The sequence below is a fragment of the Anas platyrhynchos genome, chromosome 1, assembly GCF_047663525.1.
Source record: "Anas platyrhynchos isolate ZD024472 breed Pekin duck chromosome 1, IASCAAS_PekinDuck_T2T, whole genome shotgun sequence".
Classification (NCBI taxonomy): Eukaryota; Metazoa; Chordata; class Aves; order Anseriformes; family Anatidae; genus Anas; species Anas platyrhynchos.
Window position 1 is genome coordinate 24,242,650 of NC_092587.1, and position 144,179 is coordinate 24,386,828.

The 144,179-nt window shown below is 39.0% G+C and overlaps 2 long non-coding RNA genes across 3 annotated transcripts; one reads left to right on the forward strand and one right to left on the reverse strand.

Moving 5' to 3' along the window:
• Positions 1-29,085: 29,085 nt before the first annotated feature.
• On the reverse strand, positions 29,086-43,410 carry LOC140001552 (uncharacterized). The gene is made up of 3 exons (XR_011806849.1): positions 43,378-43,410; positions 32,630-32,797; positions 29,086-31,096 (listed from the first exon to the last, which is right to left on the reverse strand). It is a non-coding gene; the product is annotated as an uncharacterized lncRNA (long non-coding RNA).
• Positions 43,411-44,737: 1,327 nt separating this feature from the next.
• LOC140001554 (uncharacterized) lies at positions 44,738-98,637 on the forward strand. Of its 2 annotated transcripts, none has more exons than XR_011806854.1 (3): positions 44,738-44,976; positions 80,903-81,063; positions 97,918-98,637. It is a non-coding gene; the product is annotated as an uncharacterized lncRNA (long non-coding RNA). The 2 variants fall into 2 exon arrangements; XR_011806852.1 differs by lacking the exon at positions 97,918-98,637 and adding an exon at positions 93,116-95,190 and having other exon boundaries at positions 44,745-44,976.
• Positions 98,638-144,179: the final 45,542 nt, after the last annotated feature.

Consider the following 144,179-nt stretch of genomic DNA (forward strand, 5'->3'; position numbering starts at 1 on the left):
ACTGTTCATGGATATGTCTCTGAGGAAAAGATGTAAATGCTTCTGATGCTAACATACAGTTCTGGCATTGTAGCCACAGGAGTACTATGCTAAGTATAATACATCACCTGGTTTTTGAGAAGAAGAAATGCATTTGGAAAAGTTTAGAACATGAACTTCTCAGCACCATAGCCTAAACCACATAGTAACTTACCAAGTGGGAGAGTCACAAAAGGCCAATTTCTGAACAAAACAAAACACTGTGAAGCCAGTTCAGACAAAAGAAAATCCTTTTTGATTTCTCACTTGGATCTTTGAATTATTATTTTTTTTTAAGTTTGTGCTTAGAAAACATTCTAGGCAAGTAAGCATCCTAAAAGTGAGAACAAAAGTGCTATATTGGAAGTCATTTTTAGCCTGGTAATAAAAAGTTGTGGTCAAAGGTGGCCCACATAGTCATTGTATGTGGCTCTGAGAGGGGCCACCTGTGAGACTGTGCTGCTTTGTCAGGAGACGGAGAGATCAACAATGATCTCTTCCAGCAGTCTGGAGACTGAATCTTTACTCTGGACATCCTGGAATCACGGAATTGAAGGGGTTGGAAAGGACATCAAAAGATCACCGGGTCCAACCCCATATATTGGGGACAGGGACTTCAGAGCTTGAAGCAGCCTCACCCCACCAAACCACCCACCAGTTGGCTTTCAGAGGGACCCCAGGGACATGCAGTAGTCTCCAACCTGAGTGGCTTAAGTGGCTTCCAAGGAACAAATATTTGCAGATCTCCATCCTTTGTCAGTGTTGCCTTTGAATCTTTTAGTGTTTCACTTTGTTTAAATTCAACATCAAGCACTTGAACCTTCTGTAGAAGATAACAGAAGGGCAGCAACAGAAGAAGAGAATTTGTCCAATGGTCGTGTATAACAGTTGATTACTTTTGTAATTCCTTCAAAAGGACAGCACTGGTGTTTTCACATATGTCAACCTATGAAATGAGGAGGGTCATTATTAAAGGCTTCTGACTCTAACCACTAATGTATTTATACATGTCTGATGTAACTCATTCTTAGTTTATGATCCTTCTTCATTCTCATCTCTGTCTTGAAAGATGAGTTGTCCCAAGCCTTACCTTAGTCATGCCCTCAAGTTATGACTGATACAGTAACCCTGATAATGAAAGCTAGTCCTGCTACTTCCTCTAAAACCAAAATCCAAGGAGATCATAGAATCATAGAATGGCTTGGGTTGGAAGGGACCATAAAGGTCATCTAGTTTCACTCCCCCTGCCATGGTATGGGATGCCACGTACTAGAGCAGGTTGCCTGGGGCGTTGTCCAACCTGGCCTTTAATACATCTAGGGATGGGGCATCCACAGTTTCTCTAGACAACCTGCTCCAGTGCCTCACCGCCCTCTGAGTGAAGAATTTCCTCCTAATATCTAATCTAAATCTCCCCTCTTTTAGTTTAAAACCATCCCCCCTTGTCCTATCATTATCTGCCTGAGCAAAAAGTTGCTCTCCATCTCTTTTATAAGCCCCCTCTACATATTGAAAAGCTGCAACGAGGTCTTCTTAGGGCCCTCTCTTCTTCAGGCTGAACATCCCAAGCTCTCTCAGCCTTTTTTCATACGAGAGGTGCTCCAGTCCACTGATCATCTTTGTGGCCCTCTTCTGAACCTGCTCTAACAGATCCTCATCTTTCTTGTGATGGCAGTGCCAGACCTGGATGCAGCACTCCAAGTGGGGCCTCACAAGGGCAGAGCAGATGAGCACAATCACCTCCTTTGCCTTTCTGGCCACTTCTGTTGATGCAGTCCAGGATGCAGTTGGCCTTCTGGGCTACAAGTGCATGTTGCTGGCTCATGTCAAGAACTCCCAACTATTTCTCAGCAGGGCTGCTCTCAGTTCTCACTGAGAGCAAGTTCTTCTCCCAGTCTGTACTCATGTCTGGGATTGCCCCAACCCAGGTGCTGCACCTTATACTTGGAATTGTTGAGCCTCATTAGGTTCACATGGGCCCACTTCTGAAGCTTGTCCAGGACCCTTTGGATGGCATCACTTTGTTCATCAACTACACCACTCAGCATGGTGTCATCTGCAAACTTAAAGAGTATGCACTCAATCCCATTTTCTATGTTGTCGTTAAAGATATTAAACAGTACCAGTCCCAAGACAGACCCCTTAGGGACACCACTCATCACCGACCTCCACCTGGACATAGAACCATTGACCGCCACTCTCTGGGTGCGGCCTCCAAGCCAATTACTTATCCACTGGATGGTCCACCTATCAAGTCCATCTTTCTCAAATTTGGAGACCAGGATGTCACGTGGGACAATGTCAAAGGCCTTGCAGAAATCCAGGTAGATGACACAGGTTGGTCTTCCCTTAGATACTTTTGCTTTCTCTCCCAAGAGGCTGTGTTCCAGAAGAAAAGGACTGGTGGTGCAAGGAAGTGAATGTTCATATTGGTTTTCAAAATGCCTAAAACATCAGACCTAAAGGAAAAAAATTGCCAATCACATTTTTGGAAGTTTTTTTTGCATATGTTGCACTACCCCAATAGGATATAAAGAACATGGTGCATAATCATTATTTTTGTATAAAGCAGGTGTTTAGAAGTTTAGATAGAAAATAACTTCTGTTAGCGAGAGCAGAAAAGAACACCAGCAGAGATATTCCCTGTAGAATATGCTGGAGAACACTGCTAGAAAAACAAAAACAATAAACAATGCTATGTACACAAAATAAAATAACGTAAGGTTTCCTCTGAAGTAGGATGTCTCTTGTTCATCTTTGAGAACATTAGTCATCATACTTTTGAAATTACATTGTCAAAATGTTTCTTTTTGATGACCTATCTTAAATTGCTCTTCTAGCTATAATGCGAAAATTTGCTTTCTCATATTGTGATTCGATTACATCAGAATTTGTGAGCTTTTCCGAGAGTTTTAACTCCTTTAAATAATTTTACAATATAAGAATTATATTTCTGGGTTAAACAGAGAAAATACTTCTGTCCAGAAAAAAAAAAGGGGGGTAGGGGGGGAAGGGGTTATTCCTGTTGTTAAACAGGAAAATATCAGCCAGGGCGGGACATTATATATGTGGATGTGGTCTACCTTGACTTCAGCAAGGCGTTTGACACCGTTTCCCACAGCATTCTCCTCAAGAAACTGGCTGCTCTTGGCTTGGACTGACGTACGCTTCATTGGGTTAGAAACCGGCTGGATAGCCGGGCCCAAAGAGTTGTGGTGAATGGAGTCAAATCCAGTTGGAGGCCGGTCACTAGTGGCATTCCCCAGGGCTCGGAGCTGGAGCCGTTCCTCTTTAATATCTTCACTGATGATCTGGATGAGGGCATTGAGTGCACCCTCAGTAAGTTCACAGATGACACCAAGTTAGGTGCATGTGTCAATCTACTCGAGTGTAGGAAGGCTCTGCAGGAGGATCTGGATAGGCTGGACCAATGGGCTGAAGTTAACTGCATGAAGTTTAACAAGGCCAACTGCCGGGTCCTGCACCTGGGGCACAATAACCCCAAACAGAGCTACAGGCTGGGAGATGAGTGGTTGGAGAGCTGCCTGGCAGAGAAGGACCTGGGAGTGATGGTTGATAGTTGTATGAATATGAGCCAGCAGTGTGCTCAGGTGGCCAAGAAGGCCAACAGCATCCTGGCTTGTATCAAAAACAGTGTGGCCAGCAAGGCTAGGGAGGTGATCATCCCCCTGTACTCGGCTCTGGTGAGGCCGCACCTCAAGTACTGTGTTCAGGTTTGGGCCCCTCGCAACAAGAAGGACATCGAGGTGCTTGAGCGGGTCCAGAGAAGGGCGACGAAGCTGGTGAGGGGCCTGGAGAACAAGTCCTACGAGGAGCGGCTGAGGGAGCTGGGCTTGTTCAGCCTGGAGAAAAGGAGGCTCAGGGGCGACCTTATTGCTCTCTACAGGTACCTCAAAGGAGGCTGTAGAGAGCTGGGGGTTGGTCTATTCTCCCACGAACGAGGGGTAACGGGCTAAAGTTGCACCAGGGGAGTTTTAGGTTGGATGTTAGGAAGAACTTCTTTACCCAAAGGGTTGTTAGACATTGGAACGGGCTGCCCAGGGAAGTGATGGAGTCACCATCCCTGGAGGTCTTTAAAAGACTAGATGTAGAGCTTAGTGATATGGTTTAGTGAAGGACTGTTAATGTTAGGTCAGAGGTTGGACTCGATGATCTTGAGGTCTCTTCCAACCTAGAAATTCTGTGATTCTGTGATTATCACTTAACCCATCAGTAAGAAACAAGATCTTTGGCACATTCTTATGAAAGCTGACATCCAGGTTAGCTTTTGTCTAAGGTAGGAATAAAAGTAGTCTGGTATTGTTATCCCTTGTAAAGAAAAGCAAATGTAAACCGAAGCCTGTGTACTTACTCCATTTCAGGAGTCATTCAGTAATAATAATAATAATAATAATAATAATAATAATAGCTGTGGCATGAAAATTTTACTTTTTTTTTTTTCTCTCTCCCAGTCCTTAAAGCGTAACGATTAAAGAAAGCACCCAAATGCTTCATTGCCCCTCTTTTGTGTGCACACGTTCACTTCAGAAGCTGTGTTGTGTACAGGTGCAACAGAATATATGAAATGGCATATAAACATTTATTTTTATTTTTCAGCCATTCAGTTTATTCTGGGATGAATTGGGCTGCTCTATATGGCCTTCAGTATATCCACTGTTCACCCAGTTACATTTCCAATGGAATCTGCATTGTTTTGTTTGTTTGTTTGTTTGTTTGTTTGTTTGTTTTTGTATTGGTTTGCTTCTTTGTACAGGAGAAACTCAGAAGGAACTTAAACATAACACTAGGAAAAAGTATTTTTTTTATATACACCTAATATCACAGCTAGTGTAAAGGATATTAAATAGATAAAAATGAGGAACATTTTTTTCTTAAAATTAGAGTTTTGAAAACTAAACATTTAAAGCAGAATACATAAGGAATTTGTTAATGAGGCCTAATTTGTATGTATCAAATTCATCAGTTAAATGCACACTTCATCATTCCACTGTTGTAAAAGGAGAACTGCAACAGGAACAAACACCTCAGAAATAGGTGAACTGCTGGACTAATATAACTAAATAAATTAGTTTCAAAACTCTTTATCTAACTTATTTGAGTTTTTAAATAGGATGAACATTAATCATGTCTGTTTCAGGATTCACTTTAATACATATCTGATGAGCTTTGAAAACTCAGAAATTCTCTTTTATTTAGGCTTTTCTAAATACTAAAGTAGAATCAAACTTGGATTTAAAGGAATATTAGCTCTCTCCTCACATATTCTGTCTAGTCTTGTGAGAGCTGCCCATTGTACCCAAATACAACAGTTTCTTTAGCAGTGCTGAATCTTAGACACTAAAGACAGCCTCTCCTCAATGGGGGTTACTACAAGGGGAAAAAGAAATTTTCAGTGCGTCAGAGAGGGGACAATCTAATCCTCTTTGCTGGTACATCTGCTCTGGCAGTTTTGCTCTACAAATCAAAAGGCATTCCATTAATTAAAGTTCCTTTTTCTTTCATTTTTATTCAGCTTAAGAAATGTGACCAGTATTCCAAAAGAAAAAGAAAAAGGAAAAAAAAAAAAAAAAAAAAAACACACAAAAAAGGGGTTTTCAGCCCACTTCAGTCACAAATATCCACCACCAGAAGAGTATGCACTGTCTGGCTTCTGGTTTTCCCTTTTCCTTTCCCTTTTCCTTTCCCTTTCCCTTTCCCTTTCCCTTTCCCTTTCCCTTTCCCTTTCCCTTTCCCTTTCCCTTTCCCTTTCCCTTTCCCTTTCCCTTTCCCTTTCCCTTTCCCTTTCCCTTTCCCTTTCCCTTTCCCTTTCCCTTTCCCTTTCCCTTTCCCTTTCCCTTTCCCTTTCCCTTTCCCTTTCCCTTTCCCTTTCCCTTTCCCTTTCCCTTTCCCTTTCCCTTTCCTTTCCTTTTCTTTTCTTTTCTTTTCTTTTCTTTTCTTTTCTTTTCTTTTCTTTTCTTTTCTTTTCTTTTCTTTTCTTTTCTTTTCTTTTCTTTTCTTTTCTTTTCTCTTTTCTTTTCTTTTCTTTCTTTTCTCTTTTCTTTTCTTTTCTCTTTTCTTTTCTTTTCTTTTCTTTTCTTTTCTTTTCTTTTCTTTTCTTTTCTTTTCTTTTCTTTTCTTTTCTTTTCTTTTCTTTTCTTTTCTTTTCTTTTCTTTTCTTTTCTTTTTTCTTTTCTTTTCTTTTCTTTTCTTTTCTTTTCTTTTCTTTTCTTTTCTTTTCTTTTCTTTTCTTTTCTTTTCTTTTCTTTTCTTTTCTTTTCTTTTCTTTTCTTTTCTTTTCTTTTCTTTTCTTTTCTTTTCTTTTCTTTTCTTTTCTTTTCTTTTCCCTTCCCTTCCCTTCCCTTCCCTTCCCTTCCCTTCCCTTCCCTTCCCTTCCCTTCCCTTCCCTTCCCTTTCTTTTTCTTTCTTTCTTTTTCTTTTTCTTTCTTTCTTTTTCTTTTTCTTTCCTTTTTTTAATTTTTATGTTTATTTTTATTTTTATTATTTTTATTTTTTATTTTTTTATTTTTATTTTCTTTCTTCTTTTTTTTTTTTTCTTTCTTCCTTTCTCTTTTTATGGAGAACCTTCTCCTTTGGCAAAGTGTGATGCATTCAGAGAGCCTTACAAAACAAAGCTTTCAGTTCTTGGTCAGCAACAAACTCATCTTTGTTCATGAAGCTCTATTAAGGAAAGAAGGCCAATTTTATGCAGGTTTCTATGGTCTGCAGCACAAAGGCATCTATCTGCATGCAAGTTATCTGGCAGGCACACAGCAGACTATGAGATCATCTATTTTAGCTATCGCCAGCTGCAATGAGGAACTGTAAAAAATTATAAACTGTTTTATATAGTGTTTTTATTTTTTTTTCAAAGGGGTGGCACTACAGATTTATGCATTGTTTTGTGGACAGATAACAAGTGCAGCTAATGGAGTGCCTTTGCATCTAGATCTCAGGATTTGGTCTGCATTTCCCCAGTGAGTCTTAGTCTGTTTTGATTGGATACTAATGTCATCTGTCTTAAGCAGGAAGTGATGCTCGAGTGCTTTATCCCTGGGGTTTTAACTGTTGTCTAAGGAATCTTGGTCCTTTATTTGATGGACTTTTACTGTTCTTTTGCAACCATCCACTATTATTCCACAGTGGGTGGCCAGCTATTTAACACTTGCCAGTTGCATCATACACTGCCCATGTACTGTAATTTCACAGCATGAGGAAAAAGAGAATATTTCAGATTTTCTCCTGATAGAAGAAGAGGAAGAAGTTTTGAGAAGGGAACTTGGATAGAATCAGAGGAGTTTTTGTATAAAAAAAAAAAAAAAGAAAAAAAAATCAGCACATTATTCAGTAGAGTTCTACAGGGTAACAAAGGACAAATCCATCTCTTACTTATTTGACTGTTGGACTATCCTAAGCAGCATGTATAACCATATCTATAGTACAATGGACAGACCCCATTCAATCTGGTCGGGTATGAACTGGATCTGTGGTGCAGATTGACTACACAAGCGAAGGGTTGGGCTGCATTTAGGGGCAGTGTCAGTTCAATGGGTTTCCATGTATATTAGCATACTTGGGGAGAAACGAGTGTGAATAGAGAAAGAATCAACCAGAAAATGCCAGGCAGTATTCCACTTACACCCAGTGCCCACCTTATGGACAGGTGAGCAAGATACTACATAGTAAAGGATAGTGGGAAATTGCATTATGTCAATTCTTGCACAGAAAACCACCTTAAGCTTGCTTTTACTACGCAGGGACTGCATGGAAGTTGATTCTCATTGAAGAAGTGAGTCTAAGGATTGCTGCACTATCTGGAAAAATTATCATTTCCCTAAATGTAAAGGTTAAGTATACCTTCCCCATGTTATAGGCATTCTCTTGAATCTATCAATGGTATTCTAAAATCTCAAACCACGGGGTTTATAATTTGTTTTCTGAAAGCAAATCTTCCCAGAATATACCATCTGGGATTTCTCTTACATGAAAATAACATAATTCCTTGTAATTTCTGTAAATCATATCTCTCTTAGAACTAAAATAACATAAAAGAAGGTGGAAGAAAAGAGTATGGTAGTCATGCTTCATGGGGTGTGTGAGATATATTTACCTGATGAGTAAAAGCAACACAAGATTCTCCCTTTCAAGCCTATTTGACTGAGAACTTTGTTACAAAGGAATATAAAAGATTCATAAGATTTTGTTATCCAACACCAGCAGTTTGGAAACAATTAAATTATGTAAATAGAGAATACTGTGTACTTTTCATTAAAGCAGCATATCCAATTGCAGTTAGTGCCACAGGAAACTCACCATGTTCATGAAAACCAACCCTTACATACATCATATTCTGGCCTAACCAGTGTGATCCTGCAATCCAAATGACGATTATTCTGTGCATGCCTTGTGAATCATGGCATCTGTTCTTAGGTACAGAGCAACACACTTACAACAAGTGAATACGTACTATTGCAGCAGTAGCTGGAATACTATGAAGGCCCACATTTACTGCTGTAAATAGGTGACTGCATTTTTGCTGCCTCCCTAAATGAAATCCTGGTTTTTCCTTAGGATATATATATGTAGATGCCCTAGGCATTAGAATGTATTATTACTTTGTATTCTTAGTATTATTATTATTTTGTATTAACATACATGTATTAACATTACTGTTTACTAGCCTCTGCCCACGGTAGCAGATGTTGCATAAATGCTTGTGAGAACTCTGTGTGTGTTTGAGAAGATGATTTCTCACTTTGCTTTTAGCATTTCTTATAGGAGCCAAAAAATAAGTCTTGTTTTGTTCCCAAATATGAAAGAAAATTCATGCCTTCAGTAACACCTTTGTGAGTGGGTGAGAAGTGAGCTATATTTCAGATTAATTATTTAACCACCCACACAATGTTTTATATGGATGATTAACCTGTTAGTGTGTCTTCTCTTAGTGTTTGTGATATGTATTTTTAATGCATACACATGCATGTGCATGCACACACATGCACACATACAAAGAAGGCATGTATCTACCCCAAAACTTGATATCTCAGTATAGAAGAAATGAAGGAATAGAAAATATAAACAGGCTTTCAGTAAAACATTCAACTTGGAAGAATACTAACTAACATACATCCCTGTACATAAAGATATTCAAAATAATATTTCCTAATAATGATGATCTGAAGCTATTTCTATTTCTAACAATAAAGAAGCAAGCTTCTGTGTGTATTTGGCTAGCAAACGCATTCAGGTATATATACATCCAGTCACTAGGGGACTGCTGGAGGAATTTCTCTATGAAATACTGTCTAGGATAAGAGTCAAAAATCTCTCATGAGCTGAATTTATATATTATGAGGTCCCACTGACTTCATCTGCTAATGGTAGAGCTACTACAACTTAATTACCTGCCACGTGTCATGTAGGCCTTCGTAACAGGCCACATGAACACTCCATGGGAAGTAAGAAGAATTTGACTGTACTTAACCTGCACAGGAAGAGCCACATAAGCCTTATTTGCACAGCTTAGCAGTGTAAGCCTAACAGTTACTGCTGCCCAGCTGACATGAAGTAACTTATTATGCTGTAGTAATCATGAGGCTGTGGCTTCAATGGGATTTATGTTTCTAAGTGCTTATGTCATTTTTGAAAAAGGGACTTCAACAGCTTAAATCATTTAGGAACTTTTGAAGATTTTACCTTAAGCAATGTTAATAATGCCTTCCAGTTTTATAGGAATTAATCTGTTCTGGGTTTTTACTCTTTGATGTTCTCTGCAGTGCTGAAGGATGTATTTTTCTGTTGGAACTATACATTGCGTTTTGATAGTAACCCCTACTCTTTTTTTTTTTTTTTGTAATGTAACGTATGGGACTGGAGCCAGATTTCTTCAGACAGGAAGAAGGCTTCATTTCGAGGGGACTTCTTGCATGATATGTTCAATTCCATAGGAATATCTAAGCAGGAGAAAAAGGCACAAAAATAGGGATATTGGATATTTCTAATCCAGTGTTTTGTCTGGAGCCCAAAAGTCAGTCCAAATTGTTCTTTTCACCTGATCACAGATTATTTTCTATATGCAACAAAAGGGTGATACATGCAAGGTATCGAAGAGTATCAAGAGATACTTTGTTCTCTTACTGTGCTAGAGAAAAAGATGTATATGATACTGGTGTATGCATCACAAGTTATGTTTAAATAGATACAAGCTTTGAAATTACTGGGCATAAGCAAATATCCATAAAGTTACTGTAAGAATGCAGAAAACCAAGGCCAGACTTACCAATACAGGGAGAGGCACATCCAAACTGATTGTGTGGTTAAGCTTCTGCTCAGGTCTGAAACAATCTGCTATTTCAGTTTTTAACATTATGTTACCCTTTGGTAATATGGATTGATATACATGTATAATGGCGATGCTTGGAGAGCAAAAGGTAATGTTTCCAAATGAAGTCTTAATTTAAAAAAACAATTCTTTGTCAGTAGTTTCAATATGTGAAATGATGAAACGATGCATTCATTTCTGTTGTGTAACACAGTTCACCATAATTTGCTTATTTATTTATCTATTTAATTTATCACTAGGTATTCTGTGCTTTTTGTAAAAGTATGTGAAGTACAGAATTACCTGTTGCCCTACAAAGCACCACAAACTAGCTGACCGGGGTAATTTCATGTTCATTTGGGAAATAACAGTATCTATCTTTTTCCTCACTGGGGATTTGAATAAATCTTACGAATTTAAGGAAGCCAGTATTTCTGAAATCACAAAGAGACCACATCTAAAGATCAAATAGCATCTAGCTAACACTTCCTTCCCAAGTGAAAGAACCAGCAAAAATTCTTACTTTTAGATCTGCACTTGCCTAAAATTCCAGCCTTTCAGGGAATGCAGGAAGATTCAGAAAGAGGCTTTCACAGGATTTCAGTAGACTAAAGTTCCTTGTCACTTGACAGCACTGATTGTCTTTAACTGTTATGAACAGAAATATGGTTCAAATCTGCCTTTAAGTGGCATTGCGGAAGGCTTCTCAGAGCTTCCTTGCTTGTGGGGTGTTTCATGTTCATACTTCGTAAATCAAAAGGTGTCCTCAGACACCTGAATTTTTAAAAACAGCATGGTTATTCTTCAGCTGCCTTTGGCTCGCTTGAGTTCCATCATGCCTTCACAGGAAAATTTTTCCTTCACAGGAATATTTTTCTCCTACTCACAGTACCATGCTTTGCAATGGTCATATTACTGTTTGTTATTTTGCCGAAAACTTTGTTTTCTTTACTGTCAGACAACCAACCAGATATATATATATGTAGCAACTTGACAGCACCATGGAGGGAGCAGGAGCCTTTGATGTAAATTTGGAGAATTAAAACTAAAAAGACCTTTTTGAACTTACGAAGGGCTGTTTTCTAGAGTTTTAATTACTATCAGTAAACCTAGATACACATACAACTTTCATTGCAATGTATAGGGTATGATACACCCATTTTGATTTTCTCTCAGTGAAGACATTACTTTAAAGCTGATTGAGTTTTCTACCACTTATCAAAATGGTAACAGAGTGTATGAAGTGTTCATATGTTAGAGCAAGGGATTTATCTTTAATTTATATAGCTGATCAAAAAGAAAATCAAGGCCCAACATAGATCTTAGTTATTTATATAAATACATGTGTACACACACACATATATATATACACATGTACACAGCAAGGAGAGATCAGATGTGGTAACTGTCTTTAATCAGAGGGAAAAGCAGTGTCTGGAAGTTAAAACAGATAATTAGGTATATGCTACATATTTTAACAGTCAGGTTAGCTCTGTTGGAAAAAAACTATTACAGAAATCATGTCTGACTCAATCTCTAAGCCTTGCTGGTATTTTTGAGAAAAAAATCACATTATTGTGATCACTGTAATGGTGTCAATGATCTGCTGTCTTCCTTGGTTTTAAAAGAACAGATTATATATTATCCATGATATTATATATATATATATATGCACAATATATAACATGGAAAAAATCATAAAATCATAGAATGGTTTGGGTTGAAAGGGATCTTAAAAATCATTTAGCTCCAACCCATCTGCCATGGGCAAGGACACCTCCCACAAGACCAGGTTGCTCAAAGCCCCATCCAGCCTGGCCAGGTTTATATAGTGCTTTTACATTCACCAGTTACCATCGTGGGCAAAACAGATTAAGCATAGGGACATTAGTAAAATTTATTGCTTATCACTAGTGGACTAGACCAGAGAGAAACTAAAAGCAAACTAAAAACACCTTCTCCCCATCCACCCTCTTCCACCTCCTCCCCCCAAGCAGCACAGGGGAAGAGGAAATGGGGGCTGTGGTCAGCCCCTGAAGCCTCATCTCCACTGCTCCTTCACAGTCCCTCTCTGCCCATGCTCCACGTGGGGTCCCTCCCACGGGATGCTGTCCTTCCCGAACTGAGCCTGCAAGGGCTGCCCACAGGCAGAAGCTCTTCAAGCACTGCTCCCACACGGCTCCGTACCACAGGGTCCATCCCCCAGGAGCAAACTGCTCCAACACGGGTCCCCCATGGGTGGGCGGCAGCTCCTCCAAGTCCCCCTGCTCCTGCGTGGGCTCCTCTCCACGGGCTGCAGCTCCAGCCCGGGGCCTGCTCCTGCGGGGGCTCTCCATGGGCCGCAGCCTCCTCCAGGCCACAGCCACCTGCTCCACTGGGGGCTCCTCCACCCATGGGGGGGCTGCAGCGTGGAGATCTGCTCCATGTGGGACCCATGGGCTGCAGGGGGACAGCCTGCTCCACCAGGAGCCTCTCCACAGGCCACAGGGGAACTGCTGCTGCCTGCCTGGAGCACCTCCTGCCCTCCTGATGCACTGGCCTGGGGGTCTGCAGGGCTGCTTCTCACTCCTCACTCTTCCAGCTGCTGTTGTGCAGCAGTTTTTTTCCCCCTTAAATCTGCTCTCACAGAGGGACAAACAGCATTGCTTATTAGCTCAGCTCATGGGCAGTGGCAGGCCCCTTTTGGAGCTGTCTGGAGCTGGCTCTGATCTAATACGGGGCAGCTTCTGCATTCTTCTCACCCGTGCAGTGCCCCTGCTACTAAACCCTTGCCATGTAAACCCAATACAGCCTCCGTAGCACGACATGCTGATGGCAACCTGGTGGAATCCAGCTGACGTGCTGGATGGGAAGACTTGGACATTAACGTTGTCTAAAGTCCTGTACCAACAAGGAGTGTTGATACAATCAATGTGAACCCCAAATTTTAGCAAACTAAAACACATCGTTAATGAAGAAATGAAGGACGTGTTTTCTCACTGTCCTTTGTTTTCAGGCAGTATCACAGAGATAGCTCAACTTTTTACGGTATTTGTTTCTTCCTCTTGTTTTACTTATCTCTAGCTTTCTCAACGGGTGGAATAAATTATTCTAGTTATTAGGACAAGTTCTGAATTTGGGGGAAGTATCACTGGATGATGTTCTGCATTCTGTGCTGGGCAGCAGGTCAGTCTGTCTCATCATGTTTTCTTATTTTTCCTGATTTGTGACTTACAAAATTTGGTATTCACACTGTCTAACTTTATACTCCTATGTTGTTGTGTTTTTGCATGAACTTCCTGTTAGTGGCTGCACTTACGTAAATAAAGTGAAGTAGGTATTATTACAATGTAAGTCATTTATCTATTGTACACCCTATTTTAAAATGAGAAAGTAAATAAATGAGTTAAAAAAAAAAATCAAAACAAAAGGCTTTGAACTTTTCAGAAGCAAATATATTTACTGAGAAATTCTGAAATTTGATTTTTTTTTCTATAGCAATTCACAGGAAAAGGTGTTAATGAAATACCAGAATTTCTTTAATTTTAGACATTTTTTCATCCAGAAATGTTCAGCTTAAAAAGTTGTTGACATAGGACTTGAAGTTGTTCCACTGAAAATGGAAACTTCTCATTGACTTCAGTGGATTTAGGAATATGTCACACCATTTGTTTTTTTGAAACAGTTTACACATGCAGTTGCCATCGACTTAAGTAAAAATTGTCAGTAACATGCACCTCTGAAATATGGTTGCTATGTTAGGATGCAGTTATCTCACTGACACAGAATCTGATATACGAACAAGCAGAATACAATGTTCCTTCTCTCACACCTCACATCACTTAATAAGAAATCCCTGTTACCCATTAAGGTCTTCAATAAAAGAACAAGCAGTTTCTGACTCAAGCTTCCTACCATGGTGAGACTTCAAAAAGGAGTCACGGTCAGTAGCATTTGACATTTGAGGTCTGATGAGGCTTCTGTGTTTGACATTAAATATTAAATTGGATTTGAAAATGTTAAGCAACAGCAAGCCTGTTGTTCCTTGTGTATGTGTGCACATCAACTATCTTTAAAAAGGAGGTGACTCATGAATCCAACACACTTTATAACATCAGCAGAAGTATCAATACAGTTCTAGCAGCACGGTAAGACTCAAAGTAGTCTTGAATAAAATAATACTGAAGTAGTGCTAGTTTTCTTTAATAATTCATGGAGTTCAGTATCCAGCTGGTCACAAACCTTGTGGAAATATATTCTGAGTTTGGACAGATAAAAAGAAGCTGCTTAAGATGAACAATTATTAAATCCCTTAGAGTGTAGGACTTGCCATTCCAGTGGGAGGAAAAAGCCAGATAGAAAGCAGAGCACCTGCGGGATGGCTTGGAAAGGTATGGTGGGAATACTGGAACTTTGAGAGAGGATGTAGCAGTGGAGTATGGGGAGGAAGAAATTCTCTGAGGGCAATTGAAAACTCCTAAGAATTGATTAGAAAGGGATGGAAGACATGTTCCAGGTCAAAGAGAAGCATGGAAATCTGAAGGCAGGTGTGGTGGTTTTACTCAAGTGGGCAGCCGAGCTCCACCACAACCGCTCTCTCACTCCCCCTCTCCTCAAAGAGGAAGGGGGAGAAAATACAACACAGAGAACTAGAGGTTTGAGATGAGAAAGGTTCAATTAAATGGAAAGGAATGGGGAGGAAAAAAAGAAACAAAAGAAACACAAGTCCGTGTGGAAGCACAGAGAGAGGAAAAAAAAATTATTCTCTACTTCCCATCAACGAGCGATGTTCGGCCACGTCCTGGGAAGCAGGGCCTCAAACACGTAGTGGTTGTTCAGGAGGAACAGCCCCTTTTCCCCCACGAGAGCCCCCCCTTTTATTGCTGAGTGTGACATCAGGTGTTATGGAATATCCCTTTGGTTGGTTTAGGTCAGCTGCCCCGGCAATGTCCCCTCCCCATCACTTGCCCACCCCCAGCCTGCTGGCTCTTGGGGGCTTGGAAGGAGTCCTGATGCTGTGCCAGCACTACGCAGCAATAGACACAACACTGGAGTGATATCAGTGCTGTTCCAGCTACGAGTGCAGAGCACAGCACTGTGTGGGCTGCTGCAGGGAAAAGGTGACTCCAGCTCAGACAGATCCAACACAACTTCCACCCCTTATTCCATAACATTTGTGTCACAGTCAGGTACAGTTTAATATATAGATGTTCTCATCACCATTGTTTTCTGTCCATTGAAGCATTTATATGTCTGTACTTCTCTTTATTCCATAGGTCTTTTCCCAAAATGTTCATAAAAACTGTTGATGGTTTCAGCTTCATCTGTCAAAGTGGTCACTCAGGGCAGGTGAAGTTGGTTTTCTTGACACCAGCACCAGCTTAGCTCACATCACTGTTGCACTTGCCCGGTTCCTTGTGAAGTTGACCTGTCGTTGGTTCTGCAGTGTCCTCCTACAACACATAACTTTGATGACAGATTGATTTTCTCCCAGTGTTAAATCTCCTTAAGGCACACACTTGACATCCCCATGTTTCTGCCTTACCCACCAGGTATACCCTGGTCCTTGGGCAAAGACAATCCCATGGGTGGGTTTGCTTTTTCCCATGGCAGGGGCAACCCACACTGCTTTCCCCATCCACTTCCCCATATGCACTACAGGGACTTTAGCTTCTCCCACAGTGTGTAGGGGTTTTGTTTCAGCAGGACCAGGACGGCTTTCAGACCCCCTGTTGTTAACTAGCCAAGTGGCCTCTGGTAGATTTATATCCCAATGTTTCCACGTCCCAGCACCCAGTGCTCGCAGCATAGTTTTTAATAGTCCATTGTACCTCTCAACCTTCCCAGAGGCTTGTGGGTGATAAGGGATGTGATACACCCATTCAATGCCACGTCTCTTGGCCCAGGAAGTGATCAAATTGTTTCAGAAGTGACTCCCATTGTTGGACTCAATTCCTTCTGGTGTACCATGTCGCCACAGCACTTGTCTTTCCAGGCCCAAGATAGTGTTTCGGGCCATGGCATGGTTTACTGGATATGTTTCCAGCCACCCAGTAGTTGCTTCTACCATGGTAAGTACGTAACGTTTACCTTGGCGGGTTTGTGGAAGTGGTCCGATGTAGTCAATCTGCCAAGCCTCACCATATCGAAATCCAAGCCATCTCCCCCTATTCCAGGGAGTCTTTACCCTCATGGCTCGTTTGATTGCAGCACAGGTCTCACACTGATGGGTAACCTGTGTAATGGCTTCAGTGGTTGGGTCCACCCCTCGATCATGAGCCCATATGTATGTGGCATCCCTCTCCAGATGTCCTGATGTTTCATGGGCCCATCAAGCTACAAACAGCTCACCCTTACGTCCCCAGTCCAGGTCCACCTGAGCTACTTCAATTTTCGAAGCTCAATCTACTTCTTCGTTGTTCTGATGTTCTTCAGTAGCACGATTCTTAGGCATATGGGCATCTACATGACGTACCTTTACAGCCAGGTTTTCTACCCAGGCAGCAATATCTTGCCACAGACTAGCAGCCCAGATAGGTTTACCTCTGCACTGCCAGTTGTTCTGTTTCCATTGTTGCAGCCACCCGCACATCTTATTTGCCACCATCCATGAGTCAGTGTAGAGATACAGTACCAGCCATTTTTCTCTTTCAGCAATTTCTAGGGCCAGTTGTATAGCTTTCACTTCTGCATACTGACTCGACTCACCTTCCCCTTCCATGGCCTCCACAACTTGTCGTGTGGGACTCCACACAGCAGCTTTCCACTTCCAATGGCTCCCTACCACACGGCAGGATCCGTCAGTGAACAACACATACTGCTTTCTGTCTTCTGGCAACTCATTGTATGGTGGTGCCTCTTCAGCATGAGTTACTTCTTGTCGGTGCTCCGAAATCCCTGCCCTCTGGCCAGTCCATAATCTCTTCCAGGATTCCCGGGCGGTTGAGGGTCGAGCCCTCTGTGTAATTAACGCTACCCATTTACTCCACGTAGCGTCGGTTGCATGATGTGTAGTGGAGATTTTCCCTTTGAACATCCAATGTAACACAGGTAGCCGTGGGGCCAAGAGAAGTTGTGCTTCTGTACCAACAACTTCTGAAGTGTCTCGAATCCCCTCATATGCTGTTAATATTTCCTTTTCAGTTGGGGTGTAATTGGCTTCTGATCCTCGATAGCCCCAGCTCCAGAACCCCAGAGGTCGGCCTCGAGTTTCTCCTGGGGTCTTCTGTCAGAGGCTCCAGGTGAGCCCATGCTCCCCAGCTGCAGTGTAAAGTGTGTTTTGCACAGCTAGTCCGGTACGGACAGGCCCAAGGGCTACTGCACAAGCTATTTCTTGTTTGAGTTGTTCAAAGGCCTGTCGTTGCTTGGGGTTGTTGTTGCTGTCTGAGTTCTGTGTTCATATAAAGCATGCTTTAAACTATTGGAGAGAGAATTCTGCAGGGGACTTGTAGTATCTGCAGTGCTTAAGCTCTGGACTTGTGGTTTCTGATGTGACCAGAACCTCTTGGTAGGATACAAACCTATACCTTTCAGTGGCTGGTTGTTTATTGTAAATGTAATTAGCCTCAGTGTATATAAATATGTAGTAGTTTTTATTATAATACACCACAGTCAATTCATTGTTCTAATAGTTATGTTACTGCCAGGTGAAGAGTATGGAACTTAAGCTATGAAGATTGGAATAAATAAGTGATAGAAGTATTTATTCAGAAGTAGTTCTATAAAACACATCAGAGCTCAGCATGTGCAGAACAGCTGTAATCTTGATGCCATCTATGAGACTGCATTCAGAGTTTAACAGATTGCTGATGACTAATCTATTGTTTTTCCAAATCAAAGTAAGTGATCAGTATACACGATATCACAGAATTGTCTTCTGAGTCAGAGTTGTCCTCCCAAGAAAGCAAAAAGTTCAAAGCAAACACATACTCATTTGACTGCCAGGTTCAAAGCAAGTAAGATACTGTCCTGCAGAGCACTGCAGTTATTGATCTTGATGCTATGTGTCATTTTGCTCATTGATTGTGTACCCTGAGTTCCAGATTTACCTGGGTTTTTGTTCTGCCATGGAAGTGAGATTATTTTGTTTGTTTGAGGGAAAGAGAGGGGAACTGACTGTTGCATGCATACTCTGAGAACAAGGGCGACAATGCCTGTCAGAAGAAGGAAGAGGCACTAGTGAAAACTGAGAGGCTGAGAGCCATACTGCCGACAGGAAATGAGGAAGGTTTATTTTAGTGTTTCATAATGACTCTTGCATCATGCAATTATAAACTCTATAAATGTCCATCACATTACCTCCACCTCCCATTTGCTGTAATTGGAAGCCATTGTCCAGGATATCTTATATATCTTATATATCATATATCTTATATATCTTATATATCACAATAGTTTTGTTCTCCCATTTGTCGTAGTTCCGCTACACCATCCACAGTGGGTGAAAGTGCCTGAGTTGTGCTCCATCAACAGCTGGCAGAGGAGCAGAATATAGTTCTCAGTATAGAAGTGCACTCTGCATCTATTCATTCAGTTACAGCTTGGAAATGGAAGATCTTAGGTCTAAAGCACAGAACTCTGAAAGTTTTAAATAAACTACCTAGAGAGAATGTGAAATGTGATTCAATCCACTCTTGGAACAAAAAAAAAAATACTAAAAAAATGCTGAGGTCAATTTTCCATCTAATAATAAATGCTTCTTCTTTTGGTTTTGTTAAAAGTCTAGTAAGGTGCCATACATTCAGGAAGTAAGGTAATTAACCTTATTTTGCTGCTTTCAGGCATGAAGCAGGTTTCTAAATGTGCAACAACACAGGCTGAGTTTAAGTTGAAAGTCATGTAAGAAAGTGGTGTGCAATTGTTTCAAAGTTGCATAATAAAGCAGGAAAAATCCTGTAAGGATAATCAGGAACTGATCTTTGCTTCTTCATGGTTTGACAGGTTTTTGTAGATTACTGCGCAGATGATTCTTTCTGTTATTTTCCTTGGTTCTTAAATCCTGTTAAACCCTTTGCAGATATTTTATAGTCTATTCTGAGCATGGTCAGACTTTATGCTGTATTTCTGTGCCTATTTTTCTGTATCTCTCGTGTTGGTTCACAGCTGGAAAACTTTATTTTCCTCAACTCTCCCTAGGCACTGTTGGTTTAATTGTCTAAGAGAAGAGTGACTATGCAGCTGTTAATACAGAAGCAGCTGAAAGCAATTAGATAAGGCTGTTGAGCACAAATCAAACATTTGACAACCAACAGTGTCAGTGTCACTTTAAAGTGAAAAGGAGAGAACCACAGGTGCTGAGCATTGGAACTCAGGTAGTTTCCAAATTTATGGCCATCAGAGATGAGTGGCTTCACCCTACATGAGGTGAAGGCTTTGCCTTGTCTCAACATCCAGACAAAAGCAGGAGAAGAGGGGAGATTTAGATTAGATGCTAGGAGGAAATTCTTCACTGTAAGGTTAGTGAGGCACTGGCACAGGCTGCCCAGAGAAGCTGTGGATGCCCAGTATCTGGAGGTGTTCAAGGCCAGGCTGGACAAGGACCTGAGCAACCTGGTCTGGTGGGAGGTGTCTTGGCTTATGGCAGGGGGATTGGAATGGGTGATCTTTAAGGTCCCTTCTGACCCAAACTGTTCTATGATTAAGCAAATATGGTTGCTTTTCTTCATAAAGATATGTTTTCAGCAAAATTGCCTGTCTTCATAAACTGTTTGTGGCTACTTAGTCTCAAAAATGAATGTTTATTGTGTTATACTCAATAAATATGGCAATGTCTAAATTCCTTTGGGAAAAAAAAAAAAGTTTTTAATAAATGTGTTTTCATTTGCACACACCTGACTTTTATTGAGAACTACACAGTTTAATTGTAGTTTATAATCTTTGTGATATTTTTCTCTTCACAGTGAGTACATCTTTACCTGCAGTGTCTTCTCTGTGGCTGTGGAAATGCAGGAGTGAAAACAAAATACATGACTTGTTCACAAGATTTCTGGTTTGATTTGGAAGATGCTCTGTATCTATCTGCCCTTCTTTTTAGCAAGAATGCATGTGTTACTCTGCAGGGAGAGATTTTGAGTGATATTGATACTAGAATAAGACTGAAAATCCATTGGGGAAGTCAAATGGGACTCAGAGGAACTTCAGAGCAGTTATAAGAACAGTTATGAAGGAAATATATTCTCTAAACTTCTTTTAATCTTCCTTTTAATTGCTCCATTTGCACACCAGTACCTTAACATTTATACTTCTGGGAAATTTTAGACAGAAGGAAGCTGTTTTTCATGAAAAGGGATTTAGGTGCACAACTAGGTTTTAAATGAGCTTAGTAAAAAGATCTCCTGTGATGCTAATGATTGCTGGAAGGTTTTGCTCTTTGGTCTTTTTAATTGAAGTCTGAGATAACATCTAAGTACTTTGTTTTAAGTGCTTCCATTTAATTGATTTTTCATTACCATATTCTAAAATTACTAAAAATACCAATAATGGGTTGTTCTTTCTGGGGCTTAAATTTATTATCTTTTCAAATCTTAGAGACTCAGAGATAAGGCCTGAATAAAGTACAATCTCTGTTTTACTTCTGTGTGGAAAATACAGGAGATTCTATGTCTTTTCAGTAATAATCATCCAAATATTCTGTTTGGTTTTATATCACATGGGTACTTATTTATATTTTTAATGGAATGTTACAATCAAACAAAATAAAAAATAATCATCCTGTTTTTAGAAAAAAATAATTCTCCTCAGTTCATACACATGGTTGCAGCTGAATTTGAGTGAACTGCAGAGTGCATGAAGATTACTTTCACCCTTGAAATTTCTCCAGGCTTCATCTGAATTTCAATTTCACAAGGCACTCTGAGTTGAGGAATGGGATAAGAAGACAAATATTTCAAAATTCTAGTAAAATGAAGACTTTAGATCAGTCTTCTTGGTAAGTTTGATCTTCATATTTACAGAATGGTTTGTTCAGATAAGATTAAGTTGCTTACTTCCAAAGCTTTAGTTTCAATAAAACACAACAATAATTGTTTTTACCTTTATGATAGAATACACATTAACATTTCATATACAAGAATAATTAAATGAATACAACATTTCATATACAAGAATAATTAAAAAATTAACCTGTTGAAAAAAATATTATATTATATTGGAATTGTGATAAAACAAGAGTGAAAAAATATCAGTTTTTGCAATGCCATGTTTAGTTTCAGTCAGTGCTACTCTATTTTTTATTTTTTATTATTATTATAATTTTTTATTTATTGAGATTGATTGAATGTTTCTTCTCCTTGCAAGACGAGAGTGATGGTTCCAGAATGACATTCACATCTGTGTGAACTATTTTACATAAGTCGAAATCAGCATTTTTGGGGGAAGGAATATTGTTCCCTTTACAGTCAACTTTGTGCCCTCAAAAGCCACATCAAAAAATTTGCTAACTGAAGTGGGGTGATAATTATAATCATTATGTCAGTAAAAAAGTACCAGACAAAATTTTAGAATTGCTCTCCAAGCAGGTGTGGTTCAGGGAGACCAAACAGATCTCCAAACTTTAAAACAACAAAGTTAGAACTGGAGAAAATTGTAACCGCAATTAGCCTGTATAATTACATACTGCTTACATTTGATGAGTCAGGCTGATCACTGAATCTGTCTATGGAAAGGTGTTTCACTTGCAGGTAAAATTACCTCGGAATAACAACCTCAAGCAGAGGCATTTGCATTATAGACATCTGAAGTGAGGTATGAGGAATCCCGTCTGTGGGACATTTTGCATTTCTGACTTTTCTTTCTGTCTCTTGAAGAAGACCTGCCAAAGTCCTGTTGCAATTCTGAGCCATGAAGGTGCTTGCCCTTCCATAATTCATACCCTTATTATGAGAAGGGGAAACTCAAGAAACACTGTAGAAGGTGAGTGAATGGGCAGAAACAGGCAATGGCTGAGTCTGAGAAAGCAGCTGAAGCCTGGTGTATCTGACCTTTCCTCTGACATTGGGGGTGCTGGTCAGAGGGTTCGCACTTCCACTTCCATACTCCATCGCTCTTCAGCAAAACACTTAGATGGATTTAAACTCAGTAACAAGCTTTTGTCCTCCTAACATCAATGGGACTTTATCACACACTTGAATTTAGGTATGCGTTTAAGCAGCCAGTTGCTTAGCAATGAACCTGGGCCTCTGCTTATGTTTTTGGGTGATCAAAGGACTCTGTGTGACAGTAGAAAGCACAGCAGCAGCTGTTTCATACACTTAACAACTCTTTCCTACTGTTATGTCACGAAGAGGAGTTTGGAGGAGGCAATAACAAGATTTCAGAGCAAGAATCTCTCTTCTTTCCTGCCACATCCAGCACTGACCCATGACTAACAGGAGTGCTCCTGTCCTCAAAGTATCTGCTTGCTCATTCGAAAGCTCCTGTTTGTCTTTGAGTCTTATGCAGTTAAGTTGTCTGTCTCTTATAATTCATTACCCAGTTCCTCTCCCAACTACTTTTTTCTCTCCAGTTTGCCTGATATTTTTTCAAAAAAGCGTTTAACTTCAGTTTTTTGCTCTTACCTTGCTCCTTTGGAGCACATAACCTCTGTCTGTTGCAGTGAAGAGGCCCTCTGCCTTGCCAAGGGATTTCTTTGCAGGAGACGGAGACCCTGGTTGGGAGATCAGTTAGCCTGAACCATCACATGTCTGTCAGGCTGTAAACTTGGGGTTCAAGCTCACTGACAGATGCTACCCCTACTTCCAGCATGACTTGAAGATCTGCAGTTACCTCAACCACTGTGGGGGACAGCATGAGGCTAAAGCTGCCCTACAGTAAGTTCCCCAAAACCCATATAGCTGTATGCATAATCTGTGCTAAAGTCACCGTATTTCATGTGATGACTTGCATGTTTTCATTTGCTCATTTCATCTTTGTCACTCCTTTCCTGATCACAGTTTTTGTGTGATAATTTCAGTTCTACATTTGTCAGATGTAAGGCCTTTTAAGGATGGAGTGGGAGTTGAATTTACAGATAGCTGAATTTACAGACAGCAAGATAAAACACTTAGTTTATGAAGATTTCACTTCTATAGCGAAAGTCTGTTTTGGAAAAGAATTCTGCAAAATAATTATGCTCTTCTCCTGTAACAATATTGGTCTTAGCAGCAAGCCACAGATTTTAATGGTAAAATCCCTTACATCTTTATCTGTAAAAAATGTTTGCTGTCATATTAAAAAATAAAAGTAAAATCAAGGTACAATGCCTTAGATACACATAGCTGATTTCCAGCCAGTGTTATTATGCATCAGGGATAATTTTCTCACTACAGTTGTAGTCAGAACTGATGGAAAAGATCCAATTTTCTCTACCCCTCTGGTGTCTTTTCAACTGTCTTCTGAGAACTCATAGATATTTTTGTCAGAAATAATTTACAATTTTTCTCAGAGTCTCTTGACACTGCTTTTTTAATGCTGTTGCCGTTCATTTACGTATTCATTTTATATGCATCACTTTTCCTGCAAAGGCTACCAAACTGACAATCTAGAATTTGAAGGAATATATTAAAAACCTTAGGAAGATACAATTTGTTGCCTTTCCACAACGTCCAGTGAATGTGGCTCACGGTTCACCTGCAAGGATAAAAAGCATTAGTGACAGTATTTGGCCTCATTTAAAAACTGTATGTGAAGGAGCTGAACAGCCCTTTTGCAGTGATGGAACCTCCTTGTGTGGCAAGTAGACTGAGATCAGTACATACTGGCACTACCAAACAGCCATGAGACAGTAACAGCAGCTGGTTAATGGTGGGACAGTTTTGAATGGGTGGGTTTGATTTAAATACAAGAGGTGAAACTCTGCAAGAAACTTAAGACAAATGCTGGCACCCAGCCTTTTCCTCAGCTTATTGTCAGAAGTGTTGCAGATGGCTCTTTTCATTTATGCTAAAATACTTGGTTCAGATTTACTATAAATTCAATAAACAATTATGTATTTTGCAGCATCCGGAAATAATGGCTAGAATCTGACAGTCTAGGTTGCCTAAATTAGCTAGATACTTTGATACAGGTCCCCCCTTATAAACCTGAACTAGGTGTTGAAGCTCCGGGAGGAATCAGTGGAGATTTATCCAGTCAATGCAACTGACTGAGACAAATATGATTTTAAGCTGACCTATGTTTGGTCAGTTGAGATGTGATCTATTTTCTACTCTTCATATCATCCAGTTCTCCAGCATGGAATTCAGTTGTCTAAAGGCACTTGGGTGTTTGTTTATAGAGTGCTCAGCTGCCACCCTACCGTAAGTCCTGGTTCATATCTGCTAGCCCTGTATGGGCACATCAGAGACCCTAAGGTGAGTCAGGTAGACTATCTTTAGCTAATTAATGGAGTTCCAAATGCTATAGTAGGAGCTCAGGCATTAGCTCAATGTAGATGTGTACTTGTAGACATTTAGCACTTAGAGAAGTCTATATGAAAGAAAATAATCAAGAGGGAACCTGACTGTTTAATCCTATGATTTGGGGACTATTAGGAGTGGGAGAACATGTTCTGTGCTCTTACTGTGCCACATACTTCTACTGCCTGTACTGCCAGTGCTTAACTTATTGGACAAAATGTATGAGCAATGTTTGGAATAGACACTAATTTCCGGGTCTGTCTCCATCCTATATACTGTCCTAACTTTTCCAGAGCCAGGCTCCCTCTACTTTCTATTTACTTCTTGTTTCTATGATTTTCCCACTATTATGTGGGAAAATCACTATATATATAATCACTTACACCAGTAACAGCTGGTATAAGCAGTGGTCAGTCCAGGTTAGTCTGTGACCAGGCAGCTTAAATGGACCAGGAATGTATAACTTGAAAATTATTTAGGCAGGAGAGGTGGAGACCAATACCAAATATGTAATAGATGTCAGATGAAAATACATGCAGGACTATGTAGTGTGAGAAGCCAAGTCCATGGCTCTGATTTTGATGTTGTGAAGTTTTTTGTCATGGAGCACAGACCTAGACATTTCACAGTCCTAGTCAAGTCATGGGACAGGACTGGTGAAAACCTGTAATTTCACAATATGACTCAGCTCGATTAATCTCTTTTCTGTGACCAAGCCAGTTCCCACAGTATTGCACCACCTTTGGTCTTTGGGAACATCTCAGTATGTATGCATGGGCACTGCAGCATTGTTTGTTCCACTCCCTCACAGTTGCATGTAAATGGGTGTGTGTGCACAGTGAAACCTACACTTGATGAATTGATTCTTTTGCTGGGATTTTAATATCTGTGCATCAGTGGGATCCCCAAACTTTGAATGCCTAGGGGGGAAATTGATCGGAAGGAAGGGGCAAAATCAGTGCTTCAGCAAGGATCAGGAATGGGAAGATGTCACCCATTGAATTGCAACTGGTTCTTGGACCAGGAACATGAGGTCAACCTAAGCACAGTTCAGCAGTGGGAAGGTGTGAGCCTCTTTGCTTCAGAGCAGGGACTCCGAGGCCCAAAAACTCAGCCTGAGGAGAAAGAAAGGAGAAATTGGAGCCACCAAGGAGCTGACAGAGTAGATGACAAACACCGTCTCATTCCTAACTCAGTAGCAAGGATTTCTTAGTCTAAATCCAGTGAGGAACAGGGAGGGAGAGGAGTCCAATTTGCCAAGAGCAGTGGCACAGCTCTCAGAAAAGAGGCAGCAGCAGGGGTCACGATTCTCCAACAGCAGGTTTTAACAAAAGGCTCTGGATCTGGCTGTGATTGTAACAGCCTGAATTGAGCTTCCTGTAGCACACCCTAAAGAGGAGGAAATGTTTTTGCTCTTGTCATTAGCTACAATTCATGCATAACTGAAATAAGGGAAAGAAAAGTGTAAAGAAACTGAAAGAATATAAAGTTGTTTGGGCAACTTGTTGAAGCAGTATACAATCACTATCCCTCTTAAAAAGCCCTGGGAACTGCTGATGCAAGTGGCAGCCAAGATTGCTAAAGAAATCTCTCTTGCTCTCTTGCTCGCTTTTTTTTTTTTTTTTCCTGTTCAGTTTATTGATTTTGCTCAAGTGACAAAGTCATTTTTTCTTATTCCCTGATACAATCAATTACTGTCTGATACTGTGTGAATCCCTTTTTTTTTTTTTTTTCCTAAGGGATTAGCTACTGGGGAAACAGCAGGGTGGAAACGGTCCATAATTCCTCAAGAGCTACAGTTTTTTTTCTGTGAGGAAACTCAGGGAGCCTGATTCACCCAAGTTATAAGGCCTGAGAGCTTGACCAAAGTCTACTCTCATCTAGCCCATATGCCTGGATTTTCTCCACACAATAATCAGTGTAAGGAGAGCTGTACACCACCACAAAAAATAAAGCTAGCATGTGGAGAAAGCATATATCTAGACCTTAAAGGTCAGAAACACTCTTATGTTTCCTTAGTTCATAAATCAGCAGTGTAGGTTAGGAGCTTGTAGACTGCCCTCCTTCATTTCTCCTTCAGTGTGTGTTTTAGAGACCCTCAACAAAACTGAAAAGATTTTGGAAAATCTGAAAGAACAGTTACTATACTTATTGCAGACACTGATGGTGATGACTGATGGACAGAGATGGGAAGGGACACACAAATGCAGGAGAAAGCTGCTGAAATGGTGTTCAGTTAATGTATTTTTTTTAATTGACCCAATTTTCAGTAAAGTAATACACATCCTGCCCTTCTTATGCTCCTTATCATTAAGCGCATTCACAAGTGGTTTGCTGATTCAGGACCCTGCAGCTGTGAAAGCTCTATTACTCCATTTATATGAGGGCAGAATTAAGACTAATAATGTGAAATAGGAAGGAAAAGGAGGGTCTTTTCACAGTGGAGTGTGTGCTTCCCTTCAGTTTTGACTGCGGAAAAAGCTCATGTGAGAGTAGAGATTTTAGGTGCACCAAAATAATTTGCAAGCTCTGGGATCTAATTCCAAATTTTTTTACTTTTGAATAAATAAATTCCTTGCAGAAGTAAAATAATACCTCATTTAGAAAAACAAACAAACAAATGAAAAATAGCTGCAAATCATCTTCATAAGCGTAAAAAGCACTTGAAAACTGAGTTGTTTTTTTTTTGTCTTGGGGAAAAAAAAAAAAAAAAATTAGTTCAGGTCTGACCTGAAACAAATTAGAAAGTATTTTTTAGGTTCAGCCACCAAACTGAAAAATCAATTATTTGCACATCTCTAATTAGGAGTGTAAGTAAAAGCCTTAAAGAAGAAGAGTATGAACTATTTTTTACAGCTCAGTGTTCTCATTTTTTTTGCTGCAGTTGCTCACAGGCAGTGCACAAACATCACTATAACCCTTTCTGTTACAGTTAGTTATGCAGGCTCCACTGCACCTTTTTCAATTATTAGCAATACACAGTATCCAAGCTGTCTCTCCTTTGAGCCCCATTATTGAGCACAGAAGGGATCTAAGTAGCTCCTTTGCACTGCACAGACAGGAGGTAATTTTGCATGCACGGCTGCTTGCTTTCAGTAGGTATGTGCTTGCTCTGTGTACGATAACCTCTCTGTGAATGTGTATTTTGGGCATAAAATTTAGGTTCTGATGCTTCTGTAGCAGATGCTTAACTCATAAGTTCATGGCTTAACCTGGACTGCTGTTGAATTAAAAATACCAGTTTATTATTTTATGAATTATTTTGTCAGGGTACTCATATTACTGGAGCCATTTCCTGATGCTAATATTTCTGGTCAGTCTCTTTTGCTTAATTAAGACCTTTTTACAGACCTGTATGTTGGGCACTATTATTTTAAGCTGTCTTTTCACTCACTATTTATATAATCCATTTCCATCTGTAATTACTATTGCTTTGCTTCTATATTCTTCACTTTAATCTATTCCACAGAAAATCATAGGTTCCTCTCTGCAGTTACTTTCAGCCTCTTCAAAATAAAGTTTTGTTGTTGTTGTTTCTTTTTTTGACAGGTCCTAGTATCTCTTAAAGGCTTTACTTAAATGTACTGCAATATGCTCTGCAAGTTTTCTGCAGCTTGGTTTCCACCTTTGTCCAATCATTTAGAACGGTGCTACTGCTGCATGATACACAATTTTTCATATGCCACTTTCTGCTTTATGTGCTTTGCCTAAACTGAGTGTAGAATTGAAAAGAGAACGCATGAGTATGAAAGCAAAATATCAGATAAGCTCTTCAGTGAAAACATCTCACACCACTATATTTTAAAAAAATACAGTATTCATGTTTCTGTTTTAACATGGCCTTAACAATGGGCTGAATGCTCAGCACAGCCCCCTTGAGTTCCTTGTAAAGAAATGTGCTCTTTTCCTATACATTTTGTTTCCCATTTCAGTGGAGTACAAACATTTTAAAGGACCTGGGAACATCAGGACCTATGCACTCCTATGTTGGTCTCTTACAATATATTTTTATCTTTTACATCTATTGTTTTGTTTTCAATGTCAAAAAAAAAAAAAAAGATATTCAACAATAGCTATAAAGCAATGTCAATATAATTGTCACTTATTTTCATAGAATCATAGAATATCCTATGTTGGAAGGGACCCAGAAGGATCATTGAGTCCAACTCCTGTCTACACACAGGAACACATGAAAATCAAACCATATTTCTGAGAACTTTGTCCAAATGCTTCTTAAATTCTAGTAGGCTTGGTGCCTGCAGGAAAAAATAGGAAAGAAAAAAAAAAAAAAAACAAAAAACAAACACACAACTCTCCCCACGCCTTGTTTACCATTTGAATCCAAGAAAAATATCAGGTTTTGGTTTACAATAAACACTTCTTCACAGGCTTTCAGGTTCATAATTTATTCCAAGAGCTGCTTGCACTTCATAGTGAAATATGAGTACAAATTAGCTCTTCCAGAGGTTTAAAACAAATAGTTCTGTACATTTAGCATTACTTGGTTTCTTGCCTTTATTTTTTAGTTGACATTATTCTTACCTGCTGCATCTTATTACACAGACTTGTAGGCTAGGCTTGAGCGTGGTTTTTTTTGTTTTGTTTTGTTTTCCCATTTGGAACAGAGAAGACACGGCACTTCACAAACCCACTGTCCTATGCATGTCAGACAAATAAATGTTATGAGGCATTTTATACCTTAGAAAAATAGTCTAAATCCCACTGAATGGCTCCTAACTGGGAGAGGATTGTGCAGGAAAGAAGAAAGAAACATGACATGAAATGACAAAGCCAATCATAAGTTGATGAAGTAAGTACAGATGAATCTGTCATCCATGTGTCTAGAGAAAGTAAACTCTGTGTCTAGGCATGTGTGTCAGATAACAGACACCTTGTCTTAGTTTTTATATATACCTATTTTTATTGTCTGCATTCTGTTCATTTATGGAGAATCTTCATTAATATAACCTGGCTAGTCTGTACTTTAGCATTAATGGCCTACTCCAAGCCTGGGTCTGCTTATAACCAGACTTTAAAACATTTTCCATGGTGATTTTCTTGAAGCATGACAGAATAGTGAGATGATTTATGGAGTGAAATGACTAAAAAACAAACAAACAAACAAACAAACACAGCGTTAACACCTACTGGTGTGAGTAAACTACAGGATACCTTCCAGAATAAGTAGAACAGATTAGTATTTTACAGCAGAGAGTCTCAGATGGAAGGGTTTACTAAAGACCTAATTCTGCAAAAATGTTTAGAATAAAGGAATTACCTTTTGTTATTCTAATGAAAACACCTTCCACAGAATATTTCACAGTAGTAGCAACTTTGTAGAAAAGGGTTGTAAATAGTTTTTTCAAACATAATCTCACAAATCAGTATGGTCCATTTTCTGTTGATTATTTTAATTTCAGCCTTCACTTCTGTCCTGAGAACTGCTGCATTTTCACTTGAAACCATGGAGTGGTATGAATGGTTCCCTGGGGGTCTGCTATGAGGGGTCTCTCTTTGTTACCTGTTCCTGGAAGAAGGGGTGTTCTCTGTGCCTGCCAGGAACAACTTTCTCAATACAGCACTTCGCAATCCCAGGCCCCCAATGACCCTTCCAGCATGGCTGAGAGCATTCAGTCTCATGTCAGGGTGCAACTTATGGAGGGAACATTAGACTGGTGTTTGCATACTTTACCTCCAGTGACAGAACGTGAGCTGAATTTGTCAGCCTCCCTTGGCCTCAACTCTAGCACTTGAAAGATGATGGGGAAAATTAGTGCAAGCTTAGTCAAGAAGAAGAAAATCTTAAATCCTAATTTCAGGGTTGGAAGCAAGTAGAAGAGAGAAAAACAAAACAATAAACTGTAATTTGAACTGAGTTCTAACCAACTACCTTCTTAAAGAACTCTGGTCTCTAAAAGTTCTTGGCAGTCTAATGTGCCTTAAAGTTGCCCAGCATATTGGTGACAGGGAACATCATCCTAGAAACACCCCCTTGACTTGATGTATATCATAGAATTGGATCCTAAAGCTAGCAGAAGATTACAGTCACTTTCATGTACCAACTGCACCCTACTCCAGTATTCTGACTACCTTTGAGTGCAAGATGAAACTTCTCTCTCTCTCTGGCATTCATCACAGTCTTGAGTTTTAGATTCCTATCCAGTATCATGTTATCTGTGATGATTCACATTTCTGGTGTGCTCCTCATTCAGCAGTACAGGTTTCATGTCACAGGTCTCTTCCCATTGAGTTCTGGAGAGCAATATCAGGAATTAAATGTGCATAAGCAGGCTCTTCCTCTCTCCTTACCTCTGTCCCTTTCTATGCAAATCAGAAATTCATTGCTTCCTTGGGGACATTCCTAAAATTCTTCCAAGGCTGCTGCAACATTTCAAGGCCATGATAAGATCTGCAAAGGATATATAATAAAGACCATTAAATGTATTTGCATTCTTTTACACCAAGCTCATCCATAGTTTTTAATGCTACTTTTTGTATTGCAGCCATGTCATTATTAGTTCAATCCCACATATTGTCAATGTTGGGAACACTGGTTCACAAGATCTAATTAAGTAAGATTCTAAAGCATGTACTTTATTTTAAGAACGGGAGAAATAGTGCTCCCTTGCAGCAGTGAAATTTATTATAACAGAGTTGATGTTGAGAAAGTTTCAGACAAATCTCTCATAGTTGCACACCTAAAACTTACCCAGAAATAGCTGCCCTAACTTGAAAACTCTGCTCTAAAACATAGATCATGCTGAGACAGGGCAGGGATGTAAACCTAGACCTCATGTACTGAAAGCCAGTTGTACACAACTTCTTGTGCATGCCTGTACCTTGCCACCTATGACTTTATGAACTACGAAAAAACACAATTATAAAAATAGCTGGAACAATGGAACAGCTAAAAATAGCTAGAACAGAGTTTTTGGTCCAATCCTCTGGGGTCTGTTGTTGCTAAATAGTAATCATACTGCAGTCAGAATAATAGTTCAAAGGTTTAAAGTTAGACACATTTCTATATCACATAGATTTAGGCCAAATGCTTAACAGTAGATGGGAGGAATAATGCTTAGCACAGATGAATGCCAGACTACCAAAAGGTGCAATGTCAAAAGGGGACAACCCACAAGCCTATTGGGGACAGTTTGTCATGCTATTTCTTCCACTACCTAAACTATGCTGTAGGCACTTGGAAGGAAGAAAATGACACCATTAAGAGCACTCAGTTATTCAGCCTAAACAAGATGTGTGGGCTCAGCAGTTTACTTAGCATAAACAAGCCTAAGATTCTTTGTCTCCCTAGATGTTATAATATCTTGCTTTTTTTCCTCCTTTTGGAGAGGAGAAGGAAACTTTTGCTATACTCTTACTCACCTTCTGTACAAGCAGCCTCAGAAGTTTATTAAAATATATAGATTAAAAATGTTGAGTCTTAGAACAATATGTTCTAAGGCCTTGTTTTGCAGCTGGTCAAATCTCAGAGTATTGTCTGGCTACCTGCTCCAATGTACCGCAGGAAAGGCTCGTCTGGAAGATGGCATTACGAGCAGCACTTGGGGGAGGCTTCACTGTTTTGGGGAGAAGTGGCTATTTTCTGGTTTCATACAGAATATGTATATGGTAACATGTCATGGGTGTGGTAATTACTGATTTTTTATTTTTTTTTTAATTTTTGGTTATAAGCATCAATGCACGTGCTTGTGTATATATGCACTGTATTGTCAAAACGATAATCCAGAAGCACATGGCTCCTACTGAAATTTCTACCATATACTTCAAGAAGTTAATATTGTACACTACTGCCTTGCAGAGAAGATTTTATTTTCAGAAAGGTGAAGCCACTCTATATTTTGAGGACTTGTGCTTGGATTGCACTGCTAAAATATTCCGACCCTTTCCATAATACCATCTCTTGGAAAATAGTGTAAAAAAATACCTTATTTGCTGAGGAAATGCCACCAGCATATGCACTGGTCTTGGTAATAGGATCACCCCATATTTTATCATGGCTCTTCATTTTGCAAGGAATTTTCTTTTCTCTCCTTTAGTAGACTTGAGATAGCCCTCTTCAAGCAGTGGTTTGGAGTGGATTCCTGTGAAAACCCTGCTCAGGAAGAGGGGAAACTGAATCACTCCACACATCTATACAACTTTTCTCCTCAAAGATCTCAGTGTAACCAGTGAACAAAAACACAAAACCAAAGCAAAATGCTTGATTTTTTTTTTCTCTCCACACATTTGTATTCAGCAGAACTTAAAGAAAACACCTCCTAAATCCCTTCTGAATAATTTAGTTTGAAATGTTTACCCTTTGACAAAACAAAACAAAACAAAAAAAAAAACGGCACAAAATAACTAGGAAATACAAAGTCCTGAAACCATTCCCAGAAGCCACTGCTGCACACACAGTCCACTTATTTTGGTTCCTTTATGCCAGGAAAGACCTCCTTAAGCTTTCTGTTCAGCACAGGGCACAGGGAACTACAAAAGACACTCAGATCCCCTTCCTCATGGGAATCTCAATAGAAGAGAAAGAGGATCGCTTCACTGTGCAGGAAGCTACTTTAGCATACTGTGAAAGTAATTTGCCAGAGCATGCCAAGAGATGGTCACCATAGCCAGAGTTCTCTTTTCCTGTAAAAAGTGAGTTGCAAAGCAATACACTTTTACTGTTTAAATTTTTTGTGCTTATAATTTTATGGTTACTGATCACCATAATCTGTGACATCACCTTCTTATGACACAAAAGTCTTTTTTTGTTAGACCCCCTTTATATAAGTACCTCTCCTCTTTTTTTCCCAAATCTTCAAGAATTTCAAACATAGATCATTTCATTGGCCCTAAATGGTGGACAAAAATGAGAGTATACAGCAGTACCATATAGCAGAGCAATCCTTGTGTTTTAACCAACCTCAAACAACTCATTATACATGCTGATCCTCCTAGTTCTTTGTCACATGATAGGTGTATCACCCCTGAGGCAAGTGTGAATGTTTCAGCTGGTATGTCCTTTAGACTAAGGGATCCGTAGGAATACAGAGAACACAGTAAGGATTCCAAGAGGAGTTTTATGAGAACACCCGTAAACTAATGAATTAACTTGGGATTCCAGCCTAAGCCCAGCTTCATGAAGGTCTATGTACAACTTTTGCTAGTTGGTAGGTAATTTCTGAAACAAACTGAGTTAAGCAGGTACAGATATACCTCAACACCATGCCACTCCTGAGCTACACCAGAGTGTCATTTTACCTTGTTAACTGTATCAGTGAGGGAACATATCACCACTTAAATGTAAACAGCAATGGAATTCAATGGGTAAAAGTCGCATTTATATTGCATTGCTTAGACCTAGTAATATAAATAAGAGAGCAAGAAGATTGAAATTGAAATTTCCACAAAACAGATAAAAAGAGTAACAATGTAGTATGTACCAAAAATGAATGTGCTTACTGTGATGCCAAGAAACCAGAGGCATGTCTGAAGAAGGATAAAAGTGGAAGCAAGTTGTAACAATGCAATCAAGCCTGGAGGCTGCCCGGAGCCAGTTGAGGCACATTTTTTCTGTTAATATTCAAAAATCAGCTGACTGAAATTATACAATAGAATTTTTCAGTTTAGGTGACAAATAAGAGAAAACAGACAAGCAAAAAACTTCTAATTTTGTGTTAGAAATAATGAAAAGAAAGGACAAGATGATAATGAGCCCAGTACTTATCAGGGAAGGGGAGAAAAAAAAGTGTCAGTAGCTCAAAGTCTTTTTTATTTCAATTATCTTGAAAAATTAATTTTCCTATATGGTTAATGCAATAAGAATGAAAAACATAAGGAAGAACCCATACTCAAAAACATTAAAATATTTTAGATATTCTAAAATCTGCGAACTCCTGATATAGAATTCTATAATAGTAAAGCAACACCCAATGCTGCAGAAATTTGTCTCAAGAAATCATGGTAGTCGAGACAGTCTGAAGGCATAGATATTTCCAGTTTTGAAAAGGGTAGAATGGAATTGTAAAAACAGACTCTTTTGATCCCCAGGAAGGATCCAAAGTAAATTATTAAAAGCAGTTTGCAAGTATCTGAAGGATAATTATGTAAAAAAGAAAAACCAATACTGGTTTGTCAAGAATTAAACATACTCAGTCAATGCAATTCCCTTTTTCTCCAGAAAATCATCTCATGTACAGAGCAGGAGGCAGCAGGAGGATGTTACTTGACTTTTAGCTTTTGAGGTCCTTCCACACAGCACTCCCTTGAGGAAAGCTTGTATATGAATGGCAGTTTCAAAGCTGACAGCAAACATATGCTCCAGGGCTATTTGTCAACTGTTTACACACTGGAGGGAATGGCTGCCATCCAGAGGGACCTTGATGGGCTTGAGAGGCGGGCCTGTGTGAACCTCATGAGGTTCAACAAGGCCAAGTGCAAGGTTCTGCGTCTGGGCTGGGGCAATCCCAAGCACAGACACAGGCTGGGAGAAGGGAGAATGAATTGAGAGCAGCCTCTCAGAGAGAAGGACCTGAGGGCGTTGGTTGATGAAAAACTCAACACGAGCTGGGAATGTGCACTTGCAGCCCAGAAAGTCAACCATATCCTGGGCTGCATCAAAAGAAATGTTGCCAGAAGGTCGAGGGAGGTGATTCTCCTCCACTATTCTGCTCTTGTGAAACCCGAGTATAAAAAGTCAGTATAAAAATGACATGGGCCTGTGGGAGTGATTCCAGAAAAGGGCCACAAGGATGATCACAGGGCTGGAGCACCTCTTCTATGAAGACAGGCTGAGAGAGTTGGGTTTGTTCACCCTGGAGAAGAGAAGGCTCTGGGGAAACCTTCTAGCAACCTTCCAGTACCTAAAGGGGGCCTACAGAAAAGCTGGGGAGAGACCCTTTTTTAGGGAGTGTAGTGATAGGAAAAGGGGGAATGATTTTAAACTAAATGAGGGTAGATTTAGATCAGGTATAAGGAATAAATTCTTTACTGAGAGGTTGATGAGGCACTGGATCAGGTTGTCCAGAGAAGCTGTGGATGCCATATCCCTGGAGGTGTTCAAGGCCAGGCTGGATGTGGCTTTGGGCAATGCCCATGGCAGGGGCATTGGAATTACATGATCTTTAAGGTCCCTTCCAACCTAAACCATTCTGTGATTCTATGAACTGTTTCTTATTATGTTAGGTTCTCTAGGGCCCTTCCCTGTGCTCTCTCTCTCTTTTAATAGTTTGGATGAAAGAACTTTCATTAAAAAATGAGTGAGTGAAAATGGCAGGCAGAAGATCATTGAAGATGATTTTGACAATTTGAGAAATATTTTGATATAAAAAGGTGTATTTCAATAAAGATGGAATTCAATATACTGCATATGGGGATTTAATACAGGAGACAGCATTAGCTGATTGGCAGCAATAACACAGAAAGGACCTAGAAGTTAAAATGCTTCACAGAGTAACTGAATCAACTCTGTCATGCTGTTGTAGAAAAGCATATGTCATTTTCTGTTGTCTGGAAGGTAGCTGTTCTGCTGTATTTGGCACTGGTGTCTGGTGTGGACTTAACTGGAATACTATACTCAGTTGGGATACCATACTTTAAGAAAGATGAAGTTGAAGAAAATCTAGAGAAAGCAACTGCGGGGGGGGGGGGGGGGGCGGGGGGGGGGGGGAGGGGAGGAGAGGAGGGAGAAAAAAACAGAGCTATGGAAAATGGGACCCATTAAAAAGTGAAGATATGATTATATTTAGCTAACATATAAACAAAATAAACAAGGGAGGAAAAACATAAAAGGCCTTCCAGTCCTGTCAGTTTTTTTTGTTTGTTTGTTTGTTTATTTTGTTAACAGAGTAATTGTCTTGTGTACTCCAAGACTTCAGAGGGTAGGGCAAACATGTAAATAGCTTAATTTGCAACAAAAGAGCTTTTTATTTATTTATTTTGGAAATCGTTTATAATTTTAAGATGAGAGATGAATTACAAATGTCTAAGGAAGATGTGCAGTTTTAGTAACTAGAGGATCACAGATGTGTTTAAACAAGCCTCCCTCAGGAATAGTTCATGTTCATTTGATACTATTGGAACAAATGTACCCTTTCTCCTCCTGTGTTTCTGAGGCATATTCTTTTCATGCTTTGTGTGTGCAAATAGTTACCAGCAAATGTAAAATCGCCATACCTCAGTCAGCCCTAAAGACAACTCAATGCCTGGTGGGGTTTGTCCAGCCATCTCCCTGTGGGTCATTGCCTTTCTACAAGCATACACAGGCTGGCAAATCCAACAGCCAAGAACCCTCTTCTGCCAGCCTCCTTTAGGCCCAGCTGTAACCCCCCTTTTTAATGGGCCACCCACAAGGCTTTTTCATGGCAATTATGGCCCCTTTGCCAGAAACATATTGTTTCTCATGCCAGCTCAGAGCCTTTCATCCCAATATCCAAGCCACTGAGCCCTCTTTCTGCAGCCAGCTCCCAGGCTATTTAACTTCTCCCTGCTACTCCAAAAGCCACATAGCCTCTGGCTCTCTTCAACTGCTGGTTATATTTCCCTTTCTGTGCTGGAAGAACTATTAAGCTCTCTAATATGTGGATACACACCAAAAATAAATAAATAATAATAAAAAAAAAAAAAAACACCAACGAATTAAACAAAACCAGTGTCTCTCTTCTTATCTTTGTAAATGGTATCAGGGAAAACTACTACCATCCTCAGATTAGAATATGGATGGATTGAGAAACTGTCCAGTGGGAGACATATGTCCTCCACCAAATTTGACATCCTAAACCTGCTTATGGGAAAGAAATGTGAGTTTTTCTATAACCTGATTCTTCAGCTTTTAACAGGTACCCTTTCCCATTCTTTCTTACGGAGGTGAAAACCTCTTCTTCTCAGTGCTCTCTTTACTCCCAACTTGCATCAAATCATTCCTTCAAGCACACTGGTTCTATTAAACTTACAAATAAATACCTTCTTACTTTCACACATTTTGACATGCCTGAACTGTGTTCTGTGGCCGAACTGTGCCTTAAGACAAGAATCACATTTCCTTGTTTCCAGAGTGCCAATAGCACCACCATCACTTGGCAAACAATAAGTATTTCTTGAACTTTTTCAGATGCAAAGTAAAACCATACAAAGAAGAATGTGAATTCACACAGAAGTCAGATTTTCATGACTAATATACTGAAAAAAATCATTACTTTGCTGTTAAGAATATATGCCTTTTAGGCACTTGTACAAAAAAAACGTGTTATTCAGAAACAGATCTTTGGAAAGCCATTTAGATGTCCTTTTCCAGGTGCTTTGTATAGATTAGATCTTGTTAAGGGGACTAGGAATTTTCAAAGCAACTTGAAAGCTTTTGTGATTTATGGCTGCACTAACATTCTGAAATTTTCCTTTTCCTTTTTTCTTTTTCCTTTTTTTTTTTTTTTTTTCTTTTAAATCGAGGTCTGTTTCCTTAAAGTGTCACGATGCAAAAAAAAAAAAATAAAAATAAATAGTATATACAGTAGAGGTACTTTTCCACATTATGAACGTTTTAATAATATCTTATATTTTTAAAAAGGGACAGACAAACAGAGGGAGAAAACATTTTGTAATTAGAAAAAGAACAGTCAGAAAACTCTTCTGTTAATATGGGTAAGAAAATTAGGTTAATCTCTTCAAACTTGGATAATTATTGGAAAGAACTGAAATAGAAACTTTTTTTATATATTTTTTTCTTTTTAAGTCTTTATGCCTGAGGACCCTCAGGAGAAGATAGCTGGGAGATGTCTGACATCAGAACACCTCTCCCCACCCCAGAGACTTCCACCCCTGTAACAAATATAACCGAATGAGATGATTATCAGCTTCATTGCAATCGGCAGTCAGGTATGCTAACATGAAGCACTGAGTTGTTAGCTGTGGCATCTCTGGGGATCTTAAATACCTGATTTGGCCATACAGAAAAAATCGAACAGGGAATAGTAGCAAGTATCATTTCACACTTCCCAGGCAAATTGATTTGTGAAAATGAGTTGAAATAAACCTTTACTTTCCCAGATTTAAAAGTTTAAAATAATATACCAATATAAATTTTTCTTTAACAGTTGCATAAGCCTTTGAGATCCTCAAGGAAAGGCATAAGTATCACAAAGCAATCGACTGTTGATACATTGTTCCCTCTTCTCAATTACACATTTTTGTTTAAATATTCTGTATACAAAGATTCAATTTCCATTCTTCAATGACCTAAAAGAAGAATGACTCCACCAAAATTGCTGGCATAAAACTGATTCAGCTGAAATGGGAAATAAGTCTAGAACCTGAGAATATCTGCATATATTGCAGGCTATATACACAGAGCGGAGTAAATAATGAAAGAACAAGAATTTACAAGCCAGTAACGGTTGTTGAAAAGCTTTGAAAATTAATTGGGAAAAAAAGTTGGTTGAGCTTCTATAATAAGAGAAATCCTTTAATGCAATTCTGCAGCAAACACGCTCTGTAGTGTTTAAATCTTGACTCCTACCCAGGATGAAAAGGAAAGAGAGAAAGTAATTCCACTAAATCACGTGGTGTAACCTACATGAAAGTTAAAAAAGTAATTTCCAAATAAAACAGTCCCAACATGTTACCGCTTCTTGCTCTTCTCTGCTCGTGAGAATAATTACACATGCACTAAAACACAACAAAATACTTTTATTCCTTATTTAAATCGGTAATAATATATGGTTATATTAATATGAGTATATACTTATATTTGTTCTTTTTCACAGTTAAAAAGTTAGGCTGTGAGGTGAGAAGGTGTGCATGAGAAGATAACAAGAACTAAGTGAAGTGCAGCAGTAATTTTGAGGACCTGAGAGCACAGGTTTTAGTCAGAGGCTGAACAAAGCATTTGGGTTTTGCTCCTGAAAAAGCAGGGGGATCAGTGTAATACTCAGTTGAACATTTTCTTTGTGACAGCCCAGCAACCTTTTTCTTGTGCATTAGAATTCAGAGCAGACATTTCCTTTTGTCCTACCCAATTTTTATTTAAAGCATTCACAAATATGCTCACAGACTTGTCTTCCTATTTTCTTTTTCTTGCATGTCACATATGTATACTGCATGACTGCAACAAAAGCTATCTGTGGCAGACCAAGGAAGTCCACATCAATTTTTATTTATTTCTCCTCACAATCCAAAATGAGGCTTCTGAAAATTAAAAAGGGAACTGAGCTTTCTTTAAAAATATATTTATATAAAAATATATATATAAAAATAAAATAAAATAAAATAAAATAAAATAAAATAAAATAAAATAAAATAAAATAATAAAATAAAATAAAATAAAATAATAAAATAAAATAAAATAAAATAAAATAAAATAAAATAAAATAAAATAAAATAAAATAATAAAATAAAATAATAAAATAAAATGAAGGCCAAATGTCTAAATCTTTAATTTTGAACTGGAGGTGATACAAATTAAACATATCTAATACACATTTCAGTGGTTCTATTCACTTATTCACTCTTACCAGAATTTGGAGACCAATAAAACAACATCTTCATGCCCTACCCCCTCCATTCCCCATTTTTTTTTCTTTATTATTTTTTTTTTTACCCCAGAAGGATGCCAATAGCTCAACATGATCATGTCCAGACTGCTACAGGTTTCAGCAAGGCCCTAGAGACTCCCTTAAACTCAACAGTCAATCAACTTGGACAGCTAGGCCAACAATTTTACACAGTGCAAGGGTTTGGTGGCATGAAATAATGAAGCATTAAAAAAGGGACTTAAATCAGCAATCACAGTTAGAATGAGTTTACCTCACCCATGTATAGATGTGTAAAAGTCGGGATCTTGATTCAACTGTCCCCACATCCAATGTTGTCTGAGCTGGCCAAATATACTCTGCTTAGCTACTAGCTGTCACTGCAGAAGATTTCCATAAATCCTGTTACACATCTTTCAAGCTAAATACACATCCCTTTCTATATCCCCGAAGAGTTTCAAGTGGCCCTAGGCATTACTGCCTGAGAGAATAATTTGAGCTCTAAGATCTTGATAATTAGATCTGAAAGAGGTTCATTCAGACCATCTTTCTAGTTAATGGAGACAAAACTTCATCCTCAGAAGTAATTTATCACATTTTAAAGAGGAATGGAAAAAATTATCCTCCATTAAAACAGATAATATATTTCTGTATTGACTACAAACTGGTCTAAGACTTCATTTGCCCAAATATTAGACAGCTAGAGTGCTGTTTAGACACATTCAGTGATCTCTAGAGATAAATTTGGATTATCAAGTGGAAAGATCTACTTTGGAATGAACTGAAGTGACCTCTTGCTTCCTTTACTGCAGTAACTTCATCTACAGTGGATGTGGTCGGAGCTTGGAAATACAGCATGCATGCAGACACTGTAGGCAAGGCAAAATCAGTCTCACTGGAAAAATACAAACATCTGAAGTTAGGAAAGATGTTTGTCATTTTCATTTTTTTCTTGGATGTTTTCAAACATCCAACATCACCTACAAGACCACTGAAAGACACTGAAAAATTAGGAAGTCCTCAGCTAGTGTGATCAGTATTACCCTACAGCCTACAAGATTTACACATGTTAAGAGATGTACTGACTACTTGGTTTGGGGATATTACACTGGCATTACTCCCTTCCTGATTGTGGAAAATTTTCTAAGCATGCAGGTGTAGAATAAAGTACATTACTGGATTTTTTTTTCTGAATATTGACAAATAATACACATTTCTGTGTTAGTGCTAACTTGAGTAAGTCACTTTTTTTTTTTTTTTTTTTTTTTCTCCTGCAGTGAAGAACTTGAAGGGCAGCTAGTACTACTTAAATAGTTTCTCAATTTTACCTATATTCAATATAATTCTGCTGGAAATGTACTGAAAGACTATTCTATTGAGTGACAAGAGAGCAATCCAAATGACAGTCACTACACACTATAGACAAATTCTGGAAAGATTGGTGGCCATATCTACAAAGAAGATAAAATGTCACTGCTTGGACTAGTTAATAATGACATTCAGGGAAGTAAGGGAGGTGAGGTTTCCAAAGAAGAAATTTTCTCTCATAGTGTCCAATAAAGTTTCAAATAATTGTTAAAAATACCACAGTTGTAACATGTCATGCTATAGAAGCCTTGATATGAAATACTGATTTTGATCAGATGGAAAATAATATGTTTATTATAGTATTAAAAGATTTACATGTTGGGGAGAATGAATCAATCAAACATATTACATAAGACACAAGCTAACTCTTTATACAAGACGTGGCAAAACACAAACAGCCCAGCCCAGGAAAACCTGCTGATCACCCTTTAAAAACAAAAAGAAAGTTGCTTGGGCAGATTATGGGTGTGCTGTTTATCAGCATAACTTGTCTGGGCTTACACATATAAAGCAATTAACTGGCAGAAAGGATCTGATAAGTTATTATTTTACTTTTCAATGCAAACATAAATTTCTTTAAAATTAATCATCCTTACAATTAAGTGATAAGCAGCTAAAAATATTCAGCAAGACAGGTAGCTAATTCTCAGTAAATAATTTGGTTATTTCAGCTTTTTCTTATAGTCAAATTGCCTGAAAAGTATTTATGTTTTTTTTTTTTTCAATTTAAGAAGAAACCATTTTTGCAATTCAAATTTATTCACCATTTTAAATTATTTTATACATGTAGACTCTGCTGGCAGGGATATGCAAAATCTCAACTGTGCTACAACATGCTGATCACATGATTTTCTTTCTTTCTTTTTTTTTTTTTTTTCCTCCAATTTGGATGAGTAAAATTTTGAATTAGCTTTCTTCACAAGGAGAAAAATGTACCTTTATTATGCTTCATTAGAAATATATCATTTCACTGATCATTCCTGTTTGAAATGGATGTTACTGTATCCATGGGGAATAAACACATGAAAAATTAAGCAAAGAAGATTCAATTCACAATTTGTAATGTAGTAGTGTACATGTATATGCATACATATGAATTTAGACAAAAATGGAGAAAGACAAGAAGTGTCATTACATTACATTTATGTGGACATTAGTCACTCCCATTAATTGCTGCTATGTTTCCTGGGTATGTTTACTATGAAACATTAAACTAAGCAAGTCTGTGTATCCAATTTGCCTCTGTAAAATCATTCTTATACTAGAATGCATAAGACAACATCTACTTACACCAGTAGATGTTGAGAGCTGCCAGCTGGAAAGCAGCTTTGTAGAAAACAACCTGGGGAGGACCGAACACTGGCACAGGTTGCCCAGAGAAGGTATGGGGTCTCCCTCCTTGGAGATATTCAAAAACCATCTGCGTGGTCCTTGGCAACCTGCACTAGGTGACCAGGACTGTTGGACTAAGTGATCAAGGTACCTTCCAACATCAGCCATTCTTTTATTATGTGAAAACAAGGAATCCTGACCTTCCTTCAGTCAAAAAGAGCTAGGCTATTGTCGTGGTTTAACCCGGCCGGCAGCTAAACACCACACAGCCGTTCGCTCACCCTCCCCCCTCCCTCTCTGGGACGGGGGAGAGAAATGGAAAGTGAAGCCCGTGAGTTGAGATAAAGACAGTTTAATAAGACAGGAAAATAATAATAACAAAATAATAATAACAATAATAATAATAATGATACAATGGTGATAATACGAAAGTAATAGTATGTACAAACAAGTGATGCACAATGCAATTGCTCACCACCCGCTGACCGATGCCCAGCCTAACCCCGAGCAGTCCGGCCCCCTCCCCCCAGCTAGCCACCCCTATATATTGTTTAGCATGACGTCAGATGGTATGGAATACCCCTTTGGCTAGTTTGGGTCACCTGTCCTGGGTCTGTCCCCTCCCAGCTCTTACTGCACCCCCAGCCTGCCCGTTGGCAGGACAGAGCAAAAGGCTGAGATGTCCTTGGCTTGGTATAAGCACTGCTCTGCAACAATTAAAGCATCGGGGTGTTATCAGCACTCTTCTCATCCTAAGCCAAAACACAGCATTCCACCAGCTACTAGGAAGAAAATTAATTCTGTGCTAACTGAAACCAGGACATCTATTTACTTAATCAGGGTGAAAAATTCACCAGACCTCCATTAATAGTATTTGGCGTATGAGAAGTGACAAAACTTAGTACTTCCAACTGTAACAGCTGGAAGAAATGAAACAGCTACAGCTACAAAAATAATGCTTTACTAATAGGTATTTTAACACTAATGCAATAATAATTTATTAATTTCTTAAAATAAAATCCCATTTGTGATACATTTAGCAGAATCAAACAGAAAATTATATCTATGAAGAACCATATAATGGTGGTTGATAACAAAGATGTTGATGTGGAATTCAGTGCCTGATTTATTATGAAACCTTTGGAAAAACAGTTACCCCTTCCTTAAAGCAATTAATGAAATAAATCCTGTGATAAATAAGCAAGCAATCACTGTCTATGTTTATTTTCATGAAAACACTTTTTTTTTTTTTTTTCCAGAGGAAATTATTATGTTAAGGGATTTTAAACTATAAACGTATGCCTTAATTGCTAATCTACACATAATTATCTGAGGAATAAATCTAAATGCAGATTATAACATTGACCTGAATCTGGGGGCTTTCCGTGTGTTCCATGTCCAGATTGCAACTTTGGTTTGCCTATGGGGTCCTTTCTTGCTAGCGTAGTAGAGCAGAATTCTAAGGTTTGGTAATACAGGTCCAAGAATATTTCTTGGCCCAGGGTATACAAATCCAAGTGAAAAAAGAGATTTCTCCAATTTTTTCACACCAGACCAGCCTGCTGTATTTCTTCAAGGGCAGAACAGCTGCCCTTGAAAACTATCAGAGCTGAAAAGCTGTGAACAAGAGGAAAACTAACACTGACAGAAATGCTGGGCAGCAGGGAAAGGACACAAATTCACACAACTCAAAATTAAGTCTACAGCTATATTCAAAAATCATCCTCAAGCCACTTGAACAACCTGAGCCTCCTTGCTTTCTCTGTTTAAGGCTTTGCAGTTCCCACTGAAGTGTTTCATAACAAACTTAATTAACCCCCCAATCATGCAGCCAGATATATTTCAGGTGGGTTTTCCATTAGCAAGTTTTCTGTGCCCAAAGATTACATCACATCACTAAACTCACTTGGCTATAGCAGGTGACACAAGCCAAAGAAGAAAGAAAGAAAATTGCTTGTTTAAGAGAGAGAGGTCATGAGTGAGAGGAGAGCTTTCACATTCAGTATGGAGGAGCCAGGATTTCTCAGATGACTCTGAAGCAGATCTAACAGATGTTGATGAGAAAGCAATTGAGGTAGGTAAATTCTAAGAAGTGTGGTTTTTGTTTTTTGTTTTTTTATTTTCAAAATCTGTGTACACTTATGATAAAAGGAATATAATAATGTTTTGGAAACCCCATTAAGTCTTGTATCCGCTTACGTTCAGTTATCATGATGTGTTCAAAAATAAACCCTGAGTGGGAGTCTTGGATAAGGAAACATAAAATGCTGCATTCTTTTCATGCCAAGAAACTTTAAGAGTGCATATGACTTGCATTGCTTCAACAAGTAGAAAGGTAGTAGGTTATCTAAGCAGAAGGATCATTCCTAGGTCTGTAACTCTATGTGATGACAGTGTATCATACTGAACTGTGGAAATATATTGATTGACTTTAAATACCTGAGGGTTCCCGAGTACTCTGTGCAGAAAGGCATAAATTCTGGTCTAATGAAACCAGTACTAAACCGATATCACTCAACCAAAATCGTAATCAGTGAAGAATAGAAAACAGGAAAAAAAAAATGTTGTGTAAGGTTGTTGATGTAAAAAATTCAAAATCAGGCCTACATCTAAAGACTTCAGGAGATTAAAAAAAAAAAGGCTTTTGTTCTTCCCCTCTCCCCAGAGGTATCTCTATGTTCTTTATGTTGATTTAGTTGTTAGTTTTAGTGGTAGCTACTGTTATGCTTTATTGGAAGTGTTTTCTATTACCTATTATAAAAATCATATTGCATCAGGAGATAACTATATCATGTTGGCAATCAAGAGTCATTTGTTTCATGGAACTTTAGCATCACATTTAAATGTCAATGCATTACTTACTGCATACTGATAATTAGTTAACTTTAATATATTTCATAATTGGATTAGACAGCTTACAGAAGATGGAAAAAAAAAACAAAAGGCAAATGATTCCAGTGTCCTTCAATGCCATATTTCCAGTGTAACACAGGACTTACTCAAGTCTGAGTTGGAGTATGAAGGTCAGTGAGAGCAGATTTGGGACCAGAGTCCTAGCTCCAGACAATATGCAGGCTAAGTCAAATATGATGGTGAAACCGCAGTGAACTATTATATAATGTTTTTATTTTGTGTCCAAGATCTTGGAAAAGTTATGCCTGATATAGTATTGGAAACAGAGTCAAACTACAACTGCAAGACTGAAGGCTGAAAGGCTGAATGACCAACGGAATATCAAATCCAATTGAATAAGTGTCAGAAACCACATGAGCTGTCTAGTATATCATCCTAGACAAGGCAAAGAAAACACTCTCAGTTTATGGTACAGGTCAAGCTAGCAGCTGTTTTCATTAAGCAGTATAGAGAAGGGGATTGTATTTCAGAGGTGGCTGACAGAAATATACAGGTATGATCTCTGCTGTACAATGTGCCCTCAGTGCCTAAGAATGGGAACGGCTCCATTTCATTTACCAGTAAGATGCAACCAGGGAGGTATAGTATCAACACTGAAATACAGAACATACTGCCTTTTGTATATATAAAAACATTATTTTCAACTTAAGTATTTTAACAGCATTTGGCGTTAGAGGTTTTGCCTTGCAGACGTACACCCACCACTGCACACAATTATTCATATAAGCATCTCTTCATTTATGGCTTACAGAACATCACAGGTGTGTTTAGAATTCATTGTGCATAATCTTTAAAGGTCAGTGCACATATTTACAGTATTGCTGCATGAAGATTTGCTGCTAAATGTAATTTTAGGTCACAGTACTTACACTCCAGCTGATGTCAGAAAGGAGAAAGGAATGAAGACAACATAAGTATCATAAGGGGAGCAGATTGTAAAGAAGACAAATTTTATATTATTTATTTGAGGGGAAAAACAAACAAACAAAAACAAAACAAACAAAACCCAGAAAAGTTCAGTCCAAAAACAGACTCTTTCAGAACTTTATAAACAATTAGGAACAAGATGAGTGTGGAAACTAGTTTGGAAACTTAATTGTAGCTAAAGTGGTAATGGTGTTTTAATGAATGTTTATAGACTGAATATTCACTGCAATATGTTAGTCTTCCTTTTCGCTTCTTATCTTTTTCTTTGACAAACACAGCAGTATTTTTATTTTACTCCATATTACATTAGAGTGCTATTCAATATAGTGTTACAATGTCTGTTTAGACATCATGTGGAAGAACAGGGCACTTAAGGAAGCCATGTGATGGCACTTAAGGAAGCCATGTGATAGTAATAGTATCTTAGCTGTAATTGGATAAGTATTTGTATTTCCCTTTATATCAATTGAAGAATCTAAGTGTCCTTCTGGAATATGTTTATTGCAATCGATAGATAAGTTTCTTGCCATTGTAACACTACCCAGTAGTCTCAGTTTCTACTAGCGCTGGTCCCTGTTGTGTTCCACATATGTACAAAGTATTGCTGTATTTTTAATTTTTGGTGTTTTGGTTAAGGGTGATTGGATATAATAAAAGGATGTGCCTTATAAATGTATCATGAAAATTACAGGAACACAATGACCTTGTGTACTAAAGAAAGAAGAGTTAATTTGTTAACCACAGACAAAAAGAAAAATAACTGAATGACAAAGAAGGGCAGTCATTCATTCGTGTACTAGCTAAATTAAATACACTACATTAAATTTCTTTTTCATGAATATCTATGCTTATATATAAACCAGAACTCCCATCTGTTTTCATGTTAAAACTAAAGGGACCAAAAAAAAAAAAAAAAAAAAGGGACAGATAAAAGGATATACCTAGGAAGAAAAACAAAAACAAAAAAATGTTGATCTGTTTAAGTTTCATAACAAAAGCATAAGTTGCATTCATGTCAGAGAAAATATTCTCCATTACTTTTTGGATCAGATTTTTCTGTGGAATTACTCACGGTGGTGTCAATGAGAAAATAAATTGATCTTTGATTTTCATCAAATTCATCAAAGATTTAAATTCATCAAACTTTCCTCATCATTCTTTAAAAAAAGGTATGTTATAACAAAGATCATTTCTCCAAGGATGGATGAAGCTATGAGGCTATCTCACTTCCAGGTCAATGCTTCCTGCGGTAGCCCAGCTCAGCAGGAAAAAACAAATCCTTACCACAACAGCTTTTTGGTTATCTGGGCAAAATTAATTGGCAGTTTCAGTCTCTGGAAAAAAAACTAGCCACATAAACAAGACTGGGCTTGATGTTGCCTTTGGTGTTGCAGTGTAGCCTCCATTAAAAACAGCATAGGCAAGCCCTATTGCATGAGTGCAGAGCTGAGTAAAATTCTTCCTACTATGGAGATATAAATGAGCTGAGGGAAGTGAGGTAGGTGAGTCGAGTTTTTCAGAGTCATCATAATTCTCTACACACTTCTCTACATATCCTCTGTAAATATTGAGGGCGCTTTTATTTATTTATTTATTTTTGGACTAAGTTCCTACTTTCGGCTGCCTGCCTGCTAAATCAGCTAAGTTCAGGTCCATATATTGGGTTTGGCTTGTCAATCGCATATGGGCATGTTCAACAGGTTGTTGATAATCTGCCTCTTAAGAGTGAAGCAGATGGGAACTGCCTCTGCAGAGCTGTTGCCCAAATGAGACCTGTGTCAACATTCAGCCACAGGATATAGAAACCTGAGGGTAATTTAAAGGCTCCTTTTATAGATCTAGTCCTTGGGTGACTTGTCTAGTTCTTTAAGAAGCTTCTGGTAAAACAGAAACTCAGACCATACTCTTCACACTAAGTATTGGCAATTTGCGCTGCCTCATGAGCCCTGTGTTTCGTGAAAAATACATATAAACCAAAAATTCCTCTTATTTAAAACTTTAGTGTCTTACCGTGTTTTGGATGTGCTTTGTGAGCTGCTCTCTTCACCTTCCTGTTAATTTTGTATCAAATTACCATTTCAGAGGGCACTGAAATAGACAGCATTTTTTTTCCTTACCCTTTCAAGTCTTCCTGAGGTTATTGTGAAACATATTCAAGCTGGGAGATGAGACAGGTTCTTCTGCTTAAATATGCTTATATAACGCATACACTACTCCTTGGGCATCATGATGACCTTACTACCTGTTCTGTGAAACCCCAGGGCTCTCTCAGTGACAAAAGTCTGTGGTCTGGCAGGCTTCGGATTGCAAAGGGTTAGGTTACTTCAAGAAAGAAAAGGTTGGGAAAGAAAAACGCATGACAAGAAAAATCTTGTTTCATATAACTGAGTGCAAATAACCAAGGCTTTGCATGCACCTGAAAATTATCCTGGATTAAGATGGGATGTGTATATATGTATGTATGTATACATGTATGTATATATATATAAAGTACTACTGAATTCAGTAAAATTCTAAGCACAGATCTTATTCAAAATGAGAGTGAAGTTTCCTGGCATTACCTGCTTCCACAATTCTTGTCCTGGAATAAGTGTCTTAGTTTTTAATTTTTTTAAGGTAAGCATTCCCAAATAAAGTCTGTGTAGACAGACTTGATAGATGCCTGTTTACGAAAATACTTTGCTCTAGATTAGAAACAATTGAATATTACACACTTTAGCTGTAGAAGCATCAGAGTGAGAATTAGAGACCTGTGGGAGACCTTCTTTCTGGAGCAGCAGCTGGCAGGCAGCACCTCTCAAACAGCAGCAGGTACCTCAATTTAAGCGGGTGAATTACAACTTTGTTTCATCACAGACATTTTTATTTCTGCTAATGTAAAAGAAGTATGCTGAAATAATCTGAATAGCAAACTGAGGCACATAGTGTGCAGATGTAACCTGGTTTTCTTTGGAAATAAAAGACAAGTAATATTTGGCCCAATTTGACAAGCTCTGAGATTTCAGCAAAAAAGGCTGTTTCCGTCAGTCTCTATTTCTACCCAAATTTCTCTGACCAGCTGTCCCATTCAGATTTTGTCTTCTTATAGTTTCTCACAGCACACATCTGTTGTCATTTAATCTGGTATAAAGTTACAGTGGATATACCACAGAGTACCATCTGGCCCAGAGTCTACAAATTACTTTGTATATATGCTTTTCTGCTTTTTAAGTCAGTCTTTACTCTTTCTATGAATTCAAGTTGCTAAACGGAATTACTTTCACGTTTTAGTTATTTCTTGTGTGCGAATACTTTTATTTTGGGATAAAAGCACAAAACATTGTTCCATTAAAAAAAAAATGGTTCAAGTGGTATAAAGAAAAAACTACGTTGAAGTATTTGGACAGATTGAAGTCCTGTCAGCATAAGTTAAAATTTTGCTACTTTGTTGTAAATAGTCATTATAATATAACCTAAAACTCATCTAGTTGTGACAGCTACTATCCTGGCTATCGTCATAGTTGACCAGAACTGGAAAAGTTATTCTCAGTAACTGGAAGTTTCATTATCAGTAAAATGAGCTCAGGTCTGTAAGCAGGTTTATGCACTCAGTGGAAGCTGTAGTAGGACATGGAAAGAATGATACTGAAAGGGTGAGAGCTGAATGGGCAGGGTCAGAGTCAGTCCCACATTGCAATTGAAACAGTGTGGGCACAGGGCAGATGGAACAAGCAGAAGTGATATATGCAGGCACAAAGTAGTGACAAGGCCTCTACACGTTACCAGGCCATGGGGCTCAGCATCTGGGTAGAAAACATGGAAATGGAAGAGCCTTAATGAGACTGTGATGACCGGTTGTTTACTCAACTACAGCATAAAACGCATTAGTATCAGCTGACTGCCCCTGTGGTGTGCTGTGAGGGACCTCACCTAATTGCCTGAGTTCCTGGAGATGAAAGATCTGTTCCCGTGAATAAGCAATGATCTAATTAGTGCATTTCTGTGCAGCATTTCTGGTTCTATATCTTTTTTTCTTATTTTGGGACCATGTTATGTGGTATCCAAAGGCAACAGCATTGAACTCTTTGGACATTTAACATATTGTGCTGGCCTCTAAAGAAATGTTTTTCAGAGCTGAACTGCCATGGGAAATTTTAATGAGTTAAGGTACAGATTTAATATTCTGCTTTGCCACAAAGGTGTTCAGGAAGCTGCAAATGAAATAGATTTATTACATAACATTTCTTTGAAAACAGTTGGACTGGTAGACTGTTCAGGGAGAATCCTACAAAGGGTGTGAAAGAAGCAGAAAACTAAATAAAAATGTATCTGCAGTTTCCTTGGCTCCTACAGAATAGAAAAATAGAGGAATTTATGAGCTTAAGAAGGTCAGTGGATGCCCTCTGGAAGACCACCTACAATGAGATTCTATTACGAATTCAGTTGAGATTCCTCAAGTTCAAAACATTACACATGACATAAAGGTAACAGGAGAAATGTTCTTCAGGAAAAAGTGTCTGTCTGTCAGGAGATGTGTTTTTTATACACATGTGTGTGTATACACATCAATAAATGTGTACACCAAGCCTTTTTGGTAAGCTTTCTTTGTAACTCCCATCTCAGCTACAGGAATGTTTTATACTTCTAGCTGCACCAGTGAGTCATCTGGCCAGTCTAACTTCAGCTTCCTCATCTGTAGAAGAGGAGAATAATACTCCTCTGGCTTTCTGAAGTGTTATGACTTATCAGTGTCTAAAACATTGTCAGTTCGAAAGTGGTGAAATACATGTGAATACAGAGGCTGGTCATAAATTTCATTCCCTGTGCTGTGTCTTTTTGCCGAGAGATGTATCTACCACAGGTATTTCTTTGATAAGCTTCTTTGAAGTGGTATGCCAAAAAGCCTTTCAGTTTTCAAGAGACTGTTTGTGTGTGCTTTGGAGCATGCCAGAACATATCTGTAAAGCAAAATGTATTTTCCAGGTCATTTCAGATCACAGAGCATCCACAAAACATATAGCTTCAGTACACATAAAGCCTTTACACTACCAGGCTTATGGAGGCCTTTGATTACCTAAGAGCAGGGAGGGCATAATGAATCCTGTCCAGTCTCCATGGAGAAACAGAGGAATTGGCTGGTGAGATCCAACGGATAGAGTACGGGGCTGGATGCAGCTAAAGACTCTTTCCAGCCCCTATGCTATTTGTCCAGCAGTGTGGTTATATCTCCATAGCTGATGAGAACTGGTATCTCCAGGACTTGAAGTTGTCTAATGACCAAATGAAATTTTATGTATTTTCATGAGATCTCTGCTTCTGTCCCTAGGACTACCTCACACAGATACAAACCCTCACTCCCCTCCCATGCCTGGGCCAAAATACCTGTTCTTTTACCTCAAGTCTTCTCACTCCCCCAGGCAGAATTACCTTACTAAGCCCTGCTCTTGCTGGATTTGTCACAGGTAGATCTTTGCCAACCAGGCCATCTTTAACAGATTGTCATACCCACCTGAGACCAGGGAGAAGTTTCTTTGTTCTGGTTGAATTCTGGCCTTCATATACCTTTAGTAACTTTCTTTTGACCCTGGTTTAGATGTGTAAGAGATAGTTTATGTTTGTGTATGTGAGTATGATGCTCAGTTACAGATGAGTACTCATCTGCAAAAGAGAACTTGTAGAAACACAGTGAAGGTCTGATCGGATGAGTGGTAGGCTTGAGAAAAGAGGAAGAAAAATATGGAGAGCTTTTATGCACAGCTAAATATACTTCTTGTAGTAAACAATAACTCTGCCAACTCATTAAGCTGTGCAACCCTAACCCACTTGTCACGGGAACCACCTCTGAGTAGTGAGGAGAAAGAACAAATGTGTAGAAGTGCCATAGACACTGAAACATTGCCCAGAGTGAGATTACCTTGACTGGAAAACCTTACAGAACAGATAAGATTCTCATGCTTAATGGAGAAACAGAATGTAAGCCATGTTCAGACAATGTGGAGGCATGTCATCTTTGTAATTTAGTATGGTATCAAAAGTAGAGAGAAATGGGAGAAGTTTGGTTCACCAATTTCCATGTATTCCCAAGCTATTGGTTCAGTTTGAATATACATAAAAACTGTACAGATAAAAACTGTCCTTCTAACCTTGACATTGCATGTACTTCTTTCCACTGAGCACATAAACTGATGTTGACTGATTAGTAGTGACTTGAGTTTACATCTCTCTTAATCATAGGCATAACAACTAAGAGGCATCCACAAATTCAGACTCTCTGGAGAGAGGAGCATTGGGAGAAAAGGGAGGCTACTACATCTTTTGTGGCATGTTTGGCCAGTCACACTGCACAGTTTTATCCCTTCACCTAGTGTTTAAAATACAAAGCTTATGTGATAAAGCTGTCAAATAGCTTACCCTTATTTCTTTATCAAGCAGGTGTTTGTAGGGGAATATTTGCAGCGCAGTTTCTGAAGCACTTGAAATACTTACAAAATATTTATACCTCTGCAATTAGAAGTATCCAGTTCACAAGCATTTTTCAGCTTCTTACAGAGGAAGAACTTGGATCCAAGTGGATTATTCATGGGGTATTCTCAATGCATAAAGCGGTGCCAGAATGAACGATGACTGAAGAAGTTCTGAATGCGCAGTTCTGAATGCACCACTCATTTCTCACAGTGAGTGGTGGATGTTGGTAACCCACACAGGACTGTAAGCAGCAACTGGAAAGCCTGGCTGAGCGATGAGATTTAAAGAACAAGCTGATGTTCAGTCACTGTGGTATTTATTGCAGCAAACTACATCTTAAAATTACTGGTTATCTTGGAAATGGCTGCGGACTAGTCAGGCTGTAAAACTGTCAGTTTTACTAAGATATGGGCACTGAATTCATGCTTGTTTTCAGTGATGTGAGAAAAATAGAAGACAGTCATCAAAAGTGTCTTCAAAAGGAAATGAGCCGGCTATCATGTTGAAAATGGCTGTTTTGTCTCTTTGAATTCTGGTCTGAGAAACAAGCTTTCATACTGATTTCAGGTTTGAAGGCACAGGTGATTTATGGCTGTCAAGATTACCCTAATTACCTGAGTTGTTCATGTGTCTCAGTGAATGGACTGCCAGTTTACAGGAATTGAAAACTGTGTCTTTGAACCTTTACAATAAAACCAGGGTAATGAGAAAGCAGGTATGACTTACAGGAGCAAAAATTGCTGCTCACTCCCAACTTTTGAATTTTTCCTCACTGAAAATTAATTGAAAATATATTCTGATCTCACTGATGACATTAAAGAACAATTGCCTAAATTCAGTTAGGAAGTTTAATGAATTCAATTTTGACAGTATAACTAATGGGATTTTGATTGTGTACCATTCAGAATAGACACCATCCAAGATGACTTTCCAGGAAAGGAAGAGAAGTGATTAAATTATGATGTGTCAGTATGCTCATACTCCATCTCAGAGTGTCCCCAGAGTCTTCTGGCTGAGAAAAAGAAAAAAAAGAAAAAAAAAAAAAGTTGTTGAACTCGATGTTAGATTTCAATCATCTTTATATCTTGCATATATTACTTTTTTTTTTTTTTCCCCACTATTTTTTTTTTCTCTCATGCACCATTTGGAGGGCTTTGGAGGGCTACACCTTTCACATCTGACTTTAGCTTGGTGGCAGCATCTTTCTCTTTTACAGTAAAGCCTGCTGCCTTGACTGCTTTCCTAAGAATCATAGAATCACAGAATGGTGTAGGTTGGAAAGGACCAAGAAGAAAGAAACCTCAATCTGAGTTGAAGAGGTATCTGAACTCATACTTCTCATATTACAGGAGGATGTGAATGTGGTTCAGGAGGCCAGCAGTCATAAAGCCAAAACAAGATTTGGCATGGGGAAATGTAGTTATAATCTAATGGCTAGAGTACTCCTGTGGGAGCAGAGCCCTTATGTACTAGTCCTTCCAGAGCAGCAGTTACTCTGAAAGCAGACTCCTTAGCTCTGTTCGGTGGCTCAGTAGCTGCAGTGGATGATGGATCTACCTTCCACCCACTCCAAAATTTGCAGTTTACTTCTAATGGAACTCTTATTTATGCTCTTATCCTTGTAATCATTGGAAGACACTACTGGTAACGAAGTGCATTTTTTTGCTCGTAATGCGCCATCGTATCATGTCACATCCACCAAACCTCTATGCCAAAGTCTAGCCTGTATCCTCTGAGAGAAGACTCTGGTTTGTCAACATGGGAAGGCAGCTCATTTGTCTCGACTTGAGAAAGGCAAAGCAGTGATGAGTGCAGCAACTCTGCTTGGTGTCTAGTTGAACAGCTGTGGTGGAGCTTGTAAATAAGCTGAGTTTTCTGTTTAACGTGAGCTATGAATCCTTCATGAATAAACAGGAAATAGTGAAGAAAGTGGGCTTTACTCCCCTCACTGGGTCATATAACTAATTATGTAACTTCATTGAAGTAGAATTCTCCTGGCTTGTCACTGATCAGTTCACATCCGAAAGGAAGAGCAAATCACAGTTCATCCAGCTTGGAAGTGCCAATTCTGACCAGCTGTGTCCTCAGCTAAGCTTACCTACCTAAGGACACTGGAAGTCCAGATCCATTCCACTCTCAGGATATGTTGCAAAGACTCCTACTTTTAACAGATTTCAGAAAGGCACAACTGCAATGCAGCTTAATATTTCAGGCAGCTCAGTGTTTTTCAGTTGTGTAGAAGATAAGACTATTTTGTCTGTTGCAAGATTTGACCCTTATATGTATTCTTAAATACTGCTTATTGTTCTGCTTGAGAACTATCAGTGCTTTGCAAATGAAGACAACAAATAAAAGCATAAAAAGCCCTCTCTTTAATGACTTAATGGAAAATGAAAGGAGTAAGGCTGAAGCAACTGTATGCAAGGAGCCTGGATTAACTGACTGCAGGCTCAGGGCTTGCTGTATTGATCTCTCAATGTGAAGAGTCTCCCAACTTTCCGCTTAAGTGGATATCCAATATACTTTTGGGATATATCTCAAAAAATAAGATGTTTCTTTTCCATCAGTCATAAGCAGTGTGAATCTTTGAATTCCAGTATTTGAGTGAATGGCATCACATTTCAGTTTGGACCTAATTATAAACTTCAAAGACCCTTCAAAGACCCTGAAATCTGTGTTAAGACAAAATCCCCATTTGAAGTCAGTTTCTATAGGGAATTGGAGGATATTTATATTCCAAAAATCACACTTAAATTATAAAAGGAGTGGCCTATTTTATGCTTGAACACAGCTCATTAGAGAAATCTCTTAATGAATATTTTTCAATCATCTAACAGAGAAAATCAAAGCACGTAGGGCATCCTATAAGATTTGCACGCATTGCTAGATACCCTTGTAGACATGTGCACTGCAAATTGTGTGCCATTAATAGTTTTGTGCTCATTCATCAGCATATGATTTAATAATAATTTCGGTAGTACGTTTCTGTAGTACATATATTAAAACAGAAAAAAAAAAAATGCAGGAAAGTAGCCAGTATCTCTGCTCCTCTAAAACAGCATCTCTGAGACAATTAAATAATTCATGGTAGAATGATTTTTACATATAGTAATGAATTTTCAACATCAAAATTCCCTAAATAATCTTATTTCTTTAATTTATTGAGATTCATTATGTAAAGTAAATTGCTACATCTGACTCCTCTCCCTCTATCATCCTGAAATTTACATTTTTTTTTCTTCATAGTGACTCCAGCTTTAACTTAAAAGGATGAAAAGTGATAATAGCCTGATGATTATTTTCTTGGGATATAGGCCCTGTAGGTTTGAAGGCTCACAAAACAAGGGAAATGTGGAACATCTGTGGAAGAGTGCCTGACCAATGGGATATTTTATATAGGGCAGAGCCAGGCATCTCCAATGATACTAGCTATGCATTTTTCTGATTATTTTAGATGTGGTCAGTATGGAGAAGACCCTGCAGGACACCTATGTGAGATGAGACTTAGGCAAAACATTCTGATATCAGAGTAAAGAAAAACTGAAAACATTTTTTTAAAGTACTTAGAGATTCAGGTAATCTTGGTTTCAGGGATGAGTACGTGAGCCCCAACTTTCAGAAAAAAGCTGAACTTCCGGACACCTCAAGATGGATGCTTAGAGTCATTGTCCAAATTTGGAGATCTAGGAAGTGAGACAAAAACTCTCTATGCCACAGGGACATGTTCGTGTTTAGTAAGCTGGCTTGTCCTCAGCGGTAGTGAAGCATGGGATCTCATTCTTTGCATAGATCATGACTTCCCTTTCAGGAAGCAAGATTTCATGAAGATATGGCAAGAGAACAAAATGCATATCGGTGCATATACACACACACAGTGAATCATTACTGTTTGTCCAGTTTTCCCTTAGCTCTTGAAAGAATAGAAAGCTGCATCAGGCACACATATTGGCAGCTGTCAATGTATGACAGAACATGAGCTGTATCAGCAAGGATGAGAGAGGTGGGGAAGAATTATATTTTCCAGACTTCACTCCTCTATATTAAATCAGAGAAATAGTCACAAAGGCAAGCAATGCCTCTGAATGCGAATGGAAATGCAGAGCAAGACTATTTCTTTCCTCTCTCTGAAATCATTACTAAAAATCTATTAAAGATGGCATAAAAATCTACTTCCTAGGGAAATGTAATATTCACAGAATTAGTTTGGCTTATTTTCTGCTGTTTGTCTCCCCAGCAAACAAACCCAGTCTTTCTCTGAATGACCTCTGGTGAAGCACAGTGGGCAACTTGTAGCAGCATCCCATCCAGTGGCAAAACTCTCCTTCTCTCTTGATGGACCTTTCCTCCTTGAAAGATCAGAATTCCTATATTAACTTACCCAAATCTTTCTACTCACATTCAAACTTGTTCTGAAGTCCCTGCAGACTCCTAGCTCTGTGTGTGTATCCTTTCTCACTCCCTCCTCTTCCACTGTTTGTGCCACTTCTAAGTGCCACGTTATCCCAATCTTGTCTTCCCACTTTCTCCAAAACCACCTAAAGTTGAACTCCTGCCTAATGGCCACCCACATGCATTATCTCTTTCCCTCCTTAGGATACATTTTTTTTTAAATGCCTACCTGGACTAGCCTGTTGCAAGAATTATGCTCACTACACGTTTTTTAATCATAAAATGACATCTAAACCACTTTGAGTTGGGTACACCATCTGCTTACTCAGTATATCCAGTGTCCGATCTGCTGTAGCAAATTTAGGACCCGCCTGGGGTGGGTCATTACTCAGCTACCGAAGCTGTAAGGGCAGGGAGATCACAAAGGATAAATCCACACCAGGCAATGTAGCAGCATGTAGCATATCCAAACCGGCTGCAAATGAACTGGCTTGAAAACTGCAAGGGTTATAGCCATGTCAGGATGATGTATCATCCAAACTTGCCCCAGTGGAAAGCTATTAATTTATTCTTCTGAGAGCCAGGCTAATATCTCTGCAAGACAGTGCACTGTGCTATTTAAATATATTCATATTTCAGCCCTAGAGTGAGGTTCTCTACACAGAGCTACATAAATTGTGTGTGTATACAGAGCAGTCTGCTTTCCAGACCCAGCTTCAGGAAATCTAAGTTTTGCTATTCAGAAGGTGGGAGACTGGGGCCAGGCCATCCCCTATACAGGAATGGGAGATTTGGAAAAAGAGGTGGCACTAGAATTTCTCCCACATTGCATGCTTCACCCACCCTTACACCTCCCTCAGCAACAGTGCCAGCAGCAGCAAGTCTAGACTACCCTACACACTGCAGACAAAATCTTGCTCGTTTTGCAAACCCAGTGGTTTGCTGCTCCAGACAACTGCCTGTGCAATCTGTGCTTTGAGGTGGCTTTGCTCCTCTCTCAAAGATCTGTTGTATCCTACATTTTTACTGGGTCCCCAGGGATAATCACTGACTCAAAGGGAGGGAAGAGCTGCCCTGGCATGCCAGATGTGTGTGCTTTACATTCGCAAGGAAGGCAGCAGCTGGTATATTCTCCCTGCAGGAGATGATGCCGTAGTCCTCTGCTCTAGGCTCTGGACGGTTTTAAGTATCATGGCATAAACCAGAGACTGTAAGCTCCATAGGGAAGGGACAATTTCTGACTTTTTTTTTTTTCTGTTTTGTACAGGGTTAATAATAGCAAAAGCTTCTGTAAATAAAAATGATAAACAGCAATCTCCCAGAGTTTCAATGTGGCTGCCATACTCTGTGCTTTAATGTGATTTGACATGTTAATTTGTTGTGAGTTGTCTTATTTTCTGCACAATGAAACAGATCTTGCAATAAAATAGAAGACAACATATGCCTAATGTTACTTTCACTCTGCCTGCAAGAAGAAAATTGAGTTTGCCATTAAAAAATCATCTTGAAGGGAGCTATCAAAATGTGCACAATTTAAAATAACTATGAGATTGTGTTCATTTTCTTTCGTCTCCTCACACTATTTACTAATCCCATTTCTTGTGGCACATCTGAAAAGCAGGTTGTACATCACATGGACAGAGATTTTTCATCTTTTTGCATAGTCGGCAATATTTCCATCTCACAAAACTAAAACCAAGCTCCCAGCCTGGCAGGCTCTTGCCACTTCTGCTTTTACACAGCAATAAAAGAGAACTGAAAAGAGTCGTCCACTTGGGAACCCACAGGCAGACTTAGTGGGAAGCAGGAAAGGCTCAGTGCCCTCCCTACCTCTCCCTTGTCTTTCTGTTTCTTCTGTGTCAGCCAAATTGTGGGCACTACAGTGAGTTTGAATACCCTGGCTTCAAAACTGAGCCAGCAGCATGACCTATGTTGGTGAGGGAAAGAAGGGAAAATCAGCTTTCCGGGCTTTTCAGTATTTATTTATTTATTTATTTATTTTCTGGAAATCATGAAAAATGTCAGGAAGGGAGGTTGGTGTTCTCTTGCAAACTGGATTTTTTACAAATCTTTGTATATATTTTAATCCTTCTGTACAAGTCAGGATTGCCTTTACATTTGCTTGCTGAATCTAACAGGCTGTGCTCTGAAGAAAAGAGAACTTAATCTTTTGCTGTCATTCTTGCAGGCACTACACAAATATGTATATTTAATAATTAATACTTATTTTCTATTATTATTATATTGTTGTCCTTACCTGTCTATATACGTATGCCTATGCAAATAAATGCATACAAAAAATACATACATGCATATATACATAAATACACACACATATACACATACATATACATATAGAGCTGCCTAGTATAAAAGATACATATACATATATGCATGTAGACACATGTGCATGTGTATAGAGCTGCTTCAGCATGTTAAAATTCAACAAAAATTTTTTATTGATAGAGATAGTCAAGTCTATTCAGATTATGTGGCCTAAAATCAGGTAAACTGGAGATCATTTCCTCTTTCAATGCAAATGTATCATATTTTGTTTCAAGCCCTAGATGAAACTCCAAATTTCTGGTTTGTGATTAACTTTGAAATTTTACTTCTTCTCAGTTTGGAGTCCAAAAAAAGTTTTTTTTTTTTGGTTTTTTTTTTTTTTTCAATTTACAGGTGGCCTTCCTTTCACACACCCCATATACTGAAAAGTTTCGAGGCGAGAAGAGAGGAGAGGAGAAGAGAGGAATCCTAAATATTGGAATCTTAATTTTAACATATGTAGCTTAAAGATTATGCTTTGTTATTCCTACATGAGTTCATGACACAGGCGGGAGTGCAAGATAGGGTGTGCACAAGATTAGTGATTGATTCATATCAATAGCAATAATATTTCAGTATTCCGTACTTTGAAAGACATTAGCCATAGTGCCTAATTATGGCGGATTAATGACAAAACCTTGCAGTGTCTCCTGTTATTAAAGAGTTTAATGCTTTTGGCACTTCATTTTGTTTTCTGTTGAATGCATCATTTCATCAGAACATAAATTGGGAACGCTCATGTGGAAAATAATAAGGGCTCTGATTCACAGTCTCTGATGGATTTAACTACAATGGCAGAAGAGGTTACTGCTTCCAGCTGTCTACCCTTTTCCTGCGGGGAAAGTTGCACAGCCCATTGCAGAGTCCATGCAGCATGTAGTGTGCCAGCTCCTCGTTCTCCCCAGGCACACCAGTGTATGCTGCTGTCAGCTGGGGTGAAGCCCAGCACGCAGAGAAGTACAAAATTTAAGAGAGGTTGTGACCCAAAGATCTCAGGTAGGATTTTCAAATAGTACTAACTCACAGCTGCCCTTAAAGTTTCTTAATACTTTCTGGGCTTCTGTACTGAAGGCTTACAATTGCTGCTACTTCAGCCTCTAGGTTCACCTGAGATCATGGTATTCTTCACACTGTATCACCAAAGAGAGACAGAAATGTTAAATGATTTAACTAATATTGTATGGCTAGGCAGCCAGTGCACTGGGGACACAGGGACCTTTTCCAATGTGCTGAGTCCAGATGGTGACTCCAAGACGAGATGGCTCCCAGTTGTCAGTACAGGATAATGGACAACTGAGGAAGAGGAGTGATAGAGAAGAATGTTTCCATGTAACAAATCAAACAAACAAAATCATTAGAGGTTTGCTTTTTGTCTCTTGAGGAGGAAATAAGCTTCAGAGCAATACGATTAGCCCCAGTTCTGGAAAGGCCTGCCTTTCCATGCATCCGAAAAACACACATTCAAGGCCACGTGGGGCCTACCATGGTTTCTTTTACATCTCAAAAAAAGGTCAGAAATATTACAAGCCTGTTATACAAAATGAGCTGCTGACAAAGGCTGTGCATTCTGTTAAACCCAAATGTCCATACTAACCATCCTAACTTGAAGAACAGCTAAATCTGTTAGACAGGATGCAGTAATATTTGCATGCTTACAGGGATACAAATCCTTTCTCCCCTTCAGAACAGATAAAAGGAGGCTGCTTCTATCTGCCAGTATAAAGCTGTTGGGCTGATTTCAGAAGGCACAAATGTTAGCTTTTGCCCTGCTTTTCCCCCAGCACTATTCTAAACCATTTTGGTTGCAGGGTTTTGTTGGTGTTTAGCGTCATGTGGCACAACTTCCCAAGGGATCAGCATGTTGGGAGACCCAAAACGACCACTTGTCCACTCCATTACAATTTCAGAAGTATTTGCTGGGGCATTTGGTTTTGTGGAAACCACATTAAAAGGAAAGTGGCTGTGCACAATGAAACATCTCTGAGACCACATGTCAGTTTTCACCATCCAGAGCCAGTCTGTGGGTATTCATATAAAGCTGCAGTCCTATGACTTGCTCTGACTGTTTCTGAGCCAGGCAAATAGATTGTGCCCCTTCCTTTTCACTCAGCTGGTATAACTATGCATATAATCACTCCCTGACCCAGTTCAGTCAAAATGATCCAGGTTAGCTCACACACTTTAAATAGAGATTTTTTTTTCCCCTAACCTGTTTCATTTTGATTGAACTGGGTTAGAAAACAATTATGTGCACATATCAGAGGGGGAGCATGGGGAACAAGGGGGATAACCTTCAGAGAAGACAGTGAGAAGTAGCAGTGGCTGGGAACCTTTTTGATACAGATCAGCTGAAGCCAGATAGGTGACAGCAACTGAATACTGGCACAAGAGGGAATTCCTACGGGACTGGGTCTTCGGCTGGTGTGAAACATCCTAGTTCCTTTGAAGTTGAGAGTGATACGTTCATTTATAGTAGTGGAGATACTGTCTCCTGTGAATTTCTGCAGGGCTGCAAAGTGTTTTACAACCATTCAGACTGGCTGTCAGTAGTGAATTGCTTCAAATGTTGGAATATCTGCAAACAAAAAAGATTCATCTCAGAAAGGGATCCTACCAGTGGGTCTCTGTGGGCTCACATTTTTCACTCATCGACAAATTCTACTGACAAGGTTTCTTCACTGAATGCAGAGATAAGCTCAGCTTTCTGTGCTGCACTATTCTTCATTAACTGAGGAAGAAAAAAAAAAAAAAAGACCAAACAAAACACAGGAATGCTTCTGAAATCTATGGAGTTGTCCTTTATTCTTGCTTCTTCCTTATCTTTGTTTCCACAAAGTCCCCAATATAAGTCAATTAAAATTGACTTGTTAATGGCCATAGAGGCTGACTGCATATCTGTTGGACATGTGCTGGTCAAACAAATAGAAAATTTGAAGAAATAACATGTGACAACTCAAGTTTTTACATGACTGAGTTAGCTAGCACAAGTTGGCAATTTTTGCCTTTCCTGCCTATGGAAAAAAGGGTATCTAACATCTGGATGTTTGTCCACTAAAGCAAAGAGGCTCACTTTGCTGAATGCTCTAGGCTTTGCCACCTTTGAACGGCAAATTATAAGGAACAGAGTTTTAAAGAACTGTGCAACTCTTATTTGTGTAGTCAATCACTATGCAAGAAAAATGAGTAGAAGTAAGGCGACCGTTCTGCCCCACAGCATTTACAGTCTAATTTATGTTGTTTGATAGATTTAACAATCCAGGATATAAATCATCAAGGAATTGATCATGTGTGGGTGGAGAAGGACAGACTGAGGTTAAGGCAAAAAAGAACAGGATAAAGCTTTCTCAAATCCCCAAGCGTTCACCTGGTTGCAGTCATCTGAGTTGCTCAATTATGCTAATATCCTTGGTGTATGTGGCTTTTGGCAAGCCTGGGAAGAGTCCTGCGATGTGATTTTTGCTGGAGTGTGGAAGGCTTACATGAAAATAAATAAGAGAAACAGAGAAAACAAGAATTTTTCGGCAACCCTAGTGAAGAAGAAGTGTAGAGGGGAGGGAGGGTCAACATGAACTGCACAGATGTGATAAGAGATAAAAAGCATAGAAAACATTAGTAAATTTGGTTAACAGTTTGTGAGAGATGAAGAAGAATTGTGTTGCTGTACAGAAGTGTTATGGAGAATGCAGGACTCCTACCAAGAGTTTGTGCAATGAAGCTAATGAGGACAAGAGATAAGAGATGGTGGTGGTGTTAAGAGGATGAATTGAATTCCCTTGTGCTTTGGTGTGAGACACACTGGGGACACAATAGTCAAAGCTACATTTCATAGGGGCATGAACAGAGATGTTTCTCTGTGGGGTAGATACAGAAGAATAATCTTCAAAGACTGAGCTTTTAAGAGAGATTCCACATGATGGAAGGGACAGGGATAAAAGACATGGGGCTGGGGCAGTGGAGCGTCATGGTCAAATCATCAGAGTTGGAGGTGGTATCCACGCCCACCTTATGTTTTCAGGTTAAGAAACTATCAGGTCCAGCCCATCCTTCTCCCTATCATTAACTAATCTCGATGGTAGGAGTTTTTATTTTGTCAACAAATCCCATTCACTCATAGGGTAGGGGTGCTAATGGATCTCAGAATTACCCTGCGTATATTCATCGCACTACAAGGAAACATTGCTGAAAGGAGTACGGAGGTGTCTGCATCATGGTACATTAAGGAATAATATGATCCCAAGTTTCTTTCCCTGGCTTTTCCCAAAGGTCACCACAACCTCATGTTTGCAGTGCTGACACAAGATTTTAGGCTTGTGTGGCCTCAGGCTCCTCCTCTAAATGCAGTCTAGATATAATTAAGTGTGCTTCGCTTATAATTATGTCTCTGATACTGACTTTCTTTTATTGATTGCCTTTGGGTGAGTCACTTAACTTCTCTACCCTTTTTGTCTTTCTCTCTTTCATGTTTAGAAACAGATATGGTAATATTTACTTGCTTGGCTTTGAGGCATCTTTCAGAGATGAAAAAGTGGCTGCTCAGGAAACTCTTTGAGGATGAAAATATTATGTACATGCTAAATAATAGTTCCCTGGGTGTGATGTAACAGCCCAGTTTCACTGCTGACTATTCATATTAATTTCTACAGTGTTATAAGATGGACTGCTCACACACTATAGACAAGCTTGTATATGAAATGAATAATGTGATGTTAGTCATTAACGCTCATGTAACTGTACACTGCTAAACTGTTTCCTCATTGTAGGTTCTTATCTGAGCTCCTAAGATCTCTGTAAAGAAAGAAAATGGAATGCATAAAACTTTCTAGGAGAAAATATGTTAGGTGGGAGCTGACTTACAGGTCAGCTTACAAGTAGATATTATAACGGTAAAGTCAGAGATGAGGAAGATTCCTCTAGTAACTTTGCCAGAGTTAAAGTTAGTTTAAATGCTGTAGTTAAATTAATTTACTTATAATATTTCTTAGAGAAACACATAATTTTTATTGTCTTCTGCCTAATTACAAGGTAGAAACAAGAATATTTCTCTTCTTTAAAATCTCTGTACACTGAGAAAAGCCCAATTACTTCTAAGCCAATATGTTGTTTAAGTGGTGGCTGTGAGCAGATACTTTAGGGAAAATGAAGAACAAAGTAGGCATTTGCAGTACACTTCTGCCAACACCCTCAACCTCAATCTCAGTAGATTTTGTTACCTGTAATTGACCTGTCTTCAAGGGTTTGTCTCTCTCCTTAGAGCCTGCTCAACACAGTAAAGGACATCTTTCCCTTTCACTGAATTAGCATTGTCCCAGTGACAACCCAGCCACAGCTGCACTGCATTACACAAGAAAATAGTTTTAAAAAATGAAAAAAAAAAAAAAAAAAAAAAAAAAGATAAAAAAAAGAGGAATTCACCAATAAATCAATTTCTCTGCACATTTTTCCGTATATATATATATTTTTTTCTGTTAAAGCAAAGGGGCTACACAGAGTGGGAACATGCATCAGTTAGCCCTATAGCTGTGTGTGAGAAATCTTATAAAATCATTTCTTTCCTTCCTGCCTGCCTGCTTTCCTTCTTTTTAAGATAAATGTATGTTTTAGGCCATTGTTTTATTCATCTTGACACTCATTCCCAATCCCATATTTTGTGACTTTCTAACTTAATATAAAAATGGAATTTGACAAATAATGATTGCAACAGTATCCATTTTGTTCAATTATCCTAAACTGAGTAAATATAAATTACAAAGCTTTGTCAGAAAATGCAAAAATAAATTAATATAATTTCATAATCAATGAATTTGTTTGGTATTTGCTGTATTACTCTTACACACCAACTTCAGCAACTGAGGCATCAACCCCTATGCTCTATCAACCCAGAGAAAAAACAAATATCCTGATATAGACTTCCAAAGTGTGTTTCCTATATGCTTTTCTTTCTGTTAATGCACCGAGTTATTAGTGCAGTACTAATGAAATCCATTTATAGCCTGTGTTGTCCAAACATTTGTCTGAGTGTTTCACATGCTATTGAGCTACACATCTAGGAGATTATCTGCAGGCTGTTCAGTGTGATACCCACTGTCTTCATGGCATACATCAGGGAGCTTCAAGCTTGCAATTAGCCAGAGACTTTAGCCAAACCACAACTGCTATGAGATTTTCATGTCCCCCATCTTATTGGAAAGAATGCTTAGAGAATGTGGAAAATGAAGAGAAAGAGATGCTCAAGAACAATGGATATACAGAAATGATTCCCTACTGTATTTTTTTTTTTTTAATTTTATACAAATATATATATATATATCCCCAGCAAAAGATGACTATCTTTTTACTGGGATAATTCATCTGATTTATCACAATCATGTTTGATGGTGACATGTATTGAAAAATATACATTCAATTCTTAGCCAGTTCTGCTCTTCCACAGCCAGATGGAAACTTGCTTCCCCCAGGTTCTGAATCTGTGCTATTGTAAAAGTTGTTAGAATCCATGCTGATTGAAACTGGTATAGTTAATTTAAGTCTGACTATCAGGAATTTAGACAACTTCAAGTGAAGATTCAGATGGCTGCTGTTAGCTATCTGTCACTCAGGTTACAGTCCACTTCTGGTCTTCTGGGACTGGTAATGTTAATGCAGCCATGTGATATCAAAGATACTTATCTTTAACGCAATATTGTAATGATTAATGAAACTGCTCAGAAAGCAGGAGTGATGGGTCGGTGCTTCTCCTGTCAGAGGATGACTGAGCCCTCTGGAACACCTGAATTCAGGGCTTTCAGTGGTCTAGAAATTAGGGCATTCTCTGTCCCCCTGAGAAGTGAGTCCTATGCTGCTGGCAGTAAAGCCAGATGAAAGCAATCAGGCAAAAGCCTGGCTCTGACCTCAGGATTACAGTACTTGCCTATGGTTAATAACCTCACTTTCAGCCTGATTTTGTTTCCATCCAACAACAGTACTCTGTAAAATTCAGACTCTTCTTGGGAAACCCAGAACCCCAGTAGCATGAGGCAGGAGACTCTTTTACCCAGCAGGGGAGGAAATGGCTTCATGTTGTCAATGACCTTGTGATTCTTGCTGTGCTTCTCAAGTGAAGAGACCAACACCCAGACCTGTCCCATGTCCATGAACCACCCAAACATCCCTACAAATAGGTGTGTGGAAAGGGAAAAGAGTAGGCCAGGAGAAGCTAGCTGTTAGTTCTGAACACAGCTAACTTTCCAGGTTGCTCTCAGGACTTATACTGTGCATATCTGAATGATTTACAAGACAGTAAAACCTCAGGTAGGAAATAAGTATTCCCCTTCCTGGAAGAGGTATTGAAATGTCTAAGAGCTCTCATGCTAAATAATGAGACATATAATGAAGTTAGGCTCCTCCAGAGGTAGGTAAGTGGTGGTGGAAAGCAGCTGGATTTACCCAGGCTGAACCGCTTTCTCTCAGTTTTGTTAGATTCCCTAACATGTTTCCTTTTTATTCCTTAATGGGAGCTGAACAAGCAAATCTTAGTGTCTTCCAAGCTAAATGAATTTTAGAAGTTAGAAAACCAGGATGTTTTGTTGCATTCTCCTCTCTGGGATGCTTAAATGTATAGATTTTTCAGAAAGTGTCCCTGAAGCTTCCTTTACACGTACAGCTGCTGCAGGTATTATTTATCCATAAAGACTGAATTAAAATAATAAATAAAGATGGAGTACGGAATTAATTGAGGTCAGATATATTTTCTTGTGAAAATCTGGTTTTACTACCAAATCAAATATTCACGAAGATTCATCCAAAATATTTTTATGAGGCTAATATTGCAGATCACTTTAAGGCAGCTAAAAATCCATTCCAACTTACAGAGAAGGTACTGCAAGGAAGAGAACTATACTGCAGGTAATTGTGGGAAATATATTTTAAAAGCTACAGATTAATGAAAATTGCTGTTTTCAGTTTAGCAGAGACAACCAACCAAAACAATTGAGTTATCAGAGAACTGAGCTGACATCCAAAACACTACCCATAAAGAGAAAGAAAAAATTCAGAACTGTCAAGGTTTCAAAGAAGGATTGGGTATTTTCAGCCTATTTAACTAAGAGTAGATATATAGTAGCTTCTGCCAATTTAACAGCATGTCTTTCAAACACTGGTGCACACAAAAGGTCCTGTTATTTTCAACACGACTAGATAAAGTACTGCATGTTGAAAGCATCTGAAGAAACAGGGCCTTTAGGAGTCATCTGTTTGGCTGATGAGTAGCATTCAAGTGTTCATTATTATTTTTTCCTTAAATCTTATTTTGGCTTCACATACGCATTAAATATATAGTTTATTTTAAGTATGAAATTAGTCTTTCTGCTGATCTTAAATATAATTGCTGGATAACCAGTGCTGCAAAGCTAACATTAGAAATCATGAACTAAGTCTACCGCTAGACATGAAAATAATGATCTCTAAGGTAACAAACTGAGCATTGACTTAAAAACATTTTTTTAATTCTGTAATCTTGTCAGAGCATCAAGATTCAGGCTTTCAAGCTCTTCCATAGCATTAAGGTTCATCCTTTCAAAATTTTCTTTTTACTCAAATAAACTAGAACATTATTCTTCACATTAGGAACTTAAGAATTTTCAGGTTCAACAATTTTCTGTAGATACAGCAAAAAAATTTAGTTTTATGGGTAATAAAACATTGTGTGGAGAAAAGCCTGAGTGTAGGCATCTAGGAGACTATACTAATTAAAAAATAAATAAATGTGTAAGAAATACTATCCTGATTATAATGAAGTACCGAACACAAATTATTTTCTGAAAGAAATACAAGGCTTGAAATTGTTTGCTTTGTTTTAGGGATGTTTTTACAAAAACACAAAAATAACAGTATACTGAAAACAGAGAAAGTTTCAGACAAAAGCTTTGTTTTCTGTTTGTTTACAACACTCTTCTGAAGCATCTCTTTAGTTTCTGTGGATACATGAGGAAGCGTAGACCAGTTCAGCTCTGGTTGTCCTATTTATGTTAAAGCCATGTTTTAGTATTAGGCACAGGACCATGGATATGTTCACTGTTCACTATGTTCATTCTTTCATTTTGATTGGCTTCTCTGCTTCTGAACACAGTTGTCATTTAGGTGAGCTTAGCAAACAGATATGATAAGCTGACTTTGGTGATTGTTCTGTGAGCTGACATTTGGCCAACAATAAATGAGACTGAGTAACAACTTAGCAACAACTGAAATTAAAACCGTAGCTGAAGAATACCTTGAATATGTGTTTCTATTACCTTTGTATTTTCCATTACCTTTCTTCATGAGATTTTCAACACTCTTAATAAGTCTGGAGGCTTTCTGTGCATGTGATGCTTGAAGGTCAGCTGCTGTGAAATCAATCATTTTAAACACTTTTGCAAAGTTTGATTAAGCAGGTTCAAGTGTCCTTCTGAGGAATTCTTTGGCATAGAAGTTCAATACAGTGTAGCTGTACCTGTAACATTAAAATTTCTGTTACAGAATACAGCTGTAGCCTTGCTCTACTTGGAAGGTTTGAGGATAATTGGCTTTTCCTGAAAGAACTGACCCTCTCCATTTAAAATATTTAGCTGTTGTCAAGTTTTCATCAGAAGTGTCTGTCATCCAGTCTAAGAACTAAGATATGGTTGTTTTTTGTTTGGTTGGTTTTGAATCCTTCTTCAGAATCATAAAATTATAGAATGGTTTGGGTTGGAAGGGACCCTAAAGACTATCTAGTACCAACCCCCTGCCATGACCTTGAACACTTCCAGGGATAGGGCATCCACAGCTTCTCTGGGCAACATGTTCCAGTGCCTCACCACCCTCTGAGTGAAGAGTTTCTTCCAAATATCTAATATAAATCTACTTTCTTTCATTTTAAAGACATTACCCCTTGTCCTATCACTACACTCCCTGACAGAGTCCCTCTCCAGATTTCAGGTACTTCCAGGTACTGGAAGACTGTGGTGAGATTTCCCTGGAGCCTTCTCTTCTCCAGGCTGAACGACCCTAATTCTCTCAGCCAGTCTTCATAGAAAAGGTGCTTCAGAATTTTGGCCATTTCTGTGGCCCTCCTCTGGACTCGTTCTAATATTTCCACATCCTTCTTGTGCTGGGGGCCCCAAAGCAGAATGCAGTACTCCAGGTGGGGTCTCACAAGAGCTGAGTAGAGGGGGAGAATCACCTCCTTCAAACTACTGGCAACACTTCTTTTGATGTAGCCCAGGATACAGTGGACTTTATGGGCTGCAAGTGCACATTCCCAGCTCATGTTGAGTTTTTCATCAATCAACACCCTCAGGTCCTTCTCTCTGAGAGGCTGCTCTCAATTCATTCTCCTCCCAGCTTGTGCTTGGGATTGCCCCAGCCCAGATGCAGGACCTTGCACTCGGCCTTGTTGAACCTCATGAGGTTTGCACAGGCCCACCTCTCAGGCCTGTCCAGATCCCTCTGAATGGCAGCCCTTTCCTTATGCATGTCAACTGCATCATACAGCTTGGTGTCATTGGCAAACTTGCTGAGGGTGCTCTTGATCCCACTGTTCATGTTGCTGACAAAGACGTTAAACAGCACCAGTCCGAGTACTGATGCCTGGGGAATGCCATTCATTACTGATCTCTTGGACACTGAGCCATTGACCACAAATTTTTTGAGTGTGACCATCCAGACAATTCCTTACCTACTGAGTGGCCTTTCCATCATATATGTCTCCAACATAGAGACAAGGATATTATGGGGACAGTGTCAAATGCTTTGTACCAGTCCAGGTAGATGATGTCAGTCACTCTTCCCCTATCCACTAATGCTGTAACCCCATCATAGAAGACCAAAAGATTTGTCTGGCAATTTCCCATTACACCCTTGTATGCCTGCCCACTTGTAATCAGTTGAAGGTAATTATCAGAAAATAGACTCAGTGCAACTGCAGATGGTCCATCTTCATAGGGAGAAGGACTGGATGTTTTTCACAGAAGATATAACTTCATATTTCATGTGGTATACTATCTAGTTTCCATGTTTTATTATACTTCCACGGGTTTTTTAAATATTATTTCAGGTGTGTTTCTTGATTTACAGTCTTGTTGCTCTGCCTGGTGAGGGATGTCCTATCTGAGCAAAGCTATTATACTGTTTTCCAGCAGTTTTTGATCCTACTATTGCAATACCAGTGACGTTTTCCTTCACCAAATCAGAATTCACATTTTGAACCTACATTTTTGTTGGGAGTTTTAATGAATGAGCTTTGGAGTCCCATGTCTTTAGCTTTTCCTTAATACTGAGCATCCCAAAGAAAACCAGAGATTTTAAAAGGCAATATTTATTATACAAGATAATCTAATTTGCTACACAGAGAAAATATAAAAAGGCCTTGGTCAAGAACAGGAGAAAAAGTATCCAGTTTTCCTCCTACACAATATGTCCCTTAAGACAAATCTTTTCCTTGCTTCCAGGCTTCATTTCTGTTGAAGCAGTAACCTTCTGAGTTGCAATAATCCTTCCCAGAAGGTTATTCCCATGCCTTCTGAGACCTGGCTGGCTACTCCTAGTTCTTGAATCAGCATCTCCACTTAAGCTTTATGCTGTTTTGCTGTTTCTCTTCTTCCATGTGCTACTGTCTGGAGCCTTCAGTGTTCATATATGTAAAAACTGTGACTTGCAATGATGTTTACTTAAAAGAAAAAAAAGAAAAGGGGAAAAAAAAAGAAAAACAACAACAACAAAGCAGTTGGTAATCTTGATACAGTGAGGACAAATTTGTGCTTCCTGAATGTTCTTCATTTATTTTTCAGCTTGCTCTTTTGGTCAGTTCAGAGCACAGATAGAAGGAAAGGCTGAAGGATGTAACTCTGGTAAGGGAAAGTTCAGAAGGTAAGGGGAAATGAATACTTTTACCCCACTTTAAATAGCAGCAAGATGCTCAAAGTAATTTCACCTAGTCTGGAAGACGAGTGAATGATTGTGTTGATTAAAGATGAAATATTCAAATCAAAGTTATCATTCACGAGTTTTATGGAAGAGTACATGAGGAATTTAGATCAAGTCAGAAAAAAATCATTATTTTCAGAGGAATTAGACTCTTCATCCTTGCTCAGTTCAGGTTACCCATGCCTTTAGTTGGAGAGTCTTACAATCAGCAGCAAATTGCATTCTTGAAATACACTTTTCTCATTTTTGATAACATATACTTGAAATTATGTAATTTTAGCTCTTTAGAAGCAGAGGGAACTTCATCCCAATCCCTGAGGTAGAATGGCAGAGATACTTACAAGGAAAAGTCTGTAAACAGAAGAATATTGGGCAGCTCTCTGATTCCTGGGCACAGAAGAATCTGTGGAATTAAGGAATACAAAAGTAGAACCAAGTATTTTTTGCCTTTAGAATGACTGATCTTAATCCCTTACTCAAAACAACACAGAGGCCTTGTTTGGGCACAGGCAGACATGGCAGGGAGCATCAAATGAAGTTAAAGGACAATCAGGAGATTAAGAGAGCCTGTTCTAGAAGATTCACACCAGCTGAATGCCTCTTAAATGTGCAAATATGGGATCACAAGGCATCCAGAAAACCCCAAGAAGAGAACTAAAAGACACAGGAAAAAAAAAAAAAAAAAAAAAAAAAAAAAGTAGCTTTCAGTATGTCTCTGTAGAGACACACAGAGGGTGAACTTCACCAGGAAAATAGAGTTGCCCTTATGGGGAAGCCCTGATTGCTGAAGTATTTTTCACATGCATGGGGAAGGAAAGGATGCTTGATGCAGGAAATACTTTCAAACTATCTGTGATTAGTACAGAAAACTAAATCTTGGTCTCCAATTTCAGAGTTACAAAGGGAGAAAGCTACGAATTAGTGAAGCATTGCTTTTGCTATGGTAATGAATTAACATAAAAATGGCACTTAGAAATTGTTTTTAACTCTACCTTCTTCAAAGGTCTAAGCATTATTTTCTATGTGTGTCAAGAAATCTGCTGTTTTCCCTTGTGATATATTCCTAAATATATACAGGGTCCAACGTTCCCAGAAATAAGGCTAAGAAATACAGAGAACTGGATGTTTGTTTTTTTATGATATTATTGTAGAATTCTTCTGTTGACATTTAATGCTCATGAAGGTGACCAGGGCTTCATTTTTTGAACTTGTGGGATTCAGAGTGCCATGCACATCTCAGGGACCCGGGGGAAAAGGGCAAAATAAAACTTCCCTCAATTTCTTAGTGTCTCCCTCCTTAGAACTCATTGTCACTACCAGACAGCATAGTCCCTGTGGTAGCTGAGCCTCCGGGGCTCTCCTTATCACAGGCTGAATCCAGAAGGAATCTGAGTCAGTGGCTCTAACAAGTGGAGAAAGGTAGCTGAATTAATTACAGAAAATGTCACAGAATCATTTAATATGCATTGAGATAGACTTTTCAGGTCAAGAGAACAAGATGCGTCTTGGGCTGGATCTCTTTCTCCAGAGGGTTTAGCAGAACTGAGAGGAGACTAACGGCCTCTTCTGTTATAAAAGTGAGATTATTGTTGTTGGTTTTACTCATAGAATGATAATTATAAAAAACACCTTGTAGTATGCAAGATTTCCATTCATTGAGGTTTTCCTGAAGATACTGAAGATTACTGTGGTTGTAGAGGGCTCTGTGTTTCAGAGTAAAACTGAAACTCTTGGGTTTGTAGCTAAAGCCAAACTACTTTGGGTATCTGAAGGACTTTAAGGGGTAAAGGAAATCTATTGCCTAAAGATCACTGAATAACAAGCAGAAAACTGGTTTAGTTTTCTCTTTCTTTTTTTTTTGTAACCATTTCTGGGGCCTCTTCTAACTCTTCAGCACTGTAGTTCCTTGAACAGTTTCAACGCAGGAGTATTTCTCCTGGAAGTAAGAAGACTTTCTCTCTAACTGCCTTTAAGCAATAACCTACAGCTTGTGCTGCCATTCTGCCTGGTTCTGGCTAGAGTGTTTGTGAGTGTCGTTTGTCGTTCTGCCCTAGGGTTAAGACATTTTAGAGGAGAGATTTAGCTTGAGTCTTTTTTTTTTACATTTGTATGCATTTGGCTAACCATGAGGATTTAGTGTCTCAAATCAAATGTCCATAGATTAACTCACCTATCCTCCAGTTACCATTCTGGAAGTGTATAGGTCTCCCTAAGATCCTGTGCCAGATGTACAATTTTCACGGAGGTACCTTAGATATCCTAGGGCACCTGACATATTACCAGGTACCAATTGAACTCCTGTCTAGGTCTCTATTAACCATAACAGAAGTTCATGCAGCCTTTAAGGGGCTCACCTTTAAGCTCCAATGCTGGAGACAAATACATATATGAGTGTGAATTGAAATTCATCCAGTGTTGCTGTGTGGTCAGGAAACTGACATGTAGTAAAATTAATCAGGTTTTTGCGCAGAGCATTTTCTTGAAGAGTGGCACATGGGGTGTGTTTTTCTCTTTGATGGTATGGATTGTTTACTTTTATTCTTGTTTAGTTCTAATCAGATCAATTCCCTGATCCTGTGTACTCACTCCACAGCCACACAAGGTGAGGGGTGATGAATGATAGGTGACTATGTTTGGGAGTATGACTGACCTGTACTGTCTGGGAGTGCTCCTGGACAATCAGTCTAATTGAAAAGTTTCATAATGTAATTTTCGACATAAAGTACTTACATCTGGAAAGAAGACCTTTATTTGTTTATTTATTTATGTACCTTTGCTGTGACGTCTGACACTGGAAAAAAAAAGTTACAGAACTGGAAGCTCATTCACACATTTCTATTGGATAAAAATTAATATTAAAAAAAAAAAAAAAAAAAAACTTAAAGGGAGTTTAACCACATTCCCTTCAGTGCTTGCTAAAACTTGATCATGTATGCAAAGAGAAATATAAGACTAGATTGAAACAAAATGATAACCTGAAGGTCTGTGCTCATCACTATAGATGAATAGAATGCAAAAACATTGCCAGCAGCAAGAGTGCAAATCTGTATTTTTCAGTCTGATTCACTTTTAATAATGCTGTAGAGGTTATGCATTAAAGCTAATTTTGCACTGAGAATCCCTTAAACATACACTATAAGATAGGAAACAAAAATACAGGCCTGTTGCTTTTTTTCCAACACCTCAGTGCTTTTAATTAAATAATAATTGTAATAAGTCATTAGTAAACTGGCAAAGAACCTGTTTGAAAAGACCTCACTTTTTGCATTGTCTAATACACTGTCTAATTGCTTCAGTTACAAAACTGAATACTGACCATCTTCAAAGAAGGATTCTGATTTTGCCAACCTGACAGTTAGGTACCTGGTTCTTTAGGCAGTGCTTAATAGCCCTGACTGAATTTCATATGCAATGAATGGAGGACTTTGTGGCTTAAAATCAAGATTCTTCTGCCAAACAGGTGGATATCATGGGAAAACCTGAAGGACAATTTATGCTTGAAGTTCTACCTCTCTTTACAGGATCTATTAGAGAGTCCAATTCTTGTATGATCTCTTCATTGTCCCTCTCAGTACATTTAAGTGCCACATTTATGAGTTCTGCAACAGTCTCCATACCTTTTAAATATTCCAGAGGTCACAGCAGTTCTTCTAGCATGGGAGGACGTTTGTCTTTCAGACCTTCCATAGGCACCTGAAGAGACTTAAACCCACACATCAAACATCCCAGGGAAGTTTCCTAATCATCAAGTTGTGGGCAAGATTAGTCTCCCATGCTGGGTCTTGGACTTGGCAGAAGGGAGCACAAGTTCTGTGTGTGGTGGGCATGGCAGGGGCTTGCTTAGGGAAGGGATCTGTTGACTGGGACATTCCTGTAGTTCATCAGTGGGTATGCACAGTAGCAAAATCTTAGGTGAGAACAGGAAAATTTAAAGCATTGAACTGTATTTACAGAAGAATATATTATGTAATTTGAGCAGTATTTGTACCATATAAACTTTTGTTTTGATGCCTTTCTTCCCTTACAAATTAAGAGTATAATTATATTGAGTGCAGAAGTATTCTTCTGAAGTATACTTCTATATATATAAAATATATATATTATACATATATAATATATATAATATATATCTATATTATATAGATATTCTTCTGAAGAAGTATTACCAGTCTAAAGTAGAAGAGAAATGGTAAATATCTTTTTTTTTTTTTTAATTTTCCATGTAAACAAGCTATAAATGTACCAAGAACAGTACCTTGACTGATGCAAGATGACTAATTCCATATGTTCTTATAGCTGTTCTTATTTCTGAGCCAATTGCCTGATGTAATAGATAGACAAGTCCCAATGCCTAGTACCTATTTAATTGAATTGTTAAGGCAAGTATTTTCAACCATTGCAGCTTTTATTAAGCATCCAAAAATGTGTTATACTGATATATTATATCACTATAATCATTATATTATATCATTATATTATTTTATATAAATATGTTATATAATATAACACATTTATATAAAATGTGTTATACTGCTATACTGATAAAGGATATAGTCACTGCTCCAATTTAATTGGTTTGATTGTTCATGACAGATCAAGCCAGAAATCAAAAGAATGGGAAGAACAAAGGAAGCAAGCCCAAAATATAACCTGTTAGCTTTTCTCTTTCTTCAGGAATCTAATTAGTTCAGGCTTTGTGCATACCTGTGTTTTTATTTTGTTAAACTAAATATATAAATAATGAGATGAAGATTGAAGAAAAAATATGTTGGGGCAAGAGTGCATGTGTCAGCACAGGGAACAGCAGCAGGGAAAAGGAAAAAAACAGAAAGGCAAAGCAAAATGGAAAGAAAGAGAGATCAACGAACAAAACAAGGAAAGATTAAGGAACTAATGTCAGGATGTAAGTCTGACTAGACAACAGATGTGGCAGTAAGGGAATGATGGAAAGAGGTCTGTTACAAGAAAGTCTGTTATGTAAAGTACTTCCAACACTGGAGCCCAAAGAGACCCCAGAGGTGATTGTTAGCAGCTAAATGCAGAACAAACTGTATTCTAACAATGTTGCCAATATCAGGTACGTGAAAGGTCAAAGTAATACTATAGAAATGTCATAAAATTATGGCCTGGAAGCCATATGCCAAGCCATTTTGGAACAAGTACCTGCTGAAGAAGTTTCACTCCAAAATTAGTGCAAGTAACAGAAGGTGATAGTTTGCATTGTGAAGCAGAATGGCAGCTGTCAAGTACGGAGTTTTTTTTTTCAATATGGGCTAGTCAGAGCAGAATAGGACCTGATGGATATTTCAGAAGTTTATCCTAATGCTCTGAACTCCATAAATAACTGAAGGCAACAGGTGCCAGCGTTAGGGCATGGCTTCTCAGTAATAAGAGACCCTGGTGGACTTGCAATTGCTTGCAGTGCCATTGTTCTTCTGGTTCAGTGCATATTCCCCAAAACTTTCACATCATAATGTAGAAGAACCTATATTTTCCAACAGTTACTTCTAAATTACTGATGACATTTTTTTTTTCAGCTAAATATTTTCTACTTGATGTACCATTTCTAATAGCTCTTCTTCCTTCTTTTTCTTTTCCTTTCGGCATACTCCAGACCTTAGAAATATGTTCCCAGCCTCCCCAGACTAATTATCACAGGTCTTTATTAAATATTGAGCACAACTGCCATATGCTACTTTTGATGGTGCACTCCCCACATGCACATAAAATGGCCATCTCTTCATTTTGTTGTTGCACTTTTCTTACACAACAAAACTGCTTTTGCAATGGAGCGAGCCAGTTGGCATGAAAATACCTGTCCTGTCAGAACAGTTCAGCACATGAAGTTCAAATAACCAATTAATCACTACATCTGCTTGATACTCCCCTTAGAGGCTTGCATTGTCTGAGCCAATCGTCTTTTAAGAGTTTCTCTTTATCCCTAGGCACTTATGACTTCATTTGATATGAATCTAATTAGGCACAGAAGAATGTGAAACGCAAATCATTAATACAATGGAACACAATTCTCAACACCAAATTTTACAGCAGCACCCATAGCAAAATTATTCTAAGAATTTCAAAGAGCAGGCAAAACTCCGCATGCTGCGTTACAGAGATCATACTTTCAAAGTGAGGCACACTGCTCTAGCAAAGAAGTGGGACCTGCAGACATATTGCTACCTGGTAATAGAAAGCTATTTAATGTTTAAAATCCTGGGCAGATGGACTTTAGTCTGCAGTTTGAAATAAAAACAGAACAGATACACTGTTGTTTTGGGCTGGCTGTCCCAGCTCCTTCCTGGAATTTCAAGAGAAGAACTATGAGATGTGTAATCCACCCTATGGACCATCTCTTTAGCTGCAAAGAACTGCCATGTCGATCATCATTGAGTCTGCTCCTGAAAATATTATGGACTGCATACTCAGAAGGAGACTATTGTATGCCTGTTGGCCATGGCTGCTGGTATATTTCTTCTTTATCCTTCTTTTCCCTTTTATTTTTGAAATAATTGTATGAATACCAAGGCAGGGTGTACATGATTAAAATTATTCTCCTTACAGTAAGCAATACGTGCATCTAAACTAATAGATACCTTGGATAGACACACTCCTACCTGCCTGTCTCTTTGTGCTGGTATGATGCCTACAAAGTAAAAATGCTTTTCTGTAAGCACTACTTCACAGTTTCAGGCTGACTATAAAAATTTTAATCCAATCCAGGTTTTATTAAAAAACTTTTTCAACTTATGTGTGGTCTTTAATTCTAATGACTGCACTCCTTCAATCATTTTTCTGAGAAGGGAGAGGTAAGGACTTCTGCAGAACTCATGCAGTTAAAGTCCCATGAAATCTTTGAAGCTGTTGCAGACTTGAGAGTGACTAAGCCTTCCAATTTTTGAGCAGTCATGCTGACAATTAATAATTTTATTTTCTAGTTCATTAAATTATGCCTTTCAGCATTTGGACAAAAAGACACATATTAAAAGTCAATCAAATCCAGAGTGATACAACATAACATTTAAAAAAAATCAAAACACATTTTAACATATTTGTCTAAAATGCTACTTTTCTTCATCCATCTACTTCCCAAGAAGGCAAATGAAGTGGAAGGTGTTTCAGCACAATCTTCCCCAAGACCACATGCCTTCAGATTCAGAAGTTTCAGTTGATATGGGGTGTGATTAGGCTTCCTAGATGAACTCAACAATTGTGATGAAGTCCAAAAAGGTGTATGTGTCTGAGAAAGGGAGGGGAAGAAGGGGTAGATGTTCCAGGTTGGTGATACAGTCTAGGTGAGACATCTGTACCATTCTTGTGTTCATATAGCAGTCCTTACTTCAAAGCTAATTATGTTTTACCACTGATGCCAAAATGAGCTTCATCATTAACCTCAGAGCAAGTAGCAACAAATTTTAAAGCCACTGAAGACAAAGGTATCTGTCACTTCATGAGCTACAAGTGGTGGGAAAATTGAGGGCACCTGCCTTCTGCATTTTGAACCAGATGTGATTTATGAATAGTCTTCAAATGGACATCATAGCACAATGCAGTCACTGAGTCAGAAAAAAAAAAAAACAAAAAAAAAAAAACAAAAAAAAAAAAAAAAAAAAAAAAAAAAAACAACACAGACTAACACATATGGCTTTGCTCTACTGTGTATATAAAACACAAATGTCATTCAGTATCTACATTCATGCTGCCCCTGTCCGCTGGGCTAGAGTGTGAGCTGGATGTACCCATCCTGCCTAGAAGAACAAAACCACTGTGTGAGCCAGATCTAGCCTGAACATGAATTTGCTTGCCTGGAAAGACAGTTGTCACATTCCAGACATGAGTCAGAACCGGTGTGTGGGCTATATGCCGGGAAATGTGCATTCATGTGAGAGGTTGGTCCATGAACTAGGATGACAGTACAGCTAACTCTACCAGAATTGCATCTTTTACATTCCATATTGTTGCCAATTCCTGCAGAAATGTCTTTAACACTATTCACAAGATCCTTCACACTTTTACTCTAAAACTAAACTTCCCTCAGGTCATAGAAATAGCTCCTTACAGTCCAAGAATAAGGGATCAAGGCACAGGTATGGCAGACCCCATTAGCCTACGGTCCAGTAGGGGTAGCAAACTCAGGAACTCATGAATCAGGTTCTTACAATTAATAAGCCAGTAGTGATGTCCATAAAATTCAAATTAAACAGAAGAGGTCTCAAATTCATATGACACATTTACAGAAGGCATTTATGGGCTTGTAGCTATCTCACACTGTTGAAGTTGTTTGTGTTACAACTTTTTGAAAACACAGTTTGTAGAATGCAGTGATATTCAATACATATACATAAATAATTAATATATATATATATATATTTATCCAGCCTTATGCATGCAAAACCTCAGCAAATCTTAAACAGTAAACTAACTGTATTCCACAACTTTTCAAGCTGACCACTTGCTGTGGTAAAACACAATTTATTTCTACACATGAGGATGGTCTAGTTCTGTTTACCTGATGCTGTGCACACCAGAGTCAAGTTCTGCTTCAGAAGTCTCATCATTGAGTGCAAGAAGAGTTTATGCTGAGTGGACTGCTGAAAGCCTTAGTCTCGGTTTTCAATTTTACCTAAACTCAATTATACAGACAACTAGTTCATTTATGAGGAAGTATAAGGTCAGTTTACTGAGGCAAACAAGAAAGTGAACTCTCACTGTTCATGTTCATACAAAGTGGGTAAATGCTATAATGTACAGATTAGAAAGTTGAACTCTGTTCACCTGGATTTACACTGCTGAGGGAAACACGGGAGCCATGGAGTAGAAGATGAAGCCTAATGATGTTCTAAGGTGTATGAAAAAACAAAGGCACTGGAATCTGATGTACAAAACCCTTAATATGTGAGAGGCATTTCTGAGGCATTTTGAGCATGTTTTTTTGTTTGTTTGTTTGTTTGTTTTTTTTTGCTATAGTGGTTTTTAACTTCTCACTGCAAACTTTTGTACTTCTTCTGTAAAGAAGTTCTTGATACATCTCCATTTTTTTCTCCATATTTTAATTTTGTGAATTTGATTTTTTTTTTTTTCAGCTGGTCTTAAGGGTTAAAAGGGGCTGTCCTAGAGAAGCTATTGGGAAGTTTGGACGGTCTGGAGAAACCTGCGCGAGGTGTCCCTGGCTCCTGTTCCAACTGGGCCGATGTAGGTACTCCAGCAGAGCCCTCTTGTGGACATGCAATGTGGAGCAGCAGCAGTAAGATGGATTTTTCCTTCCTTCCTTTCTTTTTCTTTTTCTTTTTCTTTCTTTCTTTCTTTCTTTCTTTCTTTCTTTCTTTCTTTCTTTCTTTCTTTCTTTCTTTCTTTCTTTCTTTCTTTCTTTCTTTCTTTCCTTCCTTCCTTCCTTCCTTCCTTCCTTCCTTCCTTCCTTCCTTCCTTCCTTCCTTCCTTCCTTCCTTCCTTCCTTCTTTCCTTCTTTCCTTCCTTCTTTCCTTCTTTCCTTCTTTCTTTCCTTCTTTCTTTCTTTCTTTCTTTCTTTCTTTCTTTCTTTCTTTCTTTCTTTCTTTCTTTCTTTCTTTCTTTCTCTTTCTTTCTTTCTCTCTCTCTCTCTCTTTCTCTCTTTCTCTCTCTCTCTCTCTTTCTTTCTCTCTTTCTCTCTTTCTTTCTCTCTTTCTCTCTTTCTTTCTCTCTTTCTCTCGCTCTCTCTTTCGCTCTCTCTTTCACTCTCTTTCGCTCTTTATCTCTTTTGCTCTCTCTTTTTTTCTCTCTCTTTCTCTCTTTCTTCTCTCTTTCTCTTTGTTCCTTCCTTCCTTGATTTTCTTGCTTTCTTTCTTGCTTTCATCATGCAGCTTGTATCATTTTCCTCAAATAGATAACAGTCAAAAATTAAAAAAATCCCCACTCTTCATTTGATAGGTCTACATGAGGCATTTCGTGGTAAAATCAAATTGCTTAGGGAGGATGCAGTCTTAGTCATAATTATCAATGTTGGCAAAAGCTTGTATGTTTGTGTTTGAAGGTCCTCATATTACATTGATAGAGGGCTCAGCTGTGCTGAGCCCTCGTGCAGCGGGCAGGCTACGACTTGGTTGCCATCACGGAAACGTGGTGGGACCAGTCCCACGACTGGAGTGCTGCGATGCCTGGCTATAGGCTCTTCAGAAGGGACAGGCAGCACAGAAGGGGTGGCGGTGTGGCTCTCTATATTAGAGAGTCTTTCGATGTTGTAGAACTCGAGGCTAGGAATGACAAGATCGAGTCCCTTTGGGTTAGGATCGGCAGGGACAACAAGGCTAGTGTCCTGGTCGGGGTCTGCTATAGACCGCCGAACCAGGATGAGGAGACGGATGAGGAGTTCTACAGGCAGCTGACAGAAGTTGCGAAATCGTCGGCGCTTGTACTCGTGGGGGACTTCAACTTCCCTGACATATCCTGGAAGCACAACACAGCCCAGAGGAAGCAGTCTAGGAGGTTTCTGGAGAGCGTGGAAGATAGCTTCCTGACGCAGCTGGTTAGTGAACCTACCAGGGGTGGTGCCCTGCTAGACCTTCTCTTCACAAACAGAGAAGAACTGGTGGAGGATGTGATTGTCGGGAACAGTCTTGGGCAGAGTGACCACGAAATGGTGGAGTTCACTATTCTTGGCGGGGCCAGGAAGGGAACCAGTAAAACCACTGTATTGGACTTCCGGAGGGCTGACTTTGGGCTGCTCAGGACACTGGTTGGTGGAGTCCCATGGGAGGCGGTTCTGAAGGGCAGAGGGGTCCAGAAAGGCTGGGCGCTCTTTAAGAGGCAAATCCTAATGGCGCAGGAGCGGTCTATTCCCATGCGCCCAAAGATGAGCCAGCGGGGAAGAAGACCAGCCTGGCTCAACAGAGAATTGTGGCTTGAGCTAAGGAGAAAAAAGAGGGTTTATAATCTTTGGAAAATTGGGCAGGCCACTAAGGAGGACTATAAGGATGTAGCGAGGCTGTGCAGGGACAAGATTAGGAAGGCCAAAGCTCATCTGGAGCTCAATCTGGCTACTGCTGTTAAAGATAACAAAAAACGCTTTTATAAATACATCAACACCAAAAGGAGGAGTAGGGAGAATCTCCATCCTTTACTGGATGCGGGGGGAAACTTAGTTACAAGAGATGAGGAAAAGGCGGAGGTGCTTAATGCCTTCTTTGCCTCAGTCTTTAGCGGCAAAACCGGTTGCTCTCTGGATACCCAGTACCCAGAACTGGTGGAAGGGGACGGGGAGCAGGATGTGGCCCTCACGATCCACGAAGAACTGGTTGGTGACCTGCTACGGCACTTGGATGTGCACAAATCGATGGGGCCGGATGGGATCCACCCGAGGGTACTGAGAGAACTGGCAGAGGAGCTGGCCAAGCCCCTATCCATCATTTATCAGCAGTCCTGGCTATCGGGGGAGGTCCCAGCTGACTGGCGACTAGCAAATGTGACGCCCATCTACAAGAAGGGCCGGAGGGCAGACCCGGGGAACTACAGGCCGGTCAGTTTGACCTCAGTACCAGGGAAGCTCATGGAGCAGATCCTCTTGGGAGTCATCATGCGGCACTTGAAGGGCAAGCAGGCGATCAGGCCCAGCCAGCATGGGTTTATGGAAGGCAGGTCCTGCTTGACGAACCTGATCTCCTTCTACGACAAAGTGACGCGCTGGGTGGACGAGGGAAAGGCTGTGGATGTGGTCTACCTTGACTTCAGCAAGGCTTTTGACACCGTCTCCCACAGCATTCTCCTCAAGAAACTGGCTGCTCTTGGCTTGGACTGGCGCACACTTCGTTGGGTTAGAAACTGGCTGGATAGCCGGGCCCAAAGAGTTGTGGTAAATGGAGCCAAGTCCAGTTGGAGGCCAGTCACTAGTGGCGTCCCCCAGGGCTCGGTGCTGGGGCCGGTCCTCTTTAACATCTTCATCAATGATCTGGATGACGGCATTGAGTGCACCCTCAGTAAGTTCGCAGATGACACCAAGCTAGGTGCGTGTGTCGATCTGCTCGAGGGTAGGAAGGCTCTGCAGGAGGATCTGGATAGGCTGCACCGATGGGCTGAGGTCAACTGTATGAAGTTCAACAAGGCCAAGTGCCGGGTCCTGCACCTGGGGCGCAATAACCCCAAGCAGAACTACAGGCTGGGAGAGGAATGGTTGGAGAGCTGCCAGGCAGAGAAGGACCTGGGAGTGATGGTGGACAGTCGGCTGAATATGAGCCAGCAGTGTGCTCAGGTGGCCAAGAAGGCCAACTGCATCCTGGCTTGTATCAGAAACACTGTGACCAGCAGGGCTAGGGAGGTGATCGTCCCCCTGTACTCGGCTCTGGTGAGGCCGCACCTCGAGTACTGTGTTCAGTTTTGGGCCCCTCGCTACAAGAAGGACATCGAGGTGCTTGAGCGGGTCCAGAGAAGGGCGACGAAGCTGGTGAGGGGCCTGGAGAGCAAGTCCTATGAGGAGCGGCTGAAGGAGCTGGGCTTGTTCAGCCTAGAGAAGAGGAGGCTCAGGGGTGACCTTATTGCTATGTATAAGTACATTAAAGGAGGCTGTAGAGAGGTGGGGGTTGGCCTGTTCTCCCATGTGCCTGGTGACAGGACGAGGGGGAATGGGCTAAAGTTACGCCAGGGGAGTTTTAGGTTAGATGTTAGGAAGAATTTCTTTACTGAAAGGGTTGTGAGGCACTGGAACGGGCTGCCCAGGGAGGTGGTGGAGTCACCATCCCTGGAAGTCTTCAAAAGACGTTTAGATGTAGAGCTTAGGGATATGGTTTAGTGGGGACTGTTAGTGTTAGGTTAGAGGTTGGACTCGATGATCTTGAGGTCTCTTCCAACCTAGAAATTCTGTGATCTGTGATAAACATATCATCAAAGGGAGTGTGAACAAACCATAACTTCTGTTTCACATGCTTACGCCAGCAAAACCACTTTTGTAGGTGGAAACAAGTTGATGGAGAGGTGTTTTCATTGGCAAGGTGAACAACACTAACAACAGTGGTGTCTCTTAACAAGGAAAAAACTCTTTCTCCAGGCACGGCTTGTGCTTTAGTTATAAAAATCTCTGATCTACTCTGAACAACAGAAAACTAAAACTAAGGGCCTTAATTGCTTAGGCCATGCCAGTGGAGTCTTATGCTAAGTCTAAGCCATTAGCAGTAAGCAGTAAGGGTGTTTGTTAGACTGTTTGTCTGGCAAAGTCAATACTTTCTATGCTCTGGAATGGTGTTTGAAAACTACTCCTGTGAAGAAATGGTTATGGTGGTGGAAAGACAGCTATGAAAATATAGCTGATTTTGCATAAGAGTTTCTGCCACAGTCCTGAGTTGTAGATTTAGTCCTTGGCTGCAATCTTTTTTTTTTTTTTCTTCGTTTTATGTTTTTTTTTTGTTTGTTTGTTTTCCCACCTAAGGAAGAATAGCACTAATTAAATTATTGGCATTTGCATTTATCACCTTCTGATTACATTTTAATACCCTTACTTTGTTCTTCTTTTCACTTGGCTTAATTATCAATTCAAGGATGTGCTGAAAAGTCAATAGCTACTTTCATCAGGACATCCCTGAGCATTGCTAGGACTATTTTCCTCAGCATTCCTGTGGGAATTTCCAAAGCCTAGTCTCAGAACACTATTAGCTCTTTTTTTAATTTTTTTTTTTTTTTTTTTTTTACAGGCCTATCTGTATTATATTAAACATTTATTCCTTAGGAGCTTGGAAAACACCAACGAAGCACAAGTAAATAACTTGCTGATACATTTCATATTAGAAATGAAATGTGCTATAGGCCAGTTAACTTTGTGTCTTCTGCCCCTTCATTTGCTGCCATCTTTCACTAGGACTTTGTCTTCGTGATAAATGACTAACCTATAAATTTGCTTGATGTCTTGAACTTTCCTCTCCTCTTTATTAGTTCTGGTGCTTCTTAACAAGGACCTTGCCTCTAACAACTTATGGTTGGGTAGTTCAGTTCCACAGCACTTGTAGGAAAGACACCTAAAGAGACCATATGGCAGCTAAGCCTCCTCAGTCACCAGAAAAAGTGATCCCATTAAAGCTGTATTTAGCTGGCACTAGTCCAGCCTTGTGAGCTTTGACAATAATGTTTCTGTGGCTGTCAAGGCAGAAGAATCAGATGTGGGGCTTGCGGGAAGATGCCCATAGGCTATACCTCACAGCATGTAGGGTTTGAGAGATAAGAAATCCACCAGAGAAAAGAAAGAAACAGGCAGAAAGTGGTGCAGCTGATATTTTGACCGAATTGTTATGTTTAAGAGGTTGCAATAGGAAAAAAAAAAAAAAAAAAAAAAAAAAAAAAAAAGTAAATTAAAAAGTGATTATACAAGAAATAATAGAAAATGTGAACAATTTGCAAACAGTCTCAGTGACAGCTATTGTTTGTTTCCTGATACAGCCTTGTATTAGGATGCTGAAAAGGGTCTTTGGACATTGTGCATTTCACTGTTACATGCCATACAGTTTATCTTGGCTCCTATGTAGTCAGAATTTCAGACAACATAGGGAATCCTAAGAGAGCTTAAGGCTTAGGAGCTTAGGGGATCTTAAGGGAGTTAAGGCTTAGATGATCTTAACAGCAACTTTTTACTTGGGCAGATAATGATATGACACAGGGGAATGGTATTGAATTAAAAGAGGAGAGATTTAGATTAGATGTTAGGAGGAAATTCTTCACTGTAAGGGTAGAGAGGCACTGGAACAGGTTGCTCAGAGAAACTGTGGATGCCCCATCCCTGGAGATGTTCAAGACCAGGCTGGATGGGCCCCGGGCAACCTGCTCTAGTGAGTGGCTTCCCTGCCCATGGCAGGGGGTGGAACTGGATGATCTTTAAGGTCCCTTCCAACCCAAACCATTCTGTGATTCTACGAAAAATCATAATACTGTGCATACCTATTTGAACTGTCCATTTTCCACAGAGGAACGGAGGCTACAACTTCAACAGGCATTAGAAGTGGAGAACAAATTCAGGTTTAACTCTGTCATTTCCCAGAGATTCTGTCCCATGCTGTGCATGCTAAATTGTCCATGCTTATGTTGTTTACCACTTCTCTAACATTACTGGTTCTGAAAGCACCTAATGTGAATGCTGCTGTCTATCACTTTCTTATTCAGCACAGTTTCTGTGGATAAGACCAGAATGTCTGCCAAAGTGTTTTTGTTAGTTTCTTTCTCACTAACATTCTACCTCTTAGACTAAGCTTTCTAGTGTTTTTTTTTGTTTTGTTTTGTTTTTGAGTCCAGAGGCAAACAATGTACAGTACATTGGAGTAAAATGTGGACTTGGCTCAGAGTGAACTGGGGAGTAAACCTAAAGTACACCCCCTTGAAGGATCTGACTACACATCTGAAATGTTTTCTGAAGAGCTATTAAACTAGAAATTAACTAATACACAGGAGGGAAAATGGGTGATAAAAAGATGATTCCTTTGTGAAACGCTCAGTTACCAACTTTATAGGTATCCTGTCTATGAAAATTTCCCAAGGGAAATAAGGACCTGTGGGAGCAATTTTCTGTTCCCCTTGGCAGAAGGTTTTCATCTAGATTCCTAGTTGTTTTGGTGTCCGCTTAGTATGAATACACTCATTTGGGTGCTAGGATGAAATGAATTTAGATAGTCTTTTTCCAGAGGCAGCGAAGCTTATTCGCTCATGTCTGAAGATTTCCCAACCTTACAAACACCAACCCTGTGCTGTCACCATCTAACTCTGAAGAGTCACCTAATGTAATGATGACAGGTCCTATCTTAAGGGAGTTCTTAGGGAGATTTTGGGCTCTTCACGGAAGAGTAATGTCCCTCTGCCATAAGAAAAAAGAAAAGAAAAAGGAATGAGTACTTGAGGGAAAAGCAAGTGCAGATTTTTACCTTGAAATTATCAGTAATATATTTCTTTCCCAAACATACAGGTTATACTTAATTGTTTGAGTGAAACAAGCTACTGAAACATGTGAAAGATCCATGCCTTTCTGTATCATCAAGTAACGGCCAATGCCCTAGAGAATCTCAGACAGGTCTCATCTATAGGGTTGTCTAACCAATCCCACACAGTTTGTTGTCTTTCTACTGACATGGCAGAGAGGATGGGACAGTCTTTCATGAAAGATGAATTCACTTATTTATTTTACATCATATAAGGCCTACTTAAACCATGGATCCAAGAAGGGAAATGAGTGGCTTGTGTTCGTCACTTCTTGAAAGCAAGGCTAGTGTCCTAACAACTCTCATACTGAAGTCTGAATCCAAAGCAAAAAAGAGTGTGTAGTGAATTATCTGCTTGAGATACAGATATCTCTCATCTAATAATAATAATAATAATAATAATAATAATAATAATAATAATATGTTATTCTTATTATAGGACCCCATTCAGTCATTACAGCTCCACTCTGGGATGAACCCAAAGACATTTTCAATGTGATTTGTAAGCTGAGGTAACAAATAGCCAGACAAAACAAAAGCAAAACAACAAAAGGAATGAAAGATTCCTTTCATAAAAACTTCTGCTGTTATTGCAATGCAATCATTTTAGCCACATTGACATCCCAGCCTAAGTCCTGCATCCATGAGAAGATAAATAAGAGCTATAGGGAGCATACTGGCATGTCACAGGTTTTGAGGGCAGAACACTGAGGTAGACATGGCAGTCATGGGCTGTCGGAGGAGTAATGAAAGGGACCACCCCAGTTACCTCTTGACAAGCAGATGTGGCAATGTTGAAGTGACAATGGCTTTGCAAGGCCATTTCAGGTTGTTTCAGTTTGATTCCTGATGTTCAGGCCATGTATATGTAAATGGCCTGAGACTGTGCATCCTGCACACCTGCTATGCTACTCCCAAGGACTAGTTAATATCAGAAGTTCTTTGAAAGCTCAGTGCTTTACTCATTTTATTGTTAACATAAAACATGAAATGGCACAGGGACATGTACTAGTTAATAATGGTTGATGCTTATGGGAGTTTCTACCAGTCAAATTAACACTGATATTAAAATGTCCAAATTCTTGAAATTTTGAATAGAAAAATAAGGAACAATTGTCTCACTTCATGCAAATAGTCTTAAAATGGATGAATGCTTGGACCTACAAGTAAAATTTCTTTGCAGAAGTCCAAGAAGATCATGGAGACACATGGGGAAGGTTGCCATTATCTTGTACTCTATGATTTAGGAACACAATCCAAGGTTCCATCCAGTCCTTTAGATTAAGTCCATCTAATTCTCTTTTTCCCCTAAAGGCCAATTAACAGTTTAGAGAATAAAGTGCACATCTTCCCTAAAGCATGACATTAAGCTCATGTGTAATCATAGATGACTCATTTAATTATCGTGGTGATTGCTATAATTTTTATAATACACCATGTTTAAAGCCCTAATTGGCTAAGAACTATAGTTTAATGAATGGTCCAATTTCACTATAGGCAGCACTCCTAATGATGCCTGTAATTCACACTAGTACCTTTGATTATATGATCCTTTCTTCAATTGCCAAATCTGAAGTCTTTAAGCATGAATACATCCAGTCCTGAAGTCTACCTATAATGACGTTTTTAAATTTCCGTTTGAAGGGTCCAATGATTTCCAGAAGTGAGTTCAGGAAATTGTAACATGTCATTTTGCAACTATTGGAAAATCTCCTACATTCCAATGCTTTGGGACAAGTAATTAGAATTGGAGGTTCACTCCTCTTTGGGAATGTGCCCATGAAGTCCCAATGAAAATCTACCTACAGGTCTACACTGCTTTCAGAACTGCAGAGCGGTGTTGAGTTTCTCAACCTATACTTAAGCAATATGGGATTTTTTTCATGCTAAGAAAAGTTCACAGCCAGGCATATTATTACAATTACACAAGGCAATAGCAATATAGGTAGGGATGAAGTTGAAGTGTTAACAGAGAAGAGGAAGCAGTAAAGCAATACAGCCATTTTCTCATCTCATAATCCTAAGAATTTCTAAGGTACTGTAGCATCCTTTCTTTCTCCAGAATATCCTCCTCCTCGGGTGAGGGTCCCTGCAAAGAAGCTTAGGTGGCACAACCCAGCTACAACTGATTAAGGGGGTCCTTCAGCAGTGGGACAAGTCATTTGCCCCTCCAATCTCATGATTCAAGGGACATGACTTGACTTCACTTGTGTTGAACTGAATTTGTAACAGTAAAAAATATGGCCTTTAATAAATAGAAAAAAAATAATAATAATATTCTGTACCTCCTGCTGTCTATGAAGGCTAAACTGCTTTTTATTCTTTAGAACAATACTAATAAGACAGTTGACTAAATACAGGTTATTATCTTCTGTGTGGGTGCATTTCTACCGTAAGACAGTGTGGGTGGGAGCCAAGAGAAGGCAAAGCTGAGCAGTGTGTTCAGGCCTTATTTTGCCCTGACCCTTAGACAACAGAAATGTACCACGTAGATTCAGGATGCTCCACAATCACAACTGAAATTTTTCCTTGTAAATACATATTGGTAACACACTCTTCAAAAACCTTTCTCTCTTCCCAAGCCAACTGTTTTCCCTGATTTTCTGTGTTTGCAGTACAGAAGGTAAATGCATAGAGACAGTTGCAGGGAAGATTATAAATGTTAGGAGAATACTGTGCAACCTCCTAATTGCAGTTTTACTTCCCTAGCATGCACTCAATAGTCCATTTAGCATGGATGATATAAGAAGCCTTTCTTATTCATCCAGCTTCTGCTGTAGTCTTTTACAGACACAATCACTCAAGCTTGCTAATGCTGCTTCCCTCCTACTTTCCAATATTTCAACTTCTCACAAAAGTGGAAATTTCTTTCCCTCTGAGTGAGAAATCTCCCACTCTGAATCTATCTTTTCTGAACATGGATGACCAGAAAAATGCATAGGATTTCAGATGAGCTTGTATTACCATTGTTAGCAAAGGTATTAATGTTTTCTTAGCCCTACAAAATATATTTTACTTGAAACATCCTCACACTTGCCTGTTGAATGTTAGTGTCACCTTGGTGACTCACAGTTTTAATTCGTGCTGTTTTATTCTTCACATTAATCATTTCTAACAGAAAAACTTCCCAGTTACAGAAGAAAAAAATCTTACTCGTTACTAAGCCTAAAAAAAGCTTTCTTGTTACTAAGCTTAAATTCCACCTTAGACCTCGTGCCTTATAATTTCTTTTGGTTGCTCTAGTCCTATAAAAACATCCAGTGAAAAGGAAACACTGAGTCATATATTGTGACATGAATTTGGGGGGGAGGGGTGGAGGTAGGGTGGGAGGAGACATATACTATTGTATACTTCATGTTATTAAATCTGATGTTTTTCCTTTCCTTTCCTTTCCTTTCCTTTCCTTTCCTTTCCTTTCCTTTCCTTTCCTTTCCTTTCCTTTCCTTTCCTTTCCTTTCCTTTCCTTTCCTTTCCTTTCCTTTCCTTTCCTTTCCTTTCCTTTCCTTTCCTTTCCTTTCCTTTCCTTTCCTTTCCTTTCCTTTCCTTTCCTTTCCTTTCCTTTCCTTTCCTTTCCTTTCCTTTCCTTTCCTTTTTTCTCCATTTACAAGGATTATCTAATTATGTGTCTATACAGCTCTGATTTCCCTCTATATTACTCTAATCTTCCAGGTTCATGTTGTCAGCAAACTGCTTTAACAAAGTGTTATTTTTTGTTTCCAGAATATTAATGGGTATGTTGAAAACTCACTGCCAATGATGATCTTAAAAACCTTTTGTTACTAACCTCTCTGTGAATTGACAATTCATTATTAAACACAACCCACAGCGTTCCACTGATTAGATAAGTTCCTACTGACCTCAAATAAATAATTATCTTAAGGTCATTAACCTCCTGAAGTTTTCTTCCTTTCTTTATTATGATTATTTGCATGTTCATATCCTTATCTCTAGTGACAAAATTGACTTTGTCCCTAAGAAGAGAGGAAGAAACTTGGAACATGGTAAATTGTGATTCATTTTATATATATATATATATATATTTTATCATCAGGTTTGTCCAAAGCTGATTGCCCAGAGGTGCTCTGGAATCTCTGTCTTGGAGGTGCTCAAGAACCAATGGGACATGTCCCTGTGCAATCTGCTCTGGTTAGATCTGATTTGAGAAGGGTGGTGGGCCAGATGACATCTGGAAGTCCATTTCAAACTAACTATTCTATTTTTAACATCAAGATACTTACTGAAACCAGAGGCTAATAAAGCTCTATCTTTTACTTCTATCCTCTTCTCCCATCACAGTTATCACACTTCTTTTCTTGTTCTCTTTTATTTATATGATTGAAGTACTTACATGGTATTTTAAGTATATTTTGTCCTTTTAAAATATATTTTAAATAATGTGGAAAAACAATTAAAAATATTTATGATGGCATTATATATGCATAAATATGATATATTGATGATGAGTTAACAGCAATACCTTCATCAAGGGGCCAGAACTTGAACCACCAAAATAACAAATACAGTAATCACTGAAATCATTTACATTAATGTAAGATTTAAAGTTGTTTTAGTTTTGTTTTTGAAAAAGCTTATTTGGAAAATCTGATGTGTAACCATATCGTATGTCTCTTTTTTTATTATTATTTTTATTTTTTCACAAAGATATGCAGAAACCGATACAACATGCTGAAATACTTCTGTACAAAACTGTAATAATTTTTTAGACTCATCCCTTGTCTCTACCCAAGAAATACTAAGAAAGCAGGTCTTACAAAATACTGCACTTATTAAATCCCAAAGCTTTTTTTCTTTTTTCTTTTCTTTTCTTTTCTCTTCTCTTCTCTTCTCTTCTCTTCTCTTCTCTTCTCTTCTCTTCTCTTCTCTTCTCTTCTCTTCTCTTCTCTTCTCTTCTCTTCTCTTCTCTTCTCTTCTCTTTTCTCTTCTCTTCTCTTCTCTTTTCTCTTCTCTTCTCTTCTCTTTTTCTTTTTCTTTTTCTTTTTCTTTTTCTTTTTCTTTTTATTTTTATTTTTATTTTTATTTTTATTTTTTTTTCTTTTCTTTTTATTTTTCTTTTCTTTCAGAAACTTGACTGTCTTCAATTCTGTAGATTGGCAGGTGGAGCAGAAATTATATTGGTGAATACACGATTATGGAAATCTTGTATTTTTCATTGTTTCTAAAAGTACACAATAAACTTGGGAGTTATTGAGATAGTTTGAAACCATAAATGACAATTATTTTTATTAACATCCTGGCAAGACGTCTGAGCATACTGCTGAGATTTCTGGATCAGTGCTGAATATTTCAGTTTTGCCTTGTCTTGTAAACCACTTACTGTAATTCATTCTCCAGTCAGTTTCCTCCACTGCTTGTTCTTCTTTGTAGAAAAATCCTACTTTGGAATATTGCCATCTGAATTCCACTGAACTTCAAGACTCACCAAGTGGACTTGACAGAGCTTATACAGAGATGCCTATTCTGCTGCTACTTAGTAAACTGATGGTTTATTATCATTGCGACCAGCAGAAATCACCCAAGCCAATGGATGAATGCTGATAATGCAGCTGAGACATTCAATTTATTTTAAATTGCCTACTGTCTTTAAAAGGATTGGAGCAAAATAGATTTCTTGCAAAATATGCCCTTCCAAGTAATTATGTTAATCAAAAAAAAATGGGTGTGTGTTTACAGAGCATTGATCATAGCCAAGAAGCAAGTCTTGGGGAAATTGAATTTTTCTTGTCACCTTGTTCTTAGATAGCACTTTATGAGTGATTTCACAGCTCCAGGGAGAATTCTCTTCAAGCTGCATAACAAATTACAAATTCTTACTAGCAGTTTCATCTTGCTGTAACCTTCTACCCATATGAATTCTTTTCCAACTTCACTGTTGTGCTTGATTTACATCCTAGAATGTTTTCACACCCATCTTCCAGTCAAAATCTTGCCATTCTTTCAAATTCCTCTAGGAAACTATGTACTTTCACACAAAGATATTAGATGATCTCAGAAAGGACCTCAAATTATCATGGACAGATACAAACACATTAAAATCCCTTACAAAACTATCAGACGTGTCTTCTTGCTTACCATCTAAGCATTTTGCTCCATTAATTTGAGTTACCAATTAATGATCAGGCATTTGCAAGATTAGCTGGAACACTGGGACAAATTATGAGAATTTGATATATATATATATATTTTTTTTTTTTTTTTTTTGCTATATATCTACTTGTTTACAACAGATGTGTATGCATGAGAGTGTTTTGTTGCATGTGAGAAACAGGCAATTTCTTTGCTTTCAAGTGCCAAATCTTAAGCTCCTGTAAATTCTGGGTCCCAGAAACTCTAATTTTCAGTTGCTTCTTTAAAGCCTTTTATATTTTGATGGCTTGTACCATGTTTCTGGACTCCAATGCATACGGATATCCAGCAGTGCTTATAGATATTTAGCTTCTGATCAGTTCTTTTCATTCCTTTGTGTGGTGTTTTGATCTGCTCTCTGTGGACAGATTATGTTTCCCGTTCCATTGACCTAACATATACACCAACTGTAAATTACCCTGTTATCCTGTATTAAGTGAAGGACACACTTCATGAAAGCTGATAGTACCTTTCAATAATGTTTCAGACAACATATTATTCAGATACTGCTGTTACAATTAACTAATTCAAAAGGTCTCTTTACCTGATCCCAGTCACGTGGCAATTTTTCCACATTCAGTGGATTATTGAAACTGCTGTAAACAGAAAGATAGATTGAATGAGTCACTCCAGTTTAATCCCTCCTGTGAAATTTTGCACTTCTGTGTTAATTGTTTTGAATAATTTATTTCAGCTCTCTTTGTGCCAACATCCAGTTACCAGTATTTCAATAGATACTGAATTTCACTGCAAATGAAAAAGAATCTCATTGTAAAAAAATCCTTGTGTCTCTCTGATAAATTAATTCAGATTCTGGTTCAGAAAAAGCTAAAAAAAGATAATTATTTTTTTTTACCCATGCTGTCTAAATCTCTTACGCTTGAAGACTAACCAGAATTCAGCAATTAATCCACATACATTTATCATCTACTCATTTCCTTCCTTCACTTGCAACAGGCTTTGTTTTTTCTTAGTTGTTCCACAGCATAACCCTTTTATTTCATATTGTTTGTTCAAACAGCACACTAAGTAATGTTCATCTAATTCGATATCATTATTGTAGGCTTTATCCTGACCAAGTGTTTATATCTGATGGTCAGCTATTACTCAACACCTCTCGGGATTTATTTGTAAGATAATCAGGCAGTCATTTTTTATTTTTAATGTACCTTTCAGAACAATGGATGATTTTCTCATGCTTCATCTAATTATTCTGAAAAAAACATTACACATCTTCATCTGATTTGTACATATTTGGATTCTTTTCTCTCCTCCTCCTTCCCTTTGACCATTTTAGTTAATTCTGTTACAGAAGTTCTAGAGCCAATGAAGATTTTGAGAAAATATAATAATATATATATAGTATATATATATAGTATATATATACTATATATATACTATATATAATATATATACTTTATATATATTATATATATAGTACTATAGTATTATATATATATACTATATATAGTATATATATATATATATACTATATATATAGTATATATGTATAGTATATATATATTAGTAGTAGTATAGTATATACTACTAATATAGTAGTATATACTATAGTATATATATATACTATATATAGTATATATATATAGTATATATATATTATTAGTATATAATATATAATATATATTATATATTATATATTATATATATAAGTATGTGTAAATGATAGCTGTCTTACAATCAGTGGATCAGAAAAGTCTCTTATTTTTAAAATATTTTTTCCTGGAAAAATACTATTTTTTTCTCTCACAGTAACTCCCTTTTCTTTATAGTGTCCTGAATAGCAGAAGTGAGAGCATGTTACAATGGCACAGGGAGATTCTGGTAGGTGCTAAGCTGCAGTGCTGAGAGAAGCCTTGTAAGTGCAATTGCACAGTGAAGTCATGGGGGGTAGGAGCTGCAGTCAAGTCAGAAGTGGTTCAAATGCTAAAAAGGACTTCCAGGAGCAGCACAAGCTCCTGAGGGACAGGCTGAAGACACCTACATGTATTCTGGCATACAAGAGGAAAACTAGTTCCATTCTTTCTGTGCCAATTTGTGTGGTTCTGGGATGTGCTGGGATGTGCTGGATAGTCCCTCTTATAGCTACAGGAACATTGCTCTAAAGAGCATTGGATGGCAATGTATGCCTCCGGCATATATGGGCACAGTATGGCCACCAGTTACCATGGCAATCAGCAAACTATTATCAGCAGACTTGCCAGTACTAAACCACTTTACCTCAGGTCTGTAGGAGTTTTTTCGTGACCAAAGAGCATGCTCACCCACTTCCAGACCCAGAAGCAGTTTAGTTTTGTAGTAGATGTCAGCTGTGAGATAGAAGAGTGGGGTGGTCTGAGAGAGGGGCTGCCAGCATGCTCTTGTAGAATTTTTTGCTGATGGGTACAGACTGCTTCTGGCAGCTGCCACTTGTTGACTCCTCTGGGACAGACTGCCTCTGGATGTAGGCACGTTGCTGCTTTGGGTAATGGCATTGTCAATAGCCTTAAGGCTGACAGCATGAACAAGCATGTTGGAGATCCTTGGGAAAAAGGAGGCTCAAAGCAATGCAAATACGACAAATCCTGCATCCTTTGATGTATCTTTGGAGGCATCCTTGGATCAGAAGTTGAAGGGCAACTGAATACTCTCTCTCTAGGTAAGGCGATCTTTCTCAGAGCTGTAGTTTCACTCTTGATGGTTTCCTCACCTGTGGTGCATGTGCTTCTCCCTGTTTTTTCCAGTTCTTCTTTTCTGTCCTTGATGTAGTTATCCTTCAGACTTTTTTACTTTTACACAGTACTGGTCTCTAATAACCCACTGATCTTCCTTAAAGAGGAATATCCACACAGGTACAATAAGTAAAGATAACCTCCCCCAGATGTTGGTCCTACACATACATTAAAAGAAAGAAGCATTGTATTGGTAAGATAACTACTGACCTCATGTCATCTCCCCTAAATTCATCCCTAACCAGAAAGCAGGCATGGGGTTGCCAGTATGTCTAGATTGCATTCACACTACAAAATTAGAATCAAGACTAGAGCACTCCCCACCACTTCAATAGAGTTTTGGAGGACACACTCTGTAAATAGTAGTTATGGCACTGGAGGTTTGGTGTGTGGCATAAAGCCATGCTGTGTAGCTTTCTTCTATGTATGTTGGCAATTCTATATGCCTCAGGTAAGATATTATGTACTTGCCACCCCTGATGTGAATCAGAATGGAGGGCGAATAAAGGTCAAATGTTCCTCCACTCACATATTGAGTGTGATGCTCCATAAACTAGACAGTATGGAGCTTGCAGGTATTTAGCCTCAAGTATGATGACCTATGTGCTTTGAAAGAAAAACATTGATTGCACCCTATTTCCTGTCATAACAGAGTGATGCAGAAGAATAAATGTGTAATAAAATGATATGCTGTACATCAGGACAACTTCAAAGGGGCACTGAGGTAAAAGTAAGAGAAGGAAACAAAGTATTAGTACAGATGTTACTGGCCACAGAGATAAGATGATGGGAAATGGCCTCAAGTTGTGCCAGGGAAGGTTTAGATTGGATATTATGACAATTTTTTTACAGAAAGAGTTGTGCAACATTGGAATAGGCTGCCCAGTGGTTGAGTCACCATTCCTGGAGGTCTTCAAGAAGTGTGCAGATGTAGAACTTAGTGGCATGGTTTACTGGTGGACTTTAGTATTAAGTTAAAGGTTGGACTGGATGATCTTAGGGGTCTTTTCCAACCTGAATGATTCTATGATTCTATAAAAGCAATACAGCAGTGTGGAGGGTTAACCTTGGCCAAACTCCCAGCCAGCCTTTCCTTCACCACCTCTCCCCAGAATATTGAGGGAGAAAATACAGTGAGAAAATTCATATATCAAGATATAGACAGGAAGATCACTTAGCAATTACCATTGCAGGAAAAACAGACCAGACTTGGGGAAAAAATAATGTAATTTATTGCCAAATGAAACAGATTTGGGTAGTGAGAAACAATGGAAAGCATTAAAACCACATCTTTCCTCTCCCCTCTTTTCCCAGTCTTGACTTCACTGCTGAATCCTCTACAGCCTCCACCTGAGCAGCACAGGGGGATGAAGAATGGGGACTGTGGTCAGTCCAAATAGCTCCTTCCTGCTCACACTTATTCCCTGCTCAATATGTGTTCCCCATGGGCTGCAATCCTTCACGACAAACCTGCTCCAGTGTGTGTTCTCCACAGGCCACAGTTACCTCAGGAAATATCCATCTGCTACATAATGGGATCCTCACAGAGGACCTGGCAGCCCCGCTGCCAGCACCTGACCATGGACACGTAGTAAGTGGTTATGTAGAGCACCAGAAGTGACAGGTAGCACAGGAGCACCATTCTGAGCAAGAAAGGAATGCTTGGGGCTCAATTCTTTAAACAGAGAGAAGAGTCACTTAAAGACCTCTGCAGCATCACATGAATGACAATAGGAATATTCTGTCATGGTGGACTATACCTTTTACGTGAACTCCCATTTAAGATAAATATTGCACTGTTGGTACACGGAGCAAAGATTTAGAGGTCAGGTGCTGGATGGAAAGTGAACTTGCTCGTCTCTGAAATGCTTTAGCATAATACTGTTGCTGACATTCAGGTATTAGCAGAAATTGAGATGCATTCACCATATCAGAATGATACAGTGAAGAAATTCTAACTATCAGACCTTTTTCTTCAACTAATGTAACACTCTTGTCTGTCCTAATTTCCTGAGAAGCAAAATTAATTTGATACTTTATTCTTGAGAATGCTCTTTTTTTTTTCTTTTTTTTTTTTTTTTTTCTTTTTAGTGACACAAAATCACATTGATGAGCCCTGAGGTCCTGTTTAACTTGTATACACTTTTCTGCCCTAAATGCTGAGTAGAGTCGCAGTACAGATAAGTTAAAAGAGGTGTATAATCACTTTCAGACCATGACATTTTAAGCATTCTGCAGTAAGTTTTGGGGCAGCTGGTATAGATAGAAACCTTTTTGTGGGCATTGGTGTGATTCAGGCAGGACACCAACCCCAAGCTTCCTCCCAGTTTTACCAGCATGGAATCAAAGCTGGTCCCTATATAAGCTGAAGTTTCAGCAACAATTTGTGATTCAAAACGTGACTGTTAACTTTCCCCACAAAGCTGAGCTGCAAAGAGATACAGAAAATAATTATTAAAAAAAAAAAAAAAAATCCTTTTTTTTCCCTGTTGACCATTCCCATAGCAGAGATTAAAATGCAGCCAGGCAAACAATTGACTTGACATTCAGCTGCACTTCTCAAGGACCTGACAGTCAATAATAGAATTTCCCCTCTCTTGTTCCACTCCACTTAATTTCCAGAAATCTCTGTCCTCTCAGCTATACTGGCCCTGCTCTAGGTGATGGGACAGGATTAAGCTGCAGGTGGAAAAGAAGAATGGAAACTACTTAAAACAGCAGTAAAAATATTTTCTGACTATCCTTGTAAACATACCAATAAGAAGTGAGTTACTACTTAACAGTCCTAAAGAATACACAACTACACACTAGTCATCAAAAAAAGAGAGAAAAAAATCTATTGTCTACCTGAAATAAGGGGACAGCTGCCCTACATATAAAATACGAACAAGGCTCAGATTTAGGTGGCTCAGGGAATGGATTTCTGAATAAACCATGGAGGTTATATTAAACCAAACATGGTTATATTAAACCAAACACATGATTTAATTACTCAGTCTTCCTGGGTACACTCCAGCTGCTGTGCACAGGACTAACATGGGCCAGGGAATGTTCTGAGGGGGATTTATGGATGAGAACACCTTGACCGGGGAAGAAAAGTTGTGTGGATTCAAGCAGCACTATTACACTTGCAGCTGAGGCCAACGAATGGTTCCTAGTTCTCTAGGGCTGCAATTTCAATATCATGGACTTAGTGTATTTTACTTAGTGCAGGGGGACAGCCTGCTCCACCAGGGGCCTCTCCACAGGCCGCAGAGGAACTGCTGCTGCGTGCCTGGAGCACCTCCTGCCCTCCTTCTGCACTGGCCTTGGGGTCTGCAGGGTTGGTTCTCACTCCTCTCTCCCAGCTGCTGTTGCATGGTGTGTTTTTTTCCCCCCTTCCTAAATCTGCTCTTTCAGAGGCCCAACCAGCATCACTCACTGGCCCTGCTCTGGCCAATGGTGGGTCCGTTTTGGAGCTGGCTGAAGCTGGCTCTGACCCGCTCTTGGTGAGAAGCTGATGGAGAAGTTTCTTCAACTGTTTCAGTCAGCAAAACCTTTAAAGTCATTTCCGATCATGACCTCTGAAGGTTTGTTATTTTAAGTACCATCAGTAACTCGCACCATTTCAGGCAGCAAACCAAACAATATGTGTGGGTAAGAAGAACTAGAACCTCACCAAGAATAAATGTCTAAGGTATGTAACCTTTTCTTTTACTTTACCCACAGCTACCAAAGTTTGTGTCTAGCTTTCTTCCCAAAAAATAATTGCTCCAAAGTTTGTTTGTTTTTTTTAATATCAATCCCTGAGATTGTATTAAAAATGCCTCCTTTTCAGCAAGGCTAATCCCTAATCCCTATCAGAGAGCTGTATGGACAGTGACAGAAACACTGTAAGTCTACCAATTTGGTCACTGATATCCTTTCCCCCATCTTTTTCTCTCTCTTCCTAATTTTCACAGATCTCAACCCAGCATCAAATACTGCATTCTGGCTATTTCCCTTTGCCATTCATAGTAAGATTTCAATTAGAGATTGAGAGAATCATTAGTAAAGAAGCAGTACCTAAGATAGTACTGCATGAATTGAAACTACTAATATTAAAGTGATGACATCAAGTAACGTTGCCAATGATTTGGCTGGTATATTTGAAACAGAACTTATCTGTAGCGTGTTCTTCGTTGATATTCGTTGATAGAGGGCCTATTTAATCAAAATACGTATTAAAGAAAAATGGAGGGACCTGAAAGGAGTATTTAAGATGGTTGTTTTGTCTGTCTCAAACTGTTTTGGCAACCCAGTTTTCCACCTATATAATGATTTAGTTTTCAATTGCACTTTTGCTCATATATATGTATATATACATATATATATATACATATATATATGTATATGTGTACATATATATATAGATATATATATATTATGAGAAGGTTTTGTCTTTCATTCCTGCTGTGGAAATATTAGTTTCAAATGGAAAGATGAGTGCGTCACACTGTGCCCTGGGAAGGTTTTAGTGATGGCCTTCATTCACCTAGCATTAAGCAACCGCTTACACTGCTCACATGCAGCAAAGACCTCGTATTTTGTCTCTGTAAGGGAGCTAAATGAGAGCTTTAATCCTCTTCTGCTTTAGTGTAATGGCGGTGGTTATTTATAGAACCACTTTAGCAATGGGTGGGCACTGCAGATGGTCCTGTCTCACCACAGATCTAAATTAAGTAATTTGCTTCTGAAGGGGAGGTTTATTTATTGACCTCAATAAAGTTAATCTTGCTTTTGCCTAGAGCTCAAAACACAAATATAATCCAGTGGGTTTACTTCACTTACTCTATGATTTTTCTGTCTTTAAATGTGTGATTTTGTTTCTCTTAGCATCCTTTATGCTTTTAATGTGCCTCGTTTCATACCCCACCCCTTTAGCTGTATCTTCAGATGTCATTTCCCGTGAGTGGTTTGATTTCTCTGGCTCCTTTGGTTGCCATACTCTGACATAAATATTGTGTAAAGTCAAAAATCTGTGAAAGTCAGGGAAATAGCCTCACGACTGAATTTATCTCATAAAAGGACCTGCTGGGATAAAATGCACAGTGCAGTCAGCCCCGCCATAATCACGGACATCTGGCAGTGCCCTCTCATACCAAGCACTTTGCTTGCTTCCTCCCTCATATAGACACCAGTGGTGGCCAAGACCTTGTGCTGTCTCCTTGATTCCTGATTCAGTGACATCTAACAGCGCATCAGAAGTGATGCACTAAATCAGGACTCCCTTCGGAGATCAAATCTCTCTCACTTTTGCATTTCTCTTGCTAGCAAAGGCAGAATATGTTTGGGTGCTGCTGCTGAGCCAGTCACTTCTGTGACTAAATGCTGCTGATACCACTGTAACAAGGTGACATTATGGCAGCCAGTCTTTCTCCTGCTCTGCCAGAGCAGGCAATTCATACCTTTCCAATAGCTTCAGTTTTTTGACAGGTGGCACCCAGAATTTATGGAGCTGCCCTGCTTTTTCTCAGGTTTTCTTTTCATCCTCTATCTCTAGGAACAGAAAATTACTAATAATTCCTGAGATCATAGCTGGAGTAGCACAATTTCTTATCACACAACATCATGTGCGAGGATTCATACACAAAGACACTCAGAGAAAACAAACAAACAAACTACAACAAAACTGTATTGTAATACCTCTCAGCATGTATCACAACACCAAGCCACAGGTAAATTACCTGTTGGACTGACTGTAACATTTTTTTGGTATCAAATCTCAGGAAGGTCCACATGACAGAGGTTTAAATGAAATGAATACGTCCTGACGAGGCAGAAGGGCCTCACTGGTGGCAGATGTTTGTACATTCTTGACATGACCTTGACAGGTTGACAAACCCGGATAATGTGATTTACAATCAGATCCTTCTAGAATAAATCTAAAAGTGAATTTCGTAGCTCAGCAGAAGTACCAGAAGTACTACCTTCTTCAAGAAAACAATTTTCGCTGAAAAATTTTTTGCAGATTATTCTTAAACTGTGAGATGTACTGATAGCAAGAACTTCAGACCTCCATCTGGTCTGCTAACCAAACACTTCATTTATTCACTGCCTGGAGATATTAATTTTCTATATGCAATCTCCCAGTCCACATCTACATACACACATTTTTTCCTTCTTTTTCCTTTTTGCGTTTTATTTGTACCAAAGATACGGTATTCTGCAGTCTTGCCTTACATATTAAACTTCCATTTGCTTCTGTAATAGTCTGACAGGTCTTTTATTCACAGTAAGAATTAATTCATGGCCCAATTTAGAGTTTAAAGGTGTGATAAGGAAAATGGATAGTTTCTTGTAACAGTGGTCATTCCCGGATGTATTTCTTATTGCTGTGGAGAGTGAATCTAGTATTCTTATCACACCCAACAGCATTTACATGAAATTGCATGGTGGTTTATTTTTACATTTCTCTCAAAAACATAGCAGCATTATATGGAAAATAAACTTTTTTTTTTTCATACACTTTTAATTTGGTTGTAATTCTGTGCCACCATGTGCAAAACCGGTAAATATCACCAAGCTGCGTTCCACGTGTGCTTACACAGAAACACATTTTTAGTACTTGTCTGCATTTTGGTTTTATGTTTTACTTACCATCCAATTTACTTCACAAAACAAACTACAAAATATGTTTTAGTTTTTGAAAATAAACATTCATGGTCTTTAACATTCGTAGTCTTTTAGTTGTCAATGATAATTGCAGCAGTACTTGAAGACTCATAAGATATCTACCTGCTTTTTTTTTTTTCATATTTTAAATTAACTGAACAGTGTGTTGTTATGAAGGATGCCTGTGTGATCACATGTGCATTGGGTTACATATGGCAAACAATTTTCATTGGGTCTGTAGTCTGAGGTTAATCACTAATCTTCCAGCTAATTCCAGTTAGTCTTCATACTTTCACCTTCATACCTTTTCTAAAGAAAACAAGTAAAGAAGATCCAGTTATAAAATAAAATTGCAATTTAGATATTATAATTCTTTTAATGTTTGTCTGTTTTAGTGTCTTGTTACTACTACATTAGGATGACGTACTACTAGAATTTTATGTTACATTAGTAAATTGTAATTTTAGTGCAGTTTCTACTTAAAAATATTTCTATTAGTTTTATACCAAAGCCCATAATTTTTCCAGGTACACAGGAACAGGTAGCTCACACTGAGCATGCAGAAGACCCTTTGCATACCAGAAATAGAATGTGGTCAATGAAAAGAGAGGAAGTTTCTGCATCTACACACATTATTATATTAAACAGGATTTTTCAGTTCTGAAGATCACGTTTGCTCAAGATGCAGACCACCCCAGCCTCTTGTGCAATAGCATAAGGACTTTTTTGTTGTTTGTTTTTTTTTTTTTTTTGTTTGTTTGTTTGTTTTTGCCAGAGGAAAACTGAATGCTTTGTTTCACATACTAATTTTAATCATATACATGTTGCCATATAAAACACTGTGACAATATCACTTATATTATGATTGTTTAAAAAGAATCCACTTTAAACTGCCACTGTTTTTTAATCATGGTCTAAATAATTTAGTAAAAATGCCCTGAAAAGTGAAATGTTGCCTGCATTCTTTGTTATCAGCATAAATATTTCTTAGAAATTTTGGATACTAATAGAATACATATGCTTGAAGATTTTAAAATTTTGTAGGTTAATTAGGTACAGGAATATGTTGGAAGGTGACAGGTTCAACCTTTTAGAGGAGAACCTAAGTACTAGGATTGACATTCAGCCGCATATGCATTTCAACTGGTTTTCCAAATGATACTCTTGACTCAAAACTAACATTAAATACATCTAAGGACTGAAAAATGAGGTTTGTTGTTGTTTTTCCAGAAGTCAGCATGAAGTTTGCTATTGGAAATAAGTGGAAATAAGGAAGAACCTGAAGATAGCTGCATTTGCTTGGAGCTTAGACCACAGAAATGAGCTCAAAGGCTAGTTGTCCTCAGCTTTTCTCAGGAAGTGAAATGGTGTCTAAGGGTATATCTGCCTCATGGGAACTATCCAACCCTTCCTACAGTCTAGTCTGTAAGGATGGTCCTGTACAATTCCACAAATACCATTTTTTGTTCACCACAGAAAGCGTTGTGGTTGAGCAGTAGAAGCTACCTTGGACGACTTGTATGTCCTTGAGTGCTTGCACAGGGCATCATGACACACTGTTTCTCTCTATTCATTGCTATTTGTTCCTGATCCTCATGAGGAGGATTTTTGCTGCTGAAGATGAAAAGGATGCCAGGCTACTGGGCAACAGATGTGATTCCCACATTTTCTGAGTACCAAAATATGGATAAGTAGATTGTGCCTAGCAGGCATTAATTAAATTTCTGTGGTAGGTACCACAGTTTTACCAAGTGCTTTGTTCTCTATTTATTTATTTACTTGTTCTGATGTTCATAGCTAAGCCTCAGACACTTTCCCTACAATCCTCCTGTGTATAATTACATACTCATAGATAATTCCAGAACAAAATCCTGGTCCCATGGATTTCACTTGCAAAAATTAGGTCATTTGTCTTTACTGTCAAAGAGATGAGTAAAAACAGCCTAAGCCCTGAGACTCTGGCCTGCATTTAGATATGCTTTGAACATCTAAATACATATAGTAGTTTCTATCTTCACCAGCATCAAGCAATAAATGAATGTAAGCCAAATTTTGCTATGCAGGTGTGAGACTCAAGGGACACCCAGCGATCTGGTAGGTACTCAGACCTGCACATCAGGGCTGCCAGAGTTCCTTCTCAGTTGATGCTTATGAAGTTGATGCTCGAGAAAGTGGAGGCAAGAGAGAAATTGTAGGATTTTCTATGGGATTTTCACCTTCTTATATTGGATTTGATGTATAATATGCTGTATCCCCACAACAAAAGCTTGTTCACACAATCTTTAAGGGAAAAGTGAGTTCCCAGAAGTGAAGAAGAGTAACAATACTGGTTATTTAAATACAGTTCTGCTTAATTTTTCTTTAAAGACTAGGAATTATGAAACAATATCAGATTACTCACACACCCATTGAGTTTTTCGTTTGTTTGTTTTTGTGTTTTTGTTTGTTTATTCATTATTTTGTTTGGTTTTCTGACGATTGCAAGGCTTAAATTGAAAAACAAGAAAAAAAGACAACATGATTTTTTTTTTTTTCTTGAAAGATATTACAGAATGATTTCAAAAAAAAGACTTCCAGGTAGGAAGTCTGCATCAATAATATATTAGATAAGGAGATGTAGTACTCTTGATTGTTTCTATGTCTGCTATTTACAGATAAGATACATGTATCATGCTCTACCTATAATAACATTGTGAAATGGAACTGTTCTTAATAGTAAGCAAATCACAATCACGTTGTTATGGAAACAAACATACTCAGTCCTTCCCCCCTAAAGTTTACTATATGCTTTATCTATTTTTCCTCCAAAATCAACATTTACAGGGTATATTAAAAGATTATGTCCCCATAATCCATGGCAAACAATTTTCCTGCAAGCCCCCTCTACTGTCAGATGCACAGTAATCCCTCTTTCACTTTATCAAATATAATCCTACTTCTGCATCAGATACCAAAACACAGCTGGTGTTGCTAGGACACAACTTCCTTCCCCCACCCACTTCATGTCTAGCATGAAGAAGCTGTCCTTCAGCTGTGGTGTACGTTTAACTCCACAGTACACATTGCATATCTATCAGAGCAGCTCCAAGCGGAACAGATCAAGTTACTCACGTGTTTATTTGCATTTTAATAGACCAAAGATAAGATTCTCTGTTATCACCATTGCAGTGCTACTACCTGGTGTAGCACTGTGCAGAGGAATCCATGTTTTAGTGTACTATTTGTGTTTTGGATTTTCTTTTCTAGCTATAAATTACAGTAAAGAGTGCATGATTGAAAACTTATGCTCTGCTATAATCTAATATCAGATGTTTCTTGTCATTCACAAACCACTTAAGCTCAATTCACTGTATTAGTAGGCCATCAAAACTCCCTACTTTGCATTACCATCCAATATTCAATTGTCTGTCTTGAGTTATTCTTCATTAAAATATGAAGCGAATCACTGTACCGCAGGAACCTTGCCAGGCAGAAAGTTATTAAATCAAGTGCAGAAGGCATAGGTTTGGCTGAAACTCACTGCTGGTGGATGCCTCATTTCTGCTCTGATTAGTGGAAAGATTTGTCAGCAGACATGTCTTACCTGCTCCTATAACTTATAACCCAAAATGCCCTCAGCTTCTCAATGAAAATTTATAAAGACATCTGCTTTTCAAATACATTTTTATTTTCTTGTGACAACCTACAAGAGATCTATGTTGCATTGAATTTTACATACAGAAATGGTGGCTGTCCTTCCTATTGTCAAAATGAATCTATTAAATATTTCAGGACAGACTCAACATACGGTGATTATCGGAGGGTTTCTTATTATTTAAATACTAGGAATTTTAGATGAGGTTCCTATTAGGTTCTCTGTCTTCTAGATTTCCTTCTGCAAGAGAAAAATGGCACCTTTTTACTGTCATGGAATGTTTTTCTTTCAGGTAGTTAATCTGTAATCCACCTTGCTTAAGAATGTGGATGTTAAAAGTTTGCATTGATTCAAGGTTTGATAGGGTTCTGGACAACAAATGTACTGAGTATTAACAAGAATATTGGCGGTATAGTTCAGAAAGTCTCTGCGTTTGGTTAGAGGTCAAAGAGTACTTCAGGAACGTAATGCTTACGCTTGTCCTGCTCTTGTAGTCTTTCCTAGGTATCCACTTTAGATCGGTATCAGTGACAGGCTACTGGATTAACAGGAAATTCTGACCCAACATAGCTATTGCCATATTCTGAATATGAACCTGATGGGCATTTATCAGGTACTTCAGAAAAAGAACAAGAAGCAGAATAATGAAATTTACATCTTAAGCAATGGACTCACAAAGGCTTGCTTACTTGACGTGCCAGTCACTTCAGAAAGCAACCAGATTCAATGTGACTGAGTTTAATGAGTTTCCCTCCAAAATCACTTCTGAAATGCCGACTTCTTCTTGAACCACTGGAAAAAAAAAATCTACCTAATGTGACTGATACAGGGCTTATATTGGCTGCTGTGATTGCCTGTGACAGGTTGAAAGTTAATTATAAAGCTTAACTGCATTTGATAAATTCCTGAGCTTCACCAATGTTAATCCGGGTGAAATACTGACACTCAGACCAAGTCTAGTACCTACTCACGCAGATGAAAGGACAGTAACAACCCTCACCTGCACACATGTTCTCAGAAATAACCTCTATTTAACAATCTCGTTTCAGGCACGTGTCTCAGGTGTCTGTGGATGCTCCGGAGATTAAATGAGCCTTCAGTGCTCATACTTATCCTCCTTGGAGATCATCAGCTGTGACAAGAGAAAGCCACATTTGCAGTCCTCGCTATTGTGGCATATTTGTATAAAGCTCATATCAGTGTTACACTACACAGGACACACCCTGAAGTACAGAAAGGCAAAAAAGAAATGTTACCATACTGTCACAATGCTAAACCAGCATTGAACAACACCAGAGGAACTGGGCACTGGTGCTGTCGTGGTATCATGGCCCCCATAACCAGACTCATGCCATGGTTTTCACAATCTTCTGAGCTACAAGGGTAGCACAGAGTTCCCATGAGTAAGCTGTGAACAGAGCACTTTGGGCCCTGGAGGGGTAAGGAGAGAGGACAGCCTCCCTTGCCCCAGAGGGCTGGAGAAAGAAGCAGTCCTCACCCTCCCAACACCCCAACCACCCAGGGGGACCTGGTGACAGCAGGGAGATTAGCAGGGCAGGAGACGCACTCGCTCCCTATCCACAGCCCCAAGAAATCCCCCAGGCTCTTTCTACAAAAGTGCTAGCAGTTCTGTTGTACCTAGCAGTGAGCATGATCCACTTCAGTGTCATTTGGTGTCACAGATCCTGATGACACCACCTGTCACACCTGCAGGTACAGTTTGTTGCTGATCACATTTTAGGAAGGAGCCTGAAATTCCCGTCCTTCCCCTTCTCCCCTTCCCTTTTCTGTCTTCTTCAATCCTAGATATTGCACTTGCTTCAAAGGTCATGAGAGATGAGTCAGTCCTTCTGAAAGCTTGACCTAGATTTTTACTAGCTTTAAAGGCCAAGACAGACACTTTGACACTGATATAGGACCAGAGCCATCTCATGTCCATACTGCTGCCAGGCTGCAAGGCCTCAAGGCTGTGCAATTCAAGCAATAAATTGTGTTTCAATTTCCACTTGGTCTTTATTATCAGCTGGGAATTTTGGTAATTTAACTTATATTGGAATGAGAAAGACCACATCTGAGAGGGAGGAATGCAGTCAAATCAGGGATAAAAGAGGCTCTTCTGAGTCACGATTGTCTTGGAGCTAGAAATAGAAAGTCATCAGGTTGTTGTTTTTTTTGGTGGTTGTTCTGTTGTCATAGGGGAGATTTGCTGAATGACCTGAAATGCTTCTCCTATGTGCTTTGGGACTCTGAGCCCCAATTTATCTAATATTCAGCTAGCCTTAGCGTCTGATGATGTAGATAAAATATAGAACTACAACATGAATAATTCTTCTAAATCACAATGCACATGCCTGTCAAAGGGAGTCTCTCCAAAGGCAAAATATGAATGATGATGTTGCAGTGTTCATCACTTAGTATAATTTTTTACAAAAATACCAGTACAAACTTGCCTTGAGTTAATGCTGAGCATGAGCTTAGGCTGTGGCTCTGCTTTTCTCATGATTTCATGTGGTAGAGGAATGATGCATAAACATCAGGTAAATTCATCCTGCTCCCAGTTTGCCCTCTTAAGTACTGTGACCTTTGCCCACCAATGAGGGTTCGGTGACCTAGGGGGATTGGTGATATTCACATTTCCAGTATTTTTGCTATGTTAAGCTGACCCTTTCCTATGCAATATTTATGAAATGAATTTATCTGCATGGCCACATTTAAGCCGATTGGGCTAAAATGTGGCAGAAATGTAAGTACGTTCTTCCTTCTATATATTTTTTTCCTTTTTGCCCACAATGCCAAACTTTGTAGGTTGCACAGATTTTATGGAAGGTGTGTCTACACAAAAGCATTCAGACACCCTCAAATGTCTACCTACAGAAGTCAGGTACTACCTGCAGAAGTCAGGTACTCAAGCAGTCATAAGGTGGTGATAAGGCAGGTCAGCATGGCTGAGTTCCCAGGCTTTTTGAGCAAGAGCTCCATCAATTCCAAATAGGGTCAGAACAAACAAGTACCCACTATCCACATTTATCATTCTTCCAAACACCATTTTTTTTCTTTGTGCTTAGGACAGCCGCCTGAGTGCAGTTGCACTCTGGATTTGGATTGTGTGCACTGCTGAGAGAGGAATTCCCTCCTCATATGTATTTCATTATCAGATAGTGAAGGATTATTTATATCAAATTAAGATTTGAAGATAAGACCACAAAACTATTAGTATTTCAGAAAAGGTCTGGTTTACATTCAGACACTGGAACAGTGTAGTTAGAACTGTTGATCTGAAGTACTTTCATATTCTGCAGAACATTTTGAAATATTTTTTTCCACTCTAAAATTAAGGGTTTTCAGCAATTCAGATAAAAATCCATGGAGAGGCACAGAGAGGAATATACAGCAAAACCATCCATTATATGCTTTAAAGACAGGCCTTGAACAATACACATGAATGCTGCAGATAAAGGCTGTGACCTCAAGCTAATTCTGGGACTGCATGTGGATAGAAATTCTCTAGCTGTATTTCAAGCATTAAAAATTTATCTGAGGACTTTTTCTTCAGCTAAATAAACTGATCCTTTGTCTGCAATAACAAAGAAATACATATATGCTTCATTGTAGAAAAGATGCAGGGCCAGAACTGCAGGACATGAGGTCAGCAGGAAGCTGTTGCCTCCTGCTTTATCAGGCCATCAATTATATATATCACTAGCTTGCATTTTAGTTAGTTCAAATCTAGCAGGATCATTAACTTTGATTTTTGCATTTACTTTAAATTGGAGTCACTATTTTTTTCAACCTGTTGTAATTATAAACTTGTTTTCCCACCAGAAGTGCCTACATTTTGAAGGTCTATATATTTTTAGAACTTTTTTTTTTTTTTTTTTTGCATTTTAGAAGCAAATCTGATTGATATACATGTAGTTTCTGATACTGTCGGTGATAAAGATATGTATATAGAGAGAGAAAGAGTGAGAGTTACCTATACGAAAAATAAAATGATAGTACTTCTAATCTAGGAGAGTTTTTATTGTATGTATTCATAATGGGTCTGTAATACCCAAAAAAAGAGCTACCATTGCTATTCCAAAAAAACATCGCTAGATGGCAATAAGAGCCTCAGCAATTCTTGGTCACGGGACACTAAACCCAGTGCTTTAGGCTATATCGTGTTTACGTTTCCTTAAGATTTATGAGAATTCTTTACGAAAGCAAAGTGCTTCTGAGCACTCGTTTATCATACCATGCCACATATGCACCTCTGATGGATACCAATATGTGATTTTCTCAAACATCAATACAGTAAATAAATTATTTATACATTGAAAGGATACATATCATCCTTGCACTTACTGAAGTGGCTATAGTTTTCAAGTGCATCCCCTGGTATCTCCGATTATAAGTTGGTTTTGTCCCAATATAAGTTCTGATATGTGGCAGTGTGGTGGATGGATTCATATAAAAGTTTAAACAGAAGCAAATAAAAGGCTGAGCACAGATCTAAATGGTATCTTTCAAATCTTTTCCTGCACTTGGTGTGCTCACTGCCAAGGAACCAGATAGAGTACTCTGATCAGAAAACAGATCCAGGCTTTTTTATCTCTGATCCACATGCAGTCACCACATAAGGTGATGATGTGACCTTGGAGTCTTTTATCTAAATCTCTTTGTGGTTGCAGTGTTCAGATAAACTGAAATTAAGGTACCCTCTGCTTTTTTTTCTTTTGATTTTCCTAGGCCACAAGTTCACGTATTTTTTGCTCATCTCTATCAAATTATTCCCCAGAATTTTGTTGACTTGATATAAGAAATTCAGGATGATTTTTTGTGCATTATATAGCAAGAAACACTCTTTGGAGAAAGATCTAGGGGCTAGTATAAATAGAATGGTGAGAGCAGACATTTTTCAATACTTAGTTTTTAATTATTTTTTGAATAGGTAACTAATAAGTATGTCCGAGAAGCATTCTCACAGTTTAAACAATCGTGAGACTTCAGAATAGGAAAAGATTTCCCTTAAACAAGGTCACAAGGAATGTTTCTTCCTCTACGTGACGGAAACTGGGAGCATTTCCTGAAATCCTAACAACCTCCCTGATGTTTTCATGGCCTCGGTCTTTCCTGTGTATTTCTTATGCTTCTGTCTTATTGCATTAAATATTTAAAATCTGATTGTTGCAGGAAGTCCTGTGTTGTTTCTAATACACCTAGGTGTGTGTGGGGGAGTTGTTCCTGACCAGTTGCGAACCTGTGGTGATTGCCTGGGAACTTCTGAATGTTGTCACTGAATGATAACCTGCAATTGCAAGGCACAATCTTCTGAAGATTCCTTTTAAATCTCTGCTCCTACTTTCACTTACTACAGATAATAATATGAAATTATTATACTGCAATACTAGGAGCTGTTGTTAATAAAAAATAATAATAATTTCTCCCTCAGAAATGACACACTACTCCTTGTTGCTAAAAACTCACAATCCCCACATCCCCTAAACAGGGATGGCTAAACTATGACTCAAAGATCACCACAACGTCTTGACTGGGAGGAGGGGAGAGAGATAAAATTCACAATGTAGGTTTTCTTACTTTAAACAGAAGTAGTTTTACTTAAAATGTAGCATCTTTATTGTTATTTTATAAAATTTGGCTTTATTTCCAGTGTGTGTAAATGCAAACGAGCACATAGCATTGGTGCTTCAGTGGTGTAACTGAATTCAGGGTCCCTTTCCCCATGTGCAGAGTCAGACCCATCAGGTCACAGGCGCTAGGCAAGCTGAGAAACCTCTGTCACAGGCTCCTGTGGGGAGAGAAGGGGCGGTGAGCAGAAGGGACAGGATGAGATGTCATTATTATGTTAATAAGGATTTCAGTACATACCAGCAAAAAAAAAAAAAAAAAAACACAACTATATATGGAAAAAAAATTAAAAACTGATTACAAAATCAGTTTGGTGGAAAAGTTAAATTAATTCAAAGCTCCTAACAGGCATCTAGGGAAAACTATATGAAATTATTTACGTTTATTTTACTAAAATAATCAGCATTACTGAGACAGGAAAGTGACTTTGCACTAGAAGACACTGCATAGACCTGCAACAGGAAATATTCCACTATGTTTTGAATATGACAGTGTCTAATAAGCTTTTGGTCTTTAAATCATAAAGGGTATGATTTGAAGTGCAGAGTGGAATGGAGGTAATTCTCAGCACTTTGAATAGACAGTGCTTACTTCCCTCTAGCTTTAGAGGATGAATTAATTAACTTTCCCTGTTGTACATTCCTTGCAGAGGGAATTGTAGAGCTTTCTTTTAAGTTTAAATTCAGTTCACAATTAGAAGAGTTGCAATATGTACTAGATATACAGCCACGTATGTAACCACAGGTATCACATTATGAGTTACAAATGAAACATTCATAAAACGAGAATAGCCCATTTACATGTAACTCTCAAATGTCTGTAACATCTTCAAGAGGAAAAAGAAAAAAGAATTTCAAGTTCCCACGAAGCAAAGTAATTATAAGGAAAAGTCCTAAAAAGTAATTTCATTACTTGTCCTGTAGCATGCCAAACACCTGTCAGCTGCACAGTGCTGACTCCTGCAGGAGCTGAATGAATTTGGCATTTTGAAGTGCTCAGCATGTTTCAGGGTAGCACCTTGCTGAGCCTGATACTCCATGTGAATAGACAAAATCACCAGTGATTGTAATCTCTGAAGAGAAATACTGTTTTCCATTGTATCTAGATCTTATCACCTAAAGTGTGGGTAATTTGAAAAGATGCAAGTGGATGTAATCAGACTGGAATGTGCATTGTGCAATTCTTGAGCCAGACTTGCGGCACTAACCTTTAGTTAAATTACATTACTGAAGTCATAGCAATTGTCTGAATTAAAAGGAAATTATATACACAATCATATGGAAATCTTAAATCTTAAGCCTTCCTTTGGGAAATTTTTCCCCATCAGCCTTTCTCTTCCATAATTAAACTTTTGTGGAAATATTCAAGTGACTTTTGTTAAAGAGTTTATATTAAGAACCACAAATCACCACAGACATAAACCAGCAATAAAACATAAAGGTTTATTGGTTAGGAGTTATTGGTTATTGTTTCTCTTCTTCTTTAATAATTAGTAAATCCTGCTAATAGGCTTTTGCTGGAAACTTGAGATTCCACTCATTGCCCAAGATGGAGGTTCCTGCTTTTGTCAAAAATAAATAAATAAATAAATAAATAAATAAACAAACAAACAAACAAACAAACAAATGCTTATTTGAGTCTTATCAGTTTTATTATAAGTTGCAAATGTTGCACACATGGACAAAGTCTGACCAGTGTATTTTGGAGAACTGTAATAGTACAATAAGAAGTCAGCTTGTGAAAATTTAGGATTTTTTTTTTCTTCTCTGTGGATCCCCTCACAACTATTCCCAGTGCCCATTTATGATTCAGCTAATCCCTAGAAACCACATGATATTTCTAATTATACTTCATTATGAACAAAATACATGTACAATACCATTGATGCAATATTAAGGACTAACAGCTGCTCCCAAGAGTTTTTGTTTGTTTGTGTTGTTTGTTGTTTGTTTTTTGTCCTTTTCTATGTCAAAGGCTCATTCTGTTCACTAAGAAATTCTTCTCCAGTAGAGTTTGGTGGAACTTTTCCCAGTACCTTTGGCCAGACTAAGATACTATGCAGTATGTTTTGCATTCTTGCATGCTTTTAAAAAACTTTTGATGAATTATTGTTTCACTGAAGTAAGTTGCAAAATTCCACATGATTTCTGTGGGGACAGGACATTAGCAGATGTGTTTATTTGTTGTATAGTAGGCTTTTTCCCAGGACCAGACTTGCAAAGATGACAGCAGCCAATAAACACAAGAATCTGTTTCTTTTCGTTGTTAATGCTGAGCTTTCTTTTATCTTTTTATCTGCTCATATATTTGTATTTGGACATTTGTATGAGCTAGAATGCTATTTACAGTCCTGAGAAACAGTAGTTTCTACTTCTGTGCCATCCAGTTCTCCCACTCAAAAAATGAGCAGCATATGTGTCACTCCTTTCCTTTCCCGTTTTCACATGACTAAACAAGTCTGAACTTTTCATAATCAAGAGAAGTGTTTAGAAAAACTACCATAACACCATGTATTATTATGTCAGCCAAACAGTAAAAGCTTTCTGCAGACTGAATCCATTGCCTCAATGTAAGGGAGCAGTCTATGATCTGGAGAAACGGGCTCAATGATCAGGTAGCCACCTAGGCTAGTTCTTAAGAGACCTCCCTTCTCAAATGCAGATGCCTTGTTCAGGGTATCAATAATGTCCCTCAACCTGCCCTAGCTTCATAGCCTTCTTTAGGAGGCAGCCTTGACTGTAAATGAGATATCTTCATTTTCCTTCTCTCTTAAGGGATTCGTTCTGCCTCGAGGGTGCTGAAATTCATAACTTTGTACTGTACCTGCTAGAAGTTACCAAATCTAGTACACCAATAGAGGCAAGGCCGCCACAACTTCATCTCCTCACATCCAGCCAGTAGTAAGCCTGAGTGTGTACCCCCAGTAGGCACAGACACACACACTTTCAATGCATGTATACATGGATGTGTACAGACATAGATTTATCTACATACATGCATAGCTGGCCACATAGATTAACACAGACAGAAAATGCAACAGTAAGCTGATACAGCACAAACAGACTGATCCTGCTCCGCTCTGGGGCTGATTGCATTGAAAGACTGTTAGTAGAAAATTTGTACATGCATACTCCCAGTAGCTTCCCTTGGACCCCAACCCTCTCAGTTGGTGGTGCCCGGACATGGAGCCCCTGAAGCCACAGCCCCACTGCAGTTGCTCTGACCTGCACACACACACACACACACCCCAGCAGCCATCCGTGCACATTTGGTCTTTTCAGTAGCTGGCCCTGGACCCCCTGGCCTCATGCACAGATACACACATGCAAATGGGTTTGTCCAGTAGCTGGTTCAGACCTATGGCCCCTCCAGTAGCAACTCACAGACCCCACAATCTCTTGAGTAGCCAATATGAGACCTTGTAGTCCCTGCAGTAACCAACTCTCGGAGCCCCTGTTTTCTTCAGGGTGTGGCCCAGACAGACACACAGGCTCCTGAGACTGCTGGTCCCCCTCCAGCAGCTGCCCTCAGGCCCCAGACACACACATAGTAGAGATCTCAGCACCCAGGAAAAGAGTTTGGACTCATCAAGAAGATAGGATAGACTGTGAGGATCAGATGAAGGGCATGACCAGACAAGTGTACAAACCAGCAACATGTTTGCATATGAATAGACCCTTTTTATCCCCTTCCCCCCCCACTTTTTTCCTTTTTTTTTCTATTTTTTCCACTCTTGCTCCTTCTCAAACAACCTCAATCTCTTCCTTTGCCCGCTTTCAGGTCCTCCTCTAAATATCCCATAACTCTTTCACATACCCCAAATACTCTTTCCAACCTACTGTAATAGTTCCCATATCCTTGTTGGCTGGAATCCCTCTGCCCAGTCTTAAAGTGATCTTGTGAGAGTCTCTCCTTGAGCCTGGGCAGTGGAGCTGATGGCCTTCCTGTGGTAGGCCAGGGAGTTGGGGTCCTCAGCTGGCACTGATTAGGTTGCTGTATTACAGAATCACAGAATCACAGAATTTCTAGGTTGGAAGAGACCTCAAAATCATCGAGTCCAACCTATGACCTAACACTAACAGTCCTCCACTAAACCATATCCCTAAGCTCTACATCTAAATGTCTTTTAAAGACCTCCAGAGATGGTGACTCCACCACTTCCCTGGGCAGCCCGTTCCAATGTCTAACAACCCTTTCGGTAAAGAAGTTCTTCATAACATCCAACCTAAAACTCCCCTGGTGCAACTTTAGCACATTCCCCCTCGTCCTGTCACCAGGCACGTGGGAGAACAGGCCAACCCCCACCTCGCTACAGCCTCCTTTAAGGTATCTGTAGAGAGCAATAAGGTGGCCCCTGAGCCTCCTTTTCTTCAGGCTGAACAAGCCCAGCTCCCTCAGCCGCTCCTCGTAGGACTTGTTCTCCAGACCCCTCACCAGCTTTGTCGCCCTTCTCTGGACTGCTCCATCACATTTATGGAGGTAATCCTCAAATCACATAACCTAAAATTCCTGCTTTGCACAGAAATCACTTGTGCACTTGTCTGAGGTGAGTATCAGTCAATGGTCTTACTGTTGCGCAGGGGAAACCTGTGTCTCTTGGCACCATGGCTATGCTGAGTTTAACACCTGGTGCCATCAGACCTTTAGAAAAGCAGGACAGTCCTGGATCTCATCAATACTTTGAGCCCTAATCAGAAGCCAGGTCTCCTTCCAGGTGCACAAATCATAAGATCACTTTCCCAAGTTTGTAACCTCTACCTATTGTGCTACTGCTTTGATGAGCCCACATTCTCCAGCACAACACGCACAGCTGTACTCACTGCAAGTCTGGATGCTCTTCTGAGAGTTTAGTCTTGCAGCTTCCAACCCCCTTCAGCAGAAGAAAAGGTGAAACTTAAATTCTTTCATCTTGAATGCTAACCCTTGAACAGCTACACAAAAGGAAGAAAAGTAGTACTTGCCAGCACACTATCTCGTCATGCATTTGGGAGAAATCTATCTCGTTATTATAAGTACTTACTGGTTTGAGTCCCAGGCTCAGAAACACCACTTTACAAATCATTATCTGGTTTAAGCTTCAATAGTTTATGAGGTTTTCTAAGTGTCAAAACATAGAGGGGAAAAACTTTGTGTGGACTTAAAGAGTCTTGAAGATTAGATGGCAATTTTTTTAAGAGCTGGCTTTTGGATGTCTAACTATGAAGGTGGTTTGGAACGAAGTGACTAAGACAGCCTGCCTTCTGTATCTGTAAAGTCTATGTGGCATTTACATTTATTGAGTGTCTACGTTGTAATCCTGATGGTTCTCCGAACCTTATCCTTGCAGACTAAATATAGGCTCCCAAGCAGATGCAGAAATGCTCTCATCAGAGCTGTGAGCTTTCACACCCCCGTCCAGCACATGTGCAGACACATCTCCAAAGAGAGCAGATAACAGCACATGCATCTGGCATCCTTTCCATAAGACAAACACAGCTTCAGACGGTGAGTCACGCACTGAATCATCATCTGAACAGGGCTATCACCTCTGTTTCTAGAACTTCACCATAAGAAATGTAAAATATTTTTGTTTTACTTTACTACAAGAAAAATATATGCAACATTTCCAACTAAAACACTCCCACCTTTTCTTCTCAAGCTCTGCAATCCAACCCAATGGCCCTTTCTAAATCATATTTATTCCTTAGGGAAAAAAACAATACACGTATATATGTATACATATGTATGTATGTATAAGTATAGTCTTTTCTTACTTGTTTACTTTACAGATGTGGAATTGTTTGGCTGTGTGGTTATAAAGGAGCATATAAAAATATATTAATAAAAAAGGCTTTATTTTGGATAGCAAATCAGTATTTCTGTCACCAAAAGAAAAGTATCTTGGTGTCTTTTTGGAAAGACTAAATGATCCCAGAAATTCTACTCCAACAGATTGACACTAAAAAAATCTTGCACTGATGTGATCACAGTAACAAATTATATTATTTCTTCTAGCCAAGGTTCCCAGTGCTCTTTGCAGATATTATTGATAAGCTTTCTCACAGCCTTGTGAGAGAAACAAACACTACTTTCCCCACTTTCTGTATAAATAAACAAGCTCAAGCAAGGTTAAATGACACCCAGTAACATGGGAAAGCTTCAGCTCTAAATTACTGCAGTAGCTGCACCACTGGAAGAAAGGGCTCACGTCAGAAAATCCGAATGCTTTATTAAAGTCAAAACATATGAACTGACCTGTCTGTGGTTTCATCATTAACATACAGAGCAATGTTGCCTCCTATAGACAGCGCACCTGTATAATTAACCTGGAGTTCATTTATCATACATTTTTAAGAAACAGAAGGCAGAGAAGATGAGCTTTCCTCTTTCACATTAACCAAGCTGTCCTAGGGAAGATACAAAGGATGGTGTCGCAGCTGTGCCTAAGCACTCCTCACTAAGATACAAGATTATTTCACTTGCACTTTAACAAGTTGTTGGTAACTGATTGGAGACTCTCACTGCAAATGTGATGTAAAATGTGTCAGCTCAGACTTCAGTCTAGGTTAATAAAAGAAAAAAAAAATGTTTTCTCTGGCATTTGCCAGGAAAGGAGCAAGCACCTAGGCAGTCACCTGCCTCCTCTGACATGCTTATTAATGTTCAGAACGTTCACTTATTAATGTTCAGAAACCCACTAGAGTGCCAGAGCCATTAGAGACAAAACAGCATCTCATTCTCATTAAAATGCAGCTCTGGAGGCTGCCCTTCAGGAGTAATGGCATGTGCAGTGTTGGCTCCGTTCTGCTTCCTGCAGAAAGGAGAGTGATTATGCGGAGTCATGAGTTCACTTTGCAGACGAAGAAGTAATATTAATGAAGGGGCTCTTGGAAACAGAGAAGCATGTGCAAACCTTTCCTTGTAGGATAGGAGATTATATTGTCAGTGCTGAGTAAAGGCTTGTTATGTACTAAAAGGGTTTGTTTTTAGTAGGTATTTTTTATGTCTTTCTGCATTAAGCTGTACCTACTACAATTCATTACAAGAAGCTATATCACATTTATTTTGTAATTGTCCTTTTCTTCAGAAAATAAGCCCTGGTATTTGGTTGGTAGTGGGTATATCCCCTGGGTGCGACCTCGTTTTGGGACTGCTTTGAGGCATAGGTGAATGGGCAGCTGGGTAGGGCAGGAGGGCAGGAGGTTGTGAAGTAATACCTGCTGTAGGACGCATGGCCACAGTACATGCTGTAATCACCCCTCTGTCCCTCGATCAGCCCAGATGCGCAGGGACTGCAAGCCCAGCTTCACTGGGCTCTTCCCTCAGCTATCCATCCTATACAATGACCTTCTTCACCTTCTTTGTGGAAGAAACAGCCAAGGTCTGCTGCCTCATTTTGGGGTAGAAAAATTCAGTTTTTCTTACACGGCTGAGGAACCTGAGTTGAATCCGCACAATCCTCCATGCACTGTGCTTTCTTCTTAGCTGCTGTGACCTGTTATCCTGGTTTGCAAACATTCCCACATTGAACTGGTCATCAGGATGAAAGAGGACTTCAGTCTCCCCTCCATTTTGCTTTGATTTCTAGAAAGTGAAAGGTGAAAGAAACTTTATTTTGGAACGCGCAATGAATATGTGCATAATAAATTAGAGTGCAAAGAAAAACACTACAGTGAAGAAGAAATAACAGCTCCTTTTCAAGTTCTTTCTCATGCATAGATGTACAGAAATTGTCCTAAGGAGGCATGAGGGGATCAGGCAACTTCTGAGAATCTGAATATCCCGAGTTGGAAGGGACCCACAAGAATCATTGAGTTCAATTCTTGTCTCTACACAGGAACATCCAAAAAATCTGACCCTGTGTCTGAGAACGTTGACCAAACGCTTCTTGAACTTTGGCAGGCTCAGTGCCATGCCCACTGCCCTGGGCAGCGTGTCCCAGTGCCCGACCACCCTCTGGGTGCAGAACCTTTCCCTAACCCCCAGTCTGACCCTCCCCTGTCCCAGCTCCATGCTGTTCCCTCGGGTCCTGTCGCTGTCCCCAGAGAGCAGAGCTCAGCGCCTGCCCCTCCGCTCCCCTCATGAGGGAGCTGCAGGCCGCCATGAGGCCTCCCCTCAGCCTGCTCTGCTCTGGGCTGAGCAAACCCAGGGACCTCAGCCGATCCTCATACATCTTCCCCTCCCGACCCTTCACCATCTTTGTAGCCGTACATTGGGCACTCTAATATTTTTATGTTCTTCTTATATTGAGGTGCCCAGAACTGCACACAGTGCTAGAGGTTGTAGTGGGTTTACGTGGCAAGGTTTTGGTAGCAGGGGGCCATAGGGGTGGTTTCTGTGAGAAGGATCTAGAAGCTGCCCCATGTTTGGTAAGGGCCCCACTGCTGACCAAAGCCGAGCCAGTAAGTGATGTTGTTTTGCGCCTCTGCAAGAGCATATTTAAGACAGGGGAAAAAAAATGCTGCGCCACACAGCAGCTGGGAGAGTGAGAGAAGTGAGGAACAGCCTTGCAGGAGCAAAGGTCAGTGAAGAAGGAGGGGGAGAGGTGCTCCAGGCGCTGGAGCAGAAGTCCTGTGCAGCCTGTGGTGAGGACCATGGTGAAGCAGGATGTCCCCCTGCAGCCCATGGAGTACCACGGTGGAGCAGGGTTCCACGCTGCAGCCCGTGGAGGAGACCATGCAGGAGCAGGTGACCTGCCAGCCAGGTCACAACCAGCCAGGTTGGAGCAGTTTTCTCCTGAGGGATGGACCCCGTGGTACGGACCCATATCTGGAGCAGTTCTGGAAGAGCTGCTGCCTGTGGGAAGCCCACGCTGGATCAGTTCATCAAGGACTGCATCCCGTGGGTGGGACCCCACAGCACAGGGGACGAGAGTGACCGAGAAGGAGCGGCAGAGAAGAAGTGCTGTAGACTGACCATAGCCCCCATTCCCCCGTTCCCCTGTGCTGCTCGGGGGGAGGAGGTGGAAGAGGGTGGGTGGGGGGGAAGGTGCTTTTGGTTTCCTTCCTTTCTTTCTCACTTCTCTAGCTTGCTAGTAATAAGCAATAAATCTTACTATCTCCTTACGCCGAGTCTGTTTTGCCCATTACAATAATTACTGCATGATCTTCTCCTCCTTATCTCAACCTTTGAGCCCTTTTCATCATATTTTCTCCCCATTCCTCTTTGAGGAGGGAGAGTGAGAGAGCGGTTGTGGTGGAGCTTGGCTGCCCACTCAAGCGGAACCATGACAGAGGTGAGCCCACACCAGCTCAGAGCAGAGCAGGACAATCCCTTCCCTCGCCTGGCTGGCAGTGCTGGGCCTGATGCACCCCAGGGTACACCTGGCTCTGCTGGCTGCCAGGGCGCACTGCTGAGTCACACTTAACCTGCTGTCAATCAAAACCCCCAGACTCCTTTCTGCAGGGTTACTCTCCAGCCTCTCGTCCCCCAGTCTGTATTTATAGCCAGGGAGAAGCAGAACATCTTGAGGAATTGCAGCCTCACAAATGAAAACCAATCTCAAAGTAGTCTTGTGCTGCACAAGCACCAGCCTTTTGGTCCCTGTGCTAACAGGACAGGTACTAGAGAGGGCAGGCTTCATCCTAGACTGATTCTCAGGGAATTGTACAACCAGAAGTAGACAGGAGCCCAAAAAATCCACCACACTTTGTAAAACCTCCTTCTTCAGCCTATATATTTTCTTCTTTGGGGGGATTTTCTATTGCTGGACATGGTGTTTTGCTCTGTAGTGGCATTTTTATGTTTTTTTTTTTTTTTTTTTTTTTTTTTTTTTTAAGTAAAGTGTTACTTCAGGGATCAATAATCATTCATTCAGGAGTTTCTGACAGAAATCTGCTTCATTTAGTGTTTGGTTTCTAACTGATAAACAAAGTAATCTAAGAACCCAGCAACAGACTAAAACCAGCAGTTGCTGGAACTCCTTTCTCTTGAGGCAAAATTAGCATAGTAAGTCACTACCTTGCTTCATTCATCTATTTCCCCTTCTCTGTTGACTGTTATAATACTCAGAAGGTATATCATTAGGACTCACAGGGAACAGCAAAAAGGTGAACATATTTTAATGGATTTCAGAAGCATCCTTGAACTAGAAGCAAGAAGAAGCAAATGAGATACTGAAATACACTCTGAATTTAAAGGAATACTCTTTATCTCAGATCATCACACATTCATTTTATGTGAACAAATCACTAAAACAGAAAGTAGATCAAATAAATTTTTCATATGTGGAAAGAAATAGAAATAAAGGCACAGAAACAAGAAAAGAGCCGTCCTGTGAAGGCAACTGCCTTCCATTTCAAAATCGCTGCTTCTCTCAGGAGTTCTTGCATTGCCACTGAATATAACATCAGCACAGCAGTACCTGCCTTTCCCTGCATAAGGAATTATTTTACTTTTAATTCAGACTACAGGGCAGCAATAACATTGGTTGCTGAGGAATGTGTCTTAATGAAAAGTGAAGGCCAGGTATCAAGTACAACAGCATTTGACAAATCCAGAGAGTAACCTCTTTTGATGAGAATCAAGAGTTTTCAATAAGGTCACACTGCCTGAAATGATGAGAAGACAGGGTATTATTTGCAAATAAAAATTCTCAGGTATGTTCTGGCTTCATCTCTTTGTGGATGGTCTGCAATATGATTTTCATCCTGGTATCTGCAGCAGTGTTTACCACAGTTATTTTTTATCCATATTTGCAGCTAGTTTTTGTCTATCATCCCCTTGCTAACTGTGAACTTCAGCAAAGAATACTTTGTGTGTGTGGATAAGGCTGCGTGTAGAGCAGGCTCTTCTGGGTGGTACGTAGGTCTTGTCAACAGTTTTCAAAAGGACATTCAGTCAGAGCAAGCAATTGCCAAAAAAGGGAATAATTAGTATGTAAGCCAGACCACTCTGGAAAAGCAGGTTTCCAAAACAAATCTGGCCTGATTTGCAGCATTAGGACATGGCTTTGCCCTAAGCCATGTTTGGAGCAGCCAATCTGTTCCTTCTGGAAAATGCATGAGCTAGAGTACTTCTCTGGGAAGAGGCACCGAAGGTGATGCCATGCTCAGCTCTTCTCCCCTGCAGGGCAGTCACATTCCCAGGTTGCTGTATGCCTACAAGACACAGAGATTCTTTGACTGGGATGTGCCACCCTAAGTAAGCAAATATATTAGCTCACAGTTTTGCCACCACTAGTCCCATGACAGCTGGCAGGGATTATTATTTATTTCCATTTTAAAAGTATGTAGTTGGAAAGGTGTCTCCTTGCCCTCATTCACCCACTTATATAAATGCACTGATATGTCAATTGCTCACACCTGCAGAAAGTATTTTCAGCTGGGCACTCCATAGAGCTGCCTTTGCTCCCTGCCCAGGAAGGTCTGTATTTACTGATTAAATGTGTTTGCAACACACTACAACAGTGGGTTTATTTTGTTCTAACTTCTGCCACAGCTCTGCCATAATCAAATAGAGAATTGAGCTAGTCTGTCCTGGAGGCTTATTGCCTTCCAACTCACACAATCCAGAGGAGTATTATTTTCTGAAGTTGAATCCTTTTGAGTACAGAGGGCCAAATTTTGCAAAGGGAAGGTAAATGTGAATGTTTTAGTTGGCAATAAATGGATGATCAAGTTCATGATTTTTCTCAGAAGGGATCCTTTGGCTTGTGGTTGAATAATTTGGGAAACTAATCTGCTAAAAATAACGTGGTGTCGGACATTCAAATGGCAGGATTGTTATTGTACAGATAATACTTCAGGCTGAATTAGAAAAAGTGGTTTAGTAGGTCATGCCCTTGAAAGATTTTTTAATGGGAGTTAACTTTCATAAAACCAGGAATGAGTTAATAAAATAATAATTCCTCACCCTCTTCTGCAGTGAGAACACCAAATGGCACAGTGATATCAGTTAATATTTTTTCATTCTGTGAGCAGAATTTTTCCTCATGCTTAAGTCTAAGTTCACAGCATCTTTTTACACTTCTTATTTTGTAGTCATTAACTGTGTGATTAACTTTTGTGTTGCACAGGAGGTAATGTGCCTCCTGCCATTGGTCACCCTTGCAGCATCTAGACTCTGTAGGAGTGTCCTGACAACTAGTATTTCACACCAGTGACGTCCTCTGTTTGTTGCTGTGTGAACCAACCAGTTTGACTGAAAAAAAAAAAGAGGGAGAGGTGAACAGGTCTGTGATAATCACAAAAAAAATGCCACAAATGAGAATTATTCAAGACAGAAAAAGACAAAAGCATCATTAGCCCTAGAGGCTAAAGATCACAGATAGTGAGCTTTCTGATTCCACCTACAGAGGACAAACAGGAAGGAACAAAATGCTTCTGTATGACTGCTGCATGACTTCAGGCTCCAGGGCAAGCATCATGGGGTTTGGCCAGAAATCTCCTGAATTTCTGTATAAAGCTAGTAAGCTGTTTTGTCTGACCCAGTGTGGTCTAACTGGCAACGTGTAGTCAAATATGGCATATTGGACTCTTCCATCTGGTGTCTTCCCTGGAAGAAATGGTATAGCCAATCAAGTACGAATGATGCTTCAACAGACAAATGCCTCTTCTGTGAATGAGCTGCCACAGCACAGCTTTCCAGCCATCGCTGCCTTCACTCCTTTCCTCCTCCTCACTGACTACAGCAGCAGCAGGGCTCCCTGAGCCAGAGATGGGCTGCATCTGACACCTATTTTGACAGGAGGTGAGAGTGACTGGTGGAACAAGAGAAGGATGCCAAAATCTGGTGAGTCATTCCCTTGCCTGAGTGAACATGCCCTGAGGGAACACTGTCTCAGTTCAGGGACTTGGGCTAGGGCAAGGTTTAAGATTTCTTCTCAAGGGGAAGAGTACCCAGGGTGTTCAGACATTTCTCATGTCCTCACTGAGCTGAAACTCAGGCTTTGGGCTGAGGACTTGTTCTCCACTCTCCCCTTGGTCCGGACTGCCGAAAAGAAACCAGCCTGACTGGGCAGCACCAATCTGCCTAAGCCAGACATTGCCTTGGGAAACAGCAAGGCCTCCTCACAATCTGTGACAAGAAGCAGAGAGAACACCATCCACTAAGCTGAAATTACTGAAGTGAATATAAGAGTCTTTGTACTGAGCTGAGTGACCACAGAAGAAGCATGACACCGACAGGTAAATGACAAGGCAAGAAGCACCATCACTGCTGCAGGCAGTACTGTAGCACCTGGGGATGGCACCATGCCGGGAGCATCTCTAAGGCTCCATTACAAAAGGTGCTCTGCTGAAAATGCATCTGCCTGAAAATAACCCTGGGCCTAGGACTTTACTAACCACTGTCAGCCATCTGAGGGCAAAGGGAAGAAAAGTTTAAGGGTCAAAAGAAACCTTGTAGGTAGGAATGTGGAATTTACTATTCACATATACTAATTGTTTAAATTCTTTCTAGGCTTTCCTCCAGTAAAGAAGGTTTACCTGCCTCCTTGGCAAAGTATTCAGCACTTGTCAGTGATAACGTGCTTTCCATTAAACCTGGTTAGAGAGCCATTTGCCTTTCTCAAGTTTCAGGGTGAAGCTGATCTCAGATTATAGGTTTACTGGGGCTTTGAATCCTGCTGTCATTTGTGGTGTTCAAAGTCTGAGGTTGTTTCAGAACAACATGAGATAACAGCATTTCTATGAAAAAAATACTCATATCCTTATATGCCTTGTGTTCTCCACATTCCCAGTTTCAGTGTAGCAGATTAGTCAGTGGATCATAAAGTAAGGTATATAATAGGCTTGTTCGTACATTCCCAAGCAACAAGCAAACCTATTTCTTACTTGTAAATTGCTGTAAGTGTGTTTCAGTTGACTTATTGACACCCAAGGGATATTGGAAGCATGCAAGGATCACTTTTTGTGTTTTTCAGGAGCTGAAGAGCTTTATTATTATTATTATTATTATTATTATTATTATTATTATTATTATTATTATTATTATTATTATTTTATGGCTTAAAAACAATTATGGCTGGAGAACTATTTTTCTAGCACTACGTAAGGTCCACGCTTTTGGCCACCTTCCTTAATGCTTTTAGGGAACATTACTGCATTTGCGGAAAAAATGTCAGGTTGAAGTGTTTATTTTCCATAGAGTTCATGGTGTTTATTTTCCATAGAGTACTGGTGTTCTTTCATAATGGCAGTTTCTATTGTACCAGATGACCGATGGAGCATTAATCAGCTTATCTGATGGCCTTTGTGTTAGAGGGACATTTTCTCACGCTATTGCTATTGATCTGTTACCATCCCATTAGCTTACAGAATTGACTTATGGAACACTTTAGACATAGGAAAATCGGTTACTATGCAGAAGCGCCCTCTGTTTTTATTAATGCACTAGAGCTAAATTCCCAAGGGCTAGCTTGACACCACTGATATAGAAGAAACTGTAACCTGTCTGCCACTTAGCCTTGCAGGTATCAACATCTCACCATGGAAGTTAGTGCTGACCTGAAATGGGATGTCCATTGCTGATCATTACATCTCTCCACTGAATGTTAGATCAGATTTCTAGACAATTATGAAAAGAAACCATGAAATGTAAGTATACTATAGCAACATTCACAGTAGTCAGCAAGGTATTTTTATTTCTGACATCAAATCTTCTGTCCACAGTCAGTTCCTTTTCTAGCAGTCACTAGGGTAAAGATGGTCTAGTAAATATTTATTTTTTACACAGCGTATTTCATGACAAAAAATACAAGAAGGGAAGATAGAGCCTCAGAAATTTTCTAAGTGTCTCTGCTGCTGCTTGCTCTCCCAGCCTTGTTCAGTGCCTGCCTTTGCAGGTTGGGGTGAGCTGCCACGCTAGCAGCAGGCTTCATAAAGTGCTGGGGTAAGAGCAAAAAAAACTCAGTGGTGGGCAACCCAGCCTTGCCTGGTCATTGGCATGGTATCACCTGAATACATCTGGGCACAGGAGATTGGAGGGAAAAGAGAGGTGGACACTTGCTGGATCTGGACGTGGAGGTAGCAGATCAATGACAGCTCCTCCCGAAAATGGGATTTGTTCAGCCTCAGGGCTCCAAGCTGTTCGTGGAAGATGACACTTTGCTGCTGCCACAATGACAGCTTTGCTGATGCCATGAAATTGATTTTTATGACACAGGGTGAGGACAAAACAATTTAATCTTCATCAGTGGTGCAGAAAAACATATTTCTGTGCTTTGCTGAGGACACTGAACCTACATTGCTCACTATGGCTGGAACAAATGAAGCAGCTTGGTGCAGTGTAGTATAATGGACTGCTAAAGCCATCACTCTAACGAGATGGAAGGCAGCTCTGTCCTGTCTACCCTAGACCCATGCAGAATATTTGAATCACCCTTCTTTTGCATCTTAGACCATCATTTATACTAATGCAGTTGACTGCTAGCAAATCAATTCACATTCATTTCACACACAAGAAAAATAACTAGAGCGAAATGAACAGAAGCAGTGAATCCAACACAAAAGAGAAAATCTGAGATGTGACTGAAACTTCTCTTTAACAGGTTAAATTAATTAGACTCTACTGAAACCTCACTTCCTCTCAGGTAGACGTGCACATCACAGATTGTATCTTAGGAAGAAGAGGTAAGAACTTGGCTTTTAATTTAGCCACAAACTGCCAATTTAAGGTTTACCAGAATCTTAGTGAATGTGGGCCATATTTGAGGAGTCACAGGTCCTCTGTGCTTCTGAGGAAAGACTTAATTTTTCTTAAAATGAGTAGATTCAACAGGTTTTATTCTTGACATTCTCATACGTCTTGCATCAGTTGCCAACAGTACTGAATAAGACTTTTTTTTACATTAAAAAGAACTGCAGATAGTTCCCAGGAATGGACTGTCAGAGACATGGACAATACATCCTTCCATTTTTCACTGTGTCGGGATCTCCCAGATTTTACAAACTGATGCAATGAGTAGTCTGAAAAAATAGGCCTGGGACAAATTAGAATGAAAATTGATCTTAATACCATGGGTTTGGGGAATTGATAAAGAAAATAGCATGAATTTTGTAAACTGATTATATGTTGTCCTTAGGTTAAGCAGTGTCTTTCCTTAATCTCTTTAATTACTTGCACTCTTCAAGAAATGTTTTTCTTTATGAAGATCGTTCGTATTAAATGAATCATTGCTTTGTACTGTTGCTTCAGTTTTTATTTAAAACATAATTCACAGACAAGTTCTGTATTCCCTCTAGATTTTATGAATTATAAACGACATTAAATCCCTTTTACTTAAACTAACAAGTTTTCTTTTCCACAAGCTAGGAGCTCTTTAGCACCATAAGAAGTCAGCAATATCTAAGCAGGCAGATAATTACTGTTTCTTTGTCATGCCTGTAACTCTAATGCACATTAATTGGAGCTTTACATGCAACTCGGAATAAAGCCTCATTCTTCAAGGTGCTGAACAGCTTGTCTAACACCTGGAGGTGGTAAGCACCTCTCCAAGCTGCCAACCTCTTATAACAGTTGTGGGCTTGATGCATCAGTTGTAAATTCTGTTTCAGAATGAGAAATCCCTTTGTACTTAGCTGTTTAATCTTTGTGCTTCACTCTTGGCTATCTGGATTTATCAGAGAACTGTGAATGTTGTCAGACTCCTAGGGGTGCCAGCTGAGATTATAACGACCTTCTTACACCTTAGTTAAAAACTGGTATATAGAAATGTAATATGTATGTATAAGTAACTGCATGCCATATTACAAAGAATTAGGTCAAAATCTCACATACTAAATCCTTTACCTATTTCAACTCTTTTATGAATTGGCTAAACCTGGAAGTAGGGTTTATTCTTCTTTTGAACAGTAGTTCCCTGGACTCCTGCATTTGCAGTTGCTATTCCAGACCTTAACATATTGAAGAACCAAGAACAGGCAAGAATTATCTGATATGCAGTTTTATGATTGCAATGATTGCAGGCAGGACTTACTCACAGGTGGTTGTTTTTTTTTTGTTGTTGTTTGTTTGTTTGTTTGTTTTTCCCCCGGTTACTGTCCTCCACCCTTAGTCACATGCATTTTTGTTGCTATTTCCATCTCTCTTGTCCCTTTATGCATTTCTGACAAGTGCACAGAAGGTATTTTGTGTCTAACATACATGCCAAATACTTGTCAAAGGTTTTTTTGCCCAGACAATCAAAACTTCAGCTACATTTCTGACTCTGGTAATGATTTTCTAAGCCTCTTGTCTCCAAAATGCCACAAATTCAGTCCATTATACAGTCCCTCTAACCAAGAGAATTCTGACATACTCTTCCTGTTTCTTAGGGGTGCCACTACGTATAATCTGGTTTTCTGCTAAGGAATTAAATTTCTTAATTGCGTAATTATTAATGTTCTTTAGGTACACTGCTCATGACCAAAGTTCACAAGATAGGATCTAAGACACATGGACTAATCCTACAAGAGAAGACCTAAGTTTCTCAGCTATTTTAGCAATGCAGAATTTTGAGGTTGCATTCTGCTTATTCTTAACATTGTATGGTATTTGACCTAGAAGAAAACAGAAGTTATGGATTTTCTTCAAAAAAAAGGAGAAATTAACAAGTTTAGAAGCCTCCTCTGGGGGGAAGAAAAAAATAAAAATAAAGAAAGAAAGAAAGAACGAACGAACGAACAGGAGTTACAATCTACAATCTATTATTTAATTCTATAGCAATTTTGTGCTTATGTCAGTGCTGTGCATCAGAATGTATTATGAGAAAATAGTTGAAAATTTCAGTAGATATTTCATTTGCCACAAGTATTTTGTTTGTAGATACAAAGGAAATTGCTTTTCTGGAATCTGTTGGACAAGATCTGTAGGCTGTTTCAACAGTGTGCAGTACCATACTGACTTGAGAGTTAGAGAACAATTCAAGATTTAGCAGCTTTATCACTAGTTTGTTACAAGCTGCCCAGGTATTTTCCTCATCAGCACAGAGATTATTTGTTTAAAGAGTGTGACGTTACTTACTGAGCATTCTCTTTTTGAAATACACAGTTCAATGCTCATTAAAAAAAAAGGAGGGTTAGTTTGCTCACCAGGAGCAATACATGAAAAAGACATTTCCCACACTTTTGACATGCTGGGGCTGCTATCAAGACCGATTCTGTTTAGTTGTTCTGTTATGATAATTGGTACCTGTCATAAATTGATGCAAATCCACAGAGCACAAACTGGAGATGCAGAACTGAATGTGAAACACAGAACACAGGAATGTCTGAAGGTGCCTGCACTGAGGCGTTGAAACTTCACAGTGAAATTCTTGATCCTGGAAACATTTGTTATTTATGTCACTCTCAGACCTATATCTAGTCTGAATTTTATGAGAGAGAGAGAGAATGAGAAATGCTATATTAGGTCTCCTTAAAATATAGATATTTTTTTGGAGAAAATCTGCCCCTTCCAAGCTGCCCTAGTATTTTATCTTACTGCTTAGAATGTATATAGTCTTCATAACAAAAAGATAACATCTGTTCAGTTATCACTCGGTCTATTAATTTTTCAATAAACAAATAGTATAAAAATATTATTAAAATAAGGAATATGAACAAAAATCTCAAATTTGCATACAAAAATGATTTTAACATTCATTTTTTAAAAATATAACATAGTTTTGCTTTGTTTGTAGAACAGTGTCCCTCCAGATGAGACATTTGTTGCCATGGCTGCCTTAGTTGTTTAAGGGATATACTAGATGGAAGTTCTGTGACTGATTCTGTGGCAGAAGTGAAATCTTTCAATGCTATTGCGGTTTGTAGGTTGTAGGATTGTGGGGTTGTGGGGTTGTAGGATTTTGATTTTTAGTTACTTACCTTTATTCAGTTTAAATTAAGATAAATTAGCATTGAATACTCACTGTGGACGAAGGATCTTACCATCTCACTTGCACCATACATGTCTGAGACCAGCAGCAGGGTAGTGATACTAGGGGCCATGCTTGTGGAGTATTTTGCTGTATAGTTATTAGTGTATAGTATATTATTTTTAGCATACAGTATATATTAGTATATAGTATTTCATAGTATTTTTAGTATATAGTATATAATATAGTATATTCATATATATATATTTATATATATATTAATATAGTATATTCATATATAGTACCTTATAGTATTTATATTATTAATATACAGTATATTGCTCAGGGTAGCGATGTTGGTAAGAAGCATGTGAGGCATGCATCACAGATTCAAGGGCAACTAAGCGTGAGGTATAATGATCAGAATGCACTGAATAGACAAGAATAACAGGAGAATAAGAAACTGCAAAGACATCTAAAGGTCAGAGGATCAAGGAATGGTTTGGGATGGAAGGGATCTTAAAGATCATCTAGTTCCAACACCCTGCCATGGGCAGGGACACCTCCCACCAGACCAGGTTGCCCAAAGCCCCATCCAGCCTGGCCTTGAACACCTTCAGGGATGGGGCATCCACAGATTCTCTGGGCAACCTGCTCCAGGCGTACTTTAGGTACTGGAAGGCTGCTATAAGGTCTCCCTGTTTCAGATGAAACATCTGAACATAAAATGTGCCATCTTTTGGGGGGTTAATAGGAGAACAGCAAGTAAAGCAGGATAAGCAAGAGTGTGGGAAGAAAGAGAAGCTTTGACTTGTTTAATAGGTATCATAAGGAAATAATATAGTATTATTTTCTTTTCTTTTTGGCTATGAATGGGAGAGAGAAGTGAGAAGATACGTTTCAAGCATGCCCATCTATAGACTGAGTCAGGAAAGCAACTCTTGTTTTGTTCTCCATTGGTTCTGGTGGGAGGAAGGCATCTGGCAAAGGAGGAAAGCAGGTTTTATTCTCATGTCAGTTGGAGGAGGGGTGAGTAGAGTGGGAGGACAGTAAAACTTTTGGTAGGATTCTGATATGAAGTGAGCTGTGAAAACTTGAAATCCAGTCTCACTTCTTTTGGTCATTAGCAGGCATAAAAATGAAAATCTTCCATTTGATTGTCTGAGAAGTTTTTAGAAAGAAGTGTGGCATTTGCCAATATCATGTATTTGCATTTATTGTAATTTGTTTATTTATATACTAATAAAATTGAATTATAGCATATTGCAAGATTTGTATTGTGGTTCATGTTTAATTAGCTGATTCTAGAGAAAGGAACAGAAACGGAATACTTATTTAAGGAAGAGGAAGAAATCAGAGGAAAAAGTACTCTTTTTTCTTTTTTTTTTTTTTTTTTTGAAAGGGGTTTGAAGAAATTAAAGCAGTAGCTTTTGTTCACTATGAGAAAAAAAAGTGTGTCCTCAAAACTTATTTACATTTAGTCTGTGGATAAGAATACATGATGCACCCTATCAGTCAGAACACCAGTCCAAATACTGTCTCTTACTGTGGCAATCCAAAGAGCTATTTGGAGAGAGCTATTTGGACAAGATCACTGTCTAGTGCCCATTTCCACTTATCTTTCCCCAGCATCCACAAGTCTTGGTGGAAAGATAGTAGAAAGCAACACACATCACTGCTGGTCCTTTTAATTAATTTGCCTAATACATTTCAAGCCTGTGAAAGTATCTAATTTTTGTCTATTTTAAACTAATTTCACCAATCAAGTGCTTTCTGGTTCTAGAACAGAAAGTTTTAATGAATTTCACTTTTGTGTTGACATTTTCTACAATTATTTTTTTTGTTGTTAATCTTACTTCTTTTTCCTTTCAGCCTTCTTATTTCTATATTGGACAGCTTCAGCCTTTTTAATCTTTCTAATAAGACTGTCATGACATCACCTCAGTCATTTCAGCTGCCTACTTTTGTGACATGTCTAACTCCACTGTTCTCTTCTTGAGGACCCAGAAATCTGAAGTTCTCAAGATGTGGGTTTACCTGGTGGTAAAATGGTACTTGTCTTATTTTCAATACCTTTTCTGATTATGCTTTATGTTTTGTTGACTCCTTTTTTGTCTCCCACCAGACACTAGGTGAAAGATTTCAGTAAACAGTAATGTTTCAAGATCATTTTCTTGTGGTGAAATGGCCAATACTGAATTCTGCATGTAGGTGCACTTCATGTTATTTTTCTCTAGATGCATTACTTTTAATTTAGATACAGCAAAACTAATTTGCTGCATTTTTATTCAGTCAGTTTTGTAAACTTATGGAGTTCCTCACTGTCTACTAGAAGAGCTTATTATCATCTTCAGATTTGAGGATTTTGCTGTGTTTTCATTTCCTAATCACTGGTGAAGATGTTGAATAAACCTGGTCCCAACACCAGTCCCTGTAGAACCTCACTGCTGATGTTTCACCATCCTAAAAAACACTACTCTTTTACCTACCCTTTATCTACCTTCCAGAATAAGAGGTCATTTCCTGCAGTACTGTGGCAGTTTACGTGTTTTGTTTGTTTGTTTGCTTGTTTGTTTGTTTTTTGTAACCTTTTCATGTAATCTGGTCAAAGATTTTTTTTGAAAGTCAAATGTATTTCCAGCTTTGTCCATGCTTTGATTAACAGTGCTATTGAACTCCAGCAGGAGTTCAGCGAGACAGGATAACCGTTCACCTGAGCCATGCTGGCTCTTTCTCAATAGTCTGTTTATTCATGTATTTGGCAATATCTTTCTTTATTGTAGGCATTATCTACCATTTTCCCATGAGTCAGACTCATGGCTCAGTAGCTTCCAGGTTCACCCCTTGAGCACTTGTTGACGGCCAGCAGTTCTTCAATTTTATGTCTGATTTCTTTCTCAATTCTTAGGTAAATGCCATCTCATCCTGGTGACTTATTAACATTTAAAGCACCTGGTTGGTCTAAATACTTTCAGTATGTTTGCTCCAAACTGACCTACCTCATCTGACCTCTGTGCTGTAAAGTATATATGGGTTACCTGAGCCTTCCCAACACCTTCAGCAGGAAAGACTGAAGCAAAGGATCAACTGAGTTTTTCAGCTATCTTGCTTTTGTCCACAAATGCCCCTTATTTCCTGTCCTCAGACGTTCCCACCATTTCTCACCCAGGCTTTCTGCCTGCCTGGATAGGGCTGCTTGACCTCCGGCAATAAGAAGTATGTGGCTCCTTCTGGAGTGCTCTCACCTGTAAATGTTTGAGGTGTGGAAAGCATAGGTTTTGTCACCTTGACCAGGGTCACAATTAACATGCATGCTTACCTGCCGTGTTTGATGAGAAGATGCATGACATGAAAGATCATAGCATATTAATTAAAGATTATTTTCAAATGGTTAATAAAAAATGTTATTTTTTTGGTATCTCTTGACTTAAACTATAGTCGATAGTAAAAATGCATATTTGTACATCAGATTAAATATCCATCCAGCCTAGCATTCTCACGCTGACAGACTAGCACAGCAACAGAGTACTTCCCCAGTTGGTAACAAGTTGTGGTTCAGAGAAATGGTGAACAATTGTTCATTATTCATTTTCTTTATGACACTCATGATTTTATACTCATCTGTCATATTGTCTCTTAGGGGAACAGTCCTGGCTGAATAGCCATGTCTATTAAACAAATCCTTTCCTTTCTCTTCCATACTTTGATCATCTTTGTCCTTCCCTTGACCTTCAGTGAAAGATTTTTGCTTTCATTAACTTCTACCAGTCTTTTGCCTGGTTTATTTTATTTTATTTTTGCAATTTGGATTTTTTTTTTTGTCTGGAGGAAAATAAGCAAAGTAAGTTATCCCTCAGGCTTGTTCATTCCCTTCCCCACAGCACCAAATGGGTAACAAACCCTGCCATAGAGATTCACAAATCTTTTTAATCATATATACTTGTCCACAATTCACAATCTAAAAGCAATGCCTCCTATATATTCAGCTGGGATTTCTGTGAATAAAAATGTGCATGCACACCAAGGAGAGTGGTCGTCACGCTGTTTGCACATGGTTAAACCTTACAGCTGAGCTTAGTTAGGTAGACGTTCACCATCTGTCAGGAAATAAAATTTGTCAGAAAAGTAACTGCGAATTAAGAGGGAGTCATTTTTCATTGGATTAACATATTGAATTAGCAAATAATGTGGTGTGAGGAGTGCTAGAGAAGGAGTTATGTGGCCGAGAGCATGGGAAGAAAGGGCGGGATCAGTCTTCCAGGCAGCAATGAGCCATGTGGGTGGCCATTTGCACCCTAGCTGCTTGCTGACTCCCCAGGGTGGGCTGGATGCAGCTGTAGGTTGGTGCAGAGCCGAGCTGGATGTGTGCTGCAACCCAACACATTCAGGGCAGGTTGGTTACTGCACATGGCAACAGCAGTTCTGTGTAGTGGGATTACATGGCAAAGTGTTGGCACTGGGGGGGCTGCAGGGGTGGCCTCTGTAAGAAGAAACTTGTGGCTGTCCTTATCTTTGTCCACGAGCATCTCAGTTTCGTCTGTTTTCCCGGTCGTGGTGAGGATGGGAGCAAGGGAGCAGCTGCGTGGGTGCTGTGCAGTCAGCCAAGGTCAACCCACCATAATTTGTAACATATGGAGTATCCAAAGTACAGCTGACTCATTGCACACGCGAAGTGGAAGTGCTCATTCCTCAAGGCCATGCAGTACCCGAGAACCTCATCAGAGCAGTACAATTGTGTTGTTAGACACCTCAAAATCCAGGCAAAAAATGTGGTGGTGATGTGAAAAGCATAGGAAAAAAACAGCAAATGATTACAAGAAATGATAGCGTTGGCCAGCCTGTACCAAATAACAAACAAGAAAAGGTAAAAGAGTTGATCTACAGAAGGTGGTGTGAGGTGTCTTCCCCAGCCGTGGCCACGGGAAACACCTGCCCTGTGTGCAGGTGTTATCCCTCTTATCCCTCCTTATGTTCACAGCTGTGGTCAGCCTCACCTGCTGGAGCACTTGCCCCGAGGATCCCAGGGAGAGACAAGGATGGGCTGGTAGGTTCACAGGTGCCCAGGTGGCCTGGTTACTGACAGGAGCCCCAGGATGCCATACTGCCACGTCACTGTGTATTAATGCAGTCCCTCTGTGAGTGTGTTCAGGGAAGAGCATACCAGCAGTAGTCCGTGCGCCCCTGATAGCACAGAGTAGGAGTGTTTGCCTAAAAGGTGGTTTTGGACCTTACTGAGTTGTTTATTCATGCGATAACTTTATTTGCCTATAGCTGGAAGAAATCCTGGATTCAGTCCAAGTCATACGTGGCATTATTCCAGCGGGAGAGGTTGTGGCAATTTTACTTTCATTATACTCATGGGTATGATAGGGCCTGATTGTAAACCTTTACTATTTCCCTCTGTTACTAGCTTTCTTTTTGTACAGCTGTAATCAGAACATTAATGAGCTCCTTAAAAACTGTGTTTAGGTATTCACATTCTCATTATGATTCTGCGGAGTTTGTTACAAGTTTCAGCCACTATAGGGCATATGTTTAAAAATACATGGCAATACAACTATCAAAAAACATCACTCCAAACAGATAAGTGAATGATTAAGTTCTGTAAAACCACAGTGTTCTGGAGAAAAGAACTAAAAAAAGTAATGCAAAAATGGAGGTGCTAAAACTGTCTAGTTCAGGTCTTATTCTCACAAATCTTACAACCATCCAGAGCCATTTGTGTGCTCACTGAACTCAGTGGAGAGATTCTCACACATGTTCAGTATGAGTTGAATCAGACTCTGCCATTTCAAAGGAGTCAGATACATAAGATACACAGATACACTGCAAAAGAGTGAATCTGCAGTAAATTGTCCTGGACCATTCTGGGAAAAAAAAAAAAAAAAAAAAAAAAAAAAAGAGGAATTTGCAGTTGAGTTGAAATGAACAGTTTAGTACACAATAGTTATTGTAGATTATTTGCACAGCTGCTTCATTACTAATACTGAAGACCAGTACAACTACTCTAGCATTCTGATGATTATGCCCTCACTGGAAACCATGTTTGAAATCAGCTTCCTCCCTCATAGTACAAACCCTGGAAAAATAGGATAGAAAAGCCAAGAATTCACAAGCCTGTAAAATGTTCCAGTAAATGCCCATTCATGCACCGTTAATTTCACAGAATCATCTAGGTTGCAAGAGACCTCCAAGATCACCGAGCCCAACCTTTAAATTTGTTCTCCCTGTGCATGTTTTATGATATCATATTTAATTCTAAGTTAATTACAATATATTCCTACTTTACAAAAGGAATGGGTGTCACTCCGGGACAAATCTGGAACCTATAAGGGTAGTGACTGTAGGTTGGTTCCTTTAAAGACATAAATAGGCATGTAGGGTGTAAGCCAGGGAAAAACAGGATAGCAAGTTTTGACCTTAAGACTAGATAGTTGAGTGCTTTCCTGTGGGACTAAATTCTAACCTTCCCTCAGTTATGGATTGCTTCTGTGATTCTAGACCCATTTTTTACATTTATCCTGCTTCCTTCACCAATAAAAGCCTTGGACTTTGAAAACTCAGGGTCCTGAAATTTCTTTTTGAGCATTAGAAATTGGCATATACTTTGTGTTGATAATTTTGGCTTTCGTTTCTCTGCCTCTACCTGTAGAATAAGTGTAATGACACCACATAATGTAACAGCTGCATTGTGTAGATAACTATAATAGCTTTGAATTGCTTAGCTTATTCTGTTAAAGGCGCCTCTGAAACCTCAGTTAAAAAAAAAAAAATGATTTCTTTTTAACTCAAATCACTGGATGATGTAGGAAACTACTGAAAATGGCAGTGCAGTTTCGTATTATTAAAGACAATCACAATATCTGTGAATCAAAGGAGCAAATTAAAATTCCAAAGAAATACCAAATTCTGTCATCTTCTAGGTTGTAAACATGAATTTAAAATCTTCTCTCTATTTTAGTATGTCAATTTTGTATGCAGTTTTTAACATTTAACTTTAATTCCCAGTGCCCACTTAATCACTCGAACTTATGGAATAGCAGATAGTAATAATAAGATGCTGTGCTAGTAAGATAAGGGTCACAAACCTTACAATAAATTTGGAAGTTGTTTTCCTATACCAAGATATATATGCTAATTATAACCTCCTTCCTTCCATTTGCCTTTGCCTGTTGCTCTTCTACTGTTCAGATTATAAGTCTTTTACCTCTGTAATTCTTTCCTATTTTCCGTAGGCCCTCAGTGAACTTAAACACAGACAGCAGTATTCCATTCTGCTGCATGACAGAAGTCATTCTTCACCTCCAGAGCTGAGAACATTTGTATAAGTAAAATGGAGTCAAGCTTTGGAAGCATAACAAATGGGGCTTTCCCAACTCTAAATAACTTACTAGATTCTTCACTCATTTAGCTGTGTTTCTCCACAAATTCAACCATAATGAGGTCTGAGCAACTAAAATTTAGAGAGAAAAAAAAAAAAAAAAAAAAAAAGATATTAAAAAAAAGTGAGACCTTAAAAATGTGTTATCTTAATGACTAGTACCACAGCCATGCATGAAGTCACAAAGGACTTCATGAGTGCCTGGAGGAGCTCTTCTCATCAGAATCTATAGGGGTAGAGGATGCAGCGTTCTGTTATGCTTCTGTCCCCACATGTTTCAGAGGAGAATCCCCACCAGAAATCTGCACTTGTATATTTACTGATCTACTGATATGCTTATGCCTATCTTCCCATTTGTCATGTTGTACTAAAAGCATCTGAAAGAGTTTACTATGTAGAATACAGTTAGGGAAGTTTGACACAAGCAACCTTTGCTTTGGACTTCCTTTGGGAGTGGTAATTTGTGAAACCATAATGTTGTTCTAACATAATAAGACTCAAGGTATTCTAGAGAAGACAACATTTTTATATATTACTTCTCTTCATCCTAAGCAGATAACCAAAAAAAATGTTGACGTTGTTGGCTACACCATATAGAAGCAAAAGTGGTTGACAGTGTTAATAATGTTCTTTTTATTTTCAAACATGTACCAGGCTCCATATCTTTGCACTCAGGAAGAGGAAAAAAATAAATATAGATTAGTCATTCAGTTTGATTTTTTATTTAGTCTATACTAACCTTTAAAAAAACATTCATCCATCTTTAGCTAAGGGCATGCCCCAGTTGTGGGGTCAACCTTTGGCCTCTGTCAACTTCGTTATTCCACCATAGTCTTCCTCTTGAATGTTTTCAACTCCACCAATCTGTCTTCTACAGATAGCACCCAGATAAAGCTCTTTCTGCTTGATGCAGTCAGATTTTTCCATTCCAATAACTAAAACTGATGACAGACACACTGGTTTTGACTGGTTGACAGAGATGAATCTGGCACATCACATAAATTAGCATAAGCTATCTAAAAAGTTTCAAAATCTGATGTGCCAAGCTTGCATTTATCTTATGGCAAAAGTAGAAATCACAATACTAAAAATAAACTCTGCTAGCATGGAGATTTCACCTTTCTTATAGGGATTAGATCACAAAGACACCTCAGCTAATAACTCCCAGATAATTACCCTTACGTTGCAGTATCACAGAAGTAATAATTTTTAAAAGCCAGTCAGATAACTAAAATCAATTTTCCAGAGTAATTAGCCAACCATCTATGACTGAGATGAACGATTCAATTAGAATTTGAATTATGCAGAGCTTGTTCATGCAGATATGAAAATAAATAAATAAATAAATAAATTCAGTCTATCCTTGGAAGCCTGTGGCTTTTGTTGACATACCTATCAAGACAACTTGAAGAGTAAAGGCTTCCTCTAAGGCAAATAAACAAATCTATTTCTGAGTAATTATTATCACACTTCAGGTAGTGAATTTTGCAAGTTGTGATGCTAAGATTGACTGCTAGAGACACGGAATTAGCCTTTAGAAATGCTTTGCCCGGAGTACTTTTTGTTGTTGAAATCAATTAAGGAGCAATAATAAAGAGCAAGATCAGATTATTATTACTTTTTTTTTTTTTTTTTTTTTTCCTGTAGATTTCCAAGATGGTGAAATGGTGTTGGACAACATCCTCTTGTACTCTGACATGGGAAGTTGTTACAGTTCTAGTATTTGTTATTCCCTAAGAGAACAGTCAACTCTATTCTAGCAGTACAGGAAGGACTGGCTAATGACACCTCTGCAACAAGAGAAGGACACAGAATAGAAAGAAAAAAATATCCTTTCCTAGTATAACAGTGCCAGTGGGTTTTTTGGATGTTGCAAAATTTGGACAGCCATTTGCCCAGATCCATTAAGTTCTTTAAGGCTCTTAAATTAAGTCCCTAATTTGTTGCTTGAGATATTCCTTTGCAGTGGGTGGAAACAGAGATACTTTTAGAGAGCTCCTCAGCCAAAACAACTACAAATGACTTTTCTTGCTTTTGAAGCAATTTTACAAGCAAATGTTATTCTCTTAAAAACAAATTGAATATAACTATGCTATTCTATGCTATTTCAGCCAATCTCATCGTGTTATTGTTATTCTTCTAGATGACACAACATTCTATGAGTTATGGTACTTCTACATTGCAAGTCGCATACACAGAAATTGCTTTAAACTAAACACAGAAACTCCTGTGTTAAGTTAATTATCTCAATTACACTCTAGCATCACGCACTATTTTGAACCTTTAGAAAGTGTCTTGATACTTTCTGACCATCTGTACAAGGCCAAATACATCACTGGTACAAGAATGTCCAGTTCCATTTGTTTCAAAGGCATCAACTCCATTTTCTTGCAAAATAGTAAATATAGCCAAGGAATTTCAAAAGTTTAAGAGAGCACCAGCACAGCAAAGCATGAATACATACTATCTTCTACCCTTATCATCTATGACAGTGTGAATATTTCAGTAACGCCGTTATGAAATTCCTTTATATGTTCACAGTTTATTTTAGATAAAAAAATAGTTGTCACTAGCAAGTTATTTTGGCCCATAGTTTCTGTTCAATATCACCTTGGGTAACACAACTACTCCCTGTATTTCAAGCAATTAAGTGCTGTGATACCTAATGCACAAATCAGGTCTTCTTTATTCTGAACTTCATATTGTTTTCCACTTGTGAACTGGGTGACAGAGAAACCTTTAGCCAACTTGTAGATTTCCTTGTCTACTGTGGATTGCTTGGGAAGCCTAAAGCCATTGTAGTAATGAAGCTATTAGGAAGTAATAGTAGGCAACACTACTACAATAAATTAATGCATTTACACAGAACCTCACATCAACCTTGATGTGAAACAAAAGTGCTCACCACAAACTAAAGATTTCTGTGATGCTTGCATGTGAAGGAACATAAGGAGAACACACAGGCTCATCCAAATAGCAATGGGGAGATGGACAAAATAACCAGTGACTTACACTGGGCTGCTCTGTGACTGTAGCCATGATCAATAGACACTAGAAGAGCAAGGGTGAAGCAGTTTGATTGCTGGGTCCTTCACAGAATGCTGATGGACATGAGTGTGTCTAATAAAAGCATCTCAGCTGTCATCCAGTTTTGTATCTCTTCTTGGGGAATCAAATTAGGCAACAAGCTGTCAAAAATCACTACGGCTCAAAAACAGTGCTAAGAAAATATGACTACATATAGGAACAGGAAAAGATATGGTAATGTCATTTCAAAGGTGCGGTTAAACTCCTCTTCAGTTTCTGAATCTGTCGCTGATCTGAATCCAGTGAGGCTTGTGGTGACTGAAAGAGGTTGTAATAGAGTTGGAGACTGAAATAAGTCCTGCAAAACAAGTTAGGTGGATTTCATCCAGCTCCCAAGAGAGACACATCTTTGTCATAAAACCATCACTGCTCTTCCTACTAATTGGCATCTGCATTGGCAATCTCAACAGAAGAGCTGAAAGAACTGCCAGAGGATAGAAAACGAAATCTGCTTCGCTTGTTGGGGATTGTCACTCAGGTCAGGCCTGAGACACACTCACTGGAGCAGAGAGCAGAGAGCTTCTCAATGCACTGCCTGGGGGTCTGCAGCTCTCCCTGTTCTGCAAGGGACACTCATCCTCCTTCGCCTACCATTTTTGGTCACTTACAGCACTTATAGCCCTTATACAGCTTTCATCCCTCAATTACTTGGGCAGTAACACCACACCACACACCCAGTAAGTCTTTTGAAACACTGAAATGTTTCTTCCTCTTTTTTTTTTTAATTTTATTTTTAAAAATATTTTTTAGAAGGATGAAGAACAGAGTTGAGAATACTAAATGGCTTATCAGCAAATGCAAAATGTTTATCTCATTCCCATGGCAGTCCCTGGGCACAAAGTTGGTTTCCTGAGGATTGTTACAGGAATGGTTGCCTTTTACTTTGAGTTAGCAAAGGTCTTCAACTTCCAGGCCTGTTGATGTGATATACTTAACAGGATATTATTTTTTAAGAAAGAATAAGATAGAATACAAATTGCTTAGTATATCCTAGGTGTGTAGGCAGGAAACCCATCCTATTGCTTAAATGTGACAATATCAAATACAGTACATTGGTATTATATGTGATCAGTGCTTTGTTCGTTTTATTATTTTAAGATTTCATTGAAGATGACTACAATCAGTTTCATCAGCTGGTATTTCTGCCCTTAACAGGAACATTCAAGTGCTCAGAAATTCAAGTGACCAAATAGAGAGTGACCAAAGAGAAAAGAGTAAATTACTACCCTCAGAAATAAATAGAGATGGACTTGTATAGGGTATCTGTGAGAATCAACCTTTGCCAACATTATTCCTTAGAAGCTTAGGGTATTCCTTGTTTTAACTAGACCTTACTAGGCCCTACTGACAAACTAAATTTAAATGCTCCCATGTGATATTGCAAAATATAGATAAAGAAATGCAGTATGAATAATAAATCATAAAAAAAAAAAATAATCTGTTGTGTAGATGCTTAGACAATTTGCTAGATATACCACATTTCTTATTATACTTGTAAAAACATCACTTTGATGCAAAAACTAGAGAAATAATTATTAATTTGCATCTAGCTGCATCTACTTGTCAGGGTAAAATTCCTATGGAGACTTAGATCAACACCAACTTTTAGCTCTCAAGAGCAAAATAACTCAGATGTTTCCTATTGCAAAATAAATTATATTGTAGCTGGGTACAAAGGGGAACAGTGTTGTTATTTATTTGAAGTTCTCCATCTTTTCACCTGTTTTCTTTATTTTAATCACCATTTCAAAAATAGTCTCCTTTAAAAATACATGGAAGGGAGCATTTTCTATGCAATCATGAAAGTACCAGATTGTGAATTAAATGTACTTATTCCCGTGAATCTGTAAGCTTTTGTCTTCCAAAGAAAATATGCATTCAAATAAATATGAAAAAAAAAAAAATCTTGAATATCCTCTTAGAGCAAACAAGTCACGTGACAACTTTATAATATTTCTCTTCATTTTATGAGTATCAACCTTGTGCTCTTGAAAATGGAGGTTTTATTTTCACAGGTGTTTGCAAAGTACACAGTTGCCAGCAGTTGAACATTTAATAAGAAATGTCAAAGCGTTAAATGCTGTTACCTGTTACCATTGTATTAATGGTCTTTTCTTCAAGAATCAATTTCAACATATTAATTAGATATCTTTCTTTTCTCAAGACCTTAGTTTGAAGATCTTAAAGCTACAATAGCATTTGAACACATTTTTTAATCTGCAGTTTAAAGTGAAAATTAATCCAGTTATGTCAGTGAGGGACTGCATTTACATCATAAATACCATCACAACTGACAGTGGCAGTTCAGCTCAGACTTGGGATCAGAACAGCTTACATCCTCTATACCATGGCTTAAGTACTTTTGAGAAACAATGCAGAAAAACCTGTACCTGTACAGATTTGTACACCTCAAACCACTATAGACAGAGTAGATTGGATATTGCTTCATAGTTTGCTTT